Below are 144,179 nucleotides of genomic sequence, written 5' to 3'. Positions count from 1 at the left end.
GTGATCTGGTTAGTCTGGTTTCTTATGACAAAGTGACACGACCAAAAATAGTGCTCCAGTTTTCCCATAAAAATCGAGCATGATATATATATTGTCCCTGATTGGGTCAAATCTAAGATATGGAGAAGTTTAACATTAACAATGTAGTTTTCAGTCACCATAACGTGGCATTTTATAGCGATTTAGAATGAAACATGGTGCACAATTACGAATTTTTGATTCTCAGAACTCCATGACATCCTTTTGTATCACAGCTTGTGTACATCGATCATTGCACACGGGCACAACATGCAGACGCCACATAGAAAAGCCCCTAATTGGATATTTTCTCCCGCTAACCATTGCTTCTCCTTCTGCACAGAGATTGTGTCACAGAACATGGATGAAACAATAAAACAAAGCGAGCAAGAAAAAAGTTGATTCCACCGTTGGCTGAGCGGATTGTCTTCCAATGTCAAGGTTGCTGGTTTTATTCCGATCTTGTGGACGCTGATGTCCAAGTTGCTCCCAGTGGAGGTCGGTGACATTACATAACAGCCATTGTCAATGCAGTGAATGCTCTATATCATTTTTTTATAAGGCCATTTACTGAGTGTGTTTATGAAATTGTTTGAAATGTGTAAGAGCATTTGATCACGAGGCCGTTCCGTCTCACCCCGAGCGGCTCGTCAGTCCTCGGCTGTTTCCGTGTTTGACAGGACAAATCTTCAATGACGGCGGTGAAGTTTCACGCTGCGTAGTTTGATGTGATATTTGCATTTGCTCAGTAATTTATTACTCCGCATGTGCTCTTTATGAATGTGTGTTATTAGACTGCGGTTGATGGTGGCCGTTAAAGGGTAGGCAAAGTGTCAGTCTTAAGATGGAGACGGGATGAATGATGACCTCTGTAAAATTTGAATTATGGTTTGATACAACATTGGTTTAGCTTCCTCTTTATTTTTACACAAGGTCATGTCAGTATTATTTAAAGTATATAGCACTCACAGTAATGGAGTACCGCAGTTGGGGTGTAGGGGAGGAAAAGTAGGATCTTGCTTTATTGAAACCTCAACAAATAATCAGATTACATATTGTCTTTTTCCAACTTATTGGCCTGTAGATGGATTTTATTTTCTCATGATGCCTCAGCTTTTATTAAAGATAAAATGATACTTTGGTGGCTGTAAATGAGCAGTAAAGCTGGAGACGCTACTATTTCAGGCTAATTACAGAAAAGAATGGATTCGTTCAATGAGGCGTTGCCTTGTTGCAAACAATGGAGCAACAATTTGGACTTTTTTTTTTTTCTCTCACTGGCTCATTCTCACCTTTTCTGCCTCTTCCCAGTTTTTCACCTGTGTTCATTTCATACGTGGCAGCGCTGCTAATTGCACCAGTGGTACGAACGCTCATGAATGTAGCTGATACTTGTAACAGCGGGCCAAGAGGTGAGACCTGCACTGAATCCGAATAGCGGATGTTTATTCTCTTTATGATGTAAAGGCTCAGTGACTGCAGTTTAAATCGGATTTTTTTTAAACATGGTTTGAAGTCGTCTCAGTGGTGTAGTGGTTAGCACCTCATCATATCACAAGACTGTCCCTGGTTCAAGTCTAGGCTTGCTTGGGGGCTTTTTTTTTTATCAGTTAGTGTGTGACTGTGTGTTCTGACCCTGTGATGCACTGATGGAGCAGTGGTGAAGATAAATGGATTGAAAAATAGTTTATACTTTTGGGTAAAAGTGACAAACTACCTCCCAAATACTTGGTAAATAGTGTGTTTAAAATCAAAGTCATAGTGGCAACGCTTTGATTCATTGTGTTCAGTAGAACTAAAAACAAGTGAATATGAGTTCTGTACAACTCGATCTCAGAGAAACACTAAACTGATCACCTTTTATTAATATTATTTGAATGCATATGAAAACTCAGTATGTTTCTATGGCCTAGTTTCATTGTTGTGGCTGTGTCATATAGTTGTTTATTTCAAGAGTAACTACGTTTCCATAAACACCTCTGGTTAGCCCAGTAATGGAGTTCCATGGAGAAACAGGCCCCACATGCCTAAGACCTGAGATTAGTGTGTGTGTGTGTGTGTGTGTGTGTGTGTGTGTGTGTGTGTGTGTGTGTGTGTGTGTGTGTGTGTGTGTGTGTGAGAGAGAGAGAGAGAGAGAGAGAGAGAGAGAGAGAGAGAGAGAGAGAGAGAGAGAGAGAGAGAGAGAGAGAGAGAGAGAGAGAGAGAGAGAGAGAGAGAGAGAGAGAGAGAGAGAGAGAGAGAGAGAGAGAGAGAGAGAGAGAGAGAGAGAGAGAGAGAGGAGAGAGAGAGAGAGAGTGAGGGGTAGCTCACTAAGTGACGCAGTGATGTCATATTCTTGTGTTTTCACATGGCAACCCGATAGCACTGAACAATCCGAGGCGAGCAATTTTTGGCTGAAGCGCACTTGACATAACAGAGAGATAATTGTAGACTTTGTGTCCGCGGACCCTCCAGAGATCCAGAGGATCAAACCCTCTAGGATTTCAGACACTTTGATGATGCGTTAATGCCTGGAAAAACATTTACCGCCTCGGAGATCACAGATGGAGTGATGTAAACGCAACGCAGTTCAAGTGAATTGTCCCTTGATATCGAGAAATGATGTAGAGTTTAGATTTGTAGATATTTTGTCTCAACTGCTGCCAATGTGTTGGATATAAAATGCATTTGTATTTTAGCGCCCTTCACCCCAACAGTTTATCAGTGGCATGGTGAAGGATGTTGTTTGGTGTCGTTTCATGATGGAAACTCCGTTGTGTTGTGAATTATTCTGCTGAGATCTCGCTCACCCAGGACTTCCTGGACGGGAGTTGACATTAATTTAAACAGTAAAAGCCAATTATGTTGAGCATATTACAGCCATTGAGATTGACTTAGTCGTATAAATGTTTTAAAGAAATGGTTGGATGGAGAACACGTGGTGTATTTCGCACTTGACTTTCAGTGGTGGATGCCTCACATTGTTTTCAAACCATCCACACATACAATAGCTGGATATGAAGAAAGGCAGGGTACAACCTGGATGTGGCAGCATGTCCATTACAGGGAAAACACACAGAGACAGTCAGTCACATTCACACCCAAAAATATTTTTTCCTTATAACAAAGAAGATTCCTATTTTATCATAGCATTTGTTTACAAACTACCATAGTGTGAATTAATGTCATAATGGCCAATAAGTTAAAATGTTTGGCCTTTTTCGATGTAATAAAGCATGTAATAACTTGCTGATAGGTATTACATTATTGAAGCTGCAAAAAGAAATAAACCTGCATGTTTCGTGCCATTTATTTTTGTTTTGTTTTTTTGTTTGTTTTTAAATCAAAGACAAGTATAGTGGATGGGATGGTCATCGAATGCATTCATTGAAAATGCACGCTTTGCAACAATGAAGGGCTTTATTACATTATTCCGTTATTGCTTGTTACAACTTGTTCTGGTTGTTACTGAAATGTGCTTGGAAATTCAGTCTCTCGAATGTTGGATATTAATGTGTGGAAAAAAAGTTAACATCAGTACTTTTACTTGTAATTTGGTCAAAGTTAAAGTAGTCGGTTTCATTGTTCTCTGCTCAAATCAAAATCATGAATTAACTGATCTGATAAGATCAAGACTTTTGAAATATAAAATGTTATTTGTATCTGTGTGTGCATTCTTTCTTTTCATATTAATAAGAACCGTAGCATCTTGTTGTTTTTGTCTAATTTGGTAGATAAAGGTCAGTAAAATAACCACTGACACCTGACAAACATGTTTCCTGACTCCGTCCAGTAAATCTTTATTGTTGATGATTATGACAAAGCATTCTTAACCTCTCGGTGTTTGTAGCCTCAGAGCGGGGAGAAAGTGTTGGCTCTCTCTTCTTTACGAGAAGGATAAAAAAAAAAAAAAAAAAAAAAGTATTTTTTAAGAGGCTGGTTGCCTTGAAGCAACGCAGGAATACCTTCGGGATCGTAAAGCCTCTTTAAACACGTGAGAATGAGCAAAGTGCGATTTTTAAAGCTGTGTTTAAAACCTAACAGTTATCTTTATATTATGAGACACCTGGCATTAATGACAGGCTTTAGCAGGTAACTTTTTACTTGAGGACTTTCCATGCACATTGTCATTAATGTGTATTCGCTGTTTTCACCGTCAGCACAGTGTTTTTGGAGCGTTCACTGAGAGTGACTCGTCAATTTACCGTACCGTCTCAATATGAACGTAATTGTGTCCCTCATCTTTCTTTTTGATGCACATATTACAGAACTGCATCATCACATGGACCGCTCTAATGACAGAGTCACTTTGCTGTTGCCAGCTTTGGTCAGAACGGTCGAAAATATTGACTTTGTTTACTGAAAAGTACAGATAATACTTTGGTTATAGTAAATGTCAAGTCAAAATCAACAACGTTACGGTGAGCTTGAGCAAAGTCCAATGATAACACAGGATGTTACCGAATGTCGAAAACAACTGAAGAGCTTCCTAAATTAAATGTACGTCAGAAAATAAAATGTACTGGACTATAGATAGACAAACTCTTTTAATTAAGGCATCTTAAATGTTATTTTTTTTGTTTGCTGTAGTGATCTGATGTACACAGATGCATATGTCCAAACACACAAACATCATCACTGTTATTATATGTTATTGTAAAACTGACTAATCAACATCAACGCTGAATACTCCAGATAAAAGTCAAAACAAATAACAAGACAGTTTGAAAAATGTAAGAAGGAGGAAGTACAGATGCTGAGAGGGGACCAAAGTTAAAAAGAAGAAAAAAAAAATAATGAAAACGAAAAAAATGTAATTCTTCCGAAGTACAGTTAAAAAGTAAAAATACCTCATACAAAACTTGTACCGTCATCTGGTTTATAAACAATAACCTGCAGGTAAACATTGCATTAATCCACTACGTTTACTGATGTTACATTAATGGTGTTGTTGTGTTGCTTTTGGGAGGAATCAGGACTTTGTGTGACTAATAATAAAATATCATTCTAGTGAAAACAATGCAGGCGCCAGGTGCTGCTAAGCTGACTCAGCATGTCACCCTATACTCTCTGAAACTTTCTGAAACTTTCTGAACTGACCAGGTTTCAGCTTGCCTGACTTGCCATTGAGACATTTATAAAACTAGTTTGGAAAATAACACCAGTAATTCAAAATTTAAGGACAAACATTATATACGTGTCAGATCCCAAATTTCCACATCATTACATCATAGGTATTTTTAATCAATCAATCAGACTTTATTGATTTTTATTTATTGATTTTTTACAATCATAATTGGAAGAGAGTGCTGCATAGTTTGTACTCTGAATGAATATATAGATATGAATAAAAAGCTTTCATTTTTCAAGAAATGCAGTCATTTGTATGTATTATTACAATATTGGTTGTTGTTATTACATTTGATTTCTCAATGTAATAACTTATTTGGCAGAAATGTTATTACCATAATGACCTCTATATCTTATTACAATCGACAAGTTATTACATTACTGGCCATTAATACATTATTGGTTATTGCATACGGAAATAAATAAGTTAATATATGTTGATAAAGTAAAAAAAATGAAATAACGTCCCAACTAGATAATACATCAATAACAATACACAACAACATTAAATACAACTTGGTTAGATAATCAATCGTAGGTCAAAAATTAAAAAAATTCTATTAAAAGCCAAAAGTTAAAATTCAAAAACGAATTGATCTAATAGTATGTGTTCTGATTGTGCGTCATCAGGATAGTACTTAGCAGTGCATACCTCCCCAAGTCTATAGACAATTTACCCATTAAATAAAAGGAAATGTATCACACCGCTGCAGTAGCATTACTTCACTCTAGTTTTCAGTGTTAGAAGCATTTTTCCTGCATGCTTGTGTGTCGTTAGTAATCTAAGCATCTGTATCTATTGTTCAAGGACCCTGCATTGTTTTTGCATTAAAAAAAAAAAAAAAAAAGACTTTAATGCTGATCAGTTGTTGCTCTGAGGTATAGTTTTGAGGATAACTGAAGCTCAGGTGTGTAAAAACAAACTGTTAATAGAAAAAGTAAAAAACAAACTGTATCCCTGTCTCTCTGTAAGATGTAAATGTGCTCAGTTATTATTCATCCAAGCAGGCGGATCGTGTCTGTCTCATGTTATCCGTCCCATTCATGTAGGAGTTCAAGCTGTTCCCTCTGATTTATGACTCTGGGGTCTAAGTCTGTATATTTACAGTCTCATGACCTGAAAATGACACCCGCTGGGCCGAACAAGTAGGGGAGAGAGGGGCAGGGAGGGTCACGGACTGTAGCACACGCAAACATACACAGACACACACATTAAATGTGCTTTTGTCCGATGAAGTTACACAGAAGTTACACATCTACTGTGACAAAAAAAGACAAAAAAGAAAAGAAAAGGAACTTGGCACAAACTTTAAAACATGCAATCACATGTTGTATTTTGTGCGTTCTGTCTTCTGCCCATATTTGGATATGTGAGAGGTTCTAGATGATCTGATTATGTGACTTTTGCCTTCACTTCTCTGGCATAGACCAGGTTCCTTTATTAGGACATTTAGTATTTTTGCAGAGGAGAAGAGAGGCCCCGGTTACACAACAACATTTTATGAGACAACACTTGCAAGAAAAGTGTTGCGTTTACACTGCAGCCGGCTGACAACGATGTAGTTAGTATAGCGGGCCACGGGAGGGCGCTGTTGCTTGTTTTTGTAACGTAATCCACACAGACGTGTGCAGGGAACAAGACACTATAAACTTGAACAAAATCCAAAGTACCCGGTTTAAAAAAGTTATAAATACAGTCGATCTGAACACCGGTGTCGTGTAAACGGACCCCCCCCCCCCCCCCCCCCCCCCCCCCCAAAACCCCCCCAAAAAGTGAAGAACGTTTTAGTGTGGGTTTGCATGTTCTACCTATGCATGCGTGGCGTCGCTTCCTCAGTGACAAAACATGCATTCGAGGATAATTTGAGTGTGTAATTTAAAGTGTGAATCTGTTTTTCTGCGTTTGCCCTGCCTTCATTAGACTTCCTGGGAAAGTAACAGTGTCGGAAAAAAATTCAAATTACAATAATCAACACATCAACAGAGCATCTCCTGGATCTCGCCGCAGTTCGCAGATAGAGCGAAGTGGCGGCTAAGAAAATGGCAGCGCGCTAACTTGTGTGACGGCTGCAGTTTTGGAGGTGACAGCAGCGTGGATTGACACCCTCGGCTTCAAGTTGTCACGGGCGCTTCTCCAGAGAGGCAAATGGCCCTTGGCAGCGAGCGCAGTTCACACGGGTCGGATTAAACCGCCGGCGATGGTTCTGTACCTTCGCGGTGTGGCGCTAAAAAGGTTGAGCGACGGCGTGTGTGCGTGTGATTCGCATGACTTTGTGAAACTTTACCAGGGTAAATAGTGCGCTGTCATCTTGTGGTCTCTTTTCACTCGTTTCGCACTCTTGTCCTCCCTGTTTGTCTCTTTTTAACTTCTGAGCTCCACTGCCTCGCATCCGTAGTCCTCGGTGGTATTTGCTTCGTTTTGTTTTCTGTTTCCCCTCTTTTACTTCTCACCTGCTTTGTTTCTAGGAGTAATCTCACAGCAGTCTCTTTCATTTCATTCCTTTGTGTTAATAACTTTGCCTGAAATATCCCTACGACGACTACTACAGCTCACTAGTGTCCTCACTGTATTTACTTTCACCTCGCCCAAATAAGGCATAAAAACACAATCATTGGTGGAAGTATGAATAGTGTTGGGATGGAACTCACTCAGGTCTTTGTGTTATCAGCTTTGTACAGTGTCCACGTGTAGATTCATCTAAAATTGCCCTAAATTACTAATCCCCAAATACCTTTTTTTAATAGGAAAAATAATTGTGTACATTTTTAACATGGTTGCTATTATAATTCTTATACCCTAACCCGAACTCTAATGTGAAATTATAAGAATGTGGTTGAACAAAAGCAGTGTAAACAGAAAAGTCCATGTGACAGTATATACGTTTGAACATGATAACTTTATTTTATATATGAATATGTACAGCACCTTCTCATGCACTCAATAAGTTTAGTAAGTCATATTGAGTGTAGTGTTTTGTGATATATGTAAACTTGTTGATTGTGTAATTGCCGTGAAATGCTGTATAGGTATTTCTTTTTTTTTTAAAGGGCAAACATCAGGGTTGAAATCTTCATTTCCATATATTTTAGCTTGTGTCCTATAATGGGTTAATCTCTCTCTCTCTCTCTCTCTCTCTCTCTCTCTCTCTCTCTCTCTCTCTCTCTCTCTCTCTCTCTCTCTCTCTCTATGTTTGGAGATGGGAGCGATCTGATTGGGTGTCTGGGCTGGAATAAACGTGGAGCTGGACTCGGAGAAGGGGTTGCTGTGTTTTATGAGCCATTAAAGTTTTATTCATCCCTGCACCGAAGCAGCCTTCGGCCACGGGGTCACCATGCTTTAAATAAACTCCCATCATTCCTCTCTCTCTCTCTCTCTCTCTCTCTCGCTCTCTCTCTCTCTCTCTCCTAACCCCCTTTACCTCCCCAATATCTGCCTTCCCACCCACCCCCGCCCCAAACTCCTCCACCCTCAGACTTAATGGACTGTTTATTGTTTGATGTTCAAGTCCGACTCCATCATTTTTTTCCCTCTCTCTCTCTCTCTCTCTCTGTTTTTTGCCTTCCACTTGTGTTTAGTGGTGTGGATGTTTGACTGATGCGGTCTTGTGCTGAACGCGTTGATTCATTTTGCGTGTGAGTGCGAGTCCCTGCGTGTCCAAGCCCGACATACGTCACGCGTTTGTCTTCATCAGCTCGTCCCTCTGCTGTTTTGTTGCATTAAACTTTTAAAAGATAAGACCGAATACTAATACAAGCTATCGTGAAGTACCTTACAGCTCCACTGTTGTTAAAAAAAAAATCTATTAAAAAAATACATGTCTGTTGCAGTCCTGGACACGTTTCTTCATAAAGGAGCTCTGTAGTTCAAATGAGTCAGCTCCACTAACACCGTCCAACTCCACTTTATACTCACTTGAAATGAGTTCCCAACAAACATCCTGTGGCCTGACTTAATAAAGTTTACAAACTACTGAGTGCCTCGGCTGCCTTCACAAAAATAATCATCACCGTGAGAGGAAACGTTTGTGAGTTATTACAAAGTTGTGCATCCTCAGTCGGAACAAATGTGGTCGGGGGGGTTTAATTGGGCAGAAGAGCAGAGCGATGTGCCGAGGCCGTGCTCAGACCCACATTAGCACAGCGTGAAAACGGCGTGACCACTGTGTTGATGCAGAGAGGGTGTCAAGGCAGATGGGTCGGGACAAAAAAAAAAAGGAAAGAAAGAGAGCAAGCGTGTCTGGCAAAGAAATTAATCCTGGCTAAAGTTTTTCCACAGCGCAATGCAGCATCATCTGGCGAGGTGCCACGACGCCAAACACACACGGGCACTAAGTCGTCCGAGACACATTGTTAATGTGAGCAGCCTCTTCTCAACTGTTTACGGCGAAACCCCCCCCCCCCCCCGCTTCCTCTAACAGGAGATGTTCTGATACTTTATATAACTGTTCAAACCGTGATCGTACTTTTTACTGCTGAATTTCAATTGTCATAATACACTTTTTTAATTTTAACTTTACATCCTTTTCACTAATGCGTTGCACTTTTATAATGTTGCATTACATTTAACCTGGAATATTGTCTTTAAATGTATTTCCCATTCTGACTGATAAGTTAAGTTTATAATCACATACATTGCACTTTTTAACTGATCATTTTGCTTGTACTTGATACAGGATACTTTTAAATTGTTACATTACAAAAGTAACAACTTTTTAACTGATACATCAAACTTATTCATTTATACATTAAACTTTTTAACTTATATTTTAGGGGGTTTTTTATGCGTTCAATTACATATTATCCAAAACATTAGGTTTCTCTTTAAATATATATGTTTTAATTGATACATTACATTTCAGTTCTCCAGTTACAGTTTATTTTTAAGTAATGCCTCACATTTTCAACCATTGCATTGTGCTTTTGAACTAGTATATTGCATATTTCAACTGCTGCATTTTGAATTTCTTTTTTTTTTTTTTACATTTTTTACATTTCAACTACCCATGAGTGAAAGAAACTGCTTTGGATATTTGACTTGTGCACCAGATGAAGTTGTAAACATTCAATCCTGTCATTTGTTTCACATAAAAACCTCCTTTGATCTTCACATCAACCGTTACACAGTGCATCGCATGCAAAAAGGATTTAGTCTTCTATATTACAGAAGGCAGACCAGGATGATCCCCGCAGTTTGTTTTTAACGACAATCCCTCTTCTCAGGCTGACCACCCATCTTCTGATGGCATTTGTTGACCAAAAAAAAAAAAGCTTGTCCCTATTCTTTGAAAATGCATCCGTTCATCAGCGAGAACCTGGCGAGGCACGTTTTGGCTGAGGGGGACAGAGTGATAGAGGAGAGATTAGTGAGGGGGAGAGAGCCGGAGAGTTTGCAGAGTTTCCCTCACAAGTTGTGTTACAACTGACCCTGTCCTCAACTTTCACCCCTGACCCTGCCGCAGATCTGTCATGAGAGGGAGCTGCTTAGCACAAAATGGAGCCTGGTTCAAGAGTCAGGAGAGAGAGAGAGAGAGGGGGGGGGGGGGGGGGGGGGGGGGTGTAGAGAGAGAGAGAGAGAGAGAGAGAGAGAGAGAGAGAGAGAGAGAGAGAGAGAGAGAGAGCTTTACCGCACACAGAGGAGTCATTTATCCTCTCTCTCACTTGACTGCCGGGTTTTTTTTCTTCCTTTCCTGTGCTTTCTCTTTTGTTTTCACTACACAGACACTGTTGCCCTTTCTTCCTATACACCCCTCCTCTCCTCTCCCCTTCCCTCCCATCTCCTCGCCATCCTCCGCTTGATTTTGGACAACAGCGTGCCACCATCAGCAGGCACCGTCGCCACCTCCACCACCGCAGGTACGGAACTCGTGGCGGCGAGGACCAGCAGGATTCTGGGAGGGCATTTGTGAGTTGAGGCTTTAATGAGAGGAAGGCCTCATCAGCCTGGGAGGAAAATGTATGCTAATGAGATGCACACAGCAAAAGGGACGCTGGGTAGGCGAGGCAAGCGCTGGCCGGGCTCCTGCTGAGCTCTGACGAAGATGAGCGGCTCAGGTCAGAAGAATGGCAACAAAACACCTCCTCCTCCTTTCTTCTTCTGCTCCTTTCCTTTTCTTCATCCTGCATCCATGAAGGCACAAGCACAAACCGGCTAATCTGAGGGTTGAAGCCGGAGCATTGCAACATTATAGAGCTGTTTTGGACTTCTGTTCCTGTGTAGATGGACACCCCCCCCCCCCCGCTTGTTATTTATCTTTGTAAGCTCATTGACATTGTGGGATAAATTAGCTGGAGATTAAACACATGTGTGTGTTTCACATCCAGACTGTTACAGATTATAAATTGTTGCTTTAAACATGGAAATAAAATTGAACTGTGCAGAGAAGAGAAAGTGTGCCCTCTAATTGTGCTCAAAGTCAAGTTTGTTAACAAAGAAATTTGACACTCATTTGTTTTGACACTTCATTTGCAAAATCAGACTCATAACAGGGCTTGTTAATTATTACTGTGTCGCGGGTGTAATCAGCCTGCATGTAAGTGAAATTAACTATTTTAATTCTGTAATAAAACGGATTTGTCAACAATTTAGGAAAGGCAAGCTGTTAATGAAACTTATTTACACATTTATTTTGTGATATCTTCACATGTGCATGTAATACTTTTATACATACAGGTTTTTTTCATGAAATGTTTGAATTCTCTAATATGCTTTATGATTTGTGGAATAAAATGTGAGGGTTTTTTTTGTTCACAAAGGCTGTTATTTTAATTCAAATTCAAATAATATTCCCTTTTAAATCACTCGTTCTGGTTATAAATGTGTGTTCATTTAATGGTAAACCTAATAGTGAAATACATTCTATTTTCGTGGCGGATTTTGTGCATTTTCTTTCGTATTTTCTGAGTTGAAAATATAAGATAATCTGTTTTGAAAATAATGAGACTTTTTGGAAAAGCTAAAATTGTATACTACACTTGTTGCGGGTTTGAAAAATATATACATGTATATATATATATATATCGTTATTATTAATATTATCATGAACATCCTTGCGTAATAGTTGCGGGCATCATGTTGTCCGCAGCTCCGGCTCTCCTCCGCAGCGCGCGCGCCTGCTTCTCCGCGCGCAGCATCGCTTTTACGCAGGAATCACGCACCGTTAAACGGCCCGTCAGATCAGAGAGGAGAGAGGCTGGAAAAAAAAAGAAAAGAAAGAAATAACACGAAGAGAAGACGGAAAAAGAAAACGACGAAAGGCTGAGGAGCGACGAACACGTTAACTCGTGATCGTTAAATGCGCCGCGTCAGAAATGGAAACCTGTTTTTTTTTTTTTTTTTTTTTTTTCCGCCTTCGGGAGGGAATAAACAAGAAGGAGACGGGATGGAGGGGAACAAAATCCATTGAGTCTCGGGAAGAAAATGAGAGTGGCACCTGATGATGTCGACTCTGACACGTGTTAATTGCTGCTCAGCTCTCCTCATCAGGGAGTCTCAAATTATTTTAGCGCTCCGGGCCACAACGCCTTGTTTGCTTTTCTGAGGAGAAGAGGCAAGCTGGCCCAAACTTCACATGGTAAGACACAAATAGCTCCAACAAAATGATTTCATTTAAAAAAAAATTTTAAAATAAAATAAATGCATTAACTTAATGTCTGCCACAACTGAAATTCCCACAAAAACACTTGAATTAATGGCGTCAGCTTATTGTTCTGGATACATTTTAATGATTATTATCTGATTTCACAAGAAGAATTAAAAAATAATAATAATAATAATAATAATGTCTATTTTCCCCACAGGTAATGTGTGTGTTATTCTGTCAGTATTTAGAGCAGAAAGATGATTTGTTTCCAAGCATTTCAATGGCAGCTCTTTTCTGATAATCAGAGATTTACACTGAGGTATCACCTTCATTGCTAAATCCATAACCTGCTCAAAATCAATAGCACCCTCCAATAAAATGGTCTCATCGGTGGGTAAATGTGACAAAAAAACTGTGTCGGTGCATTTAAATAACAAACAACAAATGTGACTTGGATTCAATCAAAAAAAGGATTTATTTACGGTGATTGTATTCATCTGCAGAAGAACAGTTTGAATCCTGTGAGCCCCCAATCCTCACCCCTTCCGTTAGATTACTTGTTACCTGTTGGCGTGTATTTATATGGCCTTGCATGGTGAATTATAAAGTCTTTGTTATTGCCCTGGCTTGGGGCTGGCCACTTGTTTATGACACCAGTAATGGTGGTAATTGTTATTGTTGAGATTACCTGTCAAGAGGAGCCAGGCAGAGGGCTCAGGGAAGGCGTCGCTCTCTTGACAAGGGGTGACAGGGGAAGAGGTGTGGGGGGGTTGGGGAGGACATGGGGGGGGGGACGACAACAGAGATTGGGGACCGGAGGAAGGGGAGTGTGAGGGGGAGGCCCTGATGACTTCTCCGCTGATAATCAGCCACCCCGGCCTGTGGGATAATTCAGCTGTCAATGCCACCTAGCAGGGCCCAGCATCAGGCAGCCGACCCCAGCTGGCGTCATTCAGTTGGGGATGAAGATGGGGATGGAGGTGCGAGGAGGGGGCGAAGGGACGCAGGGAAAGAGGACGGCACAGGAACCGGGGACAGGGTCTCCATCTCCTCGCGCGACCTGCTCCTTAAATGCAGTAAATTAAAGCCATCATGAAACATTTTAGAGGTAGAAAAAAAAAAGAGAGAGAGAGAGAGAGAAATCCCAGCTTTTAAAATCTTCAGTTTCTATACAAATCACCTCCTATAATTGTAAAATTACACAGTAATCTGCAGCGCTGTGGCGTTTTCTTCATAAACTGATTTAATGAGGGATCGGCTTCACATTGATTTAACACTTTATAGTAAATATTTGAATCTTCCTCTTGAGATATGCTTTTAAAAAATGTGATATAATTAAACATTTCCAAGGCGCAACATGTATTCTTGTCATTATGTTTCCCCAAATAAATGTAATCTTTTAAAGAGCGTTTATGTTCTCACAATGCATTGCTCAGATTTCCTAACAGTGTGCAGCATCTCCTCTGTTACATGATATAACTGCTGAGTGGAGGCTTTCTGCTGGAGCAATCGCAGATATTCCTAGGATCTTAAAATAACCTTGCAAAAAGAACGCTTTGTCAAGCCTTCACAGTGCATTTTTTATACTTAAGACCTAGAATGGCCCATTTAAAACTATAGAGACTGTGTAACCTATTTCAATTAAATTTAGCTTGAAATGTGCACAATTATTTTGCCTACTGTCCTAAAATATAAGTTATTTGCATAGACTGTATATGACTTATTAGATGCATCAAGTGTCCTCAACTTTATATTCCCACATTGACACTTTTCCACATATTTTCATATTAAAAGCATCGATCAGTTGCACCGACTGAAAATATAAAGCGACGTTCCAGAGCGAAAGGCCCCAAAACAAATAGTGTTTTTGTTATTATGAAGCACAAAATCTTACAACACACTATCAAGTATTTATTCACATATTCTGGGACTGTCATCAGCTCAATATTATGAAGTGTAAACAACAGGACAAAATGCGGCTAATGAAGGTTTGCAAATCATATTCCTTACACTAAATTCAAAGTTTAACGGTGTAAAAAGTCATTCCAATGTTATATGTGTTAATGTGTGTAAATAGTGGAAAATGTGAACACCCATCCGTGGCCTTTCAAGGGTCCCAACCTAATTTGGTCTGTATAAGCAGTCTGGTTGTCTCCCCGGACACGTGTGCTTCATAAAGAGGGCAGCGGCGGCTAAAACGGCAGGCAAATCACTTTTCGAATGGTTTTGGAGCAGCTATCAGTGTCATCCCTGAAAGGCTGTCTTTATCAATGATACTTGCTGATATGGGAGGGTGGAGGAGGTGGTGGTGGAGGTGGTGGTGGGTACGAGTGAGTAAGGAGAAAGGGGGGAGTGGGGGGGTGCTGGTGGTTTCCTATCTGTCACTGGAATCTTTCACAGTTTAAGAGGCCGAGAGCCGCTAAGAAACTGTCAAAGATTTGGACAGCTAAAGTCCCGGCGGTGGTGAGCGCCGAGCTGTTCTCTATCTGTATTCCACTGTGGCGACACACGGGGTTGTAACACTGCGCCACTGCTATTCCACCGGGATAATGTCACTGAGGAAATAGTGCCAGAAAATTGTCTGCTCTGTGTTGTTTCCTTTTTTTTTTTCTTCTTCTTCTTCTTCGTCTTCGCTCTGTTACACAGAGCAGATCCCTATTTATTATTTTATTTTTTTATGCAGCTATTGTTTGAAAATTCAATATTTGTAATATTTACTCTTCTTAAAGCTTTGAATTAGAACCCGATAAACTTGAACAAACAAGAAATGTGTTAAAATAACTTGAATGGGTTGTTGGAAACACTCGTATACGTTTATGGAATTTAACACTTTTGTTGTTCTCGTAACTCAACTGAATTGAGAACACAAATCTCAGTGTTCTAAGTCCTGGCAATTTAATTCCAGTGAGTTTCATCAACTAATTTTCTTTGAATGTTAAATATGGCTTTAAGATCTCGTTCCTTTTTATTTGCATTCAGTTTATAAATCACTGTGTTGCGCCTCCATTCAATTTCAGTAAGTTGCACATTCTAGAACCATTCAAAGTGTCAGAATTTAACCCATTTCCAGACTTTCTCGTGGCATTTGATGAAGAATTGCAGGTTTAAAGCCTTTTTTAGAAGAGTTCAGATTGAGTGACGCGTTCAGCCATCAGCACATACAATACTTCATCCAAACCGGGTTTTTTTCTGTGTAATTTTAAGCAAGACTTTCCCTCCATGGCTTAATAAGTAAGTGGACAGAGAATTCAGGTTTAGCAGTTGTTCTGCTTGTGTTTAATGGGTGATCTTTTACACACACACATATATATATATATATATGTTGGCTGAAGTTTCTTGTCTCATGCTCACACAGCATTTTGCTTTTCAGATTGTTTTTTACTTGTAATTGCACGACTCAATTAATCAGCCCCCCCCCCCACACACACACACACACACACACACACACTTGAATGGGATCCTCTCTACATTTAACCAGTCTTATTTTATCTATTCCTTTGTCACAGGTCATGAATCAAAAGTGATTGCTTCATATCTTCATTTTGCATCTTCGCAGTTTTATTGCCACGGCTTAATCCTTTGCCTGGCTGATAGATGGAGCGTCATCATCATCATCGGCATCATCGTCACAACTTTACCAAGAAATTTATATTAACACAATCTCTCCTCCGTATTAAAATAAAGCACAATCTCATTTCTTATTCAAATGATAGCATTAGGCGTGTGTGCATTTATCACCGGATACAGGAGCGAGGTTATAAACAATGCCATTCATTATCTGGCCCAGATGCAGGGATTGTTGATTAAAGGGCTTTGAATATAACAGCCACACACACTCGCACGCTTGCACACACACTCGCACACACACAGATGGGTGGACATTAGGAAAAGAGAGAGGCCATCTGAATAGGCTGGAGGGACATTAACGGCAACAATGATTGATATTTGCCGCACAGGCTTTTTAATGGTATTGTTATTCCTCAGAGTTATACCCCGTCCTCCCCACGTCTCGTCTCGCAGATAAATGGAGGTGTAATAATGAATAGAAATTATCCTGATTATTTTGGTGGAGGTGGCGGGAGAGCGAGCGAGGAGGGGGGGTGATTCATAATCTAACATGACGGTTAAAGCTTAGTCAACAGTGTCCTGCAGATTCCCTTTTTAATGTTTGAGGAGTTTCTTTGCCGGGCAAAAAAACCCCAACAAGGCACAGGCATTGAACGGACAGAATTTCACTTGGTAGTTCAGCATTAAAACAAACCGAATACAAGATTTGCTTTATTTTGATGTTGTGTAAAGAAAGTTAGAAATCAATCCCAAACATGTGTAATCATTTACTCAAGCATTGTCACATTTTAAATTCTTGCTTAAAAGCTGCATTTACAGTCATTTTTTGCAGTTTCCCGATTCACATGATAACAGACACAAGATCCCCGCTCCTGTTTTGTTAATATCAAATCCTAATTCATTAACCCGTATTAAAAGAGCCATAGTGGCCAGAGCTGGTAGCGTCTGCATTCCCTCCAGTTTTCTCCAAACTAATGATTTTCAAATTTATGGCATTCACAAAATCCATGACAAAATGGTCACAATAAACAAGAAGGAAATATTTTCCCCTTTGTTTTAAAACAGCATCTCATCTTCCCAGTCACACCATGTGATTAAAATGTGATTAAAACAATTACCATTTTACATTTGCATCATTTTTGCATTATTTGTGCACAATTAGGACGATAAATAAAACTAGATAGATAGATAGATAGATAGATAGATAGATAGATAGATAGATAGATAGATAGATAGATAGATAGATAGATGTTCAGTTTAATGCTATTTAATAGACTCCAATTATATATAAATGGCACATAAAGGTCTTTATCTACACTGCTAAACCCTATAAAGGGTTAACTTTCTCCATTGGCATTTGCATGAGCCTAGTTTAGGATAAATAGCGGACTGAATTTGGCTACTAGTTAGCCTGTACTGCACCTTCCAGAGCGGGGTGACGACTAAACCAGCACTAAACTTTATGTGCCGTGGTCCTGCGACACTGAAAAACTGTAACATTAATTAGTTGTGTTGTCTTGAGAGCCTGCTGAGTGTTGATCGCGTGAACAGCTGAGGTGGACATCGCCAAAACACATTATTTGATGTGAGAGGCCAGCTTGTCCAAGGCAGTTGTGTTTATTACACACTCCTCTGGCACCTGCTGTAGTGGGCCGGCCTGCCAGGACACACTTAGACACACTCACACACACACACGCACACACACACACACACACACACACACACACACACACACACACACACACACACACACACACACATATGCAGGCACACACGGTCCTCCAAAATCCCCTCTCTGTTTTGCCTCTTTCCGCCCAAATGATGGTCATTATCACTTTCCAATTACATTTGCAGGACTCAGCTGCTGTTTCAGCGCTGTGCTGTTTCTGTACTGTGGAAATGTGCAGCCGACCAACTGTGAGACCTGCGTCGAAACTCACATTATCGCATTACACACCTGGTAAAATGGAATTAAAATGCATGTTTCTACCACAACGGTGTGCGATTTTTTTCGAATAAAACATTTTCTTGCCAGAATCTCTGTGATGTTTCGCTGCTTTGAAATTGAGCTAAGTTGCAGAGGAGGCAGTGAAAATAACCTCTCGTGTCTCTTGTTGTATCCTGGAGATTTCACACTGTAAACAGTGAGAGTGTCGGCTCTGCTCAGACATGTATTTAACCAAGTCTTGGCACTTGTTGCCTTTGGCTGTCACCTGTTGTTTGTTCTCTATATTTTCCTCTTCCTTTATAATCTTTTTCCTCTCCCCTCTTGTTATCTCCCACTTGTGTCTCTCCTGCCTGTACGACTGAAAACCTGCATTTTTCTTCTTCAGCTCGAAGCAACACCCCGCTCGGCTCAGTTCCAGCTCTTCTTTACAGGCATGACAGTATTTTTGTGATTTGGTAAACGTGGGCTTCTTTCACGCTACCTCGGGTTATCACACTTCTTCTTCTTCTTCTTCTTTTTTTTTTTTAACCTGTTGGTAACCAGATATCCATCTGTATGCACTCTGCTGTTCTTCCCCGCTCTCCTTCTTGTTCCTCCGTCTCCTCCTCCACGCCAACATGTCGTGCATCATCCACTCCCTTCCATCCCTCCTTCCTCTCTTTCTTCCCTCTCCCAGGGTGTAATGTTGTGATGGCTTCCTCCAACGTCTCCCCCACTCCGCCCCGCCACCCCTCCACTCTCTCAGTAATCAGGGCCAGATGGAGGCAGAGATGGAGTGATGCAGGGAGGGAGGATTGGGTTTGGTCCTAGCAGTGTCTTAGAACGTGGGGAGCTGTCAGCCCTGCAGGGAGAGAGGAATTCTCCAGCAATAAAATAGGGATTTATCACCACTCTACCACAGTGAGAGGAGCGAGACAGAGTAAGAGGGTGTGGGGCAGAGGAAGGGACGGAGAGATCAAGAAAGTCAGATCGAGAAGGGTGACGTGGGAGAGGAAAGAACAGAGAGTTCAGCAAGACAAACCAGCAGAGGGATAAAAAAAAAGAGAGAGAGCGAGAGAGAGGCAACAGAAACTGATAGGCGACTCTTCATCATTGTAAAGCTTCAGAAAGACGAAGAAGGCTGAAGGAGGGAACATACAGAATGATAGACTGAGTTTGTCTGGAAGATCTGGAAAAGAGGGCAGAGCCAGAAGACAGAAGGGGAACAGAAATTGGGAACGACAGTTATGTGATGACACTCGTGGCTCATCTGCTCAGTTTCTTGCAGCCTGACAATTTCTCTCCTGCCATCTGTAGCATCCAGGGAGCCGAGCATCTGTCCAGAGCGTAATGCCCAGTTGCGTTCAGTGGATGGGGTGTTAAGCAAAAAGAGTCGACCTCCCCTACTGGGCCAAATGAACCTGCTAAAATAACCGCTCTCCACAATCGGCTGTGTAATTGAAACCAGAATGTGCAGGATTTGATAAATTGCTTGACCCTGCAGGAATGTTAAGGTCATAAATTTTTAGTGCAGTTTGGCGGTGCTGAGGTGTGCAGAGGTGTATGTTAGGAGCGTGTGTGTGTGTGTGTGTGTGTGTGTGTGTGTGTGTGTGTGTGTGTGTGTGTGGGTGTGTGTGTGTGTGTGTGTGTGTGTGTGTGTGTGTGTGTGTGTGTAATGGACTTGGGGAGTTTTGCCGAGGCGGTGAGACCGAGACGCTTGTGCACTTCTGCACCCGCAGTCGCACACATGTGGACACGCATACGCAAGCAAACATACAAACCTGCACGATACGCCACACACACACACACACACACACACACACACACACACACACACACACACACACACACACACACACACACACACACACACACACACACACACACACACACACACACACACACACACATTGACACGTTGCCGCTCCGTGACCGGAGATTTACATCCAAAGAATCACACATTAAGACTTCAGAAAACTTTTTTGTGAGGCTCATAAAGGAGCTCACCAAGAGAAAATCAAAATAGTTTTGAGAGTTTGGGTGATTTTTTATTTATTTCTTTTTCATCAATTCAGCTTTTATTTAAAGAAGCATTAACATAATGAGACCATATTCACAGTTTAAAATGAAGTAAAAGCAAAAAATATACCACTGTTATTATATTAACAAGTTCAGACTTTTAATATGTGCTGTGAAAAATAATATTTAGTTTTGGAAACGTCTGGCGCATGTGTTAATGTGTTTGATTCTAAATAAAATCCCCACGTCTTTTCCTCTTTGAAAAGTATTTCTAAACAGGACAGAGTTATATCCACTCTGCTGATTCACAGGCAGGAAAAAGGACCAAACCACAGAAAGAAATGGAGGAGGGAAGGATGTATAATCTCTTTTTGAATTTAAAATGCAGCAGGTTTGCATATTATTGCATTCTTGTTCATTTACAGAGTTATACAGGCATATGATGTATTTAAAATCTACAATTAATACATTCAAATCAGAGCTACCCTCGACTCAGAATCACACTACAAATAAGGAGTTGAACTAATTCTCACTTTCAAAACTAAAGTAATCAATGTGTTATTATTTTCTGCCTGCTTACTGTCAATCAAGCCTCAATTGCTTTTGAAATCTGGTCTGCAGTTGTTTTCATTTGGTGATATTATGGCCGACGTAATACAACAAATACACTTCTGTCCTTATGGCACTCTTAAAAAGTTCATATGAACTGAAATGAATCCTGTTTTTCAGACAGAGACATGCAGGCCCACAGCTTCACACCTTAATCAACCTGAATTGCATGTCTTCTGCACTGTGGCGTGAAAACAAGAACTACATGCTGATATTCCACACATGCACAGGGAGAACATGTCGTCTCTAAGGGGCTTCCAAGCTTGGAAGTGAATGATTCTGCTCGCTGTCATTATTATGCTAAATCCAGCTTTCCTCATACAGACACAAGATGGGCGGAGAATCAATAACCATGTCTGTAGTCGTCAGTTTAATTCTATCAGTGACGATGAAAAGCAACTTCAGGCTGTTTGGGTCTAAATGCAACTTAATCCAGCCGATTTCCAGCAAGAAAATTTTGAGAAAAAAACACGATAGCACATGTTGTGATTTTTACATGGTAAGTCATATTCGCCCATTCACTATCCCAATCCCGCACACTCACGCACCAGTGCTGAAGGCAGTCACACCATTGGGAGAAACATGGCGTTCAGTGCCTTGCCTGAGGATACTTGGACATATGGATCATACCCCCAGCCCTGGGACTGAAAGTTAAACCGCCACTCAGCCAGCTGAGCCACAGCCGCCCTGTTGTGTGATTTATTAACCAGCAGAAGCAATTAAAAGCCTAAATGCAACTGTAAAGGTCAACGAACAGAAGTCAAGACTTCATTTCCCACTGAATTCCCAAAAAGTATTTAATTTTATTACCTGTTGAAGCTGAAGTTACGGTGAACTTTCTCTATATTTGACCAGATCTTTATCTCTACTTCACCAATAAGTGCTGCGACCGTTTCAAGCACAAGAATGGAGTTTAATATTGCTGTTGTCAGCAACTGGACGTTGTCGACTACTGCAAGCCCTGCTATTTTGGCAGAAAAACACAAGTTGTGTATTGCATTCAAATTTTTTTTTCGCAACTTGCCAACTGCAATAAAGTTTTTCATTACTTTAAGAGGGTGTGCGATTTGGTCGCTGTCGCACGGTACCCAAATATGATTTCCAGGTGAATAGGTTGAACTCCACTCACCGGTCACTTCATTACGTACACGTGTATAATTTAATGTGTTCCAGTGCAGCAGCTCCGCCACAAATCCACCCTTTGCAAAGGTAATAATGCTCAGTTTCTCTTGAGGTTGTTAGGAAGGTTTCAATTTACCTTTGTGCTCGTTGAGCTTGCAGCTCGTGCGAACACGCTCGACTAAAAGGTGTATTTTGGCACATCGGAGGCGTTCGTGGCGACGTATTCTTTTGACATGTAAAGTGACAGAATGGATGGAAAACAAAAGAGTTCGAACTCTGCATAGTTCCCCACACATCTGCACAATCTGTCCGAATGCTGTGTAAAACTGACACTTTTTGTCACACTGCGGTTGTAAGTAAGGTGCAAGAAATACCTTCTTTCTTTTTTTTTTTTATAGCAATTTAACAACAATCACATGCTTTAGGAATCATGAACACTCTGTCCTTTAAAGGAGACATATCATGCTTTTAAATCCTTCCTTTTTACATATAAATCATACAGTTGTGGTCTATACAACGCGAAACTGCAATGCTTGGGTCTGAATTCCTCATTATTAGAGCTCCACAGGCCCCTTTTCAACCCCTTTTCTGATGCGCTTCTGAGAGCAACTCGTTTTGGGGCGGTCTCTTCAAATGCAAATGAGACACTTCATACCCCGCCTCCTCTCCAGGTTGCAGAGGTCACACTCGGTTCAACGTCACCCTGTTCGGCCATCTTTGTAGTTTGATAGAACAGATACAATTATCTAGCGGCGCAGAAACTTTATATTCACACATTATTTACAAAATGTCAACAACGGAAGATTTGTCCATCCAGCCATACATGTTGGAGCCAGAGTCGGACCCGGCGGAGCGAGATGAAAATGACGATGATGCACCTTCAGAACAACGTCTTCATATGGATGTAACGCAATGGTGTGTTACTATATTTACACTAACTTCTCCATCCATGCCCACTACTACAATACTGCCTGTATTACAACGACTATTTAACACAGAAGTTACATTCTAATCTAAAACGAGCACACAGCGCTAACATATGAAGACGGTGCAACTGCTAATGCTAACAAAACAATGACAGGGACGTCTTATCATCACACTTTTTAGCGTTATATACAGCTTACCGAAGTGCTCTGTTCGTCGTCTCCATAGATAGAAGGAACTGACCGCTCAATCAGACCAAGTCTTTCGGCAAATCCTTCTTTATACTGGCGGAGGTTGCTGAAGCAGTCGTCCTTAAAGTGCTTCGCGCACACAAAAATGACCTTACCCACAGATGTGGGTACATTTCTGTGAAAAATAAAACTCAACCAGGCACTTGGAAAAGGTTCTGATGCTGGGAGACGGTGTAACGAAGCTTGTGGGTTACTACATCCAACAACCGAACATTTCGACTTATCCTCTCGTAACTTCGGTTGGACTACAAAATCGCAGCGAGAAACAAAAATGGCGGATTGCTCGAAACGTCGATGTCCTAATTTGGCAGTTCCGCTGAGAATACTGTGACGTCATTGTTCAAAAAACGTAATAGAGAATAGAAAAATCGAAACCGATCGCAAAATATGACCAAAACAGAATATAAAGATATCAACGGAGCACCTGAAGAGACTACTTTGAACTTTTCTGTACTTCTAAACACTCTAAATATACACCAAAATGCATTTAAGGGCTAAAAAAGTGGATTTAGCATGATATGTCCCCTTTAAGTGTTATTTCACTGACATCGAGCCACAAACTGGAAAACACTGGCATCAGTGCAAAAATAGTGTTTCTAAATATATATATACATAAAACACAAAGCTTCTTTGTAAAAACGACTGAGACCAAAGAAAATGTAGGCGCTCGGTAAATGTTGTAAATGCATTAGTTACAGATTCTAACTCTAATGTAAGGATCTCTGGCTGTGACCTGTCAACACATGTCATTTACATGTCATTTATTGCTTTAGGGTCAGCTGTTGAAAATCAGATCTTTTTTTTTTATATATATATTTGGCATTCAGCCCAAATTCAGTTCTTGGTCTGGAGCAACAGTGTGGAGGGTGGCTTGAGAATTGATCTGAACTTGCTGAGCTTTTAAAAGACATTTATCTGATGCATGCTGTTGAAGTGGCTTTAATCGCCATCAATTTTCTCCCCCTTTGTGATAAGAATAAGAAAAGAGGACGTTGAGACCAGAAGGGCATGAATCCCCTCTCATCCCCTCTGCGTCTGTCGCACTCATTTGCTCATGTTGTCACTCTACAGATGTTGATATTCGATTAAACCTAAAAAAAAAAACTGAAGAACGCAATCAGTTCAACATTGCAAAGGCGTTTTAAAGGAGCGAACCCAATGGGGGGAAGAAACCTGAACTCTCAACCGGTTCAAAGTTAGCCGCAGGCAGACATTACGCCAGTCATGGAAATTTCAAAAACTCATTTATACGCTTCATGTATATATGAACTAGCCGCCATGTGCATGTATGTCAACAGTGCTGAGGACACGGCGAGCCCAGCCAGGACCAGGGGGCATCGAGAGGTCAGCACAATGTAAACAGAGAGCGCCACACGATTTACGATGTTTGCTGGCTGCTAAGATGAGGGGTCTGCACATTCTCACAATCATAATTGCTTTTTGCAGCTTTTCAATCAACCTGACTCTGCGGACATTGTTTTTGTATTTTTTTTTTTTTTCACCTCTCATTTTTCCCTCCTGTCGTCAGGGAGCCTGCTCTGTGTGTCAGTAGCTTCCCCCTCCACGGCTACGACACCAGTTTAAACCTCAGCAAAAAAAAAAAAAAAAAAAAAAAAACGACACTTCACGATTCTCTTTTCTTTTTTTTTGTAATTAAGAGCAGGCTTCGCTTCTCTCTCTTCCTCCGTAACTCTCAAAACTCCGACATTGGCCACTGCGGACGACTGAAAAGGGGAAACCCAGTCACACATGTGGACATCTGGTTGGACATGCAGCCCCACTGCATTTCACCCCCCCACCCCCCACCCCCCTCCTCCCTTGCCTGTTGACAGTCGTTACCTGTGCCCCAGCGGGCCCTCGCTGCCCTGCGATAAAACGACCTCTATCCAGAGCCAGACGCATAAATATTTCTCTTTCTATTTTCCAAAATAGCTTTTAATTTTACAAGTTTTATGGCCCTAATATTAAGTGCATATGTTTTACAAGACACGGTGTCCTCTCCCTCACCCCTCCGGTTCTCTGCTGGAGCTTTTCTTCTTTACTCTTCTGAGGCAAGACGGGGAGAAAAGCAAAAGGAATGGTAAAAAGGAGGGAAAGTGAGCCAGGGAAGGATTTTCCTGCATATCGTTCCAGCCATCCACATGTTCCACCTGCGTTTTTGTAGGTTGTTGTTAATTGCGCTTCGCGTGTCTTTTCCTGCCTCCCGACGTCGGCAAAATCGAAGTTTATTGTTTATGTGACCGTCATGTCAACTGGCAACGCCCAAAATGCTCCAATAGAATTGATTATCTTTACATTTTTGCTGCGTTGTCGGCCTCTTCTTGCCTTCCAGTGCGTGCCTCATCTCCTCAACATCGTCCACATGTGTTTTAGTGACCAGTTACAGCGAAAAGAAAAAGGAAAAAACGCTCCGATTCATCTTTGATGCAACAGGCCTCTAAATTTCATCAGCATATGTGACCAATGTGACCATGAACTCTAGATCATTTCACTTGAAAAGAGTACCATCTGAGACAATAACGGGATCAAAACGCACTTTAAACGTAATGAAAAGCGTATTTATTGGCTGCGTATAAAATGTTTGGAATCTCCGCATACACTGATCAAAACACAGATAGTTTATACAAAAACACAGAAGTGATATATATTTTTCAATGAACGGTGCTTAAAATATATATGAATTATGAATAAAAGAAAATGCTGCAACCAGTAAGCTGTCGTGGCAATTGGTTTTTCAATTTGCCAGTTTTTATGGTACCGAGTCAAGCCAAGGCTTTCATTGTCGGTCTCCTGCCCACAAACCAAACAAAATGTCTCAAAGACACAAAGCTAATAGTTTTACAACAAAGTATGACTAATCCCAAGTCCCAATCTGAAATGTTGTGCAATGATTTGCAATTGTATAAATCAGAGAAATCAATATGTTACCCACAAAAGAACAGAGTGTAACAGATGTTGAATGAGATGGTAATATCCTCACAATGGCACATAAAACATTGGAACGGAGTCACGTGTGCCGTCGTCTTCTTGAAAAACTGAAGGGATCGATTGCTGGAATTTTGGAATATCAAGAAATGTCCAGAAAAGTATGTGTCGCTCCTAAAAGAACAGCGAGACGATCATTTCGCACGACTTGGGACAAATTGGTAACGTGACTGACTTTTTAGAGAGGCCAGTAAAGATGGAGGGAAAGATTAACCTTCAGCAACACTTGTGAAACAATTTCAGAGAAATGTTCCGTCACGATATGAAGACTTTAAAGTAATTAGCATGTTTTCCTCTCTTCAGCCGTCTTACAGCCGTCTCATTCAACTCCCCCCACACACAAACACACCAACGGCTGGCGTGCAACGAGCTCGACCTCCGTTGGGAGCAATCGGGGTCGGGGTGTGTTGAGATGGGGTATCGAATCACCGAGCGAGCGATTGGAGGACGCCCTTTCCTTACCAACGGCATCAGCTGCTCCCCTCGACACGAAATAATATCATCAGATGAGTCAGAGATGGGTACTGCTGATATTCTCAGAGCACAAAGAAGAGACTTTATTCTGTACTGGAACTGCCCCAAGAACACGTTTTTTTTTTTTTAAATTTAATCTGCTATATTTGTAAAGAAATGTCAACAGAGTGTCAAATAATTGCTCTCTTCCTCATTTGAAATGACATGTTGGAAGTGCACATTTCAAAAGCCAGCCTCTTCGAGGTATGACGTTGCATTGCCGCTGAAGATGTGGGCAGCTTACATAGCTGGTAAGGCACCATCGGTGCAGAAAGGCAGACTATTGTTCCGCCTCTCCTCATGCTGTTTTCCCCTGATATTAATCGGTATTGCCCAAATGCCCCCTCTGACAAACATCCCAGTTCACGAGTGAAGCACAGACATCTGAGCAGGCTTTGGGTCGCCTCAGATGAAATAAGCCACATTAAACCCCTCCGGGTATATCTCCAGCATGCCTGCATCACGCTGTCCTCTGCACTCAGATTTAGCTCCAGTGGTGACGTGAGTTACGGCACTCTGTCTGAAACCACCTTGTGAGGATTTATTACTGTGGCATACAACTCTGAATGGAGGAATATTTGGATAGAGGGAGAAAACTGAGGGGAAAAAGGAGGGGGGGGGGGGGGGGGGGGAAGCAAGGAAATTGCTCCATTTTGCTCTGGGTTAAGGCATATTGATGAGGGACACCGACAGGATTGTGGGAAAGAAAATAAGATATTCACCACTGGATAAAGTGGACACATATCACCAAATGATTGATACAAAAAGGACAACAGAGTAATGATATATTTTCAGAGGATGAAAAGGAACAGCCTGTCTGTTATTGACAAAAACGATACAGCATCATTCCCCTATCTTTAAAATTTATTGATGGATGAACTTCATGGATTTTTTTTTTTTTTTTTTTTTTATCAACAGATGTTGTTAAATACTTTTGATGAATGGAAGCAGTTTAGGATGGAGCAGTGGAAAAGTCATCGCTTTTGTTTTATTGTCTCCATTTTGCAGATGGTGAAGACAGAGAGCGATGAGAAAAACGAGAGTCAGATACCAAGAAAAAGTTGCATTTTCCTTTGGTATGATCCGTCCCTCCTTTGGTATTTGCTGCAACCAGCTGATAGAAAACAACAGTGTTTCAGCCAAATGGTCCGTGAGAGTATTTTCCGTCTGCTCCTCCAACCATCAGATCATCAGGATGAGTAACATATTCTATTATAATAATAGTTAAAAAAAAAAAAAAAAGGTTTAACAGACAAGATGAGCTTTAGTGAGAGTAAAGACAGATGGAATTATTTTTTGGAGAATAAATAATCCAGAATAAAGAAGAGCTGAGAGGTTTTGATATAGGTGACTCGGTGGTCTTGGGGTTTTGTCTCACAGCAGGACGGCCTGGGTTTGATTTCAGCTCAAGGCCTTGGATGTTCTCTGCGCCTGCATGAATTTCCTCTGAGTGCATTTGCTGATGATTGCCAGTGTCTCTCTACACGGTTTTCTGAGTGTTATTCGAGTCCTTTGGGATCTTCATGCTGGAAGATTTCAGCTAAAATATTTACCACAATGGTCTTCGGCCTTGTGCTCCTAACCTTGGGATCCTCACTTCAATAAAATTAGCACAGAAGATCAATGAAAGACCAAAACAAGGCTATAAGCCTCTCTGCTACTGAGCTTTTTATGTATCCCTAACCACATCCAGACATTATATATCTTGTATTTGCATCCAGGGTGTAAATTTTACTCACTGAGACTGTTATTCTTCTTGTCCCACACCCCAAAGAACTTTGCTTGTTAATTTCCCACATTTATGACCACGCACTCTTTCATTGGAGCAAACACCTTTTGGCAGTATCATCTGTAGTATTAAACAGCTACTAGAAAGAAAGGAGGAGGGGAAAAAAAGGGTTTGGAATGAAAACAAAAGTGACAGAAAGTGAAGTCAAATATGCACAGTTGAATACAGGACGAGGAAAACATTTACAGTATCCAAGAAATCCGTATCACTTTGCAGGGATTACGTCTCCTTTTCCACTTCACGTCTGAGATAACATCGACATAAAAATAAATTACCTGAATCAACATGCTTTATTTGGATGCGGGGAAGAAAAACAAAACATTTAAAGAGCCGTTGCTTCTCGTTTTCGCTCTCCACCAAAGGCCTTGTGCTGCTCACCAGTTTGGACTGAAAGGTTCCTCTGTTGACTCCCGACTGTTTTGAGTTTAGATCCTGAGGCACCTTAGGTTCTTGGACTTTCTTCCTGAATTGGACCCGATGCAACTGTACCAGTAACTTTATACTATAATGATTTTCATCCCTCCTTTTTTCCGACTTGTCTCCATTTGCATCCCGGCTTTAAAAACAGACTAAATTCCACTTGACAAAGCAAAAAGATCGGATGTTTTCTTCCCTGTCATCCATCCTTCATCCGAACCGAGCATCCAGATGTTTTCCAATACTTATTGCTAAATGCCCTCTAATTGTCTCAAGTGGTGAGAATCTGACAAGACAGCCGGAGGAAGTGAGGGCAGATTTGGAACAAAAAATGAATCTCACATGTGACGTCCAGATTTCTTACGCCTTCACTTTCTTTCATTCTGACCCAAATGTGTTGTCATTGACAGACTTGGGTATAACTGGGCGGAGTGTGAAAAGCTGCCGATGGCCCCTGATCACCATGGAACTGGACAAAATAAAATGACAACAACCAGTGAGATTATCACAAGGCAATCTAAGCCCAAACAGATCCTCAATCAGAGCGAACGGTCTGACTATGAGGTCAATGTAACAAGGCCTTGTTGAAGCTCGCCTCATAGGTCCTGTCGCTCTGAAGGATGAGGCCAGCGTGTCTCTTCATGTCTTTCATCCAGATGTTTTCAGAGAGGGGAGAATGACAGACGAAGAAGAAGAAGGTTTTTGGGTTTTTTTTTGGGCCGGCAAACAGTGAGGCGTAGGGGGTTTTGGGAACGTGGCCCGGGGCTCCTCCCCTACAGGGACAAATTGATGTCAAGCCTCTGGTTCCGTAAGGATTAAGCGTGTCTTTGCTCTGCGTCAACATGTGGCGCTGAGGACGAAGCAGCTTGAGGATATGCTCCGGAGGAGACGGCTAATCATCTCACCTAATCTGCGTGCACATGTCCTTCTTGTTCTTGTACATCAGCTGAGGCTCAGGCTGAAACTGCAATTGAATATACCTCCTGTATGCCAGTTTTGACTCGTCAACTGAAGGATTTCAGAAGTTTTATTACTATTGTGGTGCGTTCACTACCAAGTAGGAAGTGGGAAAGTCTTGGAAAATGTATACTCCGAGAATTCAAAAATGTACCACTTTCTCTTTTGCAGATATTTTGGAGCAGAAAACCAGAATCCTAAACACAAGAAAAGAAAATCAATACTAAAAACCAGACTTCGCCGTTGAGTCAGCGGTGAGTATGACGAAGACGAAGACTTCCCATTCCTCTCCTCGTGTTGCACAGAGCGCCGCTGCTGGGTCTCCTCCGTACTCCGGTTTCCTGTGGACCGGTTCGGTCTCGGTTTGGCAGCAACACACTCAGATGCATTCAATTGTTGTTGGACATGCACAATAGATGAAGGTTTGTTGAGGCTCTGGACATACTGGAGCGTGTCGTTGGCCACATGAGGCTACATTTCAGTCGTTCACCAGAAATTAACAGACAGTGACTGAAACGGTTGTGTGGTCCTTTAATAGGCGGGCCCCAATCAAGACTCAGCAGTTTGATGAAAAATGAGTGACTGACATGATGAGACGGAAGTGCCAAATAAGATGATAAACACAAACTGTTTTTCCGACAAGGAAATTGGTCAACATCTGGCAATCTGAAAGCAAAGCTGATGTCCCGAAAGCACTTCTACATGAGTATTCCTTCCTGGTATACAGTTCATACTAATTATTTCTGGATCATAACTTGCAGGACTGATTTGCGGATGTTTCACAAACCCTGTCATTTATTTATTCACTTTGTTCCCCTTCATCCCTCTTATCTCCAACCGCTGTGTCCTGTCCAAACCGTAGCACAAAATCAAAAGATCTTTTTCTGACAAAAACCCTTCTTCTGACAGGAGCTTCATTTTTCACCGATTCTCGGCAGACAGTAAATCCCCTTGTCTTGGGCTCCTCTCTTTCCTGCCTCTGTGCTTTAGAGAGCCTCCTTGTCCATAATGCCATATAACATAAACACATTGCGTTTGATTGGTAGACATAAACATTGACTGTGGCTGGAGCACAGTTTAACGCCAGGCCACAACTCACGGCCGCTGTTAACGGGCCCGATGCCATAACTGAGCAAAGCCAAGGTCGACCGCTGCTCCGCTCAGTCAGGGTCGCAGAGGAAACAAAACTGGAGAAGGAAGGAGGCGAAAGGATGAGGGGAAAATGGACACCTCTATTGCTTGAAGCATGATGGGAGGTGGATTTGTCAAGAGACAAAAAGGGAAGAGTATTGACGCCGCTCGGCTTATTGACAGTTAATGATATACTTACGTTTGCATACATATAGACAACTGACATGAAGAGTGTAAATCACATTAATTACTTGTGTACTTTGTGTATAAATGATCTGACTTGATCAGCTTATATCAACTGTTTCCAAAATTTCACATCCTGATTCTTTTCCTTAACGGGATGATTATGGCTTATTTCAATCTGCCACAACTCACACTGATGTGGCTGTCGTGGTCCGGTGGTTTTATATTCACTTTGAGTTGAAAGTTTGAGAAAGTCTTGACGGCAGGTTAGTTCCACACACTTGTCCAAAGAATCTTTGTTTTCTGCATTTTTCAAAAAGTAATTGCTTGGGTTGGAATTGAAGTGAAAGTAAACATCATCCAAGTCCAAGTCAACTTTCCAGTTGAACTGAGCACACTGTGTCAGGAGCCGGAATATTGTTTGGATTTGTTTATATGAGGCTGTTACTTCATCCAATGTTCATCTTTGGAAAACAGTGATTATAAAATAGATTGGCTTGTTTCAGAGATGTGATGCTCTTGTTTGTGGTTTTGAAAGAGTCCGAGCCTCTGGTGGTTTGTAGGTAGGTGGTATGTTATACTGTATGCGGTCAGTTACACTTCCATTATAATCCCAGATCACTTTCTCCAACACACATTCATTCACTAACTCACACATCAGTGGTGACATTGTGATATAATATTAGGCAATGGGCATTATGAGCCCATGTACAGTGCGATGCAATATGATATGATATGATATGATATGATATGATATGATATGATATGATGCAAGACAAAATGTGGTATGAGAAGGTGTTATATAATGAAAAATAGCATGATACAGTGTAATACAATTCCATATGAAACAATGTCATACACTACTGTGTGATATAGTATGATTAATACAATACCATGTAGTATCATATGATTTGATGCTATGCAGTATGATACAATGAAACATGTTGCCATAAACTACATTTTATATTGATAGCATATCAAACTCTCATTAAAATCAATCTGTTGGAATCATTTCTGTGGGCCTAAACTAAGCTCTGATCACACTCAGAGGTTTTATTGACCTTATCGTCATAATTCGTTATGCAAAATTCACGCACACAAAATGTTAAGGAAGTACTTGTCCTACTTTATTAAACTCTGCATTTTTTATTCATTTATTATGTTTAATAATGTTAAGAATCTCTATTTTATTCAAACACTCTTGTGTATGTTTTGACCATTCGACCCATATGTGGATGTATTTAAGTGATGCCAGTATTCATTCAACACAAACACGTCTCATCTAATTGTTGTGCATGAATAAAATGTTTGATGCAATGTTACATAACATTGTTTGGATGCAAATAGTTGTGTGTTTTTTTTTTTTTAATCTTTCAAACCATTTCAGCTTCTGGCCTCTCACATGTAAATACGTAGATATCTACTAGGGTTACCTTCTCACACAACTGCTTCTTATTTACCCTGAAATTGTATTTGGCTCATTGGCATTCCATTTGGAGGTGGTGACCCTGCTTATCCACAACCTAATAAATTCAGCTGTGTTTTAGTCAGCGAAGACTAACATCCCTCTCCTTCATCCATCATGGAGCTTAACAATGGCCGCGTCTTCAGCTGCTTCTGCCCGGCTAAAAGCTTTTTATGTGAAACCTGCAGACCTGCTGTGTGTGTGTGCGTGCGTGCGTGCGTGCGTGTGTGTGATGGCGGGCCAGGGTGTGCATGCATGTGTGCTTTTTTCTCTTTTTTTTTTAATTCTCTTATCAGACTCATGTGTTTGATCTCGCTTCTGCCACAGATTTCCAACAAACAGCTGCAGATCTATGAGCAGGATGTTCTGCCTCTCACCATTGAAACTCGGGATTTTTCCACCACTGTGCAGTTAAATGTTTCTCAGCTCAAACTAAATTAAACATATACATGATGAAAAATGTTATTGGTATACTTCAGTGTAAGGACACACCATTACAATCAAATTGCCTCTTATTGGGTGGAAATCACAAAATTGTTTGTTCAAATTTGTTTTGAGCCTCCTTGAGGAGTGCTTATACATTATATATTCTCTAGACTTCAATCAGTTATTTACATATGCCAGATATGATTTACTATACTTATTGGACAAACAAAGCTATTCTCACCTCCACTAAATGTCTATGTACAATACTCATATTTTTCTTTTTCTTTTTTTTTTTCATATAAATGCAACAATAGGGTGATTAGGCGGGACCCGAAATTGTGGTTTTCATGCGAAATAACACCCATCGCAATAATTAGGAGAACAATTATTGAGATCTTATTATAGAGAAACACAAGTTACCAAATAGTGTTACCTGCCTGATGAATGGTAGAGAAGCAACAAGCCGAACTCTAGTCTTTTCTTCTTTCGCAGACACCAGCCGTGGTTTATTCAAAAGCCACATGAGAGTGGAAGCAGCAACATCTTCATTGTTGTCAGGAAAGCTGGAGGTTTTGGTCCATGCCTGTCTCATGGGGCTGCAGCGCCAATTTGCATAACAAGCTATCCGCATGACGCCAACGCCTCGACAGATGTCAGATGAGTAAAGTTTGGTCTCCCCGTCAGGTTTTGTTTTTTGAGGAGAACTTTGTTCCGTGAAGACCCTGCTCGTTGCGTTTGTCAGTGTTTGAGAAGTCACTTGACAGTCATAAACCTCATGTGAAGGGATAATAAAAGTGTATCATTTTTGATATACAGTTTCATCTTGGGTTTTCTTGGAATGAAAGAAAAAAAAATTTATTTCGGGTTTTAAATAACAAGTCATGTGGGTATTGTAAATCAGTGATAAGATATTGTGAAATGTACCTTTTCTTTTCTCCGACAGGTTTTGGTATTATTTACATGTTTGGGAAGCTCTAACTGCACTTGAGCTATAAGGGAATAAATAAGTGTTAACATATCGTTTGACAGCTTGCATCTCAACACAAGTTGAACATTTTTTTTTTCCGTTAAAAGAGAAACCCTGCAAGTACACTATGTTTTGTTTATTGGCTCACTACATTACATAAAACTTATGTTCACACACTGATAAATTATTGGCATGCTCTTGTCAATCCTCCTCCAGTACGTTGTTGTGCAAGTTTCCCTCAGAAGTATGTTTGGAAACTGAACTGAGGGATAAAGCAGCCGCAAGCGCTACAGAGAGAAGGGGGGGAAAAAAACAACAAAAAAAAACATGGCCGCTTACAGCCTCTTCTTCATATTTGGTTGGAATAGTAAGTGGCCATTGGTGCGCCCTGCTGTTTTACGTCACAGGGGAAACATCTTTATCACAGCGTATATATTATTCCAAAACACTGTTTCCTGCATGGAAACATTCCCCCATGTCCTCAGTTCGCCTGCCTCTCTGATAGACTGCGTTGCTTCTTATAAACTGTCCATGGTCCATAAATTGTGCAGCGCCTGAACATAACACTGCACAGTGTTGGGACACGCACGCTCAGGCTACCCCCCCCCCCCCCCCCCCCACCACCCCCCACCTCCCACCCCCACCGCCTCTTCTCCAGCCGAACTGGCCGACCGAGATTTGCTTTGTAAATCGTGCGATGAGATCCCCTGGTTTGGAGAAAAAGACCAGGAAGAGTCGGGCGCGGAGAAAAGTTTCAAACGTGCCGTATCTCAGTGAGTGACTGAGTGTGTGTTATGGTACAGCTCCACAGAAGTGACAGATATTTACTTCTTTTTGAAAAACATGGCGTGTATATATATCCAGCGTTGGGAAGGACAACATAAGCTTCCGAGCCTAATTAATCACGAGTGCTGTAAAGTCTAGTGATGGATTGATGTCACTGTGATTAAGATACATTACCACACACTCCATCGGTCATTTGAGCAAACCCATACATTTTAATTGTGAAAAAAAACAAACTTCTAATGACAGTTGTGATGAGAAGAGTTTTAAAGAAAGGATTGACTGAAGCAGTGATAGAAACAGCCCTGCAGAGGAGGTTGGGGCCGATGGACTGGTGGGTAAAACACTGAATGTGAAACATTGATATTGTATTTTTTTAGGTGATCGTTTTAATGATGCACTCTGGGCTGCCTAATAAAACTCCCTTATATTGTTGCTTTGGACATAAGCATCTGTTGAACTGTGATGTAATGAAAAAATTAGCACCCATTTAAAACTCTTCCAACTCCACATTTCAGTCTTCTTCTAAAACAGCTTAGCTTGGAGGGTTGTTACATTCATAGGTGACGACTTGCTGCTTAAACTTTGTGAATTAGTATTTTTCATCCTGTACTCTTTTACATCTCTGGTGTTCTACAACACTTTTAAGCTTTACTTACAAAAAACTTAACTACGCTTTTCTTTTCTTTTTATCTTGTTTGTTCTTATTTACTTTTTTTAAATGATCTGTTGTTTATTCTGCGTTGCTCCATTTGTCTGTTTAGTCACTTTATTTTGCTTTGTTTCTGAAAGATGCAGTACAAATAAAGTTGCCTTTTCTTGATTTCAACTTTGAGTGTGTACGTTCTTGCTTTCACTTCTATTTTGGATCATTTGGATTTCACTCCCCAAAACCACCAAACGTAACACATATATATAGATTTAATATTTGATCATGTTTTACTTAGTATATCCAATGAATCAAAACGGCATGGCAACTTAATGATAATAAATATAAATTAACATATTTGTAACCTTGAAAGATGCTTATTGACTGGGAAGTTTAAGCTAATAGTTTTAGCATTAAAAATACATTTGCTCCATGGATCCAACCTGGATCGACTCTGTGAACATAATTCTAAACGCTTGCATTACTTGCTGTCAAAATAGCTTGGCTCAATTTTCAAAATGACAGATGTCTGTAGAAAGGTTTAAGCTTTCAGCAGGAGGTTTAAGTAATATGCTCAGTGTTGTCTTGTTTTTTTAAATGTCTTCTGATTACTTCAGGAAACCTGACAACAGGTGGATTTATCAAGAAATAAAATGAATGAATGTGCTTATTTCAGCAGTTTGAAACTGCAATCCCGTCCTAACTGAAAACTGAAATATAATCTGATGCGCCAAATAAAATAACTGTGGAAAGGTGTTAAAACTGCTGGAACCGGAAAACCGTGGTTAAGGGGTGAATGTGACCAAGTCAGTGAGTACATTACAACTTAAACTCTATGAAGAGAAAAGAGAACAAGCTGTAAACTGTGAGACACCAACTCACTGCAAAGCAATCACAGAGAAAATAAACTCCACTCAAGAGTGCAACTTAAGTCTGTAAACTCAAGCGCAGGAGAGTTGAAACCTTGACATTAATCAAACTTTTACCTAATTAGAGGAAAGTGTAAAGAAGGCTGAATCACAGGGGATGAGGGAAAAAATAACCTGCTGCAGAGCACCGCATGTTCCTTTTTTTTTTTTCTTTTTTCTTTTTTTGATTCTGTATAGATTTGGTTAGTCCATCTCATTTCTATCCTCCTCTACAAATAAAATCTGAATCGAGGTTACATTTAAATGATGAGGTCAAAGCTGCTTGCACGTCGCCCCCATGTCCTCGTCATAAGTTTGAAGCTGGACTTCTTGTAGTATTATAAAAACTACAAGGAGACTCGGATGCATTTTCTTTGCTGGATGGTTAAAACTAACTGGCAGTTTGAGAATGTGCAGAGTTGACTTTATTTATTTACTTTTTTTTTACCCATCACTACATAAGGCCTATGTGAATTAGTGAGCTGCATGTTCACATTTAAAGTTGTTACAGTGATAAGAAGGAGATCTTTTAAATCTACACTTTGTCTAGAGACCATATGACTTATGCAAATTTATAAAGCAATGGAAAAATGTGTCTAATATTGCCAAAAGTTGGGTTGTTTTTTTTTATAAAGGACTTCTTGGACCTCTTTTTGAAAGTTTGTGCATGATGACGAATTGCTTCAGCAGCTTTGTTCAAATGAAAAAAAAAAAAAAAAGTGTCAAATAGATACATTTCACGCAGCTTAAACGTCGCTTTAAAAAAAAAAAAAAAGAGCTTCCAATCACCTCGACTCTACCCAAAACACATTTCGAGATCAGAGCAAAGATTATATGTTATGATGGATGGTGAAGTAGCCTCAGAGTATAAATAAACTAATGAAAGACGTGGCTCTGGGCCAATGCTTTATCAGTATTGTGCTGTGGCTGGAATTCAGCCGCTCAGGTCCTGTTTCGACTTGCCTCCTCGGTGTTTACTTTTGGAGGCCAGAGCAGTCGGTCCCCTGCAGCCGCTCAATGCTGGAACTGTGCAGAGAGAAGGGAGCCGCCAAAACCGCTGCGGAATCAACATTCACCGGATCTGTCGCGCAAGACCTGTGAAAATAATAATAATAATAATAATAATAATAATAATAATAATAATAATAATAATAATAATAATAATAATAATATAATAATAATATTTATTTCATGGTTTTTAATTCACAACTATGATGCACTTCTCCTGACGCAGCACTCCAGGCAGCGACACTTTGAGTTTTTTTAACCGAATATTTCTTCTTCAATGACTCAAATGAACAGCTGAGTCACTGGTTAGTTGGTCTCGGGACACGTTACACCGACATTTCTTTGGAACGAGAACAATACGGTCCTACATAAGCTACTTTAAAAGAAGACATTTTTTCGCGATGAGCAAAACGGTCAGTGTTATTATAGAATCCACAAACAAGTGGGGCACAAGGGAAGCAGAGGCTGTGGTGAGAGCGTGAGTGGCCATTATTGGATCCGACCTCACCAGGTGAACTGTGAGCAGTCGACAAACCTGTCAACCTCCCATCCCATCCCACCACACCCCAGATCCTGGCTCTCCTGCTCTGCCTGGTACTGCCAAGGTGACCTTCCAGAGAGAGAGAGAGAGATGCAGAGATGGAGAGGGGAGGAGGGAGGTGGATTTTCAGGCATGGAGGGTGCTGACAGAAACGTCTCTGGTTATGAACCAGCCGTGGTTTGCTGCTCTCCGCTGGAAAGGTGCGCTGCCAGCAGCGTCTGCCTTGCCGCAGCAGGCGCAGCAAGCAGGGAAAACACCGAGGCCAAGAACATGTTATCCCAAGCACCGGATGTCTCTGGTCATAAGCTGTGGAGTAGAGAAACACACCACGAGCCCACAAGGCAGCCCGACTCGAGCAATGTCTGTCCAGTGGGCAGAAACCTTTACCTGTCACCCGCTTCATGTCTCCAAACCAGGCCCTCTGTCACTCCTTGTGTCAAACACACACCAGGGCGCACGTGTGTTCAATCCCTCGCCCACAGATCCGCACTCATACCTGCTGACAGGCTCCCCTCGTGCGTCGTGACGCGCGGCGCGTTCACTGCAAGGCGTCGGGACTTCACCCAGAAGCCACAACCGCGCGCCTCTTTCTCACAAACTAAATAAAGGTTGGCACCAAAAGGATTTTAAAAAATAAAGGTTTTGCTTGTGGAAAGTTTCTGATATATTTTGAAGAAATAACAATACGATCTGAACTCCTGCGCAACTCTTTCAAAATAACTCTATTTTTTCAGGTGGGTTTGATTAAAATGCTATTTTAGTGCTTCTTTTGTGTGGTTCCATGTACATTTTTTTTGTTAAGTATTATCCATCCACACTGTATCTTCTTCGTCATAAAACTATAATAAAATGCACTTCTTTTTTTTTTATTGTGCGTCCACCTCATAAGGTGCCATGATATACACTTTACCAGGCATGATGGTGTGTGTGATAGGAGATTTGCTGTTTGTGCGCACGAAACGGGGGTCACCTAAGTCACCCACGTCAAGTAATTACGTCGGTATTCCTTATGGTCGTTTGGAGAGAGGGAGTCTAGCATTTTGCTTGACGCGGGGGCCTCAGCCGGGCTCTGAAACTGGATCTCATGACTTCATCCCCCCACCATCACAAACCTCTGCAAAAGGCATCGTCTGGCGCTGATGCTCCATATCTCAAAAAACCCAGCCGTAAAACCCTTAAACACACCATTTCAATTCTCAAAGCGAACACACACAAAAAAGGGCAGGAAAAAAAAAAATGCTTGAATTATTTTGTTGGAAATATTTCTGGACTGATCGTTTTGTTGTTTTTTTCGATTTACGCGCACATGGTCAACCTGAGCGCTTAAACCAGGAGGACAGATTGTTATAGATCTGTTTAATCATCACAAGTTATAGGACTGCTCAAGATAGATGTCCAAGAATCCAAACATGTGAGCTTTAATTCACATTCTCGTTTTTCAGACCTAATGGAACTAATAACATAACACTTAATCACGTTACTTTCACTCTCCTTTCTCCTTTGCATTTTTTTTTTTTTATCTGCAGTGGCTTGAGGTTAAACAAATGAAGCGAGCTGCTTCTCTCCTTTGTAAAACCTCAGAGGAGAGCAGACCAAACGTTACTTAGCCTGAACGCAGAGAGGCTGCGGATAATGAGAGCCTGGCTGCATTAAATGGACAAACAGCAATCCGGCATCTCCTGACCCCTCGATGCTCCTCTCGGCTCCATTGATCATCCCCCCTTATGAGATAATGCAATTACAAACATCAATAAGGAGCTGCGAGGGGAATCATTATGTGGTGACAGTGATAAATGATGCTGCAGAAAATAGCGGGCTCCTCTCAAACAATCCGTGCGCCCAAGGGGCTTTTGAGGGCCGGGGCCCCGTCGCCAAGGAGACAGATGACATCCAAAATGGCCCCCGCTCAACAGTCTTCTTTTTCTCTCTGACTCCCTCTCTTCCCACCAACAGATTTTTGTTTTCACTCCCTCGGTTTTTTTTCCCCTTCTTCTTTTGTTTCAAAACCAGCTGCCACGCGACATTTGAAGGTGGACGTTTTGTTGGGGGGGGGGGTTGCAAAGTTTTGCGCCGTGACGCATCCAGAGAGCGCTGCGTAATTTGTGTCTGTATTGATTTCATAAAGTAGAAAGATATTGACATGCTATTTTGTATATATGTGCATTTCCTGTGTAATGATTCTCGCTTTGGAAATCGATTGGTCAATTTTTTATTTATTTTTCTGTTGTTGACTGCTCACGAGTCAAGGCAAATATTTGCTGCTTCCTTCTTTTTCTGTTTTTCAAATTGGATCTGTAAATGGCAAAAAAAAATAAAAAATACATGGTTTATTCAACCATTGCGTATTTTCATTACCAAAATTTTACATATCAATTTGAAAAGTAGGAAATGTAAAAGTCATTGCATTGGTTTGAGTTCAATTTTGTGATTTCAAGGCTTACATTATTACATTTAATGGCCTCTATGAAAAAACAATGAAAACTAAATAATTAAAGAAAAGAAATTAAAAATTGTACGTCTTTATTTTTAGAAGTAAAATCTCAACTCAAAATCCTCAAATGTAGTGAGAGGGAAAGACATATTTGGCTTTAATTTAGCAGTGATTCAGAGGCAGCAGGCCCTGTCGTAACTAGAACGTGTTTTGGATTAATAAGCTTACATACGTTACTGCTGCCGAGATTTGTCATGGCTTGTAGAGAAGGGCAGAACAAGACCCGCACGGTTACTTTGTCCAATTTCCAAGGTTGCACCATAAATGCGCATAAATATCTGCGTTGTTGGAGGAGGACAGGGCCTGTCCGGGCACCTCCACTTCTCAGGAACACATTTCTGCTCCATTCATTACTCTGACAGTTCACTACGCGGTCAGTGGTTTTTGTTTTTTCCTTAAAGGAAAGGAGTGGTGAGGCCTTCCAGCATCATTAACAGCAAATGACTCTTAAACTTACAGTTTTGGTTTTTTTAAATCAGCACGAATCAGTCACACTTAAAAAAAAAAGTTCTTGCATAAGGACAATTTAAAACGCTTTAAAAAACACAGTTCAAATGCAATCTGCAGAAGCTTGAAATATAGGTCAGCAACGACAAAAAGGTGACAAGACATGCGGAGTCACAGGAATGCAAACGTTTAAAATAAAGAAAAGTAGCACAAATCCCCATAATGAAAACCTATTCCTATAATTTATTAACGCACATGATCATTTATTATTTAATCAATGAGGTTACTTAGTATTAAAAGACACTAAAATACCAAAGTGGTTGAAGAATTGAAAAAATATTCAAGCTAATATAGAAAAAAATATCTATATATTTATCTGAATAACTTATCGGTCGATTTTAGTATGCATGAGCCACTTGCTTATTTTATTCAGAGGGTTTAACACTTGCTTGAAGACAATTAATTGAATTACAACTTTGTGAACATTATTGTAGACAAACCTTTAAATGGTTGAAGATTGAACAAAAAAAAAAAGGTTTACACTAAGATCCATTGTCACACTTAACCGAATTTTAACCCGAATCTAAAGGACATAGTTTGAGAACACGCGTCGGCGCTGCTCGCTTTGTGAGTCTGCGCACTTCTTTAAACCGTCCTCGTTTTTCCACTTCTGTCAAATCCTCCGAACGCGCTTTTTTTTTTTCCCCCTCTGCGTTTTACGCTCCTGCGTAAAAGGAGACGTGGTGGCACCGTGCGCCATCTCCAAAGCGTTCCCTGCCCCGGACAGTTACCAGGCCTCCCTAAAGAGGGCAGTCAAGCATGGGCTTTTCTCCTCCTGTCTCCACAGCTCCCAGCGGCCACTGGCTTAGGAATTCACATTTCACAGCCTCGGATTTTCCAGCCATGGTGGAGAGGCGAAGCAATTAAAACGTCGCCCGGGTTTTTTAAGAGCGTGTCTTTTTCCTTCTTCTTCTTTTAGTGTAAATAGCATTCACTTCGGCAAAGGCAGTAAAAACACAATAGTTGCTCGGAGGAGAGATGGAGAGAAAGGAGGGTAGAGTATTGATTTATACGCGCATATTGTTATGGATAAAACAGACTCGCTCTTGTTTGCTGGTTTGAGGGGGAAAAACACAAAAGAAAACAGACACTGACTTTGGGATTCAGGGCTGCTTTTCGAAATGTATCAATTAGACAACATTCGCTGGGCTCCTCTGCTCCAGTCCTCCTCAGTCGGTTCAGCTTGTCCGTCCTGAAGTGCGGAGGAAACCCGGAGCCAGCCGCGGCTGCAGAGCGCCGCGCTGCCGCCGCCGCCGCGCTTCAAGCGGAGCCCTTTGACTGCGGGCAACAAGGCGTGAGGGAGAACTAATCTTCCCATTTACGCGTTTGTAGCAATTTTACCTAAATGAATTTTAATGCCAAATGAGGGATAATTCGCTTTCTTTGCCGGGCTCCGTCTTCCCTCGCTTCCCTTGTATGTGTGAGAAAATTACACCATAACGCATGCATTAGCTGCACATTTTCCGCAGCAGAGCAGGGTTCACTTAAGTGCCTGTTCTTTAAGTATAAATGGACCTCTGCTTTCTTCAATGGGCATTTGTTGACATGTAAACAAGTTTGTGGCTAATTAAGCTTTTAAAACACCCACGCGGAGCCATTCTCCTTCCGTCCAAACGATCAGATAATGTGGTTTATATGTCATATCTGTGCACACCAATATACTTTGAGACTAGTTTGGACTTTTGTTATTTGAACAAAGTATTTATTTACAACACAGATGTACATATATACCCTTCAAAGAAAAAGCATAAGAAACATGACTTGTCTTCAAAGGAATCTTAAAGATGTGCGCAATACATGTTTGAAGCCATGGATAATGGAAGCATTGATAACGCGGGCGCGCGCGCGCACACACACACAAACCCACATCCACACCCACACACCCCCACACACACGCACACTTTTTTTTTTTTTTACATTCTCCCCTGTCTGTTGATCAGCATTACATCATCTGGTTAAATCAAAATGAATGAACTGTGGTATAAATGGTGTTTTCCCATAGCCTCGGCATCTCCCTGTTATCAGGCCATCAAACTATGAGGGGACGAGAATCCATTGGCCATGCGAGTGCTCGGCCATGTGACATAAAACACATCAATAAGACACTGGAATAGACTTTCGTAGGCCCCTCGACCACAGACACACATGGAGAAAAACAGGAAACAACATGTTTGTGGGACACACTCTTGTCGTTTCCCATCCACAGTGAGTTTTTTTTTAGATGCAGTTGTGTGGCATGTTTGTTAAACGGTTATGGTGATAGCCATTTAGACATCTATATTATGTGTCTACTCTCATGAGCAGATCGTGGAATAAAAAAAAAAAAGTAAAATAAGGATAACACCAAATGCATAAAAAAAACAACAACAAAAAAAACTAGTCGCTTTAAGAAATTTTACCTTAGGTTTCTGTGTTTGCCGTTTTTAAATTTGGTTGATCTGAAATAGTCCGATCCTTTTAAATGTAACTAAAACTTTCCACCAGTAGTGGAGCATTTTATTAAAATGATATGAAAGTATTAAACATGACCCAAGCTGGAGTTACAAGGTGCAAACAAAGTAACGGGGACTCAGATGCAGCTACAACCTGCATGTACTTGAGGGGGCTGGTTGTACTGAACGACTGAATAAGAAAAGGGCATTTGAAGAAAACGTCACAGTCACTTTTTCAATCCCCCCCCCAAAAAAGGCCTGCAAGAAAAGACTGACTGATAGAATTGTTCATTTATTCACTTTCTTCTTTTAAAAATTGCATTGTGATTCAATGGAGGGAGGGGGCAAGAGGTCAATTCTGATGGAGAGAGATGGCGTGTGCACACACACACACACACACACACACACACACACACACACACACACACACACACACACACAGTGTGGAAAGAAACCAGAAAAAAAGAGAAAAAAGTTCACATCCTTTTTTAAAAAAAAAATCTATTAGAAACAACATAATATGCAGAACAATACAATAGCATTTACAATACTTAAATTCCCAGTTCTTGTGAGAGTCCAGCGTAATTTTACAACAGTATACAGTATATTTTCTTTCTCCACTTGCCTCCCAAACTAGGGGTTGATATAGTTATACTTTTTAATTTCTTTTCTCTTGCGTTCCCTCCTTCCAGCTTTCAATCCACTATATTTTTTAAAGGGCACCTGTTTTGCTTTGTTAGTGTCCTGACACATACAGACATTGGCTTCTCTTTGGTCCAATCCCATCGTCCCAAAGAGTGGAGTGCTCCTCGCAGGAAGTCTCTTTTGCTTGCCAGAGAGTCGAGATTAAATCATCAGGTGCCACATTCACCAAAGGTACAGGCAAATGACCCACTGTGTCTCTTGTGTGTCATCAATGCTCGCAATCACAATCACTTTAATGGAGGAATCCATGTGATCCTTGTGGGCAGCTGCAAGGGCGGAGAATTCGTGTGCCCACCAGAGGAGAGGCAGGAGTCTGTCGGGACACTGGGTCACCCGTTTCGATATTCTGCACGTCACCTTTGCTGGATACACGGCCGGCGGTTTTGTAAGCAGCCACGAAGGGACTCCTTGTCGCAGATGTTAGCCGAATAAAATGTTGTAAGGTCTTCGAGGTAAACAGAAGGGTTGCTGATGGTTGTTGTCAGAAAGTCAGGGAGTCCCGTTCCCAAGCTCCACAGGCCACAGTTAGAGACGGGGTCCTCTGGTTTGCCCTGCAGGTCTGAAAAAAGAGCGACCCGATTGATTAATCAGTGATCAGTTATGCATAGGCAGTAACTGTGGTCAAGAGACTGAATGGGGACTATTCCAATGAGACAGTGTCACTGTTGTTAAATGTGATCGCTAATCTTCACAATCCTCTTCTTTATAGTATACTGATGTGTGATTTACTGCACCAATGATCTTATTTTTGTTTGACGCATAAAAGTTGACTGAATTTAAAACTCTCCCGTATGTGCAAATATCAATAATGCCTTGTAAATATGATGACACTCTGAGCAAGTTAACATGCCGTCTGTACCACAGGGGCAAATTTAACTGCAACAAAAAAAACAATCGAATGACTTAGATGTCATTAATCATTCAGTAAATACAACAATAGATCGCAATAGACTTCAGGAGGCACACTCTCATATTACAGTTCTCAGGCTGAAAGCATGTGAACACGGTAGGACACGGTAAGACCCAGGAGGAGCAGAAGAAAGTACTGCGAGCATGACACTGTGGTAATCAGGGTCAGAATATAGAGCAAAGCCTGCCCTTCACGAAACAGTGTGGACCTTCAAGGAAGACAGAGAGAGAGAGCATTGGAGGGTTTACCGAGTTAATCCTACACCCTCAGTAATGCTACTTTAACAGTAGGAGAGGAGTTAGAGACCAAACACACATGATCGACTTGAAGTGATACAGAGATCCACCGCTTAACATTTTCTGGGTAATCTGTTTAAAGAGACTTCAGGGACACTTCAATCAGCCTTTGACTTATCGTGTGGTTGTTTGGACACAACGTCTCACTAAAATCAGGTGCACACAGAAATATACATATTTATATATTTTATTTTTTTGCAATGAACAAGACTTATTTTTGTCACCAACCAACTCATTTTAACTTGCGGCATGCAATCAAAGCTGAGCCTGCAGTGTCTAATGTAAAGGAACCCATCTTTACCCTCTTCGGTCTCTACATTCCTCTCTTTAAAGCTAACAATAGCCGTCATCTATCTCTGCAGTTGGAAAGTCACCACTGAGGACCCGCGGCCATTGTTGTCAAAACCAAAGAGGAGAGGTGAGGCTCTTATAGCCGCCCGTCACCTGAGAGCGCCCGGAGCCCGTCCACGTGTTCGCCACAGACACAAGAGGGCCACTAAAGACGACACAAAGGCAGGCAGGGAAAAGGACAAGGAGGAGCATGGGGGAGGAGGACAATGGAGGAGTAAACGCCAGGGCCCTCGTTTGTTATTTGCCTCATCCATCAGCTTTCACCTGGGAGGCTGAAGTGAAATGGAGCAACATTTGTTCGAGTTTACTTTAGGTTAGGCTGGCTAGGCTCATTCAGCCTATGTGCACTGCTTACTAAACACACAGCCATGATCCATGACATTTTTAGAAGATGAAATACTGCTTATCACCAAATCAAAGCTCAGAAGTCGTCATTTGATTGAGGAGAACAACTGAACAAGAGAAAACGAGTTCAGATGAAAGCAAACCAATAAACAGCACACTAATCTGTTGATTTCTAACTCCAAGTTGTTGACGAGAACATCCTGATTACTGAAGTAAATCCATGTCGAGGGTCTAATAAATGCTATGCGTGCTTGAAAGAACACACATTGCTAATAAGGTTTTTCACTTAATAAACCAATCAATACATTGAGCTGCAAGCCTCATTTCTGAGACTCTGAGGGGGATTCCAGCGGGGCCAAATCAACAGGGACACATATTCACATGGACAATACAAGGGGGCACAAAATCCCCTTTGGGACCAGTTTTTTTTTCTCTCTCTCTAGTGTTCGTTAATAGCAGAAGTTCATTCACCAGAAAAAGAAGTTGAAGGAGGGGGGGTGACAGTGGGAGGGTTTGTGGTCGTCAGAGTTGAGGGAAGGGATCTTGACCCCTCAGCAGAAGGTTAACAAATTTGTGCTTAATGATTGGAGCAATGAATCCTGGGACAAAGGGTCTCCAGCCGAGGCCTGGCTGCAAAGGGGTTACAGGCAGCGCTCACTCAAGCGTTGTGTCCGACATTTTGGGAAAAGCTCCTCATGGGCAAGGCCAGAAAAAAAATAAAAATTCCATACGCTCAGAGCCATAATTAAATCCTCCACCCTGTGATAACTATTGTCCTAAAAACTGAAAATTACAGTTTTCAGGGGGCCGCCCCTGGCTAATTTTCTGGACGGAGGGGAAAGCAGGAGCGAGGAAGAAGGGAAAGGGGTAAGGGTCATCTGGGAGTCACTGTGGTCGCTATCAAAGGCTCAGCTCCCTTCTGCTTCACTTGCTGGGCTTCATCTCTGCTGACAGGTGTATTGTTTCGCAAGGGGATATAAGCTCTGTAATCATCATTGGGTGGAAAGCATAACGCTCTTCACTAAGCAGGACTAATTGGCTTTAGTTTTAACTAATGTTGTAGTGTGACTGTTAGGCACACCTTCTGTATCAAGGCTCAGTGCTCCCCAGCACAATAACCGCTCAATTTAGCCCCGTGGTAACAAAACCTCAACTCTGCTAATGAAAACTGCTTATAAAATATAATGAACCTGTGCGCTCTTAATCAAATAGGATCCCCCCCTTCACGTAATAACCTATTAATTTAATTGGTCATGAAAGAATATAACACATCACTTACATTTAATTGACCTAGAACGAAAAGTGGCGATATTTGACAAGCTAGCAGCTAGCATCAGCTATCTGATAGAGCTGTAAAGAGACGGCCAGTAGTGAAGAAGACGAGACATATTTCTGTCACCATCCCTCTCCCAGCTTCCCTCTTCTCCCCTCCCTCCTCCTTTCTTTCTTCCTTCCTCCTTTTAGTCTGTCTACCCCTCCCTCTTGTCATTTACTCTTCCCTCGCTTGCCATCTCTTCAGCCGCCCCTCCCTCTTTCGGTCTCTCTCTCTCTCTCTCTCTCTTCAGTCTTTTTCCCCTCCTCTGTCTGCTCGTCTTCTCTGCGCTTTGCCCGTCTCGCAGAGGATTCCTCTGGTGGCCCAATTACGAGATTCAGCAGGCAAATTGAGGCTGTTTAAAGCAAGGTCTGCTGGGAAGGCTAGCAGCTGCTGGAAAGAGGCTGCTTGGACACGGAGAACCAGCCCTCGTGTTTACACACTCGCACATAAACAGAGACGCACACATGTCTCATTTTGTAAGCGCAGCCTTTCTATTACCGCGTCTTGCTGCATTCCCAAACTGAAAGATGGTATTTCGACGCGAGATTCTTCCGCCTTTGTTTCACTTGTGGACAGTTGTGGTGGAAACAAGGGTGGCATATTTTCAGGATTGGCACTCACACATGCACGCGCATTGTGTGGAGGGTTAATGGTCTCTATTTTTGTAAACTGAATAAGTCAAATCCATTGGTCACACCTCTGGTGATGGCATATTTAATTTGGATCTAGTCAATTAGGCCCAGCTAAGCTCCATACCCTGCTGGCTACCTCCTCCATTTTGCACTAGTTTGTGTCCCCTCCCTGTGCCAGGAGTAATCCTATTACCATACACACACATGCACAAACACACACATGCACGGTTACAGAGATATGCACATATGTACACATACGCACCTCCTTGCATCATCACATGCAAGCATTTCGCATATAAATGCCTGGGTATGGTATACATGTAGTCATAAAGGTGTACACACAGGTGCACACAGATACACACCAAACAATGGTGTTTGAATACAATTGGACCCATAGCCAGGTTATACACACTGTGACAACACCAAGCCTGTATACATCCAGAATTATGTGGGAGTCTGTTTGGCCCTGGGGCGAGAGAGAGGGAAGGAAAGGGGGAGAGAGACAGAGGGAGGGGGGGTGAGAGGAAGAGAAAGAAAGTGCATGTTGGAGAAAGAGGGAGAGAGAGGCAGAGAATGATAAACAGAAAAAAAGGTGTTATGTGAAAGACATGGAAGGGGGAAATTGACAGTGAGACAAACCACAAAGAGAGAGTGAGACAGAGCGAGCATTAGAAAGAAAGACAGAAGAGAGGGGAGGGGAGGGGAGAGAGGGGAGGGGAGGGGAGAGAGGGGGTTCTCCTCTAGCTGGTTAGTGTGTGTATTAATGTGGCTCATGCATCAACAGCAACCCGGCAGATTTATGACACTTAAGGGGCGCTCACTTCTCCCTCTCTCTCTCTCTCTCCTTGCACCACCAACGACTGCTTACATTTTTGCCAATCAGTCTGTTGCCATAGCAACGTCCTACCTGCCCCCCCAGTGCCTCACCCGACTTCGCCAACTAACCCCCCCGTCCCAACCCATCCCCGCCTTCTTCCCTCCTCATCACTCCTCGACTCATTTCTTCCCCTCTTTTGCCCCACGATTAACAAAAATATTCTGTCCACAACGATCTGTAATGCTTAACTCATTTCAGTGGAGGAACTCGTACGTCAACCCGATATACTTTTTTTTAGTTAATTAAGAATCGGTCATGTCTTTTGTAGTAGGTTCATTTTCCTTTTTGTTTTTTTGTTTCTAACCCTGGTGACTGCATTTTCCCACTTCAAATAAAGAGTGTTTCGTGCTGTAGATACTGGATATGTGACAGTGCAGCAGCACGCACGCACACGCTCGCGCGCACACACACACACACACACACACACAAAGAGTTACAAGGTTGTGATCAAAGGCTCTTATCACCAGACCGAGGGTGGGAGAGTTCGACAGAGAGTAACAGAGAAAAATCAGCCTGGGAAGAACAAGGGCCTTTTTGTAACATAAACCCATTTATCTCCAAAAAATATTCATTTTGGGGAGTTGCCTTTTGCCAAACAAGAAACTCCACAATCTGAAACTCTCATAATTATTAGGATAGTTTTTATGAGTAAGAAAAATATCACGTAGAAACACAGATCGACAGCCCCTTTTGTTTATCTCCTTTTTAAAGTTGTGTGTGTGTGTGTGTGTGTGTGTGTGTGTGTGTGTGTGTGTGTGTGTGTGTGTGTGTGTGTGTGTGTGTGTGTGTGTGTGTGTGTGTGTACTTACATCCTCCTTTGTGTTGTGATTGGTCAGATTTGGGTTGGGCTACATGTAGTGCCACTGACCTTCCATGCCCATGTTCATGCCCATCCCACCCATTGGTCCTGGAAAACACAGAAACAGGGACATGAAACACAAACCCAAAGTAAAGAGTGTGTTATTTATGAGCAATCTAATTAAAGTTGTGGTATTCTGATATGAAAATGACATTTATCCAATCCATCCACGATCTATACCAGCTTTACTTGAGTTGATTTCATTGATAGTAATGAAAAGTATTTACAAACTGAAAGAGAAAACACAGATATCAGCTGTGTGTGTTGTTGGTTTTTTTTTTTATTTCACAGTGAAACTCATTTGACAGGCAGCAGAGCGGCAGAGCACAGTGGAAGCAGCAGGGTGAGATGTGGTGTGAAGGTGGAGAGGCGGGGTGAGGGGTGGTTAAGTAGCCTGCCAGTTTATCCAAACCTGCTGACTTTGAGTGGAGGGTGAGATAGGGTTAGAGTCTTGAGAGAATCCCACAAAACAGGGATAGAGGAGGAGGAGAGGAGCTTAAGGACAAACTCTGGGATTAGACCTGATGGCGTGAGAGAGGGAGGGAGAGAGAGAGAGAGAGAGAGACAGAGAGAGAGGGAGCAGGAGAGGAGTAGGAGTTAGGAAGGAGGTGGTTGTGTAATGTGATTGACCACACCTGTTCTGGTGGGTGTATTTGGGGAGCAGGGAGGTAAGCAGTGAGTGTACTTTATGTGCCTTTATTGCTGTTTGAGGGTGAACACACTGCACATGTTACACCTAAACCACTACAAAGCAAATCCAACTCAAATGAAGTGTTCCTGTGTAGAAAATGCAAGTAGCGTTCACCAGCATGTCAGATCACGTATGAAACATGGGGACACCGTAAGCTGGAAGATTAAGAAAGGAGATATGTGTGCTCGACTCGCGAACACAAAGGCATGAAAATGAGCTAACAGCAGCAAGCAAAGGAAGATGGGTAGAGCGAGGGAGGAAAGAAAGGGACAGACACGCAGAGAAAGCCTTACCAGGTGGTCTGATTCCCATGTGCTGCTGGCCGTCCATGACGAAGCCCCCCATCGGCTGGCCATCTGGATTGTAGGGAGCTCCTTGACTTACTGTGGATGGAGGGTAAGACGGGGAGGGAGGGATAGAGGGATTGGAGGGAGGGAACAGAGTGGTCAATTAGTGCTTTTAATTAAGGCTCAGTGGCCGAAGCGGGATCATCTGTTGGCTGGTGCACGCACACGAAGCCGCTGTTGTCTTTCAACGTCATTCTGCTCAATGTCTCTGCAGCCGGCTCTCCACCGTAAGCCGCTGGTAGACTTTAATGCGTCTAAATGCTCTAATAGGGATCGGACTGAGAGCTCCACACACACACGACGGTACTCCTGAGACACACGGGGACTTTTGTTTTAAAATGACGCCTGAGCCATCTGGAGGAGGTGTCAACAGTTGATTACTGAAGTGACCATTAGCAAAGCAACGCGGCGTGTTAGCGGTGCTGCGGCGCTTGAGCAAAGGCTTTGCTTCATAACACACACTTGCCTTTTTTTTCTTTTTTTCAAGCTTCCTGACACTTGCATCTATATTGTCGATCAACTTCTGTTCATTTAATTTCAGTTTCACGATATGCAAATACTTCTAATATATTCAACTACTGCCAGGTGCTGGTGAATTATATAAAGTAGTACATAAGATGGTTGGATGGTTTGGTGCGTTCAAACATTTTTCTATGTTTTAAGTGGCATTTGTACAGAGAAACAAGCGAAAGAGATTTGCTTTAAAGCCGAAGTGCTACATTTATTGCAGTTGAGGCACCTCACATGACTCCGCATGGCTTCATAAATCCCCTTTGTGTTTGTGCAAAAGGAATATATTCACATTTGATACACTTTTACCAAAAACTATAATATCAAGAGACAGTCAATCTTCTCTGGCGTAGTGATTCTCTTTAGACTAGTATTGACAAAAGCTTGTTGCTTCTCAGGCTGCACAATTTCTGAACCCTTTAATATGCGTGATTTCAATAACTCCCTATCACAGCATGCTATTGGAATCTTGCCAGCGAAGAGTTCAACTGCAACATCTGACTGGAACCGAGTGTCCTTGTCTGGATGTCAGTTGTGTTTTGTCCGCTGATCTTATTAAAATAAAGAGTAATCTCCAGTTACTTTTATTCAAAGACGAAGTTATTTCACGTTTCGTAGCTTTTAACTTAGCAGTGTCATCCTGCAGGCTGGATTGGGCTGGTTTTGGCCCCTGGGCTATATGTCTGACATCTCTGCTTTAAAGCATCAAGCATCTTTCTCATCAAATAAGTAATGCTTTAAAAGTAAACTCCTAAAACACACACAGGACTTTAGAATAAAATCAACATTATGTTATTATCTTGAACAGTTGAAGGCTTATATCCAATCCCTGCCAGCTGAGGGACTACTTTGCTTGTCATGTAGAACAAAATGGCATTTTTGCATTAGTTCTGCATTGTTTTTGAATGTATAATTGCACATATGATCAAAGAAAAAACGAACTCCATGCCAAAGCTGTGATCATTTCCCCTTTATGGCAACAATAAGTCATTCTTGCTGAATGGCCCCAGAAGCTGGTACGACCTAAACGCTCGGTCTAATAAATACTACCTCTAACTGAGCAGCGACGATAAGTGAAACCTGATAGGGTTCCTATTTTTTGCTGGCCTCCATTGTTCTTGCTCTCATAGAAATCCACTTACCTTCGATTTAGGCTGTTTCGGGGTCAGTCAAGCAAAAGCAGGACCTCAGCCCCACTGAATGCCTTTGAACTTTACTGCGCCCCTAATGCCACCCTGACCTTTGACCCCTATTACAGGTAATAAAGTTTACGGCAGTCCAAACCAAGCCATGCACCAGGGGGACCGCTCACTCGCTCCCTGAAACAGCCGCAAATAGGGTTGAGGGAGGGTGTTTAAAGGAGTGGGGGGGGGTTTAAAACAGGTCTGGAGCCAAAAAGCCAAACAACGGTCAACCCAAAAAAAGAAACGGGCGTAGTTGTCTCTATGTTATGGTTTAAGACCGGGAGGAGGGACTGTTTTTTTTCTTTTTGCCTGGTGGGTAAGAAAAGGGGGAGGCACGGGGTTAGGGGGGGGCACTGAACTTTACTGAGAACACAGCTAGTTCTGTTTACATGATAAGAAAGAAAATAAAAACCATTCATAAATATGCTTAATTTCAGCCAAATGATTGCTTTTCATAATTTTTTAATTCGTTTTCCACAACAAATCGCATGTCAACACTGATTAATAGTTGCAGTTAATGTTAAAATTTGGCTCTTGTTTTTAGTGGTCAGTCACGACAACGGAGGGAAAGTCCCTGACAGTTTGGGGCATTCCAAGAACGAGGGGCACCGGTCCTGTATTTACCAGCTGAGGGGCCTCCGGGTGCATGGAGTGTGGACGGCTTTCGCTTGCGCGACTGGACTACTGTAACAATAGGAGACTTGCCTGCACGGTTTGACTGGTCGATCATGGGCTGGACTATTCTCCTCCTTGCGTTAATGAACCTGTAGAAGATGCAGAGAGGGAGGGAGAGAAAAAGGAAGGAGAAAAAAAAGTGTGTGAGTGCATTGCCCAAAAGAAAACAAAACTGCTGACTAATATCTTAAAAATCTTGGCACAGAGCACAAAAACAGACACACTGCCAAATCATCCTCTTTCCCCTTGCTAACCATAAGAGTGATATGAAGCAATTATTCTCCTCTAATCAAACTGTCCTGGTGAAGCCTCAATAGAGCCTCAATAGAGCCTCAATAGAGCCTCAATAGAGCCTTGATAGAGCCATAGCGAAAGTCACATCTTAACAACTTAATAACCGGGGCATTTGTGTTTGAAAATGCACAACTCCATGACTTGTACAAACTTGCACAGCCCCGCCGTACACACAGTCACACTGAACACTGGGGTCTTTGTGGGGCGAGGCTCAACCAGGATTTTCTCTCTCCCTGTTTGAAACATTTGAGCCCATCTCACTTCGTTGGAGATGTTCCACCTCGCGACGAGCCGAGATTGCTGACTGTTTAACACACTTGGCTCCAGGCATGTCGGTGTTGGTTTTGCTGCTGACAGAAACGCGTCACGTTGCCACCGGTGGGAGGCATTGTTTTGGGGCGATACTTTGCTAAGACAGGTGACCATGTGTTATTCTGTGACAGCAGGAGCTTTTATTAGTGTGTGTGTGTTTTCACAGGAGCAAGATTCTGTTCGGGCAGCCTCGCGCTCACCTCTTTACTCCATGACCTCCTATAAAAGTGCACAGTCAGGCTATTTATTGTGTGTGTGTATGTGTGCACGTGTACACACACACACACACACACACACACACACACACACACACACACACACACACACACACACACACACAGTTTTTGCTTGCTTTTTAGGGACATTGCTTTGACTTACATTCATTTCAACACTTTATAAGGGGCGCTCTCTTCAAACATGGAAACTGAAAATGTCAAATGTCAATCCTAAAATGTTGTCCAAGAATGTATATCTATTTTTTTTTTTTTTTTTTTTAAATCTCCAAATGGGTTTCAGATAATCTTAAAAGAAATGCCTCAACATTACTGAATGCTACTGCCACAAACTGGGAGCAGGTAACACCATCGTGTTCATACAATTGTGAGGATTATTACAAATAATCAGCATAACTATAATACCTATTTTCTATTATTTCCACGAATTTACAATTGTTTGTCTGGCAAACAGATAAAGAGATGTGCAAGTTACCAAATATTGTCACTTTGATGATGGATGGTTAACAAATGTAATGTCAGAGTGGAAACCTTAAATTACATCTTCATGCTAAAAATGTAAAGTTTTTCCTCATGGCAACTAAATGTCAGTCCCTGTGAGGACAAAGAGTCGTCATATTGTGAGTGTGAAGTGATTCCCCACCACAGCAATTAACACACACACATTCACACACATACACACAGTCTCGATCTCGCTCCCGCTCCTGCATTTATTCACGCCCTTGCACACACTCACATAAGCGGTGCTCTGGCCTTGGTCAGCCTAACCCCTTGTGAAATGACCCTTTGACCTGTAATGACCCCAAGGAGAGAGGGCTCTTGGGGCTTCTGACTTGATTTATGTGTTCCTGCTGTTGCCCCACCGGACACTTCTATTTCATCTCTGAAAGGGGAGTATTAGCTGAACTTTAAGGAAACAATGGTCGGGCTGCACTTCTGAAGCTGGAAAACAGAGCGTTTAAAAGCTCCGGGGAGGGAGGAACAGAAACAAAAGGACACTAGCAAGCTGCATCAATTTGACCCTTAATCACCAAATGGAGCTTTCCTGCCGTCATCTATTTAATATTCCTTCTTCATAACAGATTTATGGCGTGCCTCCTTTTTCTTTTTTTCCTGCGTGCTATTTATCCTGTGTCATATTCTGAAGATGGAGCTGCAAGAAAATGAAGAGACAGAGGGTGGCAGAGACAGATAGCAAAAGGAATACTGGCTGGTTGCAAGAGTAATTGTTACCATGCGTTGTTTTTCTGTAATTGCATTTTTTATTTTATTTTGTAAGCCGATTTGGAATCATCATTCATGATTTGACAGGAGGCGTTTTGTGAGGCAAAATAAGCTGCAAAAAAAAAAAGGGGGGGAGATTTTGTGAGGATCATTTAAGCGTTTGAGCTCGGGGCTTTGGCAGGTTTGTTCCATATTTGTTACAATAAAGTTTGCTGAATTGGAATTTCAGAGGGGGACAGACAGAAAATAGAAAGAACAAGCTAGGAATGCAAGAATCCACTGACATGGCAGAGCACCATCAAATGAGGGAACGTCTGGAGTTTTATCACCAACCCCCCCCCCCCCCCCCCTCCACTCCCCACCGCTGTTACCCTGTTTTGCTGGGGGAGATATGGGAGGGAGGACCGAGGGGTGGAGGGAGGGAGGGAGGGAGGGAGAGAGAGAGGGAGAGGGCAAGGAAGGCTGAGGAGGCCTGGGCATTCCTTCAACTCTCCTCTGCTCTCTGAGTCCTTTACAGAAGGACGAGGTCAACTTGAGGCCAGCATTGGCTAACTGTTGACCTCTCTTTCTCCTCACCTCCTGCCTCCCATCTCTCCAAGCCCCTGTTCGTCCTCTCTCCCACTTTTCTTTCCTTCCTCTTCTCTCTTGTCTCATAAAACATGGTTCCTCTATCTAACACTGAAAAAACAAAAATGCAAAGAAGCATGTTTTGGCCAATCGGTGTGCACTCTTTAGGGAGTCTGTCATTTGCTGGGACAATATCTGCTCATCAGGGACGTTAATATAAAGTACATATGTTTTTCACTCAAGGAATTAAAAAAGAATGATGTGTTGATGAAGTATTAATCCTGCTGCTACGTAGGAATGCTACTTCAAAAACAACAACAGTGACTCTGCCTCTCTCTGTATCTGCTTCCTTCTCCTACTCAACCCCCCCCCCCTTATCATTCCCTCCCTGTATGGTGGAAACTGGCAGTCCACCTCCTAGTAACGAATCTACAGTCTGACCCCCGTGCCCACCCCCCTCCTCTCAAAAACTCTTGCCGGTTTCCTGTCCCTGTCGTCCCCATATCTGAGGCCAGATGCACCATGGGGGCTGGAACAAAGGATAAAATGCCTCTCATAATAGCAGCCAGGGGAATGGAGCGATGGTGAGTGAGAGAGAGGGGGAAAGGAAAAAAAAAAGAAAACGCAAAGGGCTCTGGTCTGCAGACCAGACACTCTTGCTGTGACGGTTAATAAGCTGACAGAGAGAAAGACTGTGAGAGGGAGAGGTTGGAGTGAGGGACATGGAGATGGAGGGAAAGGAGGGGAATCCAGATAGAGGATGTAAGAAAGGGAGAAAACTCGAAGAGATTTAAAGAGCGATGGAGGGACAGAAGGGGAGAGAGGAGAAAAGCGAAGTGGGGCTTCACCTTTTCACGACCCCTGGGTGCTATAGGGCCAGTGTTTATGGCCTGTTCATTCCCCTGCCTCCCATCACAACACAATGAGCGGCACTATTCAGCTCCACTCCATGCAACAATAGCTGGGTTATTTTGGCGTGACACACCACTGGTGGTGTGCCTAAAGTTGTGCAGAAAAGCACCAAAAGACATGGAGAATGAAGGGACACAAGTACAGATTTAAAAAAAAAAAAAAAAAAAAAAAAGAAGAGGCCTTGTGAAGTTCAGGGAATCCAACATGGTTTCAGCCCAGTCAGGGGTGTGATCTGGATTCCCAGCAGGGGCACACATGTTTGACATATGCGTGCACCCATGATACAGTGGATCAAAAACCCTGTCGGCCATATGCTATGCCTCAACTAGAAGGCGTTAAAGTCATGTGAGGAGACCGAGCAGGTTATAGTCTTCATCACTTTGTTCGATGTATTTCTCCTTCTGAGATTGCTAATGTCTAGATTAATTCTGCAGCCCCTCTCCCTCCTTCACTGGAAAAAAGTGGAACTGATTGCGACGGCGTCTGCCAAGCCCTTGCTAATGTCCTATTCTCATTACACCCGAGACACACACACACACACACACACACACACACACACACACACACACACACACACACACACACACACACACACACACACACTCACACACACACACACACACACACACACACACACACACACACACACACACACACACACACACACACACACACACACACACACACACACACACACAGACATGCTAAGCCAAGTCAGTTGCACACAGGTGTACATGAAGCGCACGTGAAATGCCCAATTAAAAGCAAGAAATTGTCTTTTTCATCAGCTGCCTTTGTTGCGTGACCAATTAGGGGATAATTTAATAACGAGCAGTGGAAAGATGCAGATTGGATATACAAAAGGTTACTCTGCAAGCTCATTGATTTAAATTCATGCGGAGTTCTCAATATCTGTGGCACACATACTCACACATGCACATCTCCTGAGCCTGCCACCCATATTATATTAGTAATGTGAGACACACTGACACACGTAAAGGCGCACGTTCGTACACACACGCGTCCTTGGCACTCACTACCAATATTACATTAGTAATCTGAGAGAATTTGCGCACACACACACACACACACACGCACACACACACACACACACACACGCACACACACACACACACACACACACACACACACACCACATTTACACACTACTGGATATTTCAGCATCACATACATGCATCAGGGCTTGATAGTGTATTCCTGCACATAGGTTTACATGCATATTCAAGTCTGAGACTTGCTTAAAATACCTGTAACACTCCTCCTGGCTGCCAATCAATACGATTTAAAAGCACTCAAAAGAAATTGTGTTCTGACGGTTAGAGTCATGTAGCCTATCATCAGGTTGTCACATCGATTGTCTGCTGCGCAACCACAATTAACGCCTGGCCCATATATCCTTCCTGCACACAGCTGACACACGTGCAGATGCATACACATTAATACCAAGATGGGCAAAGTACGTTCATTGCATAATTACTACACAAGGAAAAAAGAAATGCACATACCGCACCTCAGTAGCGTCCGCAAGTCATCAGATAAATTATACTGCACTGTGCGCCCCATTCCCATTCCTCAGTCACACATTCATCCCACTATAACTTTATTATCCCATCCTGTGTCCCAGCACATTTCCATCTTCCTAAGTAATTAGTTACTTTATTATAGAGCTCACATATTCTCTTATGCACAGCTGGGGGTCACAAAGCATTTGTGTGCTTGTGCCTGCACTGTGTGTGTGTGTGTGTGTGTGCGTGTACATGTATGCGAGCACACTTCATGTGGGTGTGTGAGGGAACAGCAGTTATGAGTTTCTCTCTTTGCTCTCCTCAGTTGCAGAGTTAACCCATAAATCACTTTCTTCTCATTTCTTCACACATCTCCCTCCCTCCCTCGTTTCCCTGCTCTCCTCGATGGAGTCACTCCCAGGTCAGATGGAAGGATTTAGATGATTCAGATTGACTTAAATAAACCAACACAGCCGTTTGCATCCATTTGCAACACGCACTCTCATATAGCACACATGCATGCACACATTTGCCCACAAATCCACAAAAGAAAAGGGGCAGTGTTGAACAATGAACACAAAACTAATGCAATAATGAGTCACTGGTTTTCTTTCCCCACTGGCTTTCACTATATTGAAATTGCTTTTATAGAGTTTGCAAGGTTTGTAAACGGGCCAGTGCTGTTCAAACAGCTTAGCTGTATTCGCTGTACAAAACACTATTGACATATGTCACGGCGATAGTGAATGTAAAAGAGGAAGGAAACATTTTTCAGCAATGTTTTGTTGTGAAATATCCTATTCTATTCATCCTCCTGACATTGTGAGACTTTTTGGGGGTTCAGAGCAAAGCGGCCTCAAGAGTTGAGTCTGCACGCCGAATATTGAGCTGAGAAACCACATCGTTCCTAATTTCTCTAAGCTGCTCTCAACAAGTACAAACACCTACAAGCGTACACACAGTAACGAGGCGCACACATCGGAGCTGCAAGCACTCACTTGTCAGCGCGTAACATCATTCTCACATTCTCAATGCTTTCCCAAAAGCTGCCAGGTCCTATCAAAACTGCCGCAAATAACTATACATCACACACGTTCTGGATACCAAATCCGCAACCAGATCTTACTCATGACTGTGTGTGTACTTGTCAGTCGCCTCTGACGGGAAGAAAACTGATATGCATTACAAAATGATGGGCCATTTGCATATAACTTCAGGGTTAGTTGTGTCACTGCGAGAGGCGTAAACACACATACTTGTTTGCACGTGCGGGAACATATGAAAACCATACGGATCACACAAACACACACAAACACACACACACACACACACACAGAGACAGACACACACACAGACACAACACAGTACAGTTGAAGCGAGGTCATGATGGAGTTACATGACACAGTGAGGCTGTTATGAGACAAGAGGCCTGTGTTTTGAGTCAGCACAACATACACGGCTTTCTTGGCGAGCGGATCGTTCCTGAACCGTCTCCAAATGCATGCACAGCTATGTCCAGGCACACCCACCGACACACAGACGCATGCAGTGCATGCAGGTCTGCTGATCCAGCTCCTAATAACATGAGGGGGGATTAGCAGGATCCAGTGCCACATATGGAGGGAAACTTAAGAAAACAGTGTGAAATTTAAAAGGAGCTTTAGACTGAGAACAGCCAAGGGGTCACTTAATCCCCATTACTGCACACACATAAATGGAAGTATGTACACATGCGCGCACGCACGCACACACACACGCTGCACTACCCAAGAGCCCAGTGTCCATTAAAAGAGCCATGAATCTACCACTAAAGCTGGTTTTACAGAGTGGAGCAACAGGCTGGGTGACACGCACACGGGAGAAGAGCTCTGTGTGTGTGCGTGCGTGCGTGCTTGCGCTTGTGTGTGTGTGTGTGTTATAGTGTGTATGTGTGTGTCCATGACAACCAGGTGCCTCTCAGACTTACATGGAGGAAATGTTGGCCACTTGAAAAACATATATGAACTCATTGGCAGTGAGTGAGCTGGCTTTGCAACACTCATTGACTTCTAAATGGGACTTGCCAAAAGGCAAAGTATAAACAGTGGGTGGGGGAGACTGGGATAGTAGCGAGACAGTGAGGAAAGCACTTCATATAAGACAAAACAGAAGAAAAAAAAGTATTTTTGAAACTGAATTTAGGACATTGGGTTTGTGACTGGAGCTGTCACATGTGACTCCAGTCACTCTTCTTTATCTCTGTTCCTGCTTCCCTTCACACACATTCACACAGTCTTGGAAACAGGCAGGCAGTCATCCATCAATGCCACAGAGAGGGTATGGCTTGAAGCCCGGCTTTACCCAGAAACAACATGGCTGTCCACTCCACAAACACAACACTGGACGGAGCCTGCGTCCTTTAGCCTTCGGGCTTGGATTGAAATGTGTGCGAGTCTCTGTGTGTCGCTCTGGTGCGCGTGTGAAAGCTCTGTCAGCATTGCTCCACTTGTGCATGTGTGTGTGTGTGTTTCGGCTTCAGAGGCAGGTCTTGAAATATATTTGTTTTAAAAAAAAAAAACCCTGCCACCATCAGAAAAAAAATTTAATAAAAAAAAAATCTGGGTTTGGACACAGATGACCGCAGTGTCACACAGAGCCAGTATTGCTGACAGGGCTTGCAGTGACGACTGTTGTGAACAAGAACTGGTTGACCTAAATCCCGCCCTGCCTCCCATACTGCCCGTGTCATATCCTGTCTCTGCGCGTGTCACTTCCCCCCGCTGGCTCACAGCAGCCATCGCTATGGGGATCCCTTCGCCTGCCCAGAAACTAGCGAATGACATTTTTAGGCAGTGGACGTCCACAGTCAGCAAACAGTAAATGAGCAGAAATGAGCAAAACAGAGTCACAATTTGAGTTTTTCTAATTACTATAACTATATCAAGGAAATTGCTATTTTTGGTAAATGTACATGTCATGGCATGTCTGATACTACTCTCATAGGGTATCTAGCAAATGTTAAAATGATGACTTATGCTATACACTACTCACAGTAACATAAAAACTGAGGTTTTGAGCCTCTTTTCTCTGCTTTAACTGATTGATGTGTATGATTTTCCCTTTCACTATCCATCCTTTACACAGTGTTATTCAACGTAGGGGTTGCAGGGGGCTCAAGTCAATCCCAGCTGTGAAGGCAGGGTCCACCCTGAGCAGATTACTAGTCCATCATGGGACAAGCAGAGACAGACACATAATCACATTCACAGCTAAATTTAAAGCAACCTCAAATGCCTGTTTTTTTGACTGTGGGCCCCCAGAGAACACGAACACACACACACACACACACACACACACACACACACACACACACACACACACACACACACACACACACACACACACACACACACACACACACACACACACACACACACACACACACACACACACACACACACACACACAACAGGTGAGTCTGGTTCTGCTGGTGGTTTCTTTGAGGCTTCTCCCTCTTTACTTGCTCAGGTTGGTTTTGTTTTCCTCCTATATATTTTATTAGAACATAAAGTGTTATGAATTGGTGCTAAATAGTCAAAACTGAAAATATTCTTCAAAATAAGAAACATGAAAAATACTCCTGATGGAATGTGCCGTAGCTACACATACAACTTGTGCAGGTAACGTGTGTGCAATGTGTCTAGTAACACATATTTTGTGTACTTTTCTTCGCAAATAATATGTTATATCATAGATTCTTTTTTTTCTAGAAATATGTGAGAAATTATTCCCAATTAGAGATATTATCTAGCTATAAATTTAGGACTTTTTGAGGTTTTGACAGCTTTATATTCAACAATGGATTTATATACATTGCATACAATAGTATTTATTGCTAATTTACTTGAAAAGTCCCACTAAAGTGCAAAAGAATATGCCTTTTCCAAGTATTTCCACGAATTCCCTATAAAGGTTTAATAAGACATTTTAGGATACAGAATATGTGTCTGATGTCTGAATGAGTCCATCTCATTAATATTGGCAGACAGTCGCCACATGTGTGTCAGTGCCAGCAAACATTCTCATTATATGCTTGATCGACAAATCCTTTACATCCGAGCGTCGTTCATTTAAACTGCATTAAATCAGAGTTAGTCCTCTGTCTAGTAATTGTAAAAGCTACCATCCTATTTCTTATTTTTACTCTGGAGATCCACTTTAGGCACAAAACGCTCACTCTGTGTCCTGCTGAATCACTACAGAACTGTGTTTGATCAACACAAGCCAACATCAGTGTGAGAACAACAAGCGAGTGATGGCGACCAGTGTGACGACGACCATGTGCACTCCAACACAGGTCCCGGCATTCACATTCTGCCGCCCTTTCATGTTTCGGACCCCCTGCCCACCCCCCCGCTCTCCTGCTACAAAAGGAGGTTGAAAAGCAAAGGAGAGGAGTGGGGGGAGAAAAGAGGAGGGAATATAAAAAAAAAAAAAAAAAGACAGACAGAGGGGCGAATGAAGAGAAATGCAGGTTTGGCCTAAGGCGGCGTGCTGTGATGTAAGAGAAACAGAGAGTAAGAGGAAGAAAGAGGGAGGAACAGGAGAAGGAGGGTGTTCGGTGTGTCTTTGCACATGGACAACTACAGTGCCTGCGTACAAGCGCGTGAGCGCACACACACACACACTCACACACAGACACACACACACACACACACACATTTGTGTTGACATAACAGTGTAAAGACAGGGTTGTGTCTGCACGAGCTGAAGTTTCCTGCATAGGGCTATTGTTAGAAAACGGACTTCAAACTGAGAGAAGAAAATATTGTTTTTGAAATTATTTTCACATTTTTAACTCACTGCTGAAGTCTGAGAGTGAGGTCATATCTAGAGAGGAGTGTGTGTGTGTGTATGTGCATTTGTGTGTGTGTCAGTGTGGCATTTTCTGTAATGTCAGGGAGTTTCAGGCTGAAGCAACTTGACAGAGCTGCAGTGTATGAAAGAGGCTTCGGGGCATGGACTGAAACTTGGCTTGCTAATTCCAAAGCACACACTCGCACACATGCACACACATGTACGCACAGCGACGCACATGTCTCGCAATTCTTTCTGTGAACAAGTCGAAGCATCTCTTTTTCTCTAACCTGTCTAACCTACTGAACCATGCGGCTCATCTCACTCTACCCGTTTGCTTCCCTCACCCTCCCAGATTATTTAACGTGGCCTTTCTTTTTGTTCTTGTGATTGATTGACGTTGCTTCACACTGAAAGGAGTCGCTTTGCTTGGATGTGTGAAGGTTTGTTTGTGACTTGCGGTAAATCTGAACAGAAACATGTTTTGTAATTGCTTAAAATTATCTTAATTTAAGTCATAAAACTTTATGAATCAAGTAAATCCTTGGCACGTTGTCATCACCGGATCGCATCTGCAGCCCTGGCGTTTACAGCATGGCACAAGATTTGATCTAATTCTGACTGATGTCGTGTGCAACATGATAAAATGAGAGCAAAAGCACTTCCTGTCTGTCCTTGTTTGCATGTTCTCTCCTTCACCCATCTTGCCCCACTTCATCACCCCCCCCCCCCCCCCCCCCCCGCTCACTCCGTCTCCCTGCCATCACCTCACCTCTTTGCCTCATGTTCTTCCTGGTGCTTTCAGAAACCCGATAAGCATCACATATGTATGTGCCACGCCGCTCCTTCCTAAGTAGCCTCCACGTCCGTCCACTCTGCCCTTTTAAATACTGCCTCCCTCGCTCCCGTTCCCTTCCCCTCGCTCTTCCCTCTGTCCATGCTTTTAAGACGTTCGTAAAAGGAGGTCTTATTGACAAAACAATTGCTCGGCGGGGCTTAAACACTGCCTTTAAAGGGGTATTATTAAATTGCAGGCAGGAAGGGGAGGGGCCGGCAACAAGGGAAACCTGATGACCTCGCTATCGATTTTTACATCACAGGAGCGTTAGGAGAACTTAGCACAGAGATACTGACTGTATCCAGAGCAAGAGTGAGTAGAGGGAGAACCAAGGACGTTTTCTGAGCATTTAGATTTTGCCCACTGAATGTATTCAGACTGCTATAATTGTGTGAGCAGGTAAAAGGCTGCTTCGTCCACTGTGATAATAAGGCTGCTGATACACCTGAACCTGGGTCTATCAGCAGTCCACAATCCAATTGTGTCTTGACTCGAGTCTCTACGGATCCATATTTACTCTATATTTATTACATATAGTAGACAGGTCATGTGAATAATTCAACATGATTTCAGATGACCAAGTTCAGTTGACATGATTCAATTTGCTTTGAGATGATTACAAACTAAGTTTTGGCTGTCTCACATCTTGGTAATTGGAGCTATTTCTGAAGGGTTTGTTTGCTTGAAATGTTAGTGCAGAACAGGAGGACAAAATTGCAAAGTAAATTTTAATTCCATTTATAAATAAGAACATGTTATCGATTCATCTTGAGACTTGAACAAGGGATTTTTCCTGCTGTGAGGCCAGAGTGCTAACCACTGCATCGGCAAGCCTTCCTGTGCTTGTGGAGTTTGCATATTCTCCCTTTGTAAACGTAGGTTTTTACCAGGTACACGTCCCTCAGTCCAAAAACAAACATTTGAGGCTAATCAGTAACCTAAAATTCAATGTCGAGGTTAATGTGAGTGTGTGTGTGGTCTCTCGCCATCTCTCCACAAACCTGCGTTTGATAAAATTACAATTATTTAATGGCTGAAAGAAATGACCATATATGCACACGGCCACTATCCTAGAGTGAAAGTCTTTGAACCTTTTCTCATTTTGACAAAGTTGGCTTGCTACAAAACCTTTATTTTATTTTTTTTTAAACGACCTCACCTGCATCTACATTAGAAAGTGAACAGCACTGGCACGACAAGGATCCACTGCAACATTTTATTTTCTTGCCTACCTAAACAGTCTCACATTCATTGTTTCAGCAGTTAGTGGGAACAATGTGTTGATTCAGGTGCTTCGTAACTTCTGTGTTTGCTCCGAGTGCGGCAACAATACTGTGTCACACTGTGCGACACACTGCACCTATGGTTCAAAGTGCATGTGTTCCATGTGTGTTTATCTATATGATGTATGGGCTACTTTGTAGGGATGGAAACTGTTTGCTTTTGGTACAGTATGTGTTTACATTCTCTGGATATGATTCTGCTGGGTAAATATGAACATGAGCACACGCACGCCCACGCGCACGCACACAGACACACACACGCTTTTTCCATTCAAATTGAGATTCCCTGGTGCGGCGTATTTCTGCCAATAATTCATGAGTGATCTGCGCCCCTTGCCGGCCTTTAGCATTTTTATTTAATCTGCTGAGCCCTACCGCGTGCTCGCTCATCAATAATGCACACCGACATGTGTGTTAACACATCTATGGTGCGTGAGAGAGAAAGGGACACACACACAGGGAGTATATGGGTGTGTGATTACTGATGTGAGGTAAAGACAATGCACATGACGATAAAGAGATCGAGTTTCTGCATATGTGTGTGTGTTTGTGTGACAGGGTTCTATGTTTTATTTGTCAGTTGCACCATGGTTTTTTTTTGGTTTGTTTCATGAAGTCGCTCTCTGTTGGGACAACAGACATGGATGACCCATGGTTCATCTGCGGCCATTTGACATGAATTTAACACCGATGGTCTACATGTGACCGTGAAACACACTCCCACTAAGTGTTTTATGCTTTCTGAAGTCCTCTTCGGTCTGATTTCACAGCTGTAGAAGAGATTCAGTGCAAGCGAATGCACAAGAAAGCGTGTGTGTGTGTGTGTGTGTGTGTGTGTGTGTGTGTGTGTGTGTGTGTGTGTGTGTCTGCGAGTGGACTTCGACGTGCGTGCTAGCTTTGGTGTGTGCGTTTCAAACGCACTGGCAAACAGAATCACATTGAGGAAAATTGACTTCACCAAATCAGTGGGTCAGGAGGCAGGAGGCAACATCACCGGGGGTTGCTATGGAGACGCCCAATGACGGGGCTTTCCAACCAGTACAACAACCCGCCTGCAAAATGGCAGTTCCCCTAACATAACCTCAGTGTGTGTGTGTGTGTGTGTGTGTGTGTGTGTCCCTTTCTTTCCCTCTCCCATAATTTTTTTGTCACGTTAACTTCACACCCACTTTACGTCTTCTGCTTCTTGTCTTTTATTTACTTTTTGTCAGTTTATCCATCGTTACGTCTCTGTCACCCTGTGAATTAACTTTGTTGTTTCACGTCTCCATCACCCTTCCATGCTACAATGTACTGCTCGCTTGCTCAATCAACTGAACCATGCGTGGAAATATGCCTGTGGACAAGTGCGCGCGCACGCACGCACGCTCGCACGCTCGCACACACACACACACACACACACACACACACACACACACACACACACACACACACACACACACACGTATACAACAAAATGTGAGGGGGCAGCGGGATCCCAGCATGCAGGGTTTAACAGCTAATACCCCTTAGATTAACCACCCCCGGTTCCCCTCTCTTACACACACGCAGACACACACAACATCTTCCACAAACCAAGATTAACCTCCTACGATTGACACAGTGTGTGTTGGTCTTGCGCACACATGCATACACACCTTCGGGGTGTGTTGCTATCCCCCTACCAATAAAAACAACAAACACAATGAGTCACACAGTCAGCCTTAAGTGACCAAGCTACGTTCATGTGACTGTCTATCTGACTCACACACACGCACACACGCACGCACGCACGCACGCACGCACGCACGCACGCACGCACGCACACACAGCTTGGCTTTATCTCAGCTCTAAGAATTGATCCCCCATGGATTTCAGAGGGGTCACGTGATTTGATAACCTTACAGGATTCCCTCTGGTCAGGAGGCCTTTTTCTTTTTGCCAGGCTGCGTGTGTGTGTGTGTGTGTGTGTGTGTGTGTGTGTGTGTGTGTGTGTGTGTGTGTGTGTGTGTGTGTGTGTGTGTGTGTGTGTGTGTGTGTGTGTGTGTGTGTGTGTGTGTGTGTGTGTGTGTGTGTGTGTGTGTATTGTTTCTGACCTGGTATAAAATGAATTCTCCGCAGACTGATACATCATGCCCTAATCTAACGTCTGTCTGTCTCTGAGGTCTCAGATTGAACAATGGCTGGGAATAATGTTAACATCATTAGACTGCTGGTAATGGGGATTTATCGGGGCTCATCTCTTTCTCTCCTTTCTTTCCTTATCTTTCTCTCGTTCTCGTCATCTATTTTTCACTTTGTCTGCCTCTTTAACTCTTTATTTCTGCTGCTCTTTGCCTTCTCTGCAGTCTCCACTTTCATACCTATACCTCGCGACTGACTGATACTTTCAAGGATTATTTTAAGGGCCGCTCAGATCAAACACCCTTTGCCTGGGCCTTGCCTCAGTTACCCAGACTCCAGCCCCTTTAATTAGACATGTCTAATAACACTAAGCATGTGCTGATAGCCATCTCTCTGATAAGACTACGCCGCACAAGGACACAGGGCCCCTTTCTACCTTTTACAGTGTTACCTAAGGTTAAAATGAATAGTTAGCTCCCTCGGTTTATGGCCGTGGCCCGTCACACGTGTGCCCAATTAACAGGCTAGTTGGCACTTAGAGAGCAGTGATTTGCAAAGGCAGGTTAGCAAAGATGCTCTCTGCTTTCAAGCCCTCCTTGCTAACAAGGACGGCTTTAAATGCTTTATGGAAAATGTACTAAATACTGATAGTATATGGTCGGTGGAATGCCAATAAATGTTTTTTTTAAAAGACTAATGACTTGGGGAAAATATGCAGCTTGAACTATTATGATTAAAACAACTACACCTCTTTTGAAATTGAGCATGTTTCTGTTTCTTATTCAACTTTCTAAATCCAGTTTGGCGAACAGATATCTCATTGCAGAAATAATCAAAACACAGGTTGCTGAAACCGTGACTCATCATCTGCATCTGTTTTTATCACAGTGAGTGACGTCACAGGGCAAAGACAGAGAGACAGATAATCACAAACAGAGAAAACAATGAAGCTCACTTGCAGGGTTTTGAAGGAAACCGGAGTGGAAAAAAAACCCAACAAAACATGCAAACTCTGCAGAGAAAGACCTGCGAGCCCGGACTGGAACCGGCGGATATTCTCGCTGTGATGCGAGGCTGCTAACCACTTTATCATCGCGCATCTCTAAACTGTGGCTGGCTAATAACAAGCCATCAAGAGAGAACAAGTGTTCACCAAGCGATCGAAACAAACGTTGCCGACACGTGTCACGTGAGGCTACAGAACGCTGCAAAACTCAAACATAAGTTTGCTAAAGTAAAACACTATAATTAGTCTGAGACGCACCACTCTGCAAGTAATCATTCTTGTCTATAACTTGTGCATGTTGAATGATTTTATTGGATGTTTTTTCTTCTTCTTCTTCTTTTTTTTTTTTTTCAGAGAGCAGTTTGACTCCTAATTAACATGGACGCTCATGTTTGGGCCGAGTTAGGCTGTTGGTTTGGAAAACCACTCCAGGCCATTTCTCTTTAGATGGATTGATCTAGGTGAGGATGATTCAGTAAGTGGTGTGCGTGCGTGCGCGTGTGTGTGTGTGTGTGTGTGTGTGCGCGTGTGTGTGTGTGTGTGTGTGTGTGTGTGTGTGTGTGTGTGTGTGTGTGTGTGTGTGTGTGTGTGTGTGTGTGTGAGATGAAAACAGGGGAGGAGTGGAGGCATTAATTCCAATCATTAAGAACTGGGATAGCCTGCGGGGTCGAACCCCTCGAAATCGACTGCGTGTAAACTCTAAAACGACTTACCAGTTGTTCACTTGTAGGATGGTGAGGCCTGTGTCTTGTGCCAGCTGTTTCTTCTGTTCTTCTGACGGGTACGGATGCTACGAAAGAGAGAGACGGCATGTGTCAGGGAAAAGAAAGCAGAAAAAAAAAGGCTGACCACAAATTGTTTAATGAAGCTTCTTGTTTTTGAAAAAGAGAGTTTGATGTGCCTTTTAGCAGAGAAAGAGACGTTGCGGGGCCACAGGTTACACACTCGCAGTCGCACACACAAAACCACGCCGCGTAATGAGAGGTAGAAAATGAGATGTGCGCTCGTGCTCACTGGTGCGTAGGTGTCAGTATGCGCCAGTGTGTGTGCCTATCTGAATGTATGCTGTACGTATGTGTGAGTGCGTGCACATTCATGTGCGCCCCCACCCGTCCAATCATTAATGGAATATGAAATCTTGTAATTAATGGCAGCCAAAAAGGCAAGCCAATTAGAAAGTTAAGTGAAGTGGAGAACCAGCTCTGGTAATTAGGCAGCCTCTTACACAAATATATTCGCGTCGACGGCCCCCCTTTCACCCTGCTGCATATGTAATCAGTGAATGGGGAATATGTAACATTAACCCGATGGAATACAGACAAGAGAATGTGAAATGTCTCATCGTTATTGCTGCTGCTGCTGCTGTTGCTTTTATCCGCTCAGTAGTGGTGCAGTCACATGACTGTTGAGTTTGCCGTTTTGCATGGAAAGCTCTACAGGTTTTGAATACTTGTCAAGTACAAAAACATGAATGTCCCTGAAATTACACAATGCCAACTGAACCAGATGTTTAGACGGTTGAGATTTTTCTAATTGGCGTAACCCTTTTATGCCTATCTCGTGCATGCATGCTGCACAAAACTTTAAGATTTCGGAAAAAAAGAAGAAAAAAAAACCTACCAGAAAGCCATTTAATCACAGACAGGATACAACAACATATCAATTATTAGTATCATGTAGTAATATGAATTTCTCAGTACTCTGATAACCACAGTATATTTAGTTGCTCTAACTCATTGTAGATTTTTCAACAGTTCTATTGCTCTGAAATCAAAATAATAATAAAATGATTAGTTTTCAGATTTATTTTTCTTGTCTGATTCCCAAGGCCAATTTTAATATCTGGTAGTTAATTATTATTATAAAGTTATTTGGTTTTTCCTTGTTATTGTAAACAAGCTACAGTGTCTGTACTCTTGGTGATGGCTCCTGTATTTGTTGTTGTCACCATTGTTTTAACTTGTGTGATGCTTTTCCCACCCTAGCCATCCAGGTCCGGCAGTCTCGCCAAAAGAATTTATAATAAATCAATAAAGACTGCAACAGAAAGACTGCGTCAGACTCTGCCGTTGCAGAGCAAATCGGTTTTGGCACCATAAAGTACTCATATCTATCACATGGCAGGCCTAAACTGGATAAAAAAAACAAATGTGTGACCTGTGATTGGATGGCCAAAGTGCTGTCCAGGAGGCCATTATAATGATTATATATGTCAACAAAGCTCTTTTTCTCTCTTATTTGGTGTATTTAAAAAAAATAAAATGTTTAGAATAAATATAACATTCTGATGTAAGATATACAAATCAAATGCAAATATAGTTTCAATTAAAACTTTAATCTAATCTAAAGTTAAGGTTTTAATCAGCCACACTTTGATTTCTTTTTAAGAAATCAGTTCACAATCATATTTTGTTCAGTTTTAACAGTGCAATTATTTCACACTAACCCCCCCCCCCCCCCCCCTGTTTTTTAAATTTCAAGACTCAGACGACACATGTATGCATGATAAACAACAGTTCACTTGTTGGAAAGACAGCCCGGGCCGACTCGGAGCCCAGTGTTTAAATATAAACCGCTGACAGTGCAGCCACCCGCCCTCTTTCAAGAAAACAGCTGAGAACCGTTAAAGCCGAGCCACCTGTTTAAATATATAGAATGAATAAATTGGATAAATGTGAACTTGGGGGAGTGTGTTGATTTATATTAGAGTGGGGGGGGGTATCACAGATGCACAGGACCTCGTTCGCGGAGGACAATGTGCTGTTCATGACTGAGACAAGACACGGCCTGTGCTGGACGCCATAGGCAGGCCGTAAAACGGGGGACGCGGAGGGGAGGAGCGGGAGAGAATAGATTGTTGGAGGGACAGCAGTGACTGGAAAACTAGGAATTCTCTAAAATGATGTGTACACAACCAAGAAAAAGAATTCCAAGATATTTGAAGACGGTGATAAAATATTACCCTAAAATGTTTCTCAGTTCAGCACTTAAAATACTGAGCGACAAACTAGTTTACTGTTTTAGTTCAATAAGCCTTATCATATCATGAACCTATACCAAGAAAAACCTAACTTTCCGTGACTTACAGGAGGGAAAAATACTGAATTGCTCTCCCCTGTTATGGGAAGCAGTAATCGGCGACACCTTCGGCTACTGTAAAACATACACAGGATGTCTAAGAAGAGGACACACCCTTGATAGTCAATCAGACGTGCAAAATCAGTGCGGCGCCAGCTTTTTCATTTTTTCATGACAGCTTTTTCAGTGCATAATGAACAGGATTGTGTTTAATGATGGGACAACCCAGCAGAGACAGAGAGGGGAGAGAAGGAGAGGAGACAGTTATTTTTTTCCCCCAGCCTTCACTTGTCCATGTGATTGGTTGCGGGGGAATGGGAACACAAGGAGGCTAATTTCATGCGCTAAGTTATAATTGCATTGTCGCCTCTGGCCAAATTTGTGTCCACTTCTCCTACAACCAATTTTTTTGTGCTTTCATGTGTGAGCGTGTGCACGTAAATGAACTGTCCATCCGTTCAAGTGCTATTGGCGTGTGCATGTGCAAGTACCCTCCTCACAGTAGACTGATCAGATAGTATCAAAACTATATGTGGGGCGCCACTTCCCTGTCTGTGTGTGTGTGTGTGTGTGTGTGTGTGTGTGTGTGTGTGTGTGTGTGTGTGTGTGTGTGTGTGTGTGTGTGTGTGTGTGTGTGTGTGTGTGCTGAAAATAAGGAAACACTGGTCTCCAGGGTGTGTGTCATCTGATGCTTTGATGTGTTTTACATATAGAAATCACACACACTCGCCACTGACATATGAATCTTGACTAATCATGTGGGAAAACATGTCTTTAAAGTCTTTATTCTCCGTAAACAAAGCCGACCGAAAATGAGAGATCAATGTCTCCATTCTACGTGTCGCAGATCTGTGGAACCAGGAGTGTCTGCCTCGTGATATTGGGGGGCTGCAGTCACGCCAGCGGCCACGAAACAGCACAAATACACCCTGTATCGCTGATTCCCTGCCTCCAGCTTCCCAGCACACACGCAGACATGCGCAACTCGTCACACACACACACGCACACTCACAGACACACGCAATCTCAATCTCACAGAGCAGCACTGAAAGAGAAATGTGCTCGCTGGCAAAAAATGTGATTTCTTTGACACACGTACTGCCAGCGGGGGCCGTAATAGCGATATTGATTCAAGTACAGAAATAGGTCTAACGTTGGCCTTCTTTGATTGACTATAGGGAAAGCACGTGTCTGTTCGGCTGCTCCCTTTTTCAGGGGTGGCCACAACAAGTCATCGCAGCAATAAACTTAGAAACTGTTTTTTTTTTGTTTGTTTGTTTGTTTTTTACAGTGGAAATCCAAAATGTATTTTCCTAAAAACTATCTTTTAATAAGCAAATTTGCAGTTGTTCCACTTGTACTTAGGAAGAAGCGAGAAGCACAGGAGAGAATCTCCAGTAGGCCAGCACATCAGGACTGTTTTTGTCCTCCTTTTCCAAACCTCCAAATTAGCTCCTATCTGTCAAAACACTGTGATTTAGCCGCTCGCTCAGCAACAAGTTGCCGTTTTAATATTGTCTGTGAGTGATTCTGCTGCCTTAACGGCCTTTGGCTGTGGTTCAGCGGCGAGAGAGAGAGAGAGAGAGAGAGAGGACGAGTGTGGAAGGCCTTTAGTGAGAAAAGCAATAACATGTTCTTTAAAAGAGCAGATGGAAAGTTTCGGCGCATCCTTCCCTCCCTTCCCTTCCCTTCCCTCTTCCCTCCGCCTATCTTAATGATATGTCTTCTCCAAATATACAACTCCTTTCATGAGAATTTCCACCCTTGCTTGCTGCTCTCTGCTGAGCTTGGAGCATGTGTTTGCCAGGAGGTGTGTGTGCGTGTGTGTGTGTGTGTGTGTGTGTGTGTGTGTGTGTGTGTGTGTGTTTGCGTGCACATGCATGTTTGTTGGGTCCCTTACAGTCAAAGATTTTACTTTACAAGAGAATCCGTGCACGATTATGACCATGACTGATCATGAGGATGTGCTTGTTAGTCATTTGAGCAACGTATGAGTAAGTACAGCTGTGCGTGGCCGTGCGTGCGCGCACGAGGATGTGCAGATGTGTGTGTGGGTGAGTAAGAGAGCATCAGTAACATCCCCTCCCTGTCTGACCGTCTTCCTCTCTGACCTCCTCAGACAAGAACAAGAGGGGGATAGATAGAAAAGGGAAAGAGAGGAAGAGGGAAGGAGGAGACATGGAAATTGATATCTGGAGCCCCCAGGGTTTAACGCTGAGATAAGAGCATAAATACTCTGTGAGACCCCTCTTTACTCCCCTTGTCCCATGTCTAACCCGGGAGAAAACTATTCTGGGCACGTCGATATAAAAAAAATGAATACACTCACCAATTTAACAGACTACAAAAGTAGTTTACAAAAATCCATGTATTTTTTTTCTTGTGTACAGCAAAAGCTCTGCAAATCAAGCTCCACCCATGTGATTGCAGCACAATCCAGATTACATACGGTTATAGTAAAGATCCCCTTCTTCAGTCTTGGATTGGGGGTCTTTCTAAAAACCATGAATATTAATTAATTGAATAACGTGACTTTTCAAGTCCATTCTTGCCTTCTGTGCAGAGTTTACTTGTTCTACCTGTGCCTGTGGGGGATTTTTACAGCTACTGGGAAGAGTGTATGTGGTTGTGTGTCTCTCTTTGTTTGACCTGTGATGGATTGGCGGCACAAATCTGCCAAAAATAAGTTTGATACAAAAAAAATAATAAACATATGAAGGACAGATGGTGGACAGGCCGCTTCAATTCGTATTTAGTTCTGTGAAGTCTCACCTGAGTCTCTCAGTGGCAGAAGAAAGCAAGAAGAAAGGAAACAAGGAAGGGTTACTCTTTCATTTGGGAAGTTCCATTTCACCAAGGGTAGAGGGATATTTCAGAAATGCCTTTAACCTTTCCACGCTTTTCCCTTAACTTTATCTTACTGCCTCATTAAAAAAAAAAGCTCTATTTCCTATTCTTAGTTATGTGCAATTACCATGACTTTTTAATCTTTATTGTAAACAATGAAACTATGTAACAAAGTAATAATGCAAGAAATTGAAAATACTCTGCAAATGAATGAAAGGGTGAGACAAACAAGCGCTAAACAATAATTGTATGTAAATAATAGTCAGGATACTTATGAAATGTGATTATTGAATATTGGGCAAGGAGTAGGATTAAGTTTGACTTCTTTCTCACGAATTTTTAGACACCTTGATTCCAACCTGGACCTTGACATATGCCCCATTGTGTTCGTTCCTTCCTTGTTAACCAACTCAACCTCTTCAGTGTTCTCTCTTTAGCCATTTCCATTACAGTATTATCACTGCATATTCTTCTATTTAAAGCCACGCTTCCCCAGCTTCTGTGCATCCCATTAAAAAGGCTTGACACGCCACATTAGCTTGAGAAGACGGCGACCATGAAACAGGATGGAGGGAGGAAGAAGAGAGAGGAAAATCATATGTTGTCACAACCATGTGATGTCTCTCAAAAAGAGGCCTGCACAATCTGCGGATAACAGACATGGGTCAGTTGTATTTTCAGCAAGCTTACTTTAGCACCAGATGGTTGGGGTCCGCCACAAGGCACAGAGAAGCCAGAAAATGCAATGATTCACTGTAAACAACTTGTTAATGTACAGCAATTTACTTGAGTGGACTTCTCTGTCATCAACAAGATGCTTTGAGTTATTTTGGTCACTGCACTCGTAGAAGAAGCTTAACTGTCCTGATACTAAAACCCCCAATGACCTGAAATACCAAGAAGGTTCAACACCAACATTATGCATGGTTATTGACTTGCAGGTGCCAGTTAAGGTAAAAGTGAGCAGCCTTGACTTGGCCAGATCTCTTCCCCTCGCTGTTCCCAGGTCAAATCTCTGTGGAAACTGAGCTGCCCATCAGGAATGCCTGACGGCTAATCCGGGGGCCTTTTTGGCTAGAAGGGCATCACGCTATCATACCACGCTGTCTCACACTAACACACGTACTCACACAGTCACAAACGCACAGTTTACTGGAAGGGTGGCCTCGCTCCTGCCAGACATGTATGAGATTACCTTAAATATTTGGAGAGCAGGCAGATTGTTATGCTAACAACAAATGCCCCAAACCCTGAGCATGAGCAGACTTTAGAACAAGCGTTCCAACCTATAAGCCTGTTGTATCTCATACAAAAAGCTTCCAATTTCCCAATTTTTTTTTTTCATTCAGTGGAAGTTTCAGCGTGTGTTTGTGTGTGTGTGTGTGTGTGTGTGTGTGTGTGTGTGTGTGTGTGTGTGTGTGTGTGTGTGTGTGTGTGTGTGTGTGTGTGTGTGTGTGTGTGTGTGCGCGCTCACGCTGTGCTGTGAGAGCTACGCCATTTCAAATTCCTTTCTGTGTAGGTGGCATCGACTGACATCCCTTTGACTTCATTAGGGAGCAGGGACCCAGCAACAAAGCTGGCTCTGGGAGAAAGGGGGGATTAAAGAAAGAAAGAAAAGGGAGTGAGAGTGAACAAAACAACAACAGAAAAAACAAAGCACCGCTAACCTAATTTCCTCTGATTCAGGCTGCTCCAATGAAAAATAACAAAACAGCGCAAAAAACAGATCTTCTGAGAGACTTGAAATGAACCAACTAGTGGATGAGAGTTTTAGATTGCCTTCCGCTAACTCTGTGCAAAATAAATGTTTCATTCTTGGGCCTACTCATACAAAAAAAAAATTAAATATATATATTTTTTGTTTTTTCGGGGGGGAGGGACTGGAACTGCCTCTTTTGTGGTGCTGGTCTACAGTAAACCAGCCCAAAGCTTGTGTGAATAATTCAACACTTTTTTTTAAAGGGGAGACCTCAATATATGTACCAGGAATTGCAGAGGAAGCCCCCTACAAAATGTTGTTTTTTTAGCATCTGATCTTGCCGTCTCCTCATTAATGAGTATTTTCCCTCTCAAAAAACAGCTTTTGTTGATTTAGGGGATTCTCACAACGTTCTTGCCTATGGGAATGAGATAAATCTAGTTAGCTGGTGAGACAAGGAGTGAAAAGTATGTCATTAAAGCTCTAGTACAAAGTGAATTAGACAATGTACTGTATCGCCAGTTTTCTGACTTTAACTGATGATAAGTATTGTTCATCGCTTTTCTAATACTCTGAACTACATAAAATAATGAAGGGCCATACCTCCCTCCGCAGCCTTCACCGCAATGTTACAGGGTGTGAGCAATGATCTGTGTGCTTTACAGTTGGGTGGGTCTCTCGACTATGTGTATACTGCAGCTTACCGCATGTATGCACATGACAAGGTCTCAAGTCTTAACAAAGTGCTGCATTGTTGTGTTTCATGCAAAATGTAAAGGGTGAGGTCCTTGAAGGCGAGCATCTTATATCCTGTATGTGTGGTGTGTGCACACTCTCTTGTAGTGTTGACTATGAGCGAAGGCGTGCTTCATTAGAACTCCCTATTCCAGCTCAGGGGAGGCTAAATTTATTAAGGGGGCCGGATGTTGCACAACACCTGCTGCTGTGCTTCCCTCTGTGCAATAAAGGGAAGGGGGTGCAGCATGCTAGCTGGTGCTAGTGGTGAGCGCTGCTCGTTGGACTGAGGCTGATGAGCTGGGGCTAATTCAAGGGGTGATTATGTAGTTTGCTGGACCACTAAACCTCTTTAAGCCCGTAATTACCGCCTATTTGAGCGAGGGGAGGCACTCCAAAGCAATCGGTACTTGCACCAAGCGGCGCGGAGAACGGCAGCCACAGCTGGAGGTGGGCTGCCTCGGGGCTGCCTGGGAATGAGGGGGTGTGTAAATGGGGAGTAACAGGGATCCACAAAGCCTCATCCCAGTCAGGTACCGCGGAAAGCTGAGAAGAAAACAGTGGGATGCCCCTCCGAGCACCAGGATGCTAGCTCCGAGCGACTGCGCTCGGAGCTAGCATTTGAGGAGTGATCTCGAGGCTCAGAAACAAATGTTCTCTTGTTCTACGCATCTAAAATACACGCATGTCGACACAAATTGATGATATGGGACCCCAAAACTTACAGCACAAACAAGCAGACTTTATAACCACGTAAACCATTTGAATAAATTGTGCTGTGAAGAATGGAGCTGGATATGTCATTGTGGTGAAGGAGTTTGTTAAGACGCAAGTCGATGACATACAACCGGGAATCAGTTTCTCAGATTGCGCCTCGATCGTGGGGGAATTCATTTCATTTTACCTGACTTTCAAGGAAATTTGACTTTACGTAACGACACCGAAACCTGATCTCTCAGAGGAAGCAATTTGGGGACCACAGAACATTCTAATAACCCCCGCGATATTATTATGTTATTATCATAATTACCCTTTTGCCCCCAACGTTTTAATTAGAAACTCACCGTTGGCCCTCTGGGGGGTGAAAAGAACCTGAGTTGGGGGAATGCTGAAACTAGGTGAAGGTATTTCACAATTGCTCCCTTATGCTCTTTGAAGCAGCAAGACGGAAGGAGGATGCAGTCGATGTTATTGAGAGATGAAGCCTTCACACTCTGCCTCCCTCCTCTGTTGTCCTCTGACATCCTTGTCATTCAAAGTGCACCGACACCCCTCCCTCTTTGCATCCCTGGTCTTTCCCAACCTTTTCACCCATCTCCACCTGGCATCCATCCCTCTGTTCTATATTTAGCCTTTTGCTTGGGCTTTTTGTTTCAACCTACTCTTTTCACCCGCCACCATTTAACTCCTCTCTTTACGATTAGCTGTGATCTTTCTCTCTCCTTCTCCCCTTCTCTCCATTTCCTTCTTTTACTTTTCGCTCTCTCCCCTAGTCTACAGCCTTCTCCATCAGTGCACCGCTTTCACAAATCAATGACTTAATCTGTCGTAACAAACAAGTGAGCAGCACCCTCAGCCCTGTTCACGCCACCCCCATCCTCCAACCCCCACTATTGCTAACGCCACAAAATAGTGCCTCGGAGAGAATAAGAGCAGGATTATTAAGGGAAAATGCTGACAAATATACAGTATGAAGTTTTACAAGGAGAGAATTTGTTGGAAGCCAGAAATGGAAAGGGGACATAGTCTAAATGTGTTTTGTGGTGTATTTGGACAGAAAGTGATGGAAAGAAATTAAGATAATGACAAGTGAGAAACATACCAGTATGTGTGCAATGGTGTAAGTTTTCTTCTCCTCTAGCCCTCAGCTCTGTCCAACTCCTCTACCATGAGTTATTGTCTGCCTGCATTCACCACCTGGTTCACTTGCTATGATTTCCTTCACTCCACTGGACACACAAATATACACAAAGCAGAAAATACACACACCCACACACACAAGCCCAGATGCATACTTGTGTGTGTATCACAGATGGATATACAACACACACACCTCACCGTCGCCCTCCACACGGGGCACCCGGGGTCAGCTGGCCACCAGTAAACACACTACCAGCCCATGCCCCCTGCCTCTAACGCATCATGACTTTTGCAAAGTTTCATGCAGAAAAGTTCAATCATGGGATTTTAACACAAGTAGGTGTAAAATGATGAAGGTATCACAGGACCTCATCTATAAATCACAGGCTACTCCCCACTGCCTTTGAAACAGCACAAGTGCACCGATATTGCTATGATATCATGGTTCAAGGCCATTAAAATGTAAGGCAATCCAGTTGTACATTATAGAAAAATGAAATGAGAGGGAGTCATGGAAGAAAGGAGGAGAGGGGGAGAGAAGTCAGAGAGGCAGAAGGCATGCATAAAAGATAGGAAACCCTTATGGTTTTTCAGAAAGAAGTGTTTTGTCGGAGTGGGAAACGGAGTGGAGGGGAAAGAGAGAGGGTTCACGCTTGGGAGAGAATACAAGTGGGAGGAACTGAATTGATAAATTAGTTCAGCCAACGCGCAAACTGATTACCACAATGGCAAAGCCACAGCATCTATGGAGCGCACGCATGGAATGAGACACAAAGGCAGGCGCACACTCACTCCACTTTCACAAAAGAGACATGAGGCTGACACTTACAAATAATAGCACAACTGTATATGCAATGGCGCACACACTGCAGATGACTGCACGCACGCACGCACGCACGCACGCGCACACAAACACAGACACACACACACAGACACACAACAAATGTAACTAGGGCAAGCTTCTGCAGTTGCTGTAAGTAAAAGGTATTGAGCTGCTGACTCCAGCCAGAAAATATCCCACAATCCTCTGGATCGCCAAACACAGCCTAATGGATAATGGCTAACAGCTAGTGCTAATGTGATTTCACACTTAGCAGAGTTAATATATCACTGGCTGAACAAAATCATGCTACACACCAAGGCTATGCTAAACTATGTCTCTTCAAAGGTGGTGGACAATTTCCAGCCATTTGAGGAGTCTTGCACATGAAAAAAAATAAAGTTTTTTTGGAGGTTATGCGTCGACTTAGAGCGGATAAGAGAAGCTAGCATTGCTAATCTCTTGCTCAGCATTGGACAGAAGCATTTCATCATGCTAACCACAAACCTATGACAATATTTTTCCCCAACTCTTCCACACTTCAACTTGCCACTCACTCTCCAATAAATTCCACAGAGATGGTGGGGAACTCCACACCCCACCCAGCCAGTGACGTCATTGCTGTGGCGCTGTGTAAAAGTGTGTGTGTGTGTGTGCGTGCGGTGCATGAGTTTGCATACGAGTGCGTCTGAGCACTGAGAGTGAGGCTCTTCTCTGGATTTGCAAATGATTGTAAACTGATCAGAGGGTACCAAGCCAAGAATGGGTTTCACATATCTGAGTTACTGGGCCTGGATCCACTCAGTGGGCTCACACATGCACATACGCGCGCACGCACACACACACTTCACATACAGCTGATAATGAAAAATAGAACTAGTGTGAAACACAACTTCAGCATGAAGCCATCAATCATCCTGACATACAACAATGAAACCACACACTGAACTGTTTCATAGTTTCCCAACTATGAAATTATATGAGCGTTAGGGGGAGGGAGAGCAGGAGGACCAGGATGGCAAAGAGAGAGGAGGAGGCGGTAGATGGTAATCATGGAGACAATGTCAAAAATAATTAAATATTCCGTCACCTTATTGTTTAATCTCATGAAGAACAAGAAGAAAACAACAACTGAGGTGTTGGCCAGAAATTCGACTCCTACGGTGAATAACCATGAGAAGGAAATTCACCCACAATCTATAGAACAAAGTTTCTAAACATGCTATGTGTGTGTGTGTGTGTGTGTGTGTGTGTGTGTGTGTGTGTGTGTGTGTGTGTGTGTGTGTGTGTGTGTGTGTGTGTGTGTGTGTGTGTGTGTGTGTGTGAGGGTCGTTTCAGATCTCTTGCGACTGGTGATCTCCTCCAGTGCAACTGACCGACCTTGAGGGTCTGTAAAGTTCTCACGTTCTCAAGGAAGCACACTGGTGCAACCTTTGACTAAAGCCAGATCAACACACACAGACACACACACGCACACGCACACACTCACACTCACACACACACACACACACACACACACACACACACACACACACACACACACACACACACACGCTCACTCAATCGTCAGGATCTGTGGCAGACATTATTTTGAAAAGTTCAAAGGTGACATGAATTAAAAGTTAACTGCCCTTGAGGGCTTTTAAATAGCAGAGTAAAACGATACAAGCCGCACAAGGAGAAAGTGGGAGAAAAGGTTGAAGTAAAGCATTGTCAGAAACATAAAGGGGCCTTATAATAGACCTGACTTGAATATTTGCAACCAATTCTTCAGCCCTATCGGGCTATGAGACAATGACTTGTAGGGACGAGGAGTAAACCATCAAATAACTTCACATGACCTGGCTTTTAGAAGTATGAACTTCATAATATGTTTATAGAATTCTCAAGCTGAAGAAGTATACTCTATGGCATCTACTACATGACAACACCATTTTGACCAATTTCAGTTTTCAAGAAATGTGCCTCTCACAGGACGGAAATATAATAAATTTGCTAATGATATAAATGTGCAAGAATTCTTTAAGGAATGAAAACACATGAGAAACCCATTTTGTAAATGCCTAAAAGTGGGCAGCAAGTCCCAAAGAAGGGAGAGCAACCCATATCTATCATAAGGTCAGAAACCACTGTTTGAAAATGAAGAAAACAAATAATACATGTACACAGGATATTTGATTTTCTGGACAAAACCGATCACAGAGGGATGGATCTCCAAAGCTATAACTGAGATCAACTTTTGATATTGCCAGTATTTCAGCAAATCTCTGAGTGGCCAACATGAGCCTTGTGTCAGGCTTCCTCTCATCTACTGTATCCTTCTTCCATCTGTTCATCTCCTCATCCATCCATCATTCCATCCATCAATCATGACACAGATGGCCTTTCAGGAGTCTGTGTCAAGACTGCCCTCGCCATACCATCACCCCCCCATCCTCCTTTCCAGCAACACCCTCAGAACCAGACATAACTCATATACATATACACGCTCACACCTCCCGTCCCCCCACACCTCCGCCAGATGGAACAGTCTCACTATCTTGCACTCCCAAGACCCACTATCTACCCTGTTGGCCAAGGAAGGTCATCAGCTTATCGGTTTTTAATACACACACGCACACACACACACACACACACAGACACGGAAAGCCTGCATATGTCCACCCTGAAATAGTTGCAAAGCTGGAGTGTGTGAGTAGTGAGCCTGTTTGTCTGTGAGGGTCAGTTCACAAAGAGAAGCCCCCAAAAGAGAGCTGTCTGCCTTTGGTCCCTTGGGCCTGTCAAGAGGGATAATTGATGATGTTTTCATTACAAGGTGTGGGGTAATGTGGGGGTTGGGGCACAGTATGTGTGTGCATGCATGTGTGCAATAGTGTGTGTGTGTGTGTGTGTGTGTGTGTGTGTGTGTGTGTGTGTGTGTGTGTGTTGTGGGGGTGGGCAGGTTGACTCAGCTGCCTCCTCTTTGACACCAACTACTCCTGCCATTGGTAGAGACAAGTCATTGCTTCCAAATGCTCACACACACACACACACACACACACACACACACACACACACACACACACACACACACACACACACACACACACACACACACACACACACACACACACAGCCCAAAGCCAATTCCATTCCAAGAGATAAAGTATCTGAAACCGAATGAAAACACTGTGAATAAGACTAACTTGTTCTCTTGTTTTCCCCCTGCCGCTCTGTCTCGTCACAGTGTCACGCCAGGCCTTTGGCAGATCTGTCCATCTGTCTGACGTCTCTTAGGACCTCTTTGAAATCCTAAAGCAGTGGCGCCTAAGATTCAGACTGCCACTTAGATTGAATTAAGAGTTAATCAGAGACAACAGGCTGCATAGGCTAATACTTTGCCTTACAGTATCAAGATGGACATAGTGTCTTTGTTGTCATTATTATGAATAGACAGATTAAAACGCATAAAAGTCAGCTGATGTTCTCCTGTTCTGCTCGCTTCCTAAAGCCTTGTTGAGGATATTAACAAGGCGTCCTGGTGGCGTGGGTGGTCAGCAGGAATTATTTTTCATGAGAAGCATGATTTGTACAAGTTCGAGATATTAGTCAACATTAATCACAGGATCTCTGTGGTCGGAGATAAGAAAATAGCATGTAATGCAGTGTTGTAAATCTAATTTGTTTGTTCCCCTTTGTCAAACTGTGTAGATGATGTTTCTTCCCGCACCAGCTTCTCGTCACTGTAACTCTAATAAGGCCAGACTTCAATTGTGTGAAGGACGACAGAACCAGAAGGATGACAAGCTTCCTAGATTGGGCTGCCTTGGTGGGTCAGGGTTGCAGCGGGTGACCAGGGTGCTGACACATCCAGGCTTCAGCAATAAACAGCAGAAGAATAATGGCATCTGAGGCAATGGCGAACTTTGACCTCAAGGGTTTTTTGTTTTTTTCAGCCCCTTGCATTCTGTTGTTTGTACAAGGTTTAGGGTGTCTGGATTTTGTTCTCTGAACGGAGAAGTTCAGGAACTGATAAATTTTCACTTTACGGGAATGCAGCAGGAATTTTCAACACCGTCATGAAGTTCTGTTCTTGGGAATTTCATGTTTGAATTTTATTTTATGTATAGTCTTCAAATCCATTTGAAACATTTTCAAAAAACACGTCAAAACCTTTCTCTCGGATAAGGGCTGAAAAATGGATGAAGACTTCATACTTCACCTTTTCATTTACAATGACGCATAATCCCGTTTAAATTAGGTAGAACAAACAATACGTGACAAAAATGAGTGTTACATGTATATCAAAGCTTTTTAAACAAGTTTACTAAAAAAGTGAAATGAAAAGATTTGCTGATTATTTTATACCTCATGCTTTAAAAGCAGTTAAAACAGACGTCAGTTCCACCGTGGGGAACAAACGGTGTGAGGTGAAAGGGAGGACAAACTAAATTTGAAATGTAGAATTTGACCTTTTTTCTTTCTTTTTTTTTTTTACAAACATAAGTGTTTTGTTGTTTTTATTTAGTCTTGGAATGGCTGCTACCTTATCAGGCAGAGTACAAGTTTTACTTCAGGTATTATGGTTGTCTCCTCCAGAAAAAAAAAATATGTATTTGAGGTAGTAATACACAACTCTAAAAAGACCCAAAATTGTGAATGTGTGTGACTGACTTTCTGTTTTCAGTGACTGTCAACCTGAACAGGGTCTTCACCCAAAGTCAGCTGGGATCACTTTTTGCTCTCTGCAACCCGAAGTTGAATAAAAAGCAGTAAGATGGCTAAATGCTGGCTCAGCCAGGTATCCAATTAAAAAAAAGATCCAACATAAAATCTGAAGAAAAAAACTTCAGTCCTGTTGTGTTCAAACAAGCGCCAAACTACCGAGATGCAGAAAAAGTTGTGCCACTAATGAGCCCTGCGGCCGGCCATTCATCTATCCATTCAAGCATCCATGCAGCCATCCATCACCTCCTCCCACCCCCTTCCTCCTCGCACACCTAGTCAAGATTCCTCCACCACCCGGGGCCCACAACAGTAAGACTCCTGGCCTCCTCTGCCAGCGCAGAAATGAATTATATCACTTTTCACACCTGTTTCTGCTCAAGGCCCCACTGCACGCTGCCGCGCTAAAGAAAAAAAGAAAAAAAGAAAAACATCTCCAGGAGGGGGGGAAACAGCGCTCCACCAGCTCAGCTACATCTGCGTACGCAAGCGGTTAAATTAGACTCTAATTGTATTAATGGCGGATTATGCTTCCAGTGGATTTTTTATACTCTCTCTCTCTGTGAATTTTACACATTTTAAAGGGAAAAGCGGGGAAGGGAGGGGGTAAGCAGCTCATTGAGGGTTTGCGGGTTGGTTTCTTTTATGAGCTGCGATCACGGCTGCCCCTCGTTACACTGCATCTGTGTACAAATAGGAGGGGAGGAGAGCCAGAATGGGAGAGTGTTAGTGATAATGTGTATGAGAGTGTGTGTCCCAGCCCGTGAATATACCAATGCTAACACTTCAAATGCCAAATCCCCTGCCCTTCCTCTCCACACACACACACACACACACACACACACACATATACATACACACAAACACACACTCGTCAGCAAAGCAACAATCTAAATGGGAATACGGGCGGTGTGTCTAGTGGGGAGGCGGGGGTGAATTCCATCTAATTACTCTATCACATAATTTCACAAATTGCCTTTTCATAGGGGAATGGAGAGCAGAACACAGGGCACGTTGGGGATTTGAGGCTTGAGCTTTCATTTACTACTCATTTCTTGTTAAATTAAACAAGAAAATACCATTTGTGAGGAGGAGTGGTGCAGGAGGGAGGGTGAATTTCAAGTACACAATGGGAAAGATGAAGGAAGTAGGGATTGGATAGCAGCTATTTATTCACCACAGGATTTGTCTCTCTGGTCATAACATAAAGGGAAGTAGCTCAGCCAGTTATACAGTTTAAAATTGATTCTACAATTTAAATTATTTTGTTAAACACAGATTATAGTCATTTCCAGGGAAAGCGCTGTGAGCACACTTCAGAGTTGCATGTACACTTGAAACGCACACAGAAGCAGAGCAGCATTTCGAATGAGAGAAAAACCGATTTCTCCAAACAAATCCCCCATTCAGTTGACCAACTGACATCTCGAGGTGGTGACATATGTTTAATTAAGGACATCAAATAAAAACAAACATGAATAAGAAATGAGGACATGAGTGGAAAAGCCCTCCCTTCTCTCCTTTATTTTGGTGCCCTACCAAGTTTACAGCTGCGTGCAATGCTGGCAGGGAACTGTACGGTTCGGCCATTGGTGACAGGCGGTAAACGCTAATGTTTTGTCGTCGCTCCAAGTCAACACAGCCAAATTCTTCCGATGAACTTGTCCCACAAGCGTTGTCAACAACATATGAGCTCACAGGGTGTGTTGGAGAGGACTCAGAGAGCTGCAACTGTTGTCATCATCACTTAATCTGTCACTCTACCCATCACACAACAGAGCGGAGCATTCTTCCAGCCTTCTTCTCCTGCTTCTCACCGTGCACGACCCGAACAGGCCACATACAACCTCATGTGATCTTAAATTGGCTTGATGATATTATGAAATATATGTTTTTCGACTCCAATTTTTCAATTCCTGGGTTTGGTCTGCGAGCCATATGTTTGACACCTCTGCTATAAAATAGTTTCCGAACAAGACAGGATATCAGCATCCTTGATGGATATGTGAGAAGAGATGCAGAATTGGCTTCAAAAGAACAATATAAAAAAAAAAAAAAAAAAATCGCTGTATAAATGCCACCTACCATGTACCCTACTGGTGCACTCACAGCCACAGTTTTCCACCCACATTCCCCTTCCGCGTCAGTACAATGGGAACTCCCCTGAGGGTCCAAGTGTGGGGGTGAACAACCAAAAATACACTAAGGTTGGGTATCTGAACTTCTACACTATTCTGTCAATGCCGTTCCTGTAGCAGTGTCAAATACTTTCAAATGTATTATCCTTTAGGAACAAACAAACCATGACTCACTAGTTCAGCCTTGAATATTTTATGTATATGTGTCTGTGCGTATGTGCATGAATATCCGTGTCCCTAATTGGCATTGTGTCTATCTCTAAGAGACCAGACCCACATCCTCCATCACTCCGTGAAACAAAGGCCGAGCAGCTGATGATGCTGTGTGGATGAGCCTGGATCAGCTGTTTCTGTTGGAACCAGCAGAGACAGCGAGGCATACTACCAGCGTAAGAGATACTGTAAATGTTTTGGCATTTGAGGTGCCATGTGCAGCGTTCATAAACATTGGCAGAAGGTGATTAAATGAATGGTTACACTGGACAATGGTGAGTGTAAGCAAAATAAGACCACTGCAAGCGTTTATCTGACACCAGTGGTATTGTTAATGCCAATGTTTCTTGACGTGAAGACCACATTTTCGATAAACAAAGATGATGTTGCACCCCTTTGCCTGTTTGGCTTCACCGAAAAGAATGAACAAATTGGAAGTGATTTCCCACCAACCCCGCGGTCCACACTGAAAGAGCAGAAGCTTTTTTTCCTCTCTTGTGCCATAAAGCACATTTCCTTCCAGAAGGAAAGGCTGAAGGATCCTCCTTCTCAACATCTTCACCTTCTTACCTTCTTCTCCTCACCCTTGCTCCCTTGGCATTCACTTATAGCCTTCCCACCGTTGGAGATCTAACAGTGTAGGAGCCTCCCATAAGCCCAGCTCACGGTGTAATATGACACAGGAGGTGTTTTTGCTATGTGTTTCACTCAGTACGTATGTGTGTGCCGAGCTGTATTTCCACAGACAGGATGTGCATATGTTTCAAACACCTTTCCTCTGTGGCCCCCGAAGGTTGTGGGGAGTTGTTGGGAGTGGAGGCCGATGTGTACATGTGATGATGTATGTGTGTGAAGGGTGATGGAGAAGCAGAAGGGAGAACACCAAGAGGAACAATTTGCCAGTAACTTCAAAAATCAAAGAAGACACAGACACGATGCATATCATCAAAGACGGGCAACGACCGACAGAAAAGTTGAGCCCACGAACGATCCTTAATCCAACTCCAAAATTAGTTTTTGCCGCATCCTCCCTGCTGGCTTGTGCAATTCAGAACAACACCCACTCAGACTGGATCGTGTTCTGTTCTCCAGACAAAGTTAGGAGCTGCATGACGCAAGGCTCAGTTCTTTTAACACAGCTTCACATCGTAATTAAGGAATAAATTGGAATACATACAGAAACAAATGTGATCATTCTCAGCAATAATTAAAGTGGATTTTTAGAATGGACTCATGGACTTATGGTGTAATTAATTTTTTCTTTGTTTTTGTACCATTTCTACCTTCTTTTTTTTTTTGCACTCTTGCCTCATAGTGAAAAGGGTGTGGGGCCAGAATGGGGCCTTTCTGTGTGGATTTTGCATATTTTTCCTATGCTGACTGGGTTTTCTCTGGGTACTACAGTTTCCTCCAACAATCTATAATCACATGGAGTTCATTGGTGTATCTTAAATTGCTCATAAGTGTGACACAAGGGTGTGTGGTCGTCTGGCTCTTTGGGTTTGTTGCTTGAATAACTGGTGACCTGTGCAGGGTGTCGCCCATATGCTGGATAAAGTGTTAAAGAAGATGGATGGAAGTTGAAGACCTGTCAGTTTCTAGTTTGTATTTCAACCCAAATGTCTTGAAAATGTAAATGTATGTTGATTTCAGTTTTTGCTGAAAACAACTATAGCACTGTGGTCTCCAACAAGCCAAGCATCACAGTATTTGTAACTTTATTTGACATATTTGAATGGCTGAAACAAACAAAGATTACAACAAATTTGGGGCGCGCACATCAGGTACTTTTCAAGTGTCTGTAAGAAGACTCAAGAATGAAGAGGATTGGAAAAAAGTATTCCTAATGAAAGACTTCACTGGAAAATGTAAGAGTCATTTCAAAATATTATTGTTATAGTTGAAGGCTTCAGAGAATATGACATAATGCATCAGTTTTGAAGTCATGGGCCATTTTCTCAGATCCAGTCATACAGAAAGAGGACGCTGTCATTCTGAGTCAGTGAGCCTGTTTTGGAACCACTAGTGGAAATTTTATACTGAAATAATTATGAATACTTTATTCTAATCTAAAAAAACACATTTAAATTCAACCCTGCCTAAATGCTGCTGATGAATCTCATAAATCCTTTTCTTTTATACGGTGGTTTGCTGTTAGCACCCATTTCAATGGTTGTATTGGTAACAGCTTTTGTGCTCTCTGCTATATTCGAAAAGAAGTCAAACCAAACCATGGGCCTTCAGAGCATCCCAAGCATCTATTTAATAATAGCAGATTTGTTCTTATTAAGGTTCATCTATGTATCTGTAGTTATGGCCACGGGCGTCTCTCATTGGCTTCAACCATATTCAGTTTTAGCAGATGAGGAGCAAGAACACAGGCGGCTAAAATCGCCGGCAGATTACAGAGGCCTGTGTCTTTGAAGTGTTCACCATATGAACGGGGATACACTGTGAAGACGAGAGGGGAGGTGGAGGGGGGCTCTGGTGGTGTGTATGTGAGTACATATGACTGTATCTAAGGGTGTGTGTGTGTGTGTGTGTGTGTGCGTGTTGCTCTGAGTAGCGTACAAATGTATTTGTGTCAAAATGAAAAAAGAAGCAGGGCTGGAAAAAAGTCTGTGCATCTGTGCATGAGTTGCAGAGTGAGAATAGCAAAAGATGGCCCATGGCTGCGAATGGAAGCGCCGAATGGACACGTGGCGTGAAAACCGAAAGAGCGTCGGCGTAGTTTAGCTGGACTCACTGTTAGGTGTTGGAAGAGCCACGCTCTCATGATGTTGGTGGCCACCTTTGGGAAAATCCCTCTCTTCTTGTTGCGTTTCTTTTCTTTATCCGGGTCATCGTCGTCCCCTGTGCTCGGTGAAGCCACGCTGTTGTCCAGGCCGTCACCTGTCACATGACAAGAAACAGGAAGAGACAGCGGGGATCAGACAAACAGTTTGTTTACTTCCTGCATTCGCTGCGCCTCCGCGTTCAAAGGGAATAAATGCGATTTCGAAGGAATTCTGCAGGGCTTTGTATGCACAGACGGAGGGGTATAGAGACACAACAATGCCAAGCAGAGAATGGCTGGAAAACAGCACCTCATAAATGCATTCATTTTTAATACATTTATAAATAACCCTGCCTTTCATTTTTCTCCCCCGTCACTTGAAAACACAGCAAGCGCTTGCATCTTTCTGCGGAAAAGAGAGTGAGAAGGGGAGCACAAAGGACTTGTAAGGTCGCATTTCCCCACTCTCCCATCCAACCCCACGCAGAATTGAAAATGACAGAGAGATTTAGTCTTTATTATCCTGAGGGGAAAATAGTTATTGAAGCGTCGCCCCAGCGCATTCTGCCATTTTACCTGAGGTGGAAAGAGTAACACAGCACTACAAAAGGCAAGGTTGCGAGGAGGGGGAAGGCGGAAAATAAAAGCAAAATGGGTGGAGAAAAAAAAAAGAAGTGAGACGCACAAACAGCCCTAACAAAGCTAGCTGCTTTTCATAACAATGGCGTCATGGATGCTTACAGCAACCTGTAGGGCTTCGATAAGACTCTATTAAGGCCAGTTAACCTCACCTAAGGGGAACACCGAGACAGCCCCGAGTATTTGGGTGCTGAGAGAAAAAGTGAAAGGATGGCGCTCTGTGGGCCTTTTCTCTGCATTCAGACTCAATAACATGAACCCATACACACACACGAACACACACAAGTACGCACACACACACACAACCACACACACGCCACACATATGCAAAAGCACCCAATTACTGTTATATTTTCTGTACAGCTCCAGTGGAGAGAAAGAGTCTATTTCCATCTGTGGCTGTGAAACGCCTAATTGTTATTATCATTATTCAAAAATACGAGCCACTCTCAATGAAGATGATGATCATAAAAGAAACATGAGGCGACACAAACAAGTGGCCCCCACACCGTTAGAAATTTCATCTGCACATGACTGACTTTTGTCCCGTGTTGCGCCTCTTTCGACTGGAAGTGAGGGGAAGTGAAGACGAGGAGAAAAACACTGAGGCTGTGCGCAGAATTGGATCCAGTTATTTATTGATTACACACAAAGCACTTCTAAAGCTTCTCGGTCTATTCACTACAGCGGGAGCGGATAACTGCAGTGAAGCAGGCCCGCGCTCCACTAACTTGCAGAGGGCGACACCCAGCACCTAGCTAAACCCTAAGCCCCGATTTATCGATAATTAATGGGGATGTTGGCGCTAATCCGGTTGGAGATGACTTTTTTCCAGCCTGCCACATCAATGGAATAATCAAGGGCCTAAAACCCAGGCCTTTGCTCCCCATTACCTCAGGCAAAAGAATTCCTGAAAGCATGCCTGGAGGGCACCTGAATTATATACACCATTAGGAGAGAGAGGCTCTCAACGATCCATACGAAACAACACTCTTGGCTAGCTCTCGCTCTCTCCCCGACTGTTCTGGCAGAAGGAGATACATATGCACACATATTGAAGGCTTTTTAATGAACCTCATGTGGAAGTGGAGGTGATGCTATTGCAAGTGGGGGAGGGAAAGAAAAAAAAAAAAAAAAACAAGACCCGGGTTTTCATAGATGGTGTGATATGGATGCAAAACACCTCCCACTGTACATTGGTAATGCACATACGCAAGCAGGGATGCAGAGAGGATTGAGCTAATGAAGCATCTCCAAAAGGTAAATTGGTGGATTATAGGAATCAAAACTCGCACTTATCAGGTTTGACGACAGTAACCTCATCCAGTTTACTGGAAGTCAGTCGATGTGACTTCAAATATTGTCATTTTTGTCACAGATTCATGTGTAAAGTATTCATCTGATTATTAGGAGTGAAGGACTCATCTATAAGATGACACAAAGAGTTCAGACACTTTCACTGTTCAGTGCTTGTGCAATCAATTCACTGTGATGTAATACAAAAAAAGCAGCAAAACTCATGACAGAAACAATTAGTCTTTTTTTTTAGTTTTTACCTAATCATTAATCAATTACAGTAAGTGAATACCTGATCATTTCATTGATTAACTACTAACCGTTGCAGCACTACAGTCACAAGCACATACACACATAATGTGCACCATTCACACAGCTTCTCAGCCCTTCTGCTCAAAAACACATTCACATACCGAGCTTCAGTTACATCATTAGCCTGGGACAAATGCAGCCGGAGCTTAACAAGTGAGGTTTTTTTTTTTTTTTTTTGCCTACTGTTTCAGGGCTACAATTCACCCACCATTCTGTCTCTCTCTCTTCCTCTCTCCATCTCTCCGCCTGGTGAAAAAGAGGGGTGAGCTGAGCCGAGGCCCTGTAATCTAAGACCAGATTTTCATTGGAAGCAAATGCTTTCAATCCGTTGTAAAGACCGGCTCATGTTCAGCAAAGCCTACAATAACAAACCTAGGGGCTTGTCCCATGCGAGTTGGGAAAACAGAAGCAAACGGCCGGAGTACCAGCTCAGAGTGTGAGCGAGCGAGCGAGCGCGCATGCACGCGAGTGAGCAAGTGGGAGAGAGTCAGTGAGCAGACAAGCTCAGGGAAGAGGTGAGATGTCATGAGAAGCATGAAGAGAAGGGGAAACAGGGGAGTATACAAAAAGAGGGTCGAGGAAGCACAAAAGTAATAAAAAAAAAAAGGTGCATGCTCATGAGAAACTGCAGTGCGCCGCTTATAATTACTTGCTACCATTTTTGTCACCCTGTACCGAGACTGAAGTCAGACAGGGAAACATTAACACCTCACAATATTCCTTTCTCTCCCCTCGCCTATACTTCCAGGTCTGACCTGTAGACTCTTGCTTTACATGGATGGGGGGGTGGGGTGGGGGGGGGGTTAGGCTGGCGGAGGGCCATCAATTTTATTGGCATTTCCATTTTCAGTGCAATTTGATACCAATCACCTCGACAAGGTCTGGGGCTAATTTCTGCTTTTCTCTAACCCTGTAAGTGAGGAGAGAGCAGGAGGTAAGAGGGAGAGAAAAGGGAAAAGGCCGGCAACGAGGAGGGGTGAAGCAGAAAAGGTGCTGAAGCTGTGTCTGCCAGACATGTTGGGGAAATGTCATTGGCTTTACCAAAGCGCATCAGAGAGAGAGAGAGAGAGAGAGAGAGAGAGAGAGAGAGAGAGAGAGAGAGAGAGAGAGAGAGAGAGAGAGAGAGAGAGAGAGAGAGAGAGAGAGAGAGAGAGGATAAGACAAGAAGAAATATAGATAGTGAAGAAACATGAGAAAAAAGGGAGAGGGATAGTGGATTATTCATTGAGGGGTGGAAAGTGGTGAACAAAATAGAGGAAGCTGAAACTGACAGATGCAATGAAGAAGGAGAAAATAATAGGGAGGAAGGGAAAGAGATGCTGTTGCACACTGGAGTTAATCAGCTGAAAAAAATCAAACACACACACAGTTGCTGTAATGCAGATATATTCTTTCTCTCTTTCTTAGGCTTTAGAGGTCATATTTTGCAACACTCTTTTACAAGTGATATAAGTGGTAAAACACACTCACTATGTTATGTTTCTGTCCAATCACAGCCTTGTCTCATCTTGGACATGGCGGAGTCTAGATAACTTTAAGTTTAAGTTTTCTCTTTCTATAGTTTTCCACAGTAGTCAAAGAGATTTAAACTATGCTGGCAAAACTGCACAATTTTGTGCTTGTCAGGTTATGTTGACAGTTCTTGCCTAAAGTGACAAGCAAACAGAGAAAGTAAGGCAATGTGAAGACATACAACAATGTCAAAAATTGGCCCTATAGGACATGATGTGATGAAAGCGGTTGTGTGTGGTGTATTGATGTGTATGATCACTAAAGTGGAGTACTCCAACACCGACTATTTTGATACTCTAAGGTGGCACCCTGAATCATCAGCATGCTACGAAAACAACCAATTGATCCCAATGAGAGTAGGAATTACTTAAGTGACATGGTAGTCCGTCACTCAGCCAATAAGCCTTTGAGTCGGTCACAAAGGCAGTTGTCCAGTGTGTTATTCGGTCAACCAGTAAACTATTTTGTCAGCCAGTTAGTCTACGAAGCTGCCAAGTCAGTCAGCTCCCGAGCAGGAGACGTAAGTCACTCAGTCATAGCGCGGGCTTGTCAGTCAGGTGCTTAGTCAGACAGTCAATCAGTCTGTCAGAAATGTAGCCAGGCAGATAGTAAGCCCCCTCATTCAATGGCCCAGTCAGTCACTCTCCATATACAGGCTGCCAGCCTTATTAAGAGCATCAGCAGGCTGCAACCCGAGGCTGCATGCATACAGTGAGGGGAAGCTAAGCTAGCGAGCGCCAGCGTCCCCACAAGGAAGAGCCACAGGCACAACTCTGGGCCCTGCCAACTGATCAGCCATGACAATGTCTTTGCAACTAGTTCGAGGAGGGGCTGGAAGGACGAGGAGAGTTGAATCAATGCAGGACAGTGGGGGTGCATGTTTGTCAGCGAGGAATGTATGCATGCATGGATGTGCATTCGTCTGTATGTGTGCGTCTCTCCCTCTCCCTCTCTCTCTCTTTCTCTCTCTCTCTCTCTCTCTAGCTGCCTTTCTTTTTGCGTGTGTGTTTCCAGCCACAGAAGGTCTGTGTTTATGCACGCGCAGCTGTGTGAATATGACTGCATGCGCGCGCATGTGTGTGGCAATTAGGAGCAGGCCACTGACTGGAAGGAGCCAGGGGCAGTTGAAATGCCCCGGGGCCAACCAAGGGAAGGAATATTTTATCAGTCCCCTCGCACGCTGGATACACAAATACACACTTGCACACAAACACACATGCGTGCACACACTTTGAGCAAACAGATAATGACGTCGAAATTAGGTTAGCTTTCTTCATGCATTTCCATGAGCTTCGTTAGCATTAGCTAAACAGACACTTCAGTGCTCATTCAGCTTCGATGGATTTTATATAAGCCTTTGTGCCACTTCATGTTTCATTCTTACGGTCCCTCTTCCTTCTTCATTACTTTTTCTCTCTGTCTGCTGGACTGTGGGTGCGAGTGGAGGGTGTTTGCACAGGACTGGCCATGTAACAGTGAGGCGTTGTATATTTTTCACTGTAGGCTTAAAACATTCTTCCTTTGGAGATAAAATTAATAAAAGCACTTTTCTGATTAAATGTGGCCTGAAGGTGATAAAAGAGAGCTATTATCAATATGCTCACCCCTTCTCCACTATTTCTTCTTCTCCTGCCTGCTATGTGTCTTCATCACGTCTCTACATCTCTCTGTCTTAAGGCATACCCTGGCATTATCAAGCAGTATCTAGGCTAATCTGTTATGGTCTGTTTATAAACCATCTCCCAGCGCAAGACACACACTGGTACTACCTGCCCCCTGCGCTTAGGCACACATGCCATTATGAGGTGTCAGCCATTTTTCTGCTTCCTGGCAAATTAGCATACACAGATTCACGAGTCATTCATCTGCGAACAGTGATCTTGTCAGACTCGTCGCTTCTAGCACTATGCCAGAGAATTATGACATTTAGCTTTCTAATAATTTTTCCCTTCATCGAAGCACTGCCGAGATGAGGAATACGGGTTATGAATATTAGCTTTGTGCCAGATGTCATGAGTGAGATCCTGTGTGAGGAATCATTCACAGATGGCTAAACGATTTTGGAGGATACAGTGAGATGTTTTTGCAAGGTTTTATAGGCTGTGGATGGACTGAGAGGAAGAGGAGTGCACGCAGGTCTTTTGAGCTTGTGACAATGCATTTAGCATAAAAGGCTGTTGTGAGAGAGAGAGAGAGGGAGAGAAAGAGGGAGAGAAAGACAACGCATGTGTTTCACTGCACGAGTGCAAGTGACCTGAAGCTGATCTCTCATAGGCCACTCCTAGAGTTTCACACCACAGAAAGCTCACATGACCCTGGGTTGGCTGCCCAGGCAAGGCCCAGGCCTCAGGGGCCTGCTATCCTGTTCCACATGGGATACACACATCTCATATTGGCAGGCGAGAAATTCATACATACACACACACTTAAAACATGATACACACACACACACACACACACACACACACACACACACACACACACACACACACACACACACACACACACACACACACACACACACACACACACACACACACACTTGCCGATGCACGATCACTGAAGTGCTCTGCCTCTTACTCTGGCTTTTTTCTCGCACTCACACAGAAATGCACACACACCACACATTTTTGCACAAACACACATACATTACATTCCCAGAAATCCTCAGAGGGGTAAAGAAGGGCTCACAAGAGGGAGGGAGGAAAGAAAAAAAAAAGTGGCATTTATTGTATTCAGGCCATTCATAAGCTCTAGACTTGAAGAGGGGGTGTTCAAGGGGGCTTGCAGGCAGTGGGGGGTTCCCTTTGCATGGGTCTGGAGGCCCCTCCCACCTCCAAAAATTCTGAACATGCAGGAATTCCTTGCAATCCAATTTCCAAGTAGGGATACATTGTCAAATGAGACTCTCCCGTAACTGCACCAAAAACAGACACACAATAAAAACATACTAACACACATTCATTTCCCAGGATTGTTCGCAAGGCAACTTTCCAAAGTATTCTAAACCAACACACATGCACACCCACACGACGGCACTTCAATACAAAACACTCTCTGTGACCAATGCTGTTTCGCCTCCCTTTTCATCCCGGGGAGGTGGAGAGATGGAGAGAAATCCCCATGACCATTCTGCGGATAATGACATGCGCTGTCGACAAAACAATATGGCTAAGTCTAGACTTCCCTTCCTGCCTTTGCCAGAGAGACTTTCCAATGTTTTCAGATAACACTCAAGCCATTGAACTGGGATCACCTCACTTCAAATCACTGTAGGACATACGTTGGTTAGATTATCTAAAAATTGTTTATGCAGACTAAAGAAAGTTATCATAAAAAGAAAAGATGAGCCATTTCAGGTAAACAAGCAGGGGCGAGCTAAGTAATTGCTTCCTGTAATCAAAGACAATTCCACTGAAGTAATTACAGTAAATAAGTGTTTTGCACTAACAAAGCCAGTTACTTTAAATGATGACAGTTTTGTGGATCAGCACTGACAGATTCAATAATGACAGTAACTGGTGAGTCATTTACAAGAGTTATTTGTAATTAAAGCACACTGGAGACTTGGTGTTGTGAGAATCTGAGCCAAGTTTGGAGCAATTATTTCATTTGTGCTGATCTGATGAGGAGGGAATCAGAAAGTCAGACAAAGAGAACGTGTTTAACAAACAAGAACAAAGAAAAGCCACACAAGCCCGCTATCATAATTATGAGTTAATTAAAAGTGTTGGTGAAAACCTGAGGTTTGTGAGATCTACGTGGCTGATGCCTAAGCGCTTTGAGTGCATGGCATTCTTCCCGAGTGCATGTCAACATGAGGTTTATGTTAACATGTGCAAGGGTGGGATTAAACAATGCCAAAAGACAGACGCACAAGAGGTAAACACAATGTTTTATCAATCTTGGAGGTTAAATAGTTTATTGGGACAGTAAATACACATTAAACAAAGTAATGCATTCGCTGTCTCGAAGGTTAAAAATATGTTGCTCTTCCGTGTTTTATATGATTCAATATGTCTGTCTACAGGCCTGCATGGTGGTGTAGTGGGTAGCGCGGTTAGGAGCACATGCTTTCCCATTGTGCGTGTAAGTTTTCTCCACAATACAAAAAAAGCACTTGAGGTTCACCGGTGACTTTAAATGGGCTGTGGGTGTAAATGTGAGGGTGTGAGTCTGTCTTTCTGTTTGCCCTGTACACTGCTTTACCCCATCCATGGATGGACGGACGGATGGATGTTTCAGACAAACATCAAGCCATGCGAAGACATCAGACAGGGTTCCGGGAAATTGTGCAGATTTTTCACACCACTTTATGACATTTTAGAGACCGAATGATTAACCTTTTATAAATTATTGACTATTACACTTGTGTTAATGGTCATTTGCTCTTTCAAAGTGTTCCTGTGCTGCTGTGTTATGGTCCAGGCCCATTCTCTGCTGGCCATGAGCAGTGGGAGGTTGGGTATGGGGGATCAGGCCTGTTGACATAGCCATAGGTGATGGCAAAAATGTCAGTGTAAATGTGACTGCTCTCTCTGTGCCATTTTCCCGTAAAGGGTCATCACCACAGGCTGCCTGACACGCTGGAAACTGCCTCAAGCACAGGGCACCGACACGACATTAAACTGCAGTATGCCTCCGCACACACACGCACACGCACGTGCACGCACTCACACACACCGACTCCCCTTTATTCCCACTTCCAGATCAGTCGCGAAAGAAAGAATGAGAGAGAGAACGACACAGACGGTACAAGCTAAAACGAAAGCGTAGGGCGATGAATTCACCCTTTCATGTTGAGCACTTTTGCTGTGTAACTATTGATTTTTCCCCTCTTGCCTTTGTGTTGCCGTTTTCTTTCTTTTTTTTTCTCCCAACCTAAAGATAGAGGGCCAGACTCAGTTCAAATGGGAGCACTTGTGAGGGGGGCCCACAGATTATTTGCCTCAGTGAAGGGAAATCCTCACAAAAACACTCACACAAACACACACAACCTGGTAAGATTTCCAAAATTGCGTCTCTTTTGCCGTTTTCCCACTTTTAACTCGCAACTGTTTCACTGCCTCTCAGATAGCTTTTGACACCTTTGACTCACCAAAGCTTCAGTCAAACTCGACGCACCGCGAACTGACACAGAGAGAAGGAGAGGAGAGTTAAATGGACTATGGAAGAAGAAGTGGGTAAGGGGGGAAGGGACGGCAGAGAGGACAACGAATATAACAAAAGCTAAGAGCACTTAACAGCACAATGGCACGGCGGTTCTTTCCAAAAGTCAGCTGATGTGCTGAAGGGCGTTCCAAAGTCCTTCAATACATACAAAGAGAGGGAACCTTCAGCTAATCTGCAGGAAAAACATCCTCTTTGACTTTGTTGTGGAGTAACATCTGGTAAATACAGTTTTTCAGCATGAGAAAACTAGATAAAATGGAGGAACTTTGACTGTAAATGTCCTTCTGTCAAACGCCATGCACTAAGCTGGAGTATCAATGTGTGATTTTACTGTCTAACTTCAATAATGCATCAAAGCAGACAGTAAACTGAAGTTAAAAGCGAAAATGTTTAATTCCAATATCAACTGATCTATTCTCCCTCTAATCAAGCCTTCATGTTTGGGCTGAAGCTCCTCTGAACAAAGTAACTGGCTGAGACAGAAGAACAGGTTGTCGATCCGTCTCACCTTGTCCACAAGTGTCCTTAGGCAAGAAACTGAACTCCAAATGGAGGTTGAGCAACTTACATGGCAGCCGGGTGAATGTGACTCACAATGTGAAGCGCTTTGAGACAGCTAAAACAGTGAAAATTATCTTTATACAAGGTGCATTTACTATTCACCAAAGTTTTCCAGTTCGTGCTTCAGAGCCACTGTATGTAGGGCTTGACTTTGTCCGTATTTTTCCACATGGTAACTATCTATACCGCACAGCTTCTGATAAACACTTTTAATACACATGGATTTTCCCACTCATACTAACCTATCAGCACCAGCCAAACTGCAGTATGTAGTTAGATAATACAGGCACGCTAACCCTGCGGTGGCACGGGCTAATAATAGCGCATTAGCTTCCTGTGGGGGGGTTATCATTTTTTTTTCCATTTTATTTTTTTGTAATAATAGAAGGTTTTAGTATTATGAGGGAGTATAAAATGGTCTGCATCCACCAGCTTTGGCTTAATGAAGGGGTGGTTGGGAAAACAAGATAAGTCATTATCTCTGCTACAACCTACTCTGTATAAATAAATATTTGTAATTGTTGAGTAGTTGTATTTACATTTTAGGGTTTTAGGAGATTTAAAAAAAAAAAAGTGTAAACAAGCTGATGGCTGCTGCAAAGCAAGTGTGCAAAGGTTTTAATCGTAGGTTGCACTCTTCAAGACCACTTTCTCAAACGATCACAAGTTTAAGTATTATATTTACTTTGTGTTTCATTGCGTCTTCATGTCCTCCTCCTTGTCATGTCCTTGATAGGTACAGGATGTGGGACTGTGGGGATGTGGGGGATTTGTAGTCCTATCAGCCTACCCATACGTAGCCCTGATAAGACTTTTGGACACAGGCAGAGGAAGAGGAAGCGAGTGGGTTTACTGCAGCCTTCCTTCTGTGGAGCATGAGCCCATGTGGACGGGGGTGATATCCCTCCCGTGGACGCCGGCGGCCTCGCCACACAGTCCCTCCAAGTCACTTCCTGAGAGAGCCAGCCCTCTCCGAGGGTGACTTCCTGTAAAAGTATGACCTCTCGGCCGCTCAAGAGTATGTCAGTGGAACAAAGACCTGGGACTGCCCATGGGAGCCAGAGTGGACAATTTATATATGCGTGTGTGTGTGTGTGTGTGTGTGTGTGTGTGTGTGTGTGTGTGTGTGTGTGTGTGTGTGTGTGTGTGTGTGTGTGTGTGTGTGTGTGTGTGTGTGTGTGTGTGTGTGTGTGTGTGTGTGTGTGTGTGTGTGTGTGTTAACACCGCCATTCAGGCCTTTACTCGAAAGGTTATCACTAGTAAGGATCTCTGCCCCCAGTCCCTGCTCATCTCTTTGAGTTTCACTGGCTTGGAGCAAGATGGGACGATCAAGTTACATCCAAAGGTGTGCGCTCGCAAGTGTGCGTATCGCTAGTGGCATGCTTTGTGTTGCTCTGCAAACACACACACAGTAAACAGCCATGCTGCCCTCCAGGACACCCTACCGCTCTTATGTTTATCTACAGGTATTTGTTATCTAGGCCTTTTCTTCCCTCTTTCTGCTTCTCTAAACTTTTAGGAAAGCCTGCTGAGGTCTTTATCTCACAGTTAAACCCCTATAGCAAGTATCCATGTCTAAAGGACTAACAGGAAGGGGTCTCTAGGGGCAGCATGTTTGGTCTGGGTCAGCTTTGGGTCAAGCTTTGACCCACTTGACTTGCATTAATCCACTCGTTACCTGCAACTTATTCCAAAACAGAGAACCTGGATTTAAAATCACACTATCTCCAGCATGGTACGCCAGGTCTACACTTGCAGCAAACATAGCAGCATCGGTTGAAACCATTTATTAAACAAATGAGTTGTCGGCACCTATGTAGTCTCGAATAATCATAGATTTCATCATAGATCACAGATTCTAATACACTGCTTCACTTTCGAATGAGTGACCAGATGCATTTAGATAATGTTTTAGAAGTCGCGTGTGTCATCTAAGGGTTATAAAATAAGCCCTAAGAAAAACATTACCTAGCATCGACCTATATCTAGTGATAAAGGAAATCTACAGGGATGCAGGTCGTGACCAAAAATGGCGCTTCTGCTGGTGTTTTCTTGGCATGAAATTGGCTTTGTGTGGGTGCCGTTTGGAGAGCTGGCTGGTAAATTCTCCCCTCCTTTTGTTAAGAAAGGGGGGGGGGGGGACTCCATGCATAATGGTCTTAGCAAGGGAGGTCTGGAACTGTGTCCATAAATTGAATTATTTCAATTTGAAGGAGAGAGTGAGAGAATCATGGAGAGTAGCTGTGAGAGTGTGTGTTGCATTTACTTGTGAACATATGCATGTGTGTCGATGGAAAGGGGCTCATTTCTATTCCTCTGCAGGGCTCATATGTACAAGTGAGAATATAAACCAAGTTGCAAAAGATTACAGAAGAGGCCAAATGTTACCTTGGTGCTCGAAGCCCGAGTAATAGATGAAAGCTGACTGCTGAATGGACGTCACAGCAATGTCCTGCCTGAACATTACACTTTCAGTACAACATACTGTACATTTCCTCACCTCAATGTGATTAAACCCAGCCGCCCCAAAAAATGCTAATGTGCTTTGTGAATTTGTGTGGCATTGTGAAGTAAACATCCAACTTGATAAGTGCAGAAACAACAGATATGTGAATGTGTTTGGTTGTATTTGTGGGGATGTTGGTGTGTTGCGGTATAGGTGGGGGTGGGGTGAAATATTCCTGACACAATATAATCGGCGGGGGACCATATGGCAAACTGGCAGCAGGCTATTTATCCTTATCCTCTTTGGAGGCTAAAATTAGCACTTCGCTGTTTGCAGCTTTAAGCTGGACTCCAACCACTTTGATAGCACTAATAAGAAAGAAAGAAAGAAAAAAAAAATAACAACACAGACCAGTTGCCAAATACTTCCCTTGCCTGTTTCCTTAACTTTCTGTAACCCTGTTTGTTTTTCATCCTACTATTTAAACCACTCACTCAAAGGGACCAAAACAGTTCAGATTTTTTTCTTTTCTTTTAAATCATCTCATGCTCAAGTCACCAGCAAGAATTGTATTAATATCATAGAAGTGTTGCTTGAGCCAGGTTCCCTCTACAAGCTTATGTGTCAGGAAAGCCAGGATTTCCTGAACACGGACCCCCTTGGCTAGCTTAAGAGCGTAGGATGATGGGGCTAATCTCTTTATCAAAAGCTTAAATAAACGTTGGTGCGCTGTGCATGTGGTTGTGTGCGAGTGTGTGTGAGTTGCTTGTTTGTGTGTGTTCTTGTGTGTGCCAAGGGGCCAAACAATGCTTCTCCACTGAACAAAGTGCTAATACCCTGTCTCTTTGCACTCCCCCTCCCTTTTCCATTCCTCCTCTCTTTTCTCTCATTCTCTGCATAGCAGCCAATGGCCAACGTACGCATCTTTCATATCTGAGAAAAATTAGGACTCTTTATTGTAAATATTTCCAATACAGACAGTTGGCAAACGCACATGGAAAAAGCTCATCTACACTCTTGCTCCTGTCATCCACTGGCAGAGTTGATAGCCTGAATTCTCCACTCCTCCAGACAGCTATGAGGGTTTTCCCTGAAAAGTTAACATCTATCTGATCAGAGGCCTCCTGGGCCCTGAGCTCAGCTCCTTTTCAGGAGAGGAGGAGGAGGAAGAAAGAGACACAGTCAGCAGAGAGAGCAATGCAAAGACAGGCGGAGGAGAGAGAGAGAGAGAGAGAGAGAGAGAGAGAGAGAGAGAGAGAGAGAGAGAGAGAGAGAGAGAGAGAGAGAGAGAGAGAGAGAGAGAGAGAGAGAGAGAGAGTGAGTTTAAGGTCGTTTTATGAGCCAGATATAATGTGTTGTGACACATCAGCAATGACTCGCTGTGATTTTACTGTCAGATTCCCTATGAACCTCCACTGCCGCGATTAAGAACCAGGGCATTTTCTGTCTGTGAGAGCCTGTATGTGGGTGTTTAGGCCATGGCAAGGACACAAGATCCTTCACACACACACTTCGGCATTTCTTAAAGGGAGCATTTATTAAAACAATGGCTTCCTAGCTCCTTAGCATAGCCTCTCAGGGACATTTTCAATGAACCGCCACATATTCTACCTTTCATAATCTCCCCACCCTGACAGACGAGACATCGACAGGGCAAAAAGAAGAGTGTGTAAATAGTATCTTTTAGCAAACACCAGTAATTAGACATAAGCATTTGGCATTCACACCAGTCACAAATTAAAGAAGAGCGCTTCCTGTAAACAGTCAGTGAGAATGTGTCTACATCATTAGTGTGCCACAATTATAACATGGGAGCTAAAGATATTTCCCTCCCATTTGCACTCCTTCAACAGAGCAAATGAAGCAGAACATTTTTTTTTCTTGGAGCCATACTAAACTACATAATCTGATCCAAGCGCATTTATGAGTAACATAAAGGATATATAGACGGCAAAACAGGAAACTCCATAAAAAGGAGACATAAATGACACCAGAGTCGTCATTTGAAAGACATTGTGAGTTGAACACATCCAAGGGAAGCACAAAGGCTGAGCGAGGGCAAAGCTATTTCGTGTGCATGCATGTCACGAATGAATATGTATTTCATGTAAATTGTGCACACAAGGCATATTGTAATGGTCTGGGCGAGACTTTGCATTTCTTTGGTCATGCAAACATGCCCACATGTAACCAATACATAGACGGAGATGCAGGCTAAATGAATGCAGGGGAGGTTTAAAATAACGGACAGAAGGAAACATTTTATTCACCTTCAAAATGTTCCAGGGATTTCTCTGAATATTATTAGAGAACATGAAACACAAGGACATCATAAGAGCAAGCACAGGCCAGAGCAGAAGAGGCAGAGGCCGAGGCGATGAGGGAAGAAAACAGACCTGCGTCTGGTAGTATGAATAAAATACGAGGCTCGGACACGTTAGCAAACTGTTTTATGATTATTACCTTCTCACACATGTTGACTGAAACCAATAAACCTGAGTTATGGACAAATCAGAAGATTGCCTCACATGTGAAACGACAGAGGTGGTGAGAGGCGGAGAGAGGAGAGGATAGGTCACTTTGTTTACTTGTATTTCAGAGCCTTTCTTCCTCACATCCTCTGTGGCTGTGTGACACTATCCCTTAATCCTTAAAGCAAACTGGCCCCTCACTGTGGGAACCTGATACAATTTCCTCTTTTTGGAGAGGGGGCAAACTCAGGCCACTCCGAGTTTGCTTATTACCTATGAGGCAATAAAAAGTCATCAAGGGCCATCATTTTCTGCAAGGCAAGTCACTACATGTTGGTTGACGCATGAGCCACTGCGATAAAGTGAGGTCATAAAGATCTCAGTGAATCTGAGAGACGGATGCCGTGATTGGACACTGAAAGACCAAACATCTCTTTTCCCAGGTAACCACAGATAATAATGTTTGAGAAGCTGTAAATCCAGTTGAGGCTGAATAAACATTGCTACCAGCAATGCTGAGTGGTTGAGGGGGTTCTTCCTGAAGACGTAATTGGCTTTATGCTTTTCATATACTGATTTCATATAAGCATATGAATAAAAAGTTTATGCTCTTGAGATCTGGCAGATATTGAATTGTTTTTGTAGTTGTTGTTCTTTCTAGCGCATGCTTACGCAAACTTTTCTTTTACCCGGAGGGTTGCAGAGTTGGATTACAGCAAGCGGTGGCATATGTGCTTCAACAGGCTCCCCGACAACACTCAGAAGCACTAAACATACTAATCGGGGGTAACTGCTGTCTCTCTCTGTAGAATTTTTACTCACATATAGACACATTGCTCCAGTCAGCATCAAACTGATTCCACAGTGTTCACCAAGAGATTCCCTCCCTTCCTCATCTTGCTCTAGCATTTTGCTCCACTTCTTCCTGTCTTTTTCTTCCACTTTCATCTCCCTGCTGTTCTTTTCCCTGTGTTCACGCTCTGAAGAAATCAAAGAGAGAATCCTATTTGTGTCTGCCAGCTACTGTACTTACACACCTCCAGTAATACTGACTGCAGTCTAATCAAGGGAGCCACATACCTTTTATCTACCCACAGAGCCTCACATTTAAACAGATTACTGGTAAAGCTGGACACTGTAAGACAATTACCGGACCGAGGATCTTCCTCGATAACGTCTAGACAAAGTCTAGACAACGCACGGGCAAATCTAAATACCGTGGGCCAAGGTTTCGCACAGAAGAGGAGTTTTTTTTTCACACTGGACTTTCAGTTGATACTCCATGCCAATGCTAAAAATACTAATTTCCAATTCTTTTTACAGTATTTGATATCTTTGTGAAAAGCATCCAGTATTTGCAGTAATATGACTTCATGAGAATAGAAAATCAAGTTCGGAAGAGGAGGAACAGGCCACACAAACCCACACACAGTTCTTCCTTCCAGTCTACTGGACAATCGGACCAATTAATGGCTGACTTTGAGGGGGCCACGTGAAGCCTGGTGATTGGACCAACAGGCGCTGGTCGCTGATTGCCTGGTGGCCCTGTCCATGTCCCCGGTTGCCCACCCTGGTGTGGAAAACTGCCCAATGAGATGGCCGAAAGGAACTGCTCCTCTGCAGCCTGACCTTGTTGGAGGGCGCACGGGTTGGAGGGGGTGAAAGAACGTATGACAGTATGAGGAATATTCCAGCCAGATCAATGGGGATTCACATCCAGTGATGGTTTATGCAGTAGATAGACGATGAATGGACTCAGACTGCGATAGAATGTGAAGTTGAGATAAATATTAGACCAGGAAAGTTAACAATCCAAACATTTTTAGATCGATAACACCAACAGGAGACGGTTGAAGAGCACGAGGTCATATCTGAGGACTTCCTCGTTTGTTCCTGTAACTTTAAAACTAATGATGATAAGTGATCCATAGTGATGTTGGTCACTGAGATAGGTTTATCTGGTGGAGTATTTCTCTGATTAGTGACAAATATGACAGTAAACGCTTTTCTTTGTGACATTAACAGCATTGTGTTCTGCTCCTTTGCCTCTAATTTTGAATATATGCACTTTGCTTATCAAATAAGTTACAACAATATTGAACTTCAGCATCCAATGCATGTAAAAAGTCATTTTAAGCTACATTTTTTGTCAACAGGACTCCAGTAGTAGAGTCAAATGTAGAAAAAGAACAATATGATCTCTTTTTTCCATTAAAAGAGATTTTCAAGATACAAAACTGTGCTGTTTAATTAGGTTTTTGTCAAATACAAATGGCACGGATAAAGTTTATGTGTCATGTCACTTCCATCCAGCAAAATCCAGCAATGTTCAATAATGCAATATATTCTATAACGTAATCTGCAGTGATAATATTAGTCTACTATTTACAGAAATGGTGTGTAATTATGTTAGGTATGACGTGGAAAAGCAGCTGAAATAAATTAGGTTTTCAAAATACTCTGTTGTGACAAAGTTAACCTTTCTCATTCCCAAGTATTGGGAAATGGTTGTGAAAGATTGAGCAATATTTCAGTTTTATTTTGTATTTTAGATGGTTTTATTCCTGCTGTCTTTTTTTTTCCGAAGACTTCCCTTATACGAACTCTTCATTCTCGAATTCCTTTAATATAATTAGTCACATTCACCCATTCACACACACTCCAATGCAAGGTGTTCGACATCAAATGGCAGCAAATTGAGATTATATATACGAACGGAATGAGATTGGGGATCGAACCAACAACCAACAGCCTGCTTTAATAATTGTTAAAGCCTGCTTTAATAAAGTTTTTCCTAAACTACTTTAAGATTTAGTTTTATAGAGTTTAGTTTGATCGGACAGGAGAAATCATCCTAAAATGACTTCTTCCAGCCAAAACAACAACCACAAAAAAAAGTGAAGCCCCAGAGTTTGATATCACACAACATCCAGAATTCTCTTGCCACTACTCAGACACCAGAAATGTCAGCAGACACCAACACATAGCCTTACAGGGAGCTATTTCTTTTGGCACGGCGCACTGTACACTCTTTACAAACGGCCCGAGTAATTGGTGATACATATCTAATATCGCCAGTCATCGCCTCACTCCCTGGATGTTTCTGACAAGCAGAGAAGGAAACCCTGTAGCTTTCAAAAACAGAGCAAACACTCTGCTGTGCTCCTCTGCCCGACTCGCATCCACATTGCTGCAGCTGCCTGATTCACTGCCTGAATGTTATTCTGTTTCCTTCGCACGCCAGGCCCTCGGAGAAGCCAAGGGGTGTCCTCACAAATTCACACAGGCAAAGAGGAGTACTTTATACTGGGAGAAAAAGAGAGGGCCTGATCATGTCCATGAGGGACACCCCTCCATCGCAGGCGTATATGATCTGTTAGCTTTTCCTCTGCCCTTCGAGCATTACTTTTCACAGAAAGGCATGATCCAAGGCTGCAGAGAGGCTTCTCCACGGGGCTTGTGGGTATTAAATAAAGGGGCCTGTTGGTAGTAACTAGCTGACAAACAGCTGGGCTAATAGAGTGGGACTAATTAAGTACAGGGTCGCTCTCCCACTCCCCTTGCTGATGCTTGCTGGATGTTTACAAAGATCTCCAAGAGAAAGCGGTGGAGAAAACCCAAAGTCTTTCTTCTCCGGCTGCTCTTTAGGGAGAAAGGAGACACCCAGGACTGATTTTAATGACATGTGTGAAGCAAATGTGATCCTCCCCACATCTTTTTTTTTTCATAACTGCCAATGGAATTTAGCGCTTAAGAAAAATAAAATACCATTGGCATTGTGGTCAAAGCATAAACACCATAACTGAGAACACAGCATGCGAGCATTGTCACCACATGCAACATGCAAAAATAAAACATGATCGTCACAGTCGGAGCGCTGCAAAACATCTGCTGGTTTAAGAGTCATCATTAATTATCTCGTTAAAAATACATTATCTCATTAAGAACTGTTTTCACAAAGAACATTTTCACCAGATTCACACGGTGGCCACCAAACTTGCTCAACACAGAGACCTCCTCGCAGTTCTTTCTGCAATTTGAGCGCGTGAGTACACTTCCGGATGTAGACCGAAATTCTTATTCCGGTGGGCGATGAACCGTTAAGAAAAGAGGACAGAGCGGAGCATGTGTTTGTCTCAGGAATAGCCTCAGAAAAAAAAAAAAAAAAAAGGGCTGAGAGATGAGAGTTCACTAGTTAAAGGCCCTCGTCCAACCAGCATCCTCCCTCGCAGCTGTTTCACTCTGCTGGAGGCGGAGGAGGAACGAGACAAGGACGTGGAGGAGATGATAAGGAGACGAGAAGGGGAGGAATTACTGAAAGCTGAAGAACATGGACTGATAGCGCAGGACTGAGGGATGGATGACGGGAAAGGGGAGAAAATGAGCAAAGGGCGGAGGGATGGCCATTAGCTGTACAGAAAGTGGAAAGAGACACAGAAGGAGTAAAAGGTCAGCAAGAAAGCAAATGTAAAAGGTGGAGGAGGAGAGAGAGGTAGAAACAAATAGGGCCGGAAATAACAGAGGAACATGAAGACATGGCGAGGCGAGAAAATAAGGAAAAATAGAGGAAGAGGAATGCTTGGCACTGAAAATGAGGTAAAAGAAAAGAGATACAATGTGAAGGTAAATAATGACAATATGAAAAAGAACATTGAGAAAAATAAACGTGAGGCTAAAAAGGTGGCAAAATGTAAAAAAATAAAAGGGGAACGCAAAGCTGTGAGGAACAGGAGAGAAGGAGTGCGCAGAAGGAACAAAGAGAGGTAAGAAAAAGGGGAGAGAAGAAGGATACACAAAGGTGATGTTTTTAAGAGTGAGTGGGAGGCATGGAGGAAAAAAAAATGGGGAGGAGAGAGAGAAAAGCGCAGGGAGAAAGAGAGTGACTGACAGAAAAATGAAAGAGAGACGGGAGAGTAGGTGGGAGACAAGGGAAAACTGGAGAAAAGAAGGAGGATGTGAAGATGAAAGAGTGCGAGGGGGAGAAAGAGAGAGAGCGTGCGGGAGGGAGGGAGGGAGGAGAGACAGTAGGGTGAGTTGCGTGGAGAGAGTGAGCAAAGTGCCAAACAGATAAATAACCAGCTTACTGGGATTACCAAGTGACTGACACAGAATTTGCCAGAGCCAATATGACGTGGCAGTGATAGCTCTTAACCCATATAAACCTGAAACCAGTCCAAGATATCCGCATCTGCTCGTGTGTGTTTGTGTGTGGCATTCCCAACTGCATTGTTTGTGAGTGCACACGCGTTATGGGAGCTACATGTTACAGGAAGTCATGAAAAAGAGCAGTTTAATGATACCAAGGTTTAATAAGATGATTTAAAAAAAAAAATTAGACATGGAACAAATTTGATGAGTTTCAGGGTCTGCAGACAACACAAACTGTGTGCGTCATGCTTAACTACTCAACTTGCGACATTTGGACGAATCAAAGCAGCTCATTCATTATTCTGACACACATACACACTCGCGATGTGCACATTTATACACACACTACCCCGCATTTTACCCTCTAAGGAACTTCAACAACAAACAAAAACCGACAGTAGCTGGGCAGAGTTGGGGGAACACCGATGCGAGGAGATGAGGAGAGAGGGACACGACGAGATAGAGAGGGAGTCAGAGGAGGTGGGCTGACATAAGGAGTGGGTCTATAATTGGAAAGATGTGAAAAATGAAGTGTCAGTTCGGTCAATAGAGGGCAAAGGTCACAGATGCAGGAGCCCAAACTCGGCACAGAGCACGCTCATTAGAGCGACCAATCAGATCTTGCCTGGCTGCCCCAGACCATTACTCATCAGAGGTAGAGGAGTGCACCCGCACACACACACGTGCACACACATACACAGTTACACAATATCTCTTTGTCTTTCCACATTTCACTGTATTTCCTGTATTTCTTTTTCATCTTCCTGCTCTCCCGCTATATCTTTTTAAAATTCCGTCAGCTAAAACTCTCAGTACGGAGCCGAACTGGAGAGCGGCAACGGTTATCTGAGTGAGACCGAACGCGAGACAGACGGGGAGACAAAGAGAGACGGAGTGCACGTCTGCGTTGACTGTATAAATGGTTGCTCGTTGGCGTGGAAGGCATGGCGGCGCTCTCTGCTCCCACCCAGGCTCTGCCTCCTGGCACTGGCAACCCTGCAAACTGCTCGCCTTGACATTGCCATCAATAATATATGAAGTTGCCTCTTTGCCTACAGTTTGTTTGCAACGCCACCCCACCACCACCCCATTCTCCCACTGCTGCCTTGCTCTCTGTACCTATGCATGTGTGCGTGTGTGTGTGTGTGTGTCACTTTAACACAGATACACAGACAGACATCGAAGTTAACCCCCAGCAGAGCTGTGCGGTCAAGGCAGGAGTGTGTAATAAAGCTATTAGATTCATGTCCACATGGAAGATCGTTAAATGAATAAACATACTATATAACCTGCACATTTTACATATTCAATTTCTATCCATTTCCATTTTTCCTTTTTTTGTGCAGAAGATACGTATATGCAGAGATTGTCATGCATGCAAGCGGCTTGTAAAAAGGGTCACAAGCTTCAAAGCCATTGCCCATAGATAATGCAATTTTTTTTAACCACAAGAAACATTCCACAAGCCCTTTTGTGTCCTGTTTTGCTTCAAGCAACGCCAATGTCTTTTTCTGCAACATCCGCTGAGGTTCTGAAGTGGTTTCTTATACTTGCATTTTCCCAAACAGCCACATGAAACAAAAGGTTGCTATGGCATTAGCAGGACAGAAGCTGCTTTCTTAATCCAGGTAGAAGCCATGCAATCTACTTCACATTGTGTCAGATAAAGAATCGCGACCAGGTCCCAGAAGTGCTCTCACATTGCCGACCCTGACCTCTGCCCGGGTTATTCACAGCAACTGTGAGCTAAATTCCTCTTTAAAAGTCCTGTTATATTTAACCAGTAAACAAAATAAAGCTGCCATGCGCTTGATGTAGTGCGTTAAGTAGTGTTGACAGGCTCCGGCCTCTAAAACGATGATTAGGTACTTGACGAATATTCTGTAATCAGGTGGATTGCTCAACACATAAACTCTTTTATTATCCTCCTCCACATTGTCTCTTACCTTGTTCACTGCTGTTGTCACCACTGTGCGATGTGTGCCCGCCGCTGGACGGTCCCGGTGTGCCTCCGGAGCGCGTGGACGCCGTGTCGTCATGATCTCTGTTCCAGGACGTCTGAAGGAGGGGGACACAAGAAGGAGAGAGGTCAATTACTTTATCCAGCAGTGGCCTCTTTTTTTGTTTCTGCTTTCATCTGTGATTGCTGTGGTTTTTGTTTTGTTTCTCATCAACACAATGTGATCATCTTCTGACAGAAACTGTGATCTTTCACGCATACACTTGAAATGAAGGCATGATTGATGACGCTCAGCGCAGTCACGCAGCACGTGTGAGGCCCTGAGACGGTCGTACAGAATGAGGATCATTGGGGCTTGATGAGGAGAAAGGCCCAGACAAATAGAGAGCGAACATGTTGTATTAGTTCCCAGCTTTCTGAGGCATGCAATCCACGGCTGCCTCCATTTGGCTCAAACCACTAGCAGATGAAAATACAAAACAGCTACGACTTAAGATAGGCTGCAGCGAGCGCCAGGGAGTGATGTCATCTGAGCAGAGCAGACCAGAGGGAGAGAGGGCGAGAGAGACAGACAGAGAGAGAGAGAGAGAGAGAGAGAGAGAGGGCTAAATAACTCAAAGTATTGCTACATAAGTATAAATCCTTGGTTTTGTCCAACAATGAAACCAAACATGGATGACCAGTCCCGCTAATGTAGAATTCAATTTTGTTTGGGAAAGCAGAGCCAAGACGTAGACTAAATCAAATAAGCTACAGTTTTCCCACAGCCCGCTCAAAAATTTTTGCATGAAAAATGTAACTGCATTTGACTTAAAACAAACGGAAATGCTCGAGCATTGCCACAGAAATGAAAGTTCATGCCGTTCTCGAAAACTTTAGGAATAATTGACTCCAGTGATGCTAAACCGAGGCTATAGTTATTCCCTCCGAGTTTGTGTCATCAAATGCAGGCAGCTGACGAGACCAGAGAGACTCGGGAGGCCTCGGTTTATATATAGTAAGCTGTGTGTGTGTGTGTGTGTGTGTGTGTGTGTGTGTGTGTGTGTGTGTGTGTGTGTGTGTGTGTGTGTGTGTGTGTGTGTGTGTGTGTGTGTGTGTGTGTGTGTCTCTGGCCAGATGAGCGTCAGCTACTCAGTGGACAGTAGAGAGAGCAAATGGCCAGAATGAAATTAAAAAAAGAAAATATTTGCAATATGCGGGAAGACAAATAAATATGGGGTCGGACATCTAAAAGCATCCTCACATACATGAGTGTTTATCCACACGGTGAAGAAAACACACACAAATCTCGCAAAGCTGCGACATGCTATTGAAACTAAACCAGATGTTCCTTCTTATCTCTCAGTGCCTCTGAAAAGAAACATTAGTGCCGAGGACAGGAGAGAAAAAAGGGTGGGGGGGGGGGGGGGGGGGGGGAAGAGACTTCAGTATAGAAGGAAATGGAAACTAATGTCTTATCACACGCGGCTCGCTATCACAAACAAGCGCGCAACAAACAAAACACGCCCGCACAAACACTTATCGAGCCTCCTCTGCCCCCCGCGTGAGCCTATCTTTGCTCTGTGAAATCAAATGAAGCAGATATCAAGGGGCAATGTGGTGTTTGCATCACGCTTTTGGGGCTTTGCGACGAAATGAGTGATAGAAACCCACACAGAGGAGAAGAGGAGGGAGAGGAGAGGAAAGGAGAGGAGAGGAGAGGAGAGGAACACACTGGAGAACAACTGGTTTCAATTGGGATACTACAGTTGGCGCTGCTGCTGCTGTTGCTGCGAGGAGGGTATCGAGTTGAGTTTAGCATTAAATATATATATATATTAAAAAAAAAGTAACATTAATTCATGACACTGGGTTTGTTTTAAACAAAACGTAGACGGAATAGAACAACAGAAAAGAAAATACAAGTCAGCAAATTCAACACATTTGGGGTCTGTTAAAGCTCGTTTGATGTTCTTGGGCTATGAAATTATAATCCAGTGCTTACATGGACGATATAATCGTTGCTTTCCAAATTAAGCTTTGAGGCTTTGCAATAAAGAGGAAAGTTACTGAATAAAGGCATGACTGGGATGGTGATTGGGTAGATAAACGTTGATTTTAACAGGGATAAAATACCAAGAAGACATTTCTTTAAACCTCTTACTTTTTCTTTTTTTTTTTTTTCTTGCTGACCGTAGAACAGTGAAAAATGAAACACTCGTGCATGACCGAGTAACTCCAGAGAACATCAGAAGTGAGGTAATCCAGACCACATGCTCAGCATGCAAACAGTTAACACTGCCGTTTGCCAATTCTCCCAAAAGTGCAGCTTTAAAAAAAAAATGAGCAGAACTTGTTTATTCAGAACTCCATGAAAAAGAAGAGCACAGCACCCGGGGGAAGTCGAACGGCAAGCATTAAAAAACCCAAGAGCCTCAGCTTGCAAAGAGAATTCTTTTCTTTTTTCTTTTTTTTCCATGTCCTTTTTTGTTTTAATTTTATAACAAATTCCATTTGAAAATATAATTAGTAAGTGGAAGGGGAAATGGCAAACTACTGCATTAGCTGTAATTGAACAAAAGAGTGCATTGCCTGCTGGGAGGTGGCCACTGAGGCCCCATGGGAAACAGGGCGGGGCTGAGACAGGGCCTGGTGGCATCTCCGCGGGGACGCGGAGTTTATTTATAATCGCAGGTCGCCCTTGGATGGAACAGGCCCGGCACTGATCTAACACGCAATTAATCCACACACGGCTGAGATCACACAACACACACATACATACCAGTACACCCAGGTTGAGCAGTACGTGGGCACACACCCATGCACAAATATACTTATTTGGTCTTCGCTTGTGGGGACACACACACCCATGCACACAAACACTTTATATCAACCTTTTGCAAACACATCACAGACGCGCCGTACTATCGATTAAGAAACGCACACACCTTGTGCTAACACGACGGCGGCACACAAAGGTGCACTTTTAAAATATGACATACTGTATGCAAAATCCACGGCAGGAGCGGATGCGTAAACAGAAAGCTTGAAGATACAGAGAGTGATCTGTCCCCCTGCACACACATACACAGCTATACACTTGATTTATTCTGTCGCTCTAATGAGCCACCCAGTTCTCTCTCTCTCCCTCCTCTTGCTCTCTCTCACTGCAGGATGTAGATTATTTCAATGCTTAATTGTTCAGTAAATTCAATTTTCCACATTCTATTCGGCCTAGCTTTAGCTAAAGTTCTTAAATCTGCCACGCCAAGCCAAGGGAACCCTGTTTTTAAGCCATACGTACCTTTTTCCCCCCCCTCCTTTTTCTTTTTTTTTATTACCATTTTTTTCTTCCCTACACCACCCTAATTCGCCATGAAAAGATTTTCCTTGCTGGAAATTCTGATTCCGCTATGATCGGTGAGGCATTCCAATCCAATGCATTCTCATTGTGCCGCGTCTAAGATGCGAGAGGGGCTTCCCTTTCTCGCTGTGCCAGGCCCCATATCATACAAGCGCTCATGCAAGAAATGTTGCTTTGCCAATTCATTTGCAATAATAAAGAAAATGGTTAAGGTTGTTGTGCTTTCCCCCCCCACCACCCCTCACCCCCGCTACCCCCCACCTTTCTTCACTCTCAAATACCTTTTGTGATGATATGGATATTTATTTTTCAGCCTGTGCCAGTGAGCGTGTGGAAATAATCATATGTGCATACTTAACTGCACAGACATAAATATCCGACCCCCCCCCCCCCCCCCCCCCCCCCCCCCACACACACACACACACACACACACACACACACACACACAACACACACACACACGCATACACATGCAGTCTTCAGTGGTGGTACATCTGAATCAAAGATGACAGTCAGACTACTCCATCCCCCAGAATTCTTTGGTGCATCTGTTCTCTGTGGTTGTTTTCTTTAACACCATTTTTGACCTTTGCAACAGCACCGCTTCCTCGACTCAAATCCGGCCCAGAATGCCATGTGCTGCAGCGGCAAGATGGCCTGCAATAACTCCGGACACATACTCCCACTCAACCCAACGCCGGTAGGAAAGATGTAAGTGAAAGGGTCTGAAAGGCCAGCTATTGTAAACTCTTGTTTACTTTGCTTTCCACTGTGACCAGATAAAGCAGGATCTGCCTCTCTGATAACCGGCCAAGCAAGTGCTTGGCCGACTACCTCTGCTTTCTCTCGCTCACTCCACCCGGCTCCTCCCCTCACTGCAATATTAGTGCTCCCAAAATGAAAAGAGGGGGCTGATAATGGTATGCATGGTGGAAAAAGAGGGAGAAAGAAAGAGAGCAAAAGACCCCTCACTCCCTCCCATTCAGTTCCGCACTCCCCTTTCTCCCTAACTCTTCACAATAGACAAAGGAAGAAGAAATAACCTTATAATTGCTGAAGGGGGTGAGGGAGAAAACTGGATTTGGTCTCTTGAGTAAGTAAAGTATGCTACATTGAATAGCCGTCAGGTACTCTTCAATCGGCTTTTTTAAACTAGTGTGCTAACCTCACAGAGACAACTAAAGATAATTACATGTTTCAGATAATTACCAGAGCTTTCAAAGTCCATTTAGATGACACTCGCGGAAACCGACAAACTGATTTTCTTTCTCCGCGGCCCCCTCGACTGTGGCGCTCGCGAGAAGCTTCTTGTTTACCCTTTTTGAGTTGGAATCCAAACAACAACATTAACTCGAGTGCTCTTCCCTCTGTGCTATCTAACCCCAAACAAAGCAGAGCTCTTTTTCTTTCCTCTTCAGCTGTGGATGAGAAGGCTGTCATGATTTCTTAACGACATGTTTTGCTGTGGTTTCGTAGTTAGCCTAGCCTAGCTCGACTCCCGGCCGCTGCGCTGGGATGTTCTCGGCGGATTCCTTGGAGACGGGCTGTTTGTGACGGTGGCCATTGTCAGAGGCTTGCAGGGGGTTAAGGGGGAGAGGAACTTTCCATTAGCTAAGTACACATGTGTTAAGCCAGGTTATTGTTTACTTAGCCAAAGAAACCACAGCAGGCCTCAGGGACAGACATGGTCACCCATCATAAGTAACAGGAGACACAAGCCAAGAACTTTATTTGCAATTGGGATCTTGTGGCAATCAAAACAGAGTATCTGTGACACTGCGTGGCTCCACTGAGCACTTTATCCAAGTAATATGCCTCGATTTAAAACCAGCTAATAAATTAACCGCATAAAATCCGGAGTTGAGAACAAAAAAGAAAACAAGTGCACTGTGGATGTCTGAATATTTGTAGCCGTGTAAAAAGTTCCAACCATTTCTGCTCTTTGAAGTCACTCTGGCCTTGAATTGCTTAATCATAATCACTCCTACTTGCTATTCCAACAAAATAATAAAGAGGCTAAGAAACACACAAGTCACGTGGTCACCTCTTTGTATCACTTGTTGAATCCTCAACAGCCGCCCTGCATTCACTCCCCGACGGAATAAAGGGGAGTTCAGGGGAGCGGAGGGAGGAGGGGGAGTGAAGGAGGGGAGGAGGCGAGTGGGGGGTCAAACCTCTCCTCTATTCAGCAACAAAAGGCGCTATTACCAACAATCACTACAATGATCCAAAAGTTTGTATTAGGAACAGCAGCGTGCCACTGTAGGACACAGAGGGAATGAAAAAAACCGAGCGAGTGTGCGCGCCTGCTAAGTCGGGTGAAACTCGATCCATACTTCAACGAGAAGCGGATAGATTAGCGATAGCGGTGTACTGATTAGGAAAATAGTGGCTGACCCCGACAGTCATGGTTTCCATTGAGCTAGGAGTAGGAGGGGGGGCAGGGGTCACTCTTTGACCGCCAGAGTTACCTAAACCAACACTGCTGGGTCTCACTGACCTGGAAACCCGCACTTGTATGCCATAACAGTGCCAATTGTTGGGAAAAGATACCACGATAGTGCTATCACGGACAAATTCTTACACAGTGACCACAACACTAAGCTCATACAGGAAGGGTTTGTTTAGGAAAGACTGAGCAGGATCTAAGAAAAACAGCAACCAATTCCAAATGTATAGATGCTCTGTGAGATTGTAGACAGTTTCTCATTCTTTATTTATATGATTTCAATGGGAGTATTACTCCCTGGAAATGGCAACATGACAGAACATCAGTAATGCAACAATACCTCTCCACTAAATTAACCCAACAGATCAGCTGCTGAGCATTCATAATCATTTAAGACTCCACCAAAAGTCAGGCGCTGAATTTTTTTTTTAGGGGAAATTTCAATTATTTCCAGCTCCACTTCAGCCTGCATGGCTCAATCAAGTAGAGGAGCTCTTGAGACTAGGAGTGAGTCCTCAGCACTATTAGTAGTGTTCTGCTCTACAGCGGAGAGTCTGGGCCCTCAGAGTTCATTAGCAAATTGCTGTGCCCCTCCTCGTGCTCTCTGTGCAATTAAAGGCAACTGTGCAAATGACGTACGGCGGTGTGGAAATACCTCCCTGCTTCCTTCGACCGAGGTGAAAATGTGTGCAAAGCAAACATGGATGCAATCAGCAGAAGGACTGTAGTCATATTTTCACAACAAGGACTGCTACACACAGAACCATAGTTTCTGTGCATGCACGGCTCTTCACACCGGAGCCACGGAAAAAGCATCAACGATAGTAAAATTTGACTTTAAAAGAAATCATCTGAAGACCCAATCAAATGAAGTGACTACACACATGCAGCTCAAATGAGGAAATTAAATGTAAAAGCAAACATTGTGGCGAAACTCTCCAGGGACCGGCATGGAAAGAGTTAAGAAAGTCCAACTGGTGCTAACCAGTCACTCCACTCACATAGCACCTGAGGGGGGTGCTGCATTTATCAGGCCAGTCTGAACACACACACACACACACACACACACACACACACACACACACACACACACACACACACACACACACACACACACACACACACACACACACACACACACACACACAAAGACACACACAAACATAGGAGGGTAAGCCCAAACTGGCTGGGCTGCATTCACAAGCCAGTGCAGAGCCTCTTTGACTTTTTCACCTCTCAGCTATGCTCTGCTTTCTTTTGAAAGGGGCGCTCACAGTCCCTTCACACAGAGGACTACTAAAAAAAAAACAAAAAAACAATGTAAAGACATGTAAAGAATATTCAGAAAATTACTCTTATGACGCAAGGGTGCATAATGCACCAAGAAAGTCAGCGTCGTTGGATTGTTGAGTTTAATAAATTCAAAGTATTTTTTTTTTTCCTCTTGACATTTTTTTCCCCCTGCTACAGTCGCCTCACTGGAATAAATTGGTTTATGAATAAATGAGCCTGGTTTCTCCATCTTGTTAACATTGTTCTTTTGTGCAAATTCTCAGCATTTTTTTTCCAGTCCACTTCAACTTTATGCCCGAGGGCATATATTAAAAATACATATGGAAAGAGATAATGCACACACAATGCAAATTTGTTAAGGATGTCACTGCCTAACAACCGCAGATAAGATGTCACACAAAAATAGCCCACAAAAATTCCCAAAAAAAAAAAATAAAATAAATATATATATATATATATATTCACACTCAAGTAAGTCATGAAATGCAGTGCCATTAGATTGACAATATAAGTATTCAGCAGTGAGAAGCGGGCGCCCACTGCCAGTTTGGATATGCCCATTTACACAAAGCCTGCTGCTGTGGACAGTGTCTATGTTATCCTACTGGAACATCAGCCCATTCTTCAATATTACACATCTGTCAAAAACTTTTCCCCGTGTTTCAATACAAACTGTGCCTCTAGGTCATTTATATTACTCTGTCAGCGTAAACATAAGCTTATACAGTTTTGTCCTTAATTGGATATATGTAGGGACCATCATTATATTAAAATAGGCCATGTCTTCATCTTACAGTCAATTAAAGATCTGCATCAGTGCCCCAAGCACAACATAATTTTCTTCATATACCTCGAAACCCAAGGGTTTTAACACACTCTATTTCCATACCTATATACTATAAGGCTCCGTTCATGTCCTGACCTATCTATAAAAAAGAGAAAAAATGACATCTGAATCCCCGGGAGAGTACAACAGGCTGCTCAAAGAGACACTTAAATGCACAAGTGGCGTCAGTGTTATTTAATTCTGTTCCTGGATTAAATGAAGTATTATCTTCCGGGTGATCTTTCTCATTTCCATAATCAGACATAAGGGCCAGGGATGGAGGAGAGCCTGTGCAGCCGGGTGGGGGTCTTCCCAGTCCCTCCATTCAGCCCAGGACATAAAAGCCGGTGGCTGTCTCTGTCTCTACACAGACCAGGCACTCAACCATATGGAAGTCCGAGGATTTAAATTATTTAGCCTAATCGCTTCATTACTTTTTATGTTGGACTATCCAACTAATCCCCTTAATTTGGGCACTTGATTTTTCTCTCTCTCTCTCTCTCTCTCTCCCCCCCCCCCCCTGCTCGCGATAAGTTACAGCATGAGCCATTTCTCAAAACTCTCAGATAGTTTAACTTATTGGAAACGTGGTCTCATAGCCTGCAAGCTTGTTTCCCGCACAAATGACTCCAGCTATTAATGGTCGAAAATGCGGATTTGCATAATTCTAATCATCGGTTGCTGTTATCATTATTTAACGGCAGTGTATGGGCCATTAGGGTCATGCCTGTGCGCACACTACAATGTCCCCGGAGTGCCAGCAGTCAGTGGAGCACATAATGAAGGCTGCGGTTATCTCTGATATCTGCACAAAAGGAAACGCTTCCTAATCTACCTTTAATACCCGCCGCTTCTATAACGTTTGGGGAAAAAAAATCAACCTTCTTATTGGTGCCCAATCTGTGCGCTCTGAGCAAAATAAAAGGAGAGGGGGAGAGGAGGGGTCTCGATAAGCAATGTGCACTCATGTCTAAGGAAAAATACTGACAAGACGCGTAATGAACCGTGAACTCTACAGTGGAGAAACCCAGGCATCTAAACCACAGCAGCCCATTGCTGCTGCTCTGTCCTGGCCTGCACAGCAGAGACAGACACACAGAAAGAGACAGAGAGGAGCTGAGGAAGACTGGTTTAGGCTCCGAAAAGAGAAAGAGGGGAGGACAAATGGAAGGAGGGGGGGGGGGGGGGGGCTTCTAAATTAAAATCGACACGGAACAGGTCAAGTTTATGGCGATGCTTTTTCGAGCTAATCTTCCCAGGTCGGTTCCGGGTTCAAGTCTTAATGGGCCAATAATAGCAACATTATTCTGATTTTTCTTTTTTTTTTTTCCATTCCGATGGAGGGAATGTAAAACGGCCTTAATCATATGCAAATAACAGCGCAGCGGAGTATTGACCCAGAATAGCTGAATAGCCAACCGGGAGAAAGAACACACACACGCACACACACACACACACACACACACACACACACACACACACACACACACACACACACACACACACACACACACACACACACACACACACACACACACACACGCGCGCACGCAAAGAGTAGGGGAGGGAGGGGAGAGGGGGGAGGGGGGAGAGGGGGGGGGGGGGGGGTGTACCTGATCTAGGGCCACCGATCTCGTGATTTCCTCGCTGTCTGATTTGGACCCGCCCTCTCGGTCGTCTATGACCAGGTCGATGGGCATCTTTCCTTTCAAGCAGCTGATGTACCGGTGACAGAAATTATCACACAGCTCGTGTACCTACAGACGAAAAGAGAGAGAGAGAGAGAGAGAGAGAGAGAGAGAGAGAGAGAGAGAGAGAGAGAGAGAGAGAGAGAGAGAGAGAGAAAACGTCACACACTCACCCCCAGAAAGAGACGTCACACCACACAACTGTGCCACGTGCAACCACAGCGTCGTCCTTTGACGCGCAAAAAGTGGCCCCGAAACACAGATTATAGTTTGGAAAAGCCCAAGATCACAGCAGTGCACGTGAAATTATTTTGGGAGAGGAGTCCAAAAATTAGAAGCAATTTATCAGTGAAAACACGTTGTTGTTTTTGGATACTTTACAAGAAGTGGCCAAAATCAATCACCAAATATATTTGTTTTTCTAGCAAAACTTTTGAAAATATTTTTTCTTAGTGTTTCACTATTTATTTATTTTTTCTTAAAAGTAAAATTAATCTCGCTGGGTCGGCCCGAGTCTTCAATCCAAGTGGCGCCGCAGTGCCAACGCGCTCCGTCCGCACTGCAACTTTTATTTTTCTCCTCTCAAAATAGAGATATCGCCGAAAATTGACAGTGACAAGAGGGCTCAGAGGCTACATCGCACTCAACACCCGTGTTAAATTCATCATCGGTGCCCCGGGTAGTGGCCATTAGAGGAGGGTGACCCGCTTGACTGACATTTAAGGTAAACTGTTTAATTCTATCTATTTATTACATTATCACTGCCAGTGTGGGCCGTGCTGCATGCACGGGAAGCAGACCCGTCACACTGCAAAGGATGCGAATTAAGTGGTGATTTTAAACTTTATTTAGCTGCTGCGCAAAGACCGCTCCAACCTGCGCACAGACAGCACGGCGTGGGCTGGAGGGGGAGAAGCAGCGCGTGCAACTTTGAAAAGTTAAAACTTTTAACAGCTCTGATCATGTTTAATACTGTTAGGTTAAAGTTAACTGCACAGGCTACTGCAGTCCATCTGATAGGGAAACAAATCAGAGTTTTACACCCACTACTCCGTCTATCCACAGATGGCAGCCTGGGGCCTTTTGCCCTCCACAAAGAATCATTTCTGAAACCCGCAAAGTTCGCCTATATGTTTCACCTTGCATGCAATTTCTGCCAGCATTAAACTTCATTAAAACATGGGGGAGATTTGGGCACAGAGATATCCGTTCCAGTTGTAACAGCTTGCGTCGTGATTAAACGCGGAAGAGAAATGGCCCCATGATTGATTTTGACGCTAATTATAACCGACGAGCAAAAATACATTTATGCAAATACGGCCCATAGGTCTGAAGTGGCACACTGGACAGAAATGGCAAGAGAATATTACCTTCTCCAGCTCCAGAAGATGAAACCGTAAAACTTGAATGGCTTGAATCATCTGAAAAATTAAAATAACAGTAAAAAATGAGCTGTTCACATCTCTTGATATTAAACAGGCGCGTTTTTCTCAATACAAGTAACTGCGGACGAGGAAAATATTCATATGAATGGATTTTATGTGGAACTGATATTAAACCTGTGGGTTATTGCAATATGGAGAGCAGGCATACAACACAGGCTGAGGCTGCAATAAGCCTCAGAGTCAGAGATCTATTAGACACCAACCGTCGCTCTGGCTTTACATTTCAAGTATCAAACTGTACCGATTGAAAAGAATGAAGAGGAGAACTTTCAGAGCTCAAAGGTGTGTGGCAGCTGTCTGACTGCGGCCCTTCATGTACGGATTCAAGCAGGGGGAGCCATTGTGATATCAAAAAGCCCCCCCTTCCCAAAAAAACAGAGGGACATCCTCTGCAGTCCTGCTTTAGAGTTCCAGAACCACGTGACTCTCCGACACACACACACACACACACACACACACACACACACACACACACACACACACACACACACACACACACACACACACACACACACACACACACACACACACACACACACACACACACACACACACACGAACATGCAAACAGCAGGTGGGAAAGTGTCTTCAAATGTAAAAGTTAAAATTAGAGCACTCAGCTTACCAGATTATCCAACTCTGGATTCGATGAAAATAAAGGCTTTTCTGCCCGAATCTAAAAAAACAACAACAAACAAACAAACAAACGTAAAATTAAGTTTTAAATAATATATTTGATCCTTATTTTATGCAGAACAAATACAATCCATTTTTGTACACACTTTATTTTAATTTTCAGAGTAAATGTAACCAAAATCCCCATCTTAAACATGCGGGTTCGGCGCTCGAGATGACAAAAGTCAAACTTTCCTGACCTGTTTTGCAAACACTGCTATGTCTTCATTGAAGGATTCCGATGAACAGACGTCTCCTCCCGCCACCCCGGGCTCTCTGGGGGTGCAAGTCGCTAATTCACATTTCTCAAAAATCAGTGCAAGCAAGGGGAACAGGGGGTGCCTGGGAACACACACACAATAGCAAATGTCACCAGAGAGAACAGCGCCGGGGTCAAGACTACTCCAGGCTAGATTTAGCCAGCCATGCTACTCTCCAACAACTCGCCCATGGGGACTGTTGCTGCTGCTGCTGCTGCCGCCATGCTATTATATTATGCAGAGGCTCGGAGAAAGGCTGCAAACAGCGCGCAGACTTCTGTGATTAAATCTAGGCGCGCCTAATAGCATAAAAGCTTTAGAGTCTGTCAAACAATTTGGTGCACAGGTCTCCGTTTGGAACACAGACGTGTGTGTGTGTGTGTGTGTGTGTGTGTGTGTAAGAGAGAGAGAGAGAGAGAAGAGAGAGAGAAAGAGAGTAAGAGTGAGTGTGTGTGTGTGTGTGTGTGTTTGCCAAAAAGCTCTGGAGATGTCGCCGGTTTAATGCGGACACGTTTGTCTATAATTTGTTGTTAAAGTCCTTTGCGTATCTATGATCCAACTAATGCGCGCAGCCTTGCGCATCTGAATGTTTTGTCAGTGGAAAGAAAAGGTGAAACGGTTACTGGCGTGTCCAGCCACCTTGAAAACAAAGAATTTTTAATTAATTCTTTCAAATTAATAAATAATAATTTTTATTTTTTTTTAGGGGGGGGGGGGGGGGGGGTTGAAGTAGTACATTGATTTAAATGGTTAAATCAGGGAAGGCACCAAGTTTTGTAAAACAAAAAACAAAAAAAAACCTCAACAACAAACTGAACAGGGTAAGTTAAAAAAGAAATTAAAGATGAAGTCGGTTGATTGGCGCATATTTTTTCCTCAAAGTCAAAATATATTTTGGGGTGAAATGCTGAGCATCCGTAAAAGAACAACAACAAAAGAAAACTTAAAATAAAAAAATCGATGGTAATTGTTAAATTATTTAAGGACCAGACAAACACCCTTCTTCAAACACGTAAACTTCCAAATTGCGTAAAAGATTACAGAGATTGAAAAATATATTCATAACGTGCAACAATCGCTTTCCTAACAGCCTGTGCAGAAGTTTGGGCTCCAGTGTCTTTCTGAAACATTCCCCGGGATGTCCCGGACAGTTGTGTCCACATTTTGCACCCATGCTTCCACTTCCCCGCCCCGGCTTTCCCTCCCACCCTGCGGGCCTGGACGCACGGCTCGCCCGCCGGAGGGTGAGCTCCCTCCCCGGACCCGCGGGCGCGCACCTACCCGTATATAGCGTCTTTATCTCTCTTGAGAGCGTCGTTAACAGAGGAGCCCATGCTGGGAGGCATGGTGTTGGTGTGGGCGGTGTGCGGGTACTGGTGAGAGTGCAGCTGGGGGCCGTGGTTGAGGTGCACCGCCTGCATGGACCGGGCGCCGTGCGGGTCTGGGTACATGCTGGTCGGGATGCCCACACCGTCCATCCCGTAATGGGGCAAGTCTTCGTACTGCACACAACAAACACGCGGGTACACAGTTATTATTACCAGAAGAAAAAGGTGGGGGGAAAAAACACTTGACTAAAACTTTGCAGCAAAACCACAAGATATAAAAAATACTATATACTGTAAGTGAGAGACGACGATTTCACACATTTGCTTCTATTTTTCTTTCTCTGAAAGGAGCACGTATGCAAATTCAGACTTGCTTTTAGCAAATATTAATTTGAGAATTTTTTTGAGACATTTTCCTCAGTTAAAAGTAGTTTTAAGATCACTAATCGCATCCCTTGCCTTTAAACGACAGGCTCTCATAATCTACAACCGATGGAAAACAAGAGAAATAAATTCAGCTCTGTGGCGAATTTCATAGTGCTTTTCAAGAAAAACTTTTGAGGGCGACGCGACTTTAGTAAAGATGGCACTGTTTACAAAAAGAAAGAGGGAAATAATTATCATGAAAGCTGGTTTTGCTCTTAACTTATTCACACTGACCTTTGTAACCCAGGAAAAAATACCCATGAATTATTCAATATGTTCCAAATTACTGGGAGTTTAAAAGTAAAACTGCATCGGCATGACTAAGTTATTATTACTGCCATTAACGAGGGAGTCGCCGGATTTTAACAACATATACTGAGTCGTGTTTTCACAGCGAACGACAGCAAATATCTTAAACTTGTTAATTGCAGTGCTTTCTCATTTTAAGGGCTCATAATTGTGCAGCATGTTATTACCCATCAAGCACACTATGATTAGTGCATGCAACAAACACAAGCAGACGCGTGTTGTGTTTTCCATACAACGTAAAACCGGAGTTATTCATCCAAACTTTTACACGTGTCAGTATCGAGCTGAACAACGCAGTTTCGTCTTTGTGGGGTTGCTTCGGAGTTAATAAAGGCGCAATAACATTATGCCAACAAATAAATGTCGACTGAGGTTTGCCAAAGCGCCTGCAAAAGGTCTTAATTTTTACGTCTAAAATGTGTGTGAATTATTGATGGTGCTTTTCTCGACGTGATAAAGAAGTGTTGGGGAGAGAGAGTAAAATGCATTATCACTTGAACCTGAGCGTTTCGACCCTGAAGGCAAAGAGGTGCAAACCCCAGCGTGGTGCAGCTCCAGTGCCAAAACACCAAGCAGCTAAATGTGCTCAGTATCCCCTCATATCTCTGCTTATACACTGGTTACTGCCCGTGCGACCGTCCAGCAGCCTTCCAGGAGCAGTCCTGCAAGTGTGTGTGAATCAAAGCGTGTGTCATCACCTAATCACAAAACCTGCTTCATTGGCATTATGCAAATTGTGCACGTTTAGCGCAGTTTGTGTTGTGCAGCTGAAACAATACACGTGAAAAATGAGTGTGACTGGATTATTATTATTATTATAATTATTTTTTTTTTTTTTAAAGTTTGGTTCGAAAGTCCATATGGAATCCTCGCAGAGCATTCAGGAGAGAAATGTGGAGATTTTGTTTTGCCTCCATTCCCTCCCCCATTTTGCCTTCAGTAACTGGCCTGTCACAACTAATCTAAAAAACATAGCCGATGTGAGATAGGATCACGCTTCTAATGTCCCTCAGTGGCCCAGGTTTGTGGACCAAACGAGTGCGGCCGTGCGTAAGAGCGTGCCAAAAGACGCAAAACATGAAATCGTGTCTCCGTGAGTCAAGAAAACGACAGAAACTTTCCCCGCGAGTGTGCGTCTGTGCGGGTATGTGTGTCATTAAGCCACGTTACAGCGCTGCATCGCATTCAAGCGCAGTTGACTCAAGAGAAACTTTTTTTAGGGGGGAATTGCCCTACGTACCCGTTGCGCCATAACCCTCCTCACTCCCTGGTCGTCCTTTCAGTTGAGGTAAATCCCCTCTGAGGCCAGGGTGGAGACAAAATAAAGAAAGGAAATCCAAATAAATGAGAAGATGTTTCAGCCAAAATCCCGTATGCCTTTTTCCACGGAACGGTGAAGCCAGCTCCCGCTTCTCTGCGCAAGTTTAGCCCAGACACGGCAAATAGGTCCTCGGCTATCCTCCGGGCAGCTGCACCGGGCTCTCCTTCTCCAAAACCAGGGAGAAAATAAAATAGCCCTTCAAACAAAACTGGCGACTCTCATGGCTTTTTTGACACTCCGCCTGTCAGTCAAAACGCGAGGGCTTGTCAAAAGTACCGGATGAATGATGGTCCGACGCGCGTCTCCACGGAATCGGCACCAGCTAAATGTTAATGGTCGCAATCACAGTTAAAAAATGAAGCAGCTTCTCCTCTCGTTTTCTTTGATCACTCTCGGCTCCCGGCTTGATTTTCTTATGCAAAAGCGTCTAGAGGAGATCAAGAGGAGGTGGGGTGATAATTCTGGCTTAGTCTTTCTTAAAGGAGCCACGATCGATGCTGTGCGTGTGTGTGTGTGTATGTGTATATATATATATGTGTCTGTAAGTGTGTGAGTGCGTGTGTATGCGTGAGCCGCCTGCCCGTTTGTGTACAATGGATATGTGTGTTCAGCTGAGGAGGAGCGGAGGATCTGGACCAGACTGCTGAAACCCGGAAGTAGTGGTGGCCATAACAGGTCGCGTCTTACACAACGCACCGGGCTGCAGCAAGTCGCGCGGAGAGGAGGGGGGGTGGGAGGACCCTGCGCGCCCTGGCAGCCTCAGCCGCGGCGGACGCACTCAGAGCTCAACAATAACACGGGGATAAACACAATGTTCACCTACAACTGCAGCTTCACCTTTCATCTGCTTGACAAAGTCACTTTATTCTCGGTCCGGGACAGTCAAACTTGAATTTCGGGACTCAGGCATCTTACGTGCGCCTCTCCTCTTAGAAATAGTTCACATTTTCAACGCGGTTGTGAGGTACGTAGCTTCAATAAAACTTAATTACTAATTAGTTCATACAGGGCGTCACTTTAAAATCTGACATTTCATTATTGGGGGCTATTGTACAAGACTCAAGTTGCAGTTTAGATTACATTTAATATATCTTTTGCTTTATTGTCCATTTGTTTTCATTTTTCAAAGCTTTGCCTTTTCTAATATTTTTTTCTATCGCAAAATCTATAATATATATTTGCCTTAATGCATACAGAGCTAACACAGAAAAGCACAGCAATTAAAAATGATGGAAAATGTCTAGACAGCGAAAATAAAAGTTTTATTTCAAGTTGTTTAAGCTGACTGTTTATTCTATGTGACGTGAATTCTTTTTTTCTCTCTCGCTCAACGTGATGAGTCCTCATCCCCGCACGGCGATGCCGTCTTTTGTCCCATATCTGAAATTAGTCACTTAGAAAGACTTTTTCGGAGCTCCTTTGGTGTCTAAATATGAGTTTCCTACTGTCCGTCCCTCTCCCCCATAGCAGCGCTGAATGGGTCGCTCCAGTCTGCCCGGCTTGTCCAATGGCAGAGAGGCACAAGGATGGGAGCCCCCTATTGGCTCCCCACATGATCGATCCGGGGCTGATTGATCGGTTTTAGGCCACATTCACAAGGAGGCGCAAAACAAAACGACGTCCGCGGATGGAAAAAAACACACATTTTGCACTTCTGTCGGCTTTCGCAGTGTGTAATCTCACTAAAACACTGAATATTTGACAAATACATCTCTCTCTGTCTCCCACTCTAACTCACCGCACACACACACACACAACACACAACACACACATATGAACACACCTCTGACTTAATCACTTAACCTTATTCTAAATACACTCAGAGTTTCAGAAAAGCAAACAAAACAAAACTACACTCAGTTTAAGATTTTGCTCACTTTTTCTTCCCAAACTTTTCACTTAGTCCTTAAATTATAACGAGCCGCTCACTTGTGTTCCACTGCTGAGATTGTGAAAGTTTGGTCAAATATTGATGAGCTGTAATTTATACTTATATTTAGGATAGGTGAGGTTTTCGAGGAATATAAAGGAAGAAGTATTATTGTGTTGTTTTTTTAATGAACTAAATAGGAGATATTTACTACTTTACGTAGTTTTAGCTGATTCGTCACCGGGATTTTAGAGAGAACAAATCTCATTTATTTCAATTGAGTTTCATTTCGAGCAAAGACACAATAATAAATCCATATGTCAAAAATTTGATGGAATATTAATGACATCTTTGATGACATTAAATTAAATTAAACAGGTAAATGACAGGAGTATGATCAGATTTAAGAAGCGAGGATTTCCCCAATATTATATATTCTTATATATATATATATATACACACACGTTGTGTTTTCTGCTCAGTGACCACCAAACAAGGATTTACACAACTTTATGTATTTCTCAGCCCAGCCACACATGAACGGCGAGAGTGTAAACGCGCCATATTATCTCTTGATTATGCTCATAAGGTGTTGCTGGTCGGTGACAGCCTGCTTGAAGTTTTTCTTTTTTTTTTTTTGCCTTCTTCTCCTATGCAGCTCGTCCACTCATCGATCATTTGCCCCCGGTGCCAGAAACGGTGTCATAACACGATAATGTGGCTTCACACGTTCTGCGGTGATTCCTGTGGTTAAAAAAAAAAAAAAAAATCCGAAGCGGTGGGATCCTATGGGACATTTTTACAGGCATGAAATGGCTATCAAAGGCTCCCGCAGTCCGGCCGACGAGGCTCCGGGGCGCGCGCAGCAGACGCACTGCTCGGACTTTTACGCGCAGACACACCGGATCAAATAAACGTGGTCGACGCGCGCTCACCCACTTTGACATTTCAGTTATTTATTGGTGAGTAAGCTCTCGTTTTTAAAAGCTTTATTTTAAAAAATATATATTCTTATTTAACCGACTTGTACATAATTAAAAGAGCACGTTATTGCCACAGATATGGTCTCGAAGGTCAGTTAGTTTCACATGTACAAGCGAATCTGTAGTTTATACCTACTTTTTGATAATCGTGTGGATTTAGTGGAACAATCGGAGTGTCATAGCCCACAATATTGTAAGGTGCACTATTATTTTTTGCGCATCACTGTGAAGAAGTGAGGCTAAATTAACATGAAAGGAGTTCACATCCGCGCCTGCACACTGTAAAATAACTAGTCCGGCATTATAAAGCAATTAAGCTCCTTCAATTAGCATCCATAAAAGCAAACTGGAGCTCCACTTTCTCTCACGGAGTTGCTCTTTCGTGAGGGTCAGCGCGTTTTGGTATCCTGAAAGAGAGCAAGGGGGGCAAATACCGTCACTTCTGCTTAATCCGCTTTGCGATGACGGTAATGCTTTGAGTCGTTTCAATAAAATCAGCAGGTATTACTTTCAAACGGCTGAATGCAAATTGACAGCATGTTTGACTGCCGAAACAAATGGAAGCGTTATTAGACGGCCTGTGAGTCCTGACTTGTGCTGCGTGAACACAAATGAGAAACTGAAAGCTGCATCTTAGTTTATAGAAAACACACGCGTATTATTCAGCTCAGGTCAAGATCAAAATCCATATGCAGGCTGCATATTCCTCTTTGTTTCCATATCACTATGCTCTTACCAGTCTAGAGACATGTACAAAAATAAACGCAAATGTTGAGATTTAAAAAAAAAAAAAAATACAAGTACTTTTGAGTGAGAGTACTGTAATAAACAGTTCCAGGTGTGAGATGTGAATCGTTGCATGGGTCTTTATGATCGTCTGTAACGCTGCTTGTCTGTGGCTGATTGAAGAAAAAAAACAAAACAAGGAGCAACTGGCAGCCTGAGAAGTCAAACTGGGGTCAAACTTTTTGCAGCCCCGCAGCTCTGCGCCCAAACATGTCGGGAGCTGCAAAAAAAAAGAGAAAAAAAAGGCCATTGATCCCCTCTCCTTCTCTGTGAGTCTCCCTCACTCTGCTTTGTGTCATCTGCTACTGCACACGAGCAGATAGATAGACCTGCTGCAAAGTTTTCACACTTTATCTAATTATCAGAAACTCCTGGTAAATCACCACCGTGCCAGGATCGTCCAGCTGGAGTCATCTGGGTGCGAGTTGGAAATTATTCTTTCAAACATGGGTCGCTCGGCTTCACAAGCAAAAGATTAGTCTTTATTCAGGAATTAAGTGTGATGAGCTAAAACGCACGTGTTCAATTGTCTCATAAGAAAAGCTTACATGTATTAGACCTTTATTCTCCATCGGCGTTTTGCAAATTTTCCCTATGAAATTAAAGTTGGAAAAATATAAATTAAATTGCATTTGCCAAAATAAATGTAAAAGGCGAATTGAGCGTTTTATTTCTTACGGGAAAGACACACGTTGTGGCATTCTAATCACCTATCACCACAGCCCGGAGAAGCTATGACTTTGGCATGTCGACAGAAATATCACAATATTAATTTCGAACACTGAAACAAGTTACATTTTGTTGTCAAGGGGTAAGTCTGTCCTGTGGGAGAGTGCTCAGTCCTGCAGGATCCTGCAGTGTGGCGCCAACGTTAACGTGAGCTGCTCTCTTGTCTCACACACATTAATGCTTAATCATTTGCGCCTTCTACCGGAGCTGTTGGAAATTACATGTAATGACAGCGGACGGAGGTTGCAGCTCCAGAGTGAGTATTCAAATAAAATGCAAAAAGTTGCAATTGTACAACATAAATTCACATTTAAACTTTCCCATGAAATACAGAGGAATTTCCTCCCCACAGTGCGCGAGGCAAGCATGTTTTCATTCAAAGAATCAAGGTGTTTACTGTCGTGTAAAGAAAGAATAAACTATGAAACTTATCATATGTCCTCTTCTTGCATGCAAGAAAGGTAAAACAAAAAGTGTTAATGGTGCAAATATGGTGTGAAAAAATTGAAATAAACCTCTGAAACAGGTGATGGATATATAGATATATGAATACAAAAACATTGCAACAAGAACAAAGCAAATACAGGCATGGTGTATACAATTATTTATTCAACCTCTCTGCACAGCATTTACAACTACAACAATCCGCTGGATTTCTTGGCACAGTTTAAAGTTTAAAACTGACCAGGTTACACACCGGTTCACCATTTTATAATAAAGAAATCAAATCTATGAATAGGATAGACACGTCACTGGATTTCTGTGAAAAAGTGCAAACGCAATATTGATTTGACAATGTAATGTGTGGTTTGTGACTAAAGAGCCTAAATATGACTTACGGCTGCATCTCCATATGTTTGAATGACAGTCGTATGACAAAGACTGAAGATTTGCAGAAGTTACTAAATATAGAGACTTGCTGAATAAAGGGTTTATGTACAGTGTTTCTACATGCTGTATTGAATGTGAAATATAGTGTTTGATACGGTAAGAAAATCACCTGTCATGATTCTCCAAAACCTGTAGTCATGGGAATGATTTAACATGCTAATAAAATGTGCATTAACCTGCATTTGTGTGTCTCTTTTGATTACAAGTGCCATTATTCCATGTTTGTTTCCTCCTTGCTGAGATCCAATAAATCAAAGTGTTGATATTACAAACATCATATGGGGAAAAAAATCGTCTTGTTACTCTTCAACTCAAACTGTGAAAGCCTTCAGCCTCTGATTTAATATGATGTGCAAATTAAACACTTGGCTACTTTATCAAACACAAATCCTGTAATTTCTAGCTGTTTCCAGATATAAAGCCATAATCCTTCTTAAACACAAAAAGGTGTTCGTTAAAGCTTCACTTTTGAGCCCAAAAGTAAGAAAAATTGCAGCTTTTATTGATGAACAGCTGCTATGTAGGTGTTGCATTAACATGAACATGTGGATTAATGATAAAGAACTGCAAATGACTGCACCTGAGTGGCTTGGATGTGACAATCACACTGACATCTCGGCATCACACCTACAGATACATATGTGATGAACAGCTGGTTTCTTATATATTGAGAACTGTGTGAAATTAGATGCACACATACACATGGAGACGTCTAAACATATAGATTCAAACACACACAGAAATGTACACATGCCCGCACAGACACACACACACACACGGGAGATTCCTGTAATAATAGCTGTGCTGAATGTTGCCAGTCAATTTTCACATTGGGCCACTGGCCACCAGGTCAGCAGCTCCACTTTTACTCTTCAAGACTGCTGAGTCTGAATTAACCCCAGACAGATAGAGAGCTCATCACTCTACCACACACACACACACACACACACACACACACACACACACACACACACACACACACACACACACACACACACACACACACACACACACACACACACACACACACACACACACACACACACACACACACACACACCTCCATCCCTCGCTCCCTCCTTCCTCTCTTCCCCTCCCGGTGTCTCTCACGCGCCCCTTCCAGCAGCATTTGTCACCAGCGCTATTATTTCAGGTGTGCTAATGGCATTGCAGACACTTTTGCAGAGAGAGCGAGGCAAAGACGGCGTAAAAGGATGACAGAAAAAGATATGAACGTAAAAGCAGAATGGTCGGGGCATCGCCGTCATCATCATCACATGAAGTCCCCATATCCGCTGGAAATCCAAGGGTGAGGGATTTAAGAAAAAGGGTGAGGGGTGATGTGTGTTGGACAGTCAGGGCGGAGGGGTGAGAGTGGCTGTGGGTGGATGGGTGAGGAGGGGGGGGGGGGGGGGTGTCACACCTCTCGGGGAGACTGTGAATTGATCAGCACCTAAGAGAGGGCGAAGGAGAGGGAGGGAGAGAAAGTGAGAAAAAAAGAGAGCGGCAAAGCAGAAAAAATGAAGGATGACGGCGAAGAGAGAACGAGTGGAAAAAGCTGGGTGTCGGAGCCGAGCTATAAAACCGGGAGGAGGGAGGAAAACAGAGCGATAGGACAGGAGGAGTGAAGGGAAGGCTGCAGAAGAGGTGTGAAGGCTCATCTTTTCCAGGATGGGTGTGAGTGGAGGCTGGAGTGACCTGGGAGCACAGCATAGCCTAGTGGTAATAAACCAGTAAACCCCAGTAGAGAAACAGCCGCCGTCAGCTGCAACCGAACTACACAAGAAGGTTTCCGCACTGAAAACGTAACATGCAGCCTGTAATGGGAATGTCTGAGAAGTTTTTTGCGGATCAATACTTCAATAGTACAACTGATGAAACCTCACAAAGAACTAAGACCTTATTTGTCATAATCATTCTTGCATTTTTTTTTTCCAATGAAAGTATAACAGTATATAAATAAAAGAACAAACCTCAATACATTTAATCATTCTATGATGTCAACTATATTTTTCCATTAAAATCAGCTGCGACAATTTAAAATTCAACATAAAACATATGAATTAAGAAAACAGTATATTAAAGCCAATATAGTGAAGCTTTTTGGGGATTTTACTGCAAAACTGTGTCACACTCAGTTCTTTCTTTTTTTATTTTTTTTATCTTGGGAATAAAACTATTCCTCCAGATGATGGTGGCCGGTTTTCTTGCCACAGCGGCTGGTGGGATATAAAAAAAAAAAAAAAGAAAACTTTAACCGCAGCCAGTGTGTTTGGCTTGTGGCTGATCTGGATCTCCCAAGCTGTGGTAAACACATGGTCACCATGAAATGCAGCTGGACACACACACACACACACACACACACACACACAGGATGGAAGACAAACATAGTATATGCGAGTTGCTGAATAATCTCCACTTTAATTACAGAAACTCTATGTCACCTAGAAGCAGATCGTTTATCAAAATCATACACAAATGCAATTTAGAACACGGGACCACAAGAGGGTGTCGTCTTTGACATTTCTTCAGGTTGTGTGAGACTGAAAGACGGATTAGTGCAGGACTGTAGGAGACGACATAGTGATTAAGAGTGAATTCTATTTGTAAGCTATAAAATTACGTGGTTTCTTTCGTCAAAATGACTGACCGTTCGGGGGAAGTGACTCAAAACTGCATCTTCCTTTCAAATACAGAAAAACACACGCAGTGGAGGCCTCGAGGTCAGTGAGGCTCACTTCTCCTACGCTGTGGGCAAGGCCTCGAATGCTCCAACAGTCCTGGGGGAATGCAAGGTGGTGAAACGCAGACGAATCTCTGTGTTCATGTGACAAAGGAAAATCCTCCTCCTGCATTCAACCTTTTGTGACTGGCTACAATGTGCCACGTGTCTGTCGTGAACTTGACTACAGTAAGTTTGACTAAAGTTTGAATAAATGAAGGGAAGCAAAAAGAGTGTTTGTTCTGGTCGGATTCACGTGGAGGTTCTTCTCCCGGGTTGTCCGTGAACCCGTCGCTGTACGACCCGCGGTCAAACGGTTTTTAATCGTTTATCTGAGACGGTCAAAATCCCAGTCTGTACCCACCTTGTGGCGGCTGTGGTTCGGTTGGTAGTGCGAGTCGCCCCCTCGATCGGAAGTTTGCAGGTTCGATTCCCTTTCGTTCGTTGAGGAAGACGCTGATCCCAATGGTGTGTGAATGTGTGTGAATGGATGAATGTGATAAACAATGTAAAGCGCTTTGGGGACGGCTCAAGCGGTGGAAAAGCGCGACAAAAGTGAAATCCATGAAATCCATTCGCCTCTAAATAATGCAAGTCGATGAAACATGACTGGGGCATTTTAAAGACATGATTACTACGTGGACTTCAAAATTAATTCAGATCCTAAAATCTTGAGATGAAATTGAGAGCGAACACTTGTCATATCAGGTCGGATCCTCCGCTGGACTCCAGTTCAGCAGCGGGGCACTCGTCCGTCCTTGCAGCACTGAATCGGATTACCAAACATACTGATTGACTGCAGCGGTTGCTAGTGAACCTACTTCCATCTCTCCTAAACAAAGTTATCTCTGCTGAAGTTCATGAAGAGGTCAGCGGCCACATCATCTCATCTAAAGATCTCCTCCGAGCTGAACAACCCTCGGGATCTTAATAAAGAAGCTTTCAAAACATAAATTCACGTCATAACAACAAATGTCAGGGATATAGTGAAGTGCAGAAGGCGGCTACTGCTCTGCACTAACCGTAACGGGAAGCAATTATTCTACTTTTCCAAACAAAAAGGAGAAAGAAAAAAAGAGAGGAAAAAAAATCTACCGAGGCGCCTCAAACAATGAGACACAAACTTGTTTTCTGTTGAAAGTTCTTCAAAACTCTCACGCAAACTGTCAAAAGAATCAAGGCAGCGCGATCTGTTGTAAATGTATTCCACTTAGCGTTTGTTAATTATCACAAGTGTCATAACCATCAAAAGACAACAACAGACGACTTGGCGTGCACTAATGTTTGACACTTCTATCTTTATACCCTTTGTTCACTCGCTGTGTCTTCCCTCCTTTGTTTATGACACATTGTGCCACACCTGCCTCTGATAATTATTCTTCCCTCTCACTTTTTTTTTTTTTTTTATTTTGCTTTGTCCTTGAAATTCTAAATGAAGACAGAATCTGTGAATGTGAACATGTCTCCACCACGGAGCCACACGATGCATCAACCCCTACGGCGGGAATGAGAAAGTCATTACATCGATGTGAAAAACACTGAATTATAAAGAAACATATCTTTATCATACATTGTTTTGTTGCTTTAGATTTATCTCTCACGACATTCAAACTGTCTGTGGGAATATGACAAGTTAGTGACCCGTGCTGAAATAATCACATTGTTCACAAGACGTACAGTAATTAACATGATGGCAACGGCGTTCTTGTTAAATATGTTGTTGTACTGGAAAGTACTGTACGGGAAACGTAATATATGTTTGATTAGAATGAAATGGGAAAAACTTTACAGTGAACGTGGAAAAGGTATTTGGTTTCTTTTTATCACTCGTACATGCAATTCTCTAAAAACAAACTTTTCTTCAGAAGGATTGGATATTATAGTGAGAATAATATATTTAATATAATTTCAAAATATTTAAACTACTACTTTTTAAACATTTCAAATAACAAAGACGGTCTCCAAATCGAGAGATTAATGAATAATTAAAACGCTTCACAGTTTTTAAATCAGCCGAAATATAAAACAAAATGAATCTGGTGGCGATGATTCTGGATTGAAATAAATGTGAATGAAGTGGAAAACAGTTTCGAAAACATTTCTGCAGAAAAGCAAAGTTGACCACAGGAGCTTTTCCATCACGCACACACACACACACACACACACACACACACACACACACACACACACACACACACACACACACACACACACACACACACACACACACACACACACACACACACACACACACACACACACATACCCACAGTTTCCACGCAGGAGCAGCGACAGAGCTGATCAGTCCAGATTGATGAGTTAGTGACGATTCCACCGCGCCCGGAGCCACCAGAACCACCAAAACTTCCACTGGAGCAAGTGGTTTTGTTCCCACTTCTACTTTTCAACAAAGTCCTGGAATAAAACTCCCAAGACTGAGAGAGTTTTAACCTGACAGCATAAGACTGATAGAAAGTGGGCAGGTTCAAGTGAAATCCTGTGGCTCATGTGGCAAAACTGACAAATGGGGAAAGTTTATTAACTTTTATATTTGGAATTTTTGTCTTTTTTAAAAATTTGTATTATCATGGTTTGGTTTGTTTTGCTTTTTCTGCCTTCTACAAGTCTCTTCTCGTTTTTGGTGTTTTTGTGTTTTGCATCTTGTGCCATTTTCTTCATGTTTTCCTGCTGCGAGGTAGATATTGTAGATATAGAATTCCAAGGTAACTCAAACTGCTCAAACATGAACTCATTCATTTGTGTTTAGTGTGAGTGAAATCCAAATCGGACAATACATTTAGAACAGTGCTGGACAGAAACATCAGTGTAATTATTTAGTTTTTTACTTCATCATAAAGCTTATGTCAATTTCTTTCCGCTTGAGATTCAAATACATCATAAACTAGAGTGAGATTTATCAATTTTATACACTATCCAGTAGTGTATAAAATTGATAAATGTCACCACACCCTGAACAACACCAACAGAAGAACAATAGAAATCAATATGAGATAAAACTATTACAAAAAAAAAGGGTCAATGATGCTTGAATTAATCATTTCTTTCATAGTAATTCTGTGTGCTGATAGTTGTTTAATGTAGGATTTTCACATTTCAGAATTTTGCTGATGTTATTTCAAATCCACGTAATTAAGGGCTGCAATTACTAGATTTTATTTATTTTACTGTAATGACATATTGTTCCTTTTCTACCTGTGAAAATATAAGTGTACTTGTGATTTCGGAGCAGTAGGAGGTTAATCTGATCCTCCCGAGGGGGTCAGCGTCACAGGGCTGCACATAAACATTTTAGCGATTGACCTTTCACCTATCGGGCACAAGAAAAGAGTCTGGTGGGGTCGTATCCCCAAAACCATTATGGATCACATGCAATTTCCTTCAGACATTCAGACAGGTAAATTACGGTGTGTGTGTGTGTGTGTGTGTGTGTGTGTGTGTGTGTGTGTGTGTGTGTGTGTGTGTGTGTGTGTGTGTGTGTCTCTTGTTCATGCATTGAGTCACATTGTCAGTGCACATAACTAAATATTACTTCAAACATCCAACAAAGGCAAACGTTTCCTCTCATGCAATGACAGCTACATATCTAATAAGAAATGCATGTGAAATGTGTCCTCATGCACACACACACACACACACACACACACACACACACACACACACACACACACACACACACACACACACACACACACACGATTGGACTCACCTACGAACGCACTCGCAGCCTGTCTGGAAGCCCGTCTCCGGCTGACAACATCAGTGCAACCTGATCTGGTTTAATAAAGGCCCTTACCTGCGTTTACTGCTGCGTTAAAACGCCTTCTTGTTGTTCTACCAATTCACCACGCTATAATTGCGCCGAGGCTGCATATGGTCTTCATCTAGTGCCCGGCGCAAGATAAAAGCCAACAGGCGGTGGGTGTACAACGCAGGGGAGAGGCAAGTGTGTGCGTGCACACAAGTTCATATACAGGACTTCGGTGTGTGTGTGTGTGTGTGTGTGTGTGTGTGTGTGTGTGTGTGTGTGTGTGTGTGTGTGTGTGTGTGTGTGTGTGTGTGTGTGTGTGTGTGTGTGTGTGTGTGTGTGTGTGAGCATTTTAGGGCAAATTGGACTCAACATAACTCACGGGATAGTTTTGAAAACTGCATGATGTCACCGTCATTATACTGGTAATGCAGTTGATTTCTGCTTTGAGGATTTTTCTGCACTGGCCTCTGACATGTGCAGCGAGTCTAGTATACAAATCCTCCCTTCGCGTCTCGGCTTTGAACCGCCAACCGTGAATCAAGGCATTAACACATCAGGCCAAATCAGTTCATTAATTACTCATTTATTGTGCGCACGTTATTACTTTTCCCCCCAAGAATATTTGGGACAGTTTTACTGCAAAATGAGACGAGAAACCGATAGCGTGGATTTATTAAAACTGCACAATCAACCATCCTCATGTTATTATTTGAAGGACAGTCACTGTCGCTCTGGTGTCATGTGTGCAGATTGATCCTTCCACAACTAATTGATGAATTTCGGATGATGGCGTTGGCATGAAACTAAATGCAGGCAATAAACAGCTCAATAAGTGGATTAAGACTGACAGGATTGGCTCGTGGACAACCACACTGTGCCTCCTTGGTGCTAATGCCAGCGCCTGTGCCTGCCCCTGCCCCTGTCCCTGCCCCAGCCAGTCAGGTTTATGAAAGTCAGTGGGATTAGAGCCCAGCTGGGGCTCGCTAAACCAACACTCAGCCTTCGGACTCACACCACCGTACATGACTTCCCAAACAAACCTCCACGTCCAGCCCGCCCTCCTCCACGTCGGGCTTCCCTATCATTCCCCCTTTCATTGCTTCCCGCGCTCACGGGCATCGTGAACGCGGCCTCGCACTGCGACTCCCCGAACACAACACACACAAATCAAAATACCAAGTCCCGGTGAGCAATGTTGCTCTAATGGTTTCATCCATCGATGGGTTTATCTTCACACACATAAACACACGAGCGGCGTCTGCACTGCGACCTGAAGGAGCCGCTCTCGTCTCTTCTTACGTAAGCTGGCAGAAAATCTCCTAAATCCCCCTCTTTTGCCGTTGTTGTGTTGCGTTTCGGCTGGCGGTCCCTCCAAAAGAGCATCTGAGACCGAGGCAATTAGAAGCGCGGAGCATCGGACCATTTAGCAGAGAGGCTAATAAGGCTGGAATAAGGCTAAAAAGAAGAAAAGAGCATAAATAGACCTATTTACACTGCAGCATATTTCAGTACTATGACGGCATTGAATAGTTTTAAAGAGTTTCAAGATGAGTGGTTATCACAGTGATTCTGCAAATGTGGTTGTTTGTCGAGATCAGACCTATTGTACAGATGTGACCGCTTGGCTGTCCAATACAAGACATCAACTAGAAATGATGAATGAAATGAGAGTTATTGCACATAATGCAAGATTTACAACCACTCTGCTTATTTCATGCTTTCATTTTGCTGTAAAAGTTCACAATTTCAATTTCCATGTTTTAAACTAAAAAACACACACGAAGAAATAAAACTGGGAACAGCTTATAGCTTATAAAAAATAAGAGAAATACTAAAATTGAGCTGAATTGAGTAAAAATACAGCTTATGTTGTTGTTTTCTTTAGTATATTGTTTAAATGGTTGTTTGGGTACCTGAGTGTAAGAAGACAGGCAGTGTGGGGACATGACCTATTGTCACATGATAAAACTTCTCAGCACTTTTTAAGGAAGAAATATAAAGAAAATGAGAGCCTGTGAATATAAATGTGCAATTCAACTCAAAAGCTCAAGAAAGCAATAATAGGTTTTTTCAAACTTTAAATGTTTGCAGGCACAAACACGCCAAGTGGAAGCACGTCACTAACACACTGACAGGTGCATGCATTTGTCAGATGACTCAGAGGGAAGGGGAGAAAGCATTAGAGTGTTACAAGACATCCCGAGACAAAGTATGCAAGAGACAATGTGAGGAAAGGTCATAAAGACAGAAGGAAAGGGAGAGAAGGAGTGATCGAGTCGGTTAGAAAAGCAAGAAAAAGAGAAAGAAAGAGCAATGGAAGGTTGCTGCTAATTCTTCCATATCTAAGCCTCTTTGCAGAAACTCCCTTTGTCTTCCAAGTCCCAGTCATTAGAGCCTAATCCTATCAACCAGGGGCTAATCTGAGGGCAGAGGGTTCAGCCCCCTCAGCTCCACAGGCCAACACACACACACACACACACACACACACACACACACACACACACACACACACACACACACACACACACACACACAGAGCACAGAGAAACACTCAAAAGATGTGCATGATCATGCTCAAACACGTTCGCACTCAAGAAAAAGCTAAAACATGGACGAGCACACACAAACACACCCGTTAAAGACGCGCACACGTACACAGGGGCACAAAAACAAAGACTGAGAAGCACATTTATATCGATCGAATGAAGTCCGAGTGATTATAGCGTTTAAAAGAATAAATTATTCCTCTTCGAAAGCATGCATCCAGTACAAACTCTGAAAGCTTTGTGACGATACAGGATCTGTGTGTGTGTGTGTGTGTGTGTGTGAGTGTGTGTGTGTCACTGGAGGTGGGGGGAATCAGTTTCCCACACATTCCAGCAGAGCCTCTCCCCCTGCCATCATCATTCTCCTCTTTATTTCAGCACTGACTATGCCCAAGATTAGTTATTGATCAGCGAGGATATAAATTATTCTAAAGTGAAAGCCCAACAACACAGTCATTATAGATCGACTATTGACCAGCTCCGATATATCATTCCATTTCCAGCGCAGTGCACCCCTGCCACCAGCCAGAGAAATTCTCAAATAATGAGATGGGGGATTTTTATGACTTGGGCACACTCTGCTTGACCTTTCGGGGAAGGTAGATGGATAATATCGGCATCAGGTTCTCAAATGCGATGCCATTTAGAGAATTTGGCCACAATGACCTGGTAAATTAAGACAGAAGCAGAATTTGATGGGGATGGAGAGGAATTGCAAATATGAGGGGTTGTGTGTGAGGTTTTAAATCTGAAAAAAAAATAAAAAAAACCCACAATGAGTTTGTAGCAGTCAGTTCAGTCTTTTCTTTGACCATATTCCAATTGTGTTTTAGTTTTTTTGTTTTTATTTCAAACAGGAATCTACCAGGAAACCCTTAAAATGTGTTCATCACACACCATTCTCATTTCCCAAATATGACCAAAGAAAGAATCTGAAGCTACATTTATTCTTTAGACTCAGAATTTGTTACTTATTAATTACTTATTTGTAGTAAAACTGCAGCGCCATACCATTTTCAGCACAATCTAATTTTGGAAATGATCAAAGAGCATTTGAATTTTGTGTTCACTCATCTTTGTTGTCAATTTATGACTGGAGACCTGGAAAGTTTAAAGTTTGTCATCTAAAATTGAGGGCAGGGGTTCTGATTTGTTATCATCCAAATCACTTTAAGTCAAATGCTCATTCTATCAGTCTAACCTGTCCCCACAGGAGACTTTCTTCCTCCATAATAATACCCTTTTGGACAGGTTGGAGTCGTGGTTAACACTTTTGTGTAGAGTTTGCACGTTCTCCCTGTGAGCACGTGGCTTTTCTATTGGCAATCTAATTTCACTGCACAGTCCAAAGACAAGTGTATTATTTGAATGGATGTTTGAACTTTTGCTGTATATGTGTATGAGAGTGTGTGTGGTGGACCGTCTCAGTGTTGGAGCCTCTGATCTACTCTCCAGGGTGTATCCTACCTACGCCCGTCTGTCAGCCGGGATCACCTCCAGCACCCCCATGATCCCACAATGGATGAATGAGTTGTAGAAGACGATTTGATTGGTTGATTCTTGTTAACTTCCAATTTGGCGAGTGCACTCTGTCACAATCCAAGTTTGGCCACCTGAACACAAACTTTTTTTAGAATTACAGCCTCTTCTATCCAATTCACAGTACGGCTCGGGGAAGGCAGGTGCATGATTCTCTCTTGCATGTCGAACTCCAAAGCGGTATAAGTAGTTTGTGAACCATCTCTTGTCTTGTTTGATCATGCTTTGTTTTGTTGTCTCTTTGTGCGGAGCTGAGAGGAGGCGGAGACGGGGCTGGTGCAAATGGGGGATTTTATCCATGGAGGTGTCAGAGAGTTTAGCAAAGTGTAAAATACTTAAAGCATCAGGGCAACACAATCCCCTGCTCGTCACAGTATAAATCACCATATATTCTTATTGGCCTAAGCCCTTGTTATGAGTAAATACATCCACAGGCAAGGGAGGCTGGTAAGGTTCACGGGAGATTCATCCAGCAATAGCAGAGGGAAAGTCACTGTGTGTGTGTGCATGAGTGTGACTGAGTGAGTGTGAGTGTGTGTGTGTGTGTGTGTGTGTGTGTGTGTGTGTGTGTGTGTGTGTGTGTGTGTGTGTGTGTGTGTGTGTGTGTGTGTGTGTGTGTGTGTGTGTGTGTGTGTGTGTGTGTGTGTGTGTGTGTGTGTGTGTGTGAGTACCACATACCGCTTAGGGAGGCTAAGGAGAGGATAAGGAGATCAGCAGAGGGGGAATATCACGCCTCTTAAGCATGTATACACTTTCTAACTTTTACTTTTTCACCCAAAACCTAAATAAATCCCCACTCATCTAAGCATGATGGACTCCCCTCACCCCTCTGTGTGTTTCTGCCCCACATAATCAAGCTTCCCTCATTTAGAGACTTTGGCAATGTCCCAATGCAATCGGCCAGACACATTTCAAAGAAGCCTAAATACATTTATAACGACTGTATACTATTTCTAATCAGTGACGCTTATTTACAACATTTTCAACTCCCGGTCTTGGATAAGCTTGTTGTATATCGGCTACATAAAATCAAGTTATTTTCCAATGCCGGACCCAAATTATCTGTTGCTTTCATTGCCTTGTCTATTTAATGGATGAAATGGGTAAAAGGATGAGGGGGGAATGAGGAGGAGAGTTGGGGGGGTGGGGTGGGGGTGGAGAGGGAAGGATGGAAGGAGGGAGAGAAAAAAAACAGTTTCATATTTCTGTAAGCCTCAAACTTTTGGCAAACAGAAGAAAAGAGAACTTGGCCCTAATTCCATCTCACGCTGGCGTTTGTGCATTCTAAGTTCTCGGGGGCTGCTCTGGCGGAGGGCCTGAGCCCGTAAATTGGATATTAGGGGGCGATATAAAGGAGCCTGTGTGTGCTCCCGTCCCGGGGAATTATTGCCTCCAATATCCCTGCGTATGCGTCTAGGGCTTCCGAAGCCAGGCCAGATAGATCCTCATCTCATAAGGGGGCCAAGACTATATCCATCGCTCCTTAACTTTTATGAAGCTCCCAAGCTCTACAATGGGATTTGCCAGGGTGTCTTTTCCCCTTATCCAAGCAAGGGGGGATGTGACAATGCAGATATAGCTGCATTCTTCGGGCTCCAAAGCTCCGACCTCCTATTTGAATACAAGCATTCCAAATTGTAAAGTGGCATTCTCCTTTTTTTCTCTCCGTGAAGCCAGCTCCATGGCAAGATTTCTCCCCGCTTTGAGAGATGCATTTTTTCCTCACTTAGCAATTTTCCTCCTGACTCAAACTGTTTTCTCCACCTGCACATAGCTTTCCTTTTCTTTTATGCCTTTGTTTGCATCTTTTCCTACTCCTCATTACAACTCCCCACCTTTCCTTCAATAGCTCTTGATTACCGCTCCTCTTTCTTAAGTCTTGTTCTCTCTTAAGAAGAGCTTCAGTGACTCCCCCCCCCCCCACCCCCCACCCCCCCGGCCTCTATCGCCATGCCCCCGTGCCCCTACCTCCACCCCCTTCCTCCCTTGGGTAATCCTAAGAAGGGGCAACAACATCAGAGGGTGTGAAATTAAATACATTACAGCATTGCGGATTAAAGTGTTTCATAGGCAGTTGCTCATCCACATCAAACTTTAGCTTTTTAAAGCCTAACATTTGATCTAGGTTAGAAACCGCGGCCAGAGGGAGGGATTGGGACACTTGTACACCCCCGAGAGCAGAGCCCCTCTCACCATAGAAGAGGACAGTGTCTCGGGGAAGGGAGTTAGAAAAGGTCGCTGCTGTAAGTCTTATCCTGTTGCTGGCAGAGGGGGAAAAAAAACACCTGCAAATTTGAAAAGTGGAATTGGACTAAAAATTTACTACAGTTACTGGAAACACCAGCAAGTGGGAAAATAAAGCAGTCATGTGTTCAGTTTCACAAGGCGTATATATACGAGGATAGCGTAATCTGGGAATTGGGCTGCTTGCACACGGGGCTGTGCTCCACCAACGCAAACGCAGGTAATCATACCTCTTTTAGAA

The 144,179-nt window shown here is 42.9% G+C and overlaps 1 protein-coding gene across 2 annotated transcripts; it reads right to left on the bottom strand.

The window, feature by feature from the left end:
- Positions 1-42,522: 42,522 nt before the first annotated feature.
- On the bottom strand, positions 42,523-126,517 carry meis1b (Meis homeobox 1 b). Of its 2 annotated transcripts, none has more exons than XM_080481340.1 (13): positions 125,779-126,517; positions 123,757-123,977; positions 122,416-122,557; positions 122,166-122,216; positions 121,466-121,516; positions 120,021-120,164; positions 110,483-110,594; positions 88,950-89,095; positions 68,823-68,899; positions 53,006-53,064; positions 50,553-50,642; positions 49,519-49,616; positions 42,523-44,542 (listed from the first exon to the last, which is right to left on the bottom strand). In XM_080481340.1, exons 1-12 carry the CDS (start codon positions 125,788-125,790, stop codon positions 49,558-49,560), a joined length of 1,164 nt encoding a protein of 387 aa, XP_080337466.1. In that variant the 5' UTR covers positions 125,791-126,517; the 3' UTR covers positions 42,523-44,542; positions 49,519-49,557. The 2 variants fall into 2 exon arrangements, with proteins under 2 accessions (XP_080337466.1, XP_080337467.1); XM_080481341.1 differs by having other exon boundaries at positions 50,553-50,638; positions 53,002-53,064; positions 125,779-126,501.
- Positions 126,518-144,179: the final 17,662 nt, after the last annotated feature.

Source organism: Lipophrys pholis, assembly GCF_963383615.2.
Source record: "Lipophrys pholis genome assembly, chromosome: 15".
Classification (NCBI taxonomy): domain Eukaryota; kingdom Metazoa; phylum Chordata; class Actinopteri; order Blenniiformes; family Blenniidae; genus Lipophrys; species Lipophrys pholis.
This window is presented reverse-complemented; position numbering and strand designations above follow the sequence as displayed.

What these genes read in the sequence shown, in the direction of transcription:
- meis1b (XM_080481340.1), bottom strand. An exon ending in TGACAACAGCAGTGAACAAG is followed by an intron (nt 89,096 to 110,482) that starts GTAAGAGACAAT and finishes GTCATGTGACAG; the next exon opens with GTGACGGCCTGGACAACAGC. An exon ending in ATCCTACAAGTGAACAACTG is followed by an intron (nt 53,065 to 68,822) that starts GTAAGTCGTTTT and finishes CATCTTCTACAG; the next exon opens with GTTCATTAACGCAAGGAGGA.